Source organism: Xenopus laevis, chromosome 1S (genome assembly GCF_017654675.1).
Source record: "Xenopus laevis strain J_2021 chromosome 1S, Xenopus_laevis_v10.1, whole genome shotgun sequence".
NCBI lineage: Eukaryota > Metazoa > Chordata > Amphibia > Anura > Pipidae > Xenopus > Xenopus laevis.
This window is the reverse complement of record NC_054372.1, coordinates 105,550,962-105,687,507: the sequence shown is the minus strand read 5'-3', so window position 1 is coordinate 105,687,507 and position 136,546 is coordinate 105,550,962. Positions and strand designations below refer to the sequence as shown.

Genomic DNA, 136,546 nt, shown 5'->3' with positions numbered 1-136,546 from the left:
ATTTTTTAATACTTGTTTGATGCAAGAAGAAAGCCATATTACCAGGTCACAAATCAATGCTTGACAGTATTTGGCAATACAAATGTCAGCTGTTGTTCATCTGGTTTCTGCTGCTTAGCAATGTCCAGCTGAATTTTCTAATGAACGTCTTGCATACTGATCATGCAGCTACATGGGGGGAGTGCAGTTAATAACTTACAGTATGTTAGAACTGTCTGTAGGCTGGCTATGAGCATTGATCAATTCAATTCCTAGCTGTAATTACAGATATAATCATATACAATGAATATATAAAATAAACTACGTATACTTAGTATGGGTTAGTTGTGAAATTGATAGAAATTAATTCCTAATTGTGGTATTTTTTTTTACACTTGCTTTTACATGTAGCCTAAATTGCCAGATGGCAACATACTGATAAGCATGCTGGCATTACAGTGACTCTTTATGCTAAAATACACGTAGATGTTAAAAGAGAACTAAAGCGCACCTCTTGGCCAAACATAGTTTTCCCACAAAAGATGCAGGCTAATAGTACCCAATAGTACCCAATTGGGGCTAACAGTAGTTTTTTTTTTTTTAAATTGGCCCTCCAGTGCTTCAACACTTGCACCAGGAGGAAGCCATGTAGTGCAGTGTGCATGTGCAGAATGAGCTTCTGACATCACACGCATGCATAAAATGAGCAAGTTGCAGCATTCACTTATTATGTGCATGCATATACCCCAACATGGACACTGTCAAGAGTCAAGAGCTCTTACTTTAAACAATAATTACACTCCTTATGGGGAAGAAGCAGGCCCGGATTTGTGGAGAGGCCACCAAGGCCCGAGCCTAGGGCGGGAGCATTTTAGGGGGCGGCATGCTGCCCAACCACACCCACTTTGGTTCAGAATCACTGGGGATGTGCAGGAGATATGATTCATTTCCCGTGCTCCCCATTGCTCAGGTCCCCATGATGAAAATGTGAGCGGATAAAAAGGAGGGGATGGGGGCTACGAATGACAGCGGGCCTAGGGGTGCCAACTATGTAGGTCCGGCCCTGGGAAGAAGGGAAGTTGGGGGTCTAACAACGTTGTGCCAATTACGAAAGTGCATTGGTCCGGAAGATGCGTGTTAGAAGTTATATAATTTAAAATAGCAGTAATATAATTTAAAATGGGCTGCTAGTGCTATAGGAAAAGCTATAGGGGTTAGGCCACTACACACATAGGTGCCTGTGAGAGAACACAGTGGTAGGGAAAGGTTCCTTAGCACATTGGTTGAGCCCTTTATATGAATTGTGAGGCGATGTGGCATTGATAGACAGTGATTACTGTTTGGATTGGTTACTATACTTGGTTTTTGAATGATTTTACACCCTGCCTATGTTTCCCTGCACATTCTCATATTGAAAGGGTTATTTGGTCTGATGTAGGATCTAGGTGGAATTATTACAATAATTATTTCTACTCAACATTATCCCAAGGAAATTAATACCAGGTCAATATATCATTATATTTCTTACCTGTTTTTAACCCAATGAACTTTTTCTAAGTTATAAGTAATCAAATGTTAAGTTTTATTTGCCTTAGTACAAGATCTTTGATGAATGAGAACTATCTAGAAGATGTTTAAAATCAGTTAACAAAGGACACTTTATTTACTGATCTTTATATTTAATTAATTATGTATATGTTTTTCATTATAATGAGCTACGTATAGATTGGGCACGAGTTAACTTGTTACCCAAAATAAAGCAATGAATTTCTGGAGAATTTCTTACTTATGAAGTAAAGTCATCAATTTATTTATTTTACACGGATGGTACAACATTGATATCTCTTCTGTTAGTTCCTTTCTTTTGGATAATTTACAATCCTACATAGAGTTTGTTTCTTCTCTCCACAGCTGCTTCCTATTGCACACTCAAAAAGGCGGGCAGGAAAGGGAATCCAGTGGTGCTTGGACAGGAGGACTGAAGGCAATACTAGCCAGTGAAAAATATTAGGGCTCAGGGGAATGAAACAGCTGGGAAGGCAAGTTGTCTGCGTGTCACTTTAAGTTATAAACAGCACATTCTGACATAGGAGCGCACCATGTATAAAAATATAATTTATAGTCTGATCCCAAACTCTAAATGATTATATATATATATATATATATATATATATATATATATATATATATATATATATATATATATATATATATATATATATATATAATACACAAAAGCCATGAATATCCTGTAAATTATATCCTTATAAACGATGAGTTCTGATGTCATCAGTTAAAAACGGTGAGTTCTGATGTCATTTCAGTCACATGACTCACTGAAACTTGTGTATTATAATAAATAAAGAATCCCCAGTTGTAAAATATGAGGATATTAGAAGTTACCTCTGAGTTCCATGACCTGTGCAGAAAGGGCTTCTTTCTCATCACCCTGCCATACAGATGTCCTTCTGCAGCAAGATGTTCTTGCAGGTCTTTGGAGGTGATCTTTGGGTTGTCTGTAACCATTCTCACAATCCTCCACATATGCTGCTCCTGTATTTTTCAGCAACTGTGCCTGTGGCCTTCCATTTCCTGATTACATTCCTTACAGTTGAAACGGACAGTTTAAACCTCTGAACCATGATACTGAACAATCTTTGTTTTCAGATCTTTTGAGAGTTGCTTTGAGGATCCCATTCTGTCACTCTTCAGAGGAGAGTCAAACAGAAGCACAACTTGCAATTGGCTTCCTTAAAAACCATTTCTCATGATTGGACACACCTGCCTGTGAAGTTAAAGGCTTAACAAGCTAAGCCAACCAATTTGGTGTTGCCAGTAATCCGTATTGAGCAGTTACATGTATTTATATTAGCAAATTACAAGGGTAACCAAATTTTTGTACAGCCAGTTTTTGACATTTGATTTAATTTCATACAACTGAATACTGCTTCACTAAAAATCATTGTTCAGAATACACCCCAGTACTCGGATGTTCCTGGGAAATGAATGATACACTGCCGTATGTATGTGTTTGGGGCCTTCTTTAATTTCATGTAAAAAGTAAAGGTCATGTTTTAACAAATTCACGCATTTTTTTCTTAAATGAATGTTGACCTCTGTTTGCCACATACATCAATAACGTTTGCGCCATGTGAATATATTTAATGGAAAGAAGGCAAAAGAGCATCTAGGGATGAGCACATATTACATCTGGAAATACTGTTTATAACAGCCAATATTAAATGACACATCTGCCCTGTGTTTCAACTACAGATGAATATTTAAGTCAGAGACAATTCACAAATAACAATTTATGTGACGGATACTTTTATTTAACCTAAGACTATTTCCTGATCCTACACTCCAAGTACTGAGTTCTAAGCCAACTGCCTTGAAGAAATGTTATATTTCCACCAGGACAAGAGTTCCAGATGTGCAATTTCCCATGCAATTCCCTCTTCATTCTCATGAACCTTGTCAATTCCCTCTTGAACGGTAAACACAGAAACTGTAATTCAAAATGAATAAGAGAACAAGTGTGTTTCACAACCGCCAATGCGTGTTTCATTTTGTTTTTCATGATCCAGATAACGTCATGGCTTGGTTCTGTTTTTTCAATATTTTGCATATAGCACAAATCACACAGTAACTGACACACTAAATAAAAGCCCAGTTATTATTATTGATTTTAACTGTGATTTTTCAGGTGGCAATAAAATATTTTACTTGAAATTAGTTCATCATCCTGTGGAGCCTCTATGGTTTAATTAGGAGGTTTAATTTTAGTATTCACTAAAATGTGCGGCGGCTTGCTAAAAAAAAAGTTCTTGGCATGTCATACTGTTAAATACAGGTGAACGATCAAAACCTTTTATTAGATATATAGATCTTATATTGAATGAAGTGATGTGATGCAACACTGTAATATAAAGACCTGTTCTTGTTTCTGTTTTACTGTAGTTTTGTAAGAAGCCCCACTTCTGCAGAGATCCATTAAATTAAGCTGGCCATAGATGTTGAGATTTTTAAAAGATCAGATCCTGATCGTGAGACCACGATCTTCTCAGAACGATCGTACGAATTTACCATCAACTAAAAAGACCAATTTGCCAGGAAAACAAAGGGGAGCTGCCTGCTTGGCCCTGCAAACATAGATAGATTGCACTGGGACCGACAAAGATTTTTTGACCTGGCCGATCAATTTCCTGAAAAATCGTAAGATGTACGATCGTTCGAATCCCACTAACTGCACGATAATTTCGAAGGATTGGTCGGGCTTCCCTAAAATCGGTCGTTCGGCAAGAAGAATCGTCGCGTCTATGGGGAGCTTAAGTCACATAAATAGATAAGATCAGTCTAATCTGGCATTCGCAGACAACTGTTCCATGTTTGTCGCCACCTCAAGTGGTTTTGGAGCTGTAGCATTGTGAAGTAAACAGCTATACCAGGGCAATGAGGGATTTAATTACAAAATGATGCATGTTTTCTTGTGAATTGCCACATTGCACTGATCTTATCAGTCATGAGTCTGACTAAATGAATCTCTGCAGAAATTTGGCACTGTCCTACTAAAGGTCCCCATAGACACAAAGATTTTTCTTTGGTGAACGACCGATTATAATGAAATCTGACCAATCCATCAAATTATCGTGAAGATAGTGGGAATCGAACGATCGTACATCTTACAATTTTTCGTCCGACATCTGATCGGGCAGGTTAAAAATTTTTTATCGGACCCAGAGATAATCATGGTCTCACGATAACGAAAAGAGGAGGGACAGACAATATTTGATTGACAGATGAGATTTTTTAAATGAGCTTACAGCAGTTATGAATGCTTTAATAAAAAATATAAATTGCATTTAATGTTTAAATTGAAGAGGATTTTTATTATACAGATTTTTGTGTCTGAGTGACAGGTCCACTTTAAGGTGACAGGTACCCTTTAAAGATAAAATGGGTAGAATACAATGGTTTTTGTACTCAATAGGGGAAATAAACAAATGTTTTTGGTGGCTCTCAACTATAATGTACTATATGTACATTTTCATATACAATTGCATATGTGTTTGATAAGAGCTTGTTGGACAATGTATAATATTAAATATGTTATATATTACTTTTTTAATATAGTGTGTAAAAGAAAAGCTCATCTTTTCAGATATATATTAAAAACATAATTGAGATCTTTAAAGTAGCTGGAACCTAATTTTTACCAGTGTCAGAGAGGCACTGAAATTATAGTTCATGACTCTACAAACAAAATGTAATTCTGTTACATCTGGCCATAATCTCTGGTGCTCTACCTTACATGGCTTAATGGCAATGAGGTCATTAAAAAGGGTAACCATGTGTAGGTCACTGGCCCGGAAAGAAAGGAAAAGCATGCCCTTCCTGATCCACCAGAATGAAAAAACACACTATATCATTCAACGAAGGCCTTGCCAAAGGAAAATGTGTTTTCGGACATCCCATTTCCCTTCTTTATACTCTTTATTGCATAGGAAGTGCTGCTGTTGAATAGCTGTTGTTTGCAAAAAAATGTTAACACATACAGTATTCTCTCATTCTTTATTATTGCAAAGGTGATCATCCCGCGGCCAAACTCCCATAGGTATCTGACTGGCTTGCATGATAGCCAGCTTCAAACTGGGGCTTCCATCCCCACTGGGGTTACCACATCATAGCCCCCCACCCCAGCCACAAAGAGGCTCCTCACCCTCCATTCATTATATCCCCCTGTGTTATCATGGAGGAAGGCAGGTGGAGTTGCAAGTAAAACTATTGCTAGCTCAGTGTTGGCAGTCTGTCAGCAAAGGTAATTGTGTACTGTGGGTACAGGTCCTGAAACATATACTTAGTGACCTACTTAATTATTTACATTTTATAGTCTATCCATAATTTTTATGAATTTGCCATAAAAGATAAAATCATGTTTGCAATTGAAGGTTTTTTGGGGGGGTACCTCATAAATTAAAGTTGGGTTCATTGACCTACCACCCAGTAGCTAAGTTACTCTTACCATGCCTCCTAAACCAAATCCACCTAAGATCAAAGGATAGGTGGATTTGGTTTACTCAGGTGAAAACAAGCTAATGCATCCCATAACTATAAGGAAAATAAGGAATAAGGAAAAGAGGAGGGCAGCCATTCTACATACAAAACAATCAGGCAGGATCACTTAATGCTCTGGGCTTGCAAGGCAATGTATGGAAGCCCTTTATCAAACCATATGTTTAGTGGACCAATACAAATAAAAAATAAAGACATGAAATTGTTCACAACAAATCAAATCCATTTTATTAATGCTGTTTGTTTTGGCTATCTTTTGTGTACAACAATCAATGCACATATGGACACAGAAGAACATTTGTCAATGAAGTGCTACAATCCATTAGAAAAATCACATATAAGAGCATACAATGACTTTAGCATCTACTGATGTCCCCTTTTTAACATGTTGATATCCATATAACTGATGCTTGTGACCTATGCTGAACATGCCTTTTACAAAATCACACCACTTTCACTTAGTACTTCCTAGTTCAGTTCAGCCACTGTTTGCAGAGGAATAGGTAGTAGAACACACTGCCAGCCCACAGTAAACCCCCCTGTATAATGGCACTCATTTGTCGCTCACATTAAATTGCCTCCCAAGTGGATAACAAAGCACCCAAAAGGGTTTTTCAATTGCAGCCAAGAGTCAAGGGCAAGCCAGTTCAATTGTGTAATCTCATGATAATTTACAGCTAAGCAATAGAGGAGTTTTTGGTTGTTTTGTCAATTGTCAAGAAGGTGACTTTGAATGGGTGGCAACATGCGCCATTGCTCTAAAGGATAGAACTTAGGGTTTATAAGTTGGGAGAGTGAAAGTGAATTTAGGGAAAACGATAGTGTATATCCCATAACACTTTATAATGGCAAGATTCATTTTTTAAAATTAAAATATTAGGCAGAATATATTTTTCACAGATGTTGAGCAATCTATATTCGAACCCTTTGATTCAAATGTGCCCTTATGGAGACTGGTTCAGAGTTCACTTCTTACATCACAGTACAGCAACAAAACGGGCTTTTGGTTTCTGGGAGTAAGGCTTTGAAATAAATATTACAGACCAGGCAGTCACACAAGGTATGCAAGCTCAGCAGTAACACTGATGAGAAAGAGTTAATGCTCATGATCTGGTGGGTTTGGATGACAAAATGCACTGTAAAGTCTGAATGAGTTAAACAACTGAAAAGACCAAGGTAAAATGTCGATGCTTGATTATATGAGAATAATTCTCAGAATGCCAATAAGAAATACAAAAAAAAAACAATACAAATTAACCCTTTTAATTTCCACACTTTGAACCTTTATGGTGCAGAGTAAACACAATCTGCAATGACAGTCTAGGTTACAATTTACTTTTTGGTCCAATATGTAGCACTTTTGGATGATTTGTTACGAGTATTTGGCACTTGTATTTCTGCATATCATGCGCAATTGCTCTGTAAGTAAATCATGTGGTGTTGGAGTGTGAGCTCTCAGGAGTATGTTCCTTTGACCTCATGTCTTAGTTAATGTTTGTTCACTCTACTGTATATGTCGTACCTGTTGTGTTTTCCACATTTTCTTATGAAGAATATGTTGGCAAATTTAAACTAATTTGAAAAACTAAAAAATACAGAATGCTGTACATCAAATGGTAAAATGTTTTAAAATACAGTTAAAGGGGACCTGTTATCCAGAAATAAAAAGCTGTATAATAAAAGTCCTTTTCAAATTGAACATGAAACCCAAATAATTATTTTTTATTAAACCACCCATACCTGTTATACAGGTATGTTCAGAATAATAGCAGTGTGTTTTAAAAAAAAAAAGTGAATAAAGCTCAAAATCCTTATAATAGCTTTTATTTCCATACACGTGAATGCATTGGGAACGCTGCACATTCTATACCAAAAACTATACCAAGAAAGTGAAGAAAAAAAGAAAATTCGGCTGTTCCAAATAAAAACAGTGTCCGCATTCTTTAATAATCTTAAACATTCACTATATAAACTGGAAAATGTTTCAAGATTTTGCTTTCCTTTGAATCACTGAACTAATATTTAGTTGTATATCACTGTGTCTGAGAACTGCTGCACATCTGTGTTACATGGAGTCCACCAACTTCTGGCACCTGTTACATTCCACAATTTTTCTGCATTTTTTTGTCACCCCACAAGTTTTATATTGGATTAAGATCAAAGAATTGGGCTGGCCACACCATAACATCAATCTTGTTGGTCTGGAACCAAAATGTTGCTCATTACTGGTGTGTTTGGGGTCATTGTCTTGTTGAAACACCCATTTCAAGGGCATATCCTCTTCAGCATAAGGCAACATGACCTCTTCAAGTATTTTGATGTATTGAAACTGATCCATGATCCCTAGTATGTGATAAATAGGCCCAACACCATAGTATGAGAAACATCCCCATATCATGATGCTTGTGCCACCATCCTTCACTGTCTTCACATTGTACTGTGGCTTGAATTGTCTACGGCTCCTAGACCCAAAAAGAACAATGTTGCTTTCATCAGTCCACAAAATGTTGCGCCATTTCTCTTTAGGCCAACAGGGAGATTGTTCCTTCACTCTGCCGATGCTAGAATAAGTTTGCCGGTGCCTCAATCCTTCATAAAGGGTTACCGCAATCCCATATTAGTCCATAAAATAGTAGTTAGAGGAGAGCACTCATAGAAGCAGATACTGCTAAAACATTTTATTATTGACTACAAATCACACAACATGTTTCGGGCATGGCCCTTTCTCTTTAGGCCAGTCAGCACACGTCTTTTATTCAACAATGGGACTTTACAGGGGCTTCTTGCTGATAGCTTGGCTTCAAATAGGCTTCTTCTAATTGTAACAGTACTCATGTAACTTTAGCCCTTCTTTGATCTTCCTGATCATTGGTGGAGTCTTTGCCAGTTTGGCTAATCTGCTTTCCATTCAAATGGTAGTTTTCCATTTTCTTTCACATCTTTCAGGTTTCGGTTGCCATTTTAAAACATTTGACATAATTTTTTGCTTAACAGTCTATCATTTTCTGGACTTTATATGTTTCCCCTCCCCAAGAAACATTTCAAAGTACGCTGTTCTTCTGAACAGTGTCTGGAACAACAAATTGTTTTCAGAGAGAAATGCACTATAACCAGCATGTGCAACATTTGCTGCCTTCCTTCCTTAAATAAGGGCCATAATTGACACCTGTTTTTTCACAGAATGAATGACCTCACTAATTGAACTCCACACTGCTATTATTTGGAACAAGCCTTAATTAATAATTCAGTTACACAGAATCATCGGACTGGCCCACTGGGATACCAGGAAAACTCCCGGTGGGCCCATATATCAGTGGGCCCTTCTGCTTACCCAATTATTTGCCTTGTATGACTATACCCCTACCATTTCCCCATTTCTAAGAGAGAAGAGAGGAAATGGAGGGAAGAATGGATGATAATATGTAAGGAGAAGTGATTAAAATTATAAAGAAAGAAGAAAAAGAAGAAAGAAGAAAAGTGAATGAGGAAAAAAAGGAAAAATTATTTGGAGAGTGGGCTCGCACTCAAAGGTTTTCTGGTGGGCCCCAGGCATCCCAGTCCAACACTGCACAGAATCAGCCTCATGCATGTCATGACTGTTGGTTTTCTATTACTCTACTACAACTACTAGTACATTATTTGCCATGTAGAAATATAATTACTACGAACAACAGTGATTATCAATTTGTGATGTCGGACTGCTATTATTCGGAACACTGTAAATGCATTTAAAAATCTCAGCTGTTAATCATTTATTGCCTGCCACACCTCTATGCCTTAGGCATAGAGGTAAGGCCTTCAATTACTTTGACTTTCTATTCTGCACTTCCTAGATGTCCCTGCCCTCCTCACATTCCCCCTTTCTTACCACCATCTAATTTTGTAGCCAGTGCTTGGGCATGGGTATCAGATGCCCCATTCTAGTGCATAAACAAGATTTTGTCATGATGTAAAGTTTGTGGAGACTGTTGTTAAAGCAACGTGGTGCCTGGCTGTGTGCTGTGAAAGTTTATTTTACTTTATTGCTATTTTCAAGAACTAGCTATACTAAAAGGAATTTTGGCACTCAAATCTGATATTTAGTAGTGTCTATTTGCATCTTGTAAAGTAGAATCAAAACCCCTATTATAAAAAACAGGTGAAATTACACACATGTACCACTGGGGACAATGGTCTTGCAGGCTTCACTCTGTTCCATTCACTGGATTAAAAAAACTGTATAAACTGCACAGTGCAATTCTACTGGGTACGAAGGAGCCTTGTCATTGAAGTGCAACCCTTTACCCACATCTCCTTGCCCAATGATTATTATGGGGATTTAGCTTTTTGTCAGAATATTCATTTGATTTATGCATGAATGGACAATATTCATATTTCTTGGCTCCCAACTAAAAGATTTTTATATACAAAGAAAGAAATTCTCTGCTGCAGCAAGCAATTCCAAAACTCTTGCTCGTTTGTACTATTTACTGGAAGAAATTAACATTTAGAAAATGCTTCCTTATAAGGGTGTAGATTTATTCCTAAAGTAGAACATGGAAAGTGTTTATTTTATGTTTTACAAAAGCCACCAGATTGAAACAATGAATTCAAGAGTGGAAAGTGGATTCTAAGAAATAATGTCAAAGAAACTGGTGTAATATCGCCCTTAGTCGAATGAATTTCAGGTATCTTACACCCTTGCTCCCATCCAGAGCTTAAATCAGGAAAAAAGAATTGTGTAGGGGTAATGATACCAAGAAGCACAGAAAAACTGCTGCTCAAGTGTCCTTTCTTAATTTCTAAGAAAGTCACGTAGGATAATTAATCATACTAGTGTTTTATAGCCCAGGGATTATTATATCATATTCCTGAAGAAAAAAAAATATATTGGTACCTGTTAAGTAAAGGCCAGTTCCACTCGTTTGGCAAGCAGATCTGGGCTTGATTTGACCACCCACATACTGTACCAAGTCGAGTTGAACCGATTATTGATCCTTAAAAAAATAAATCAGATAAACCAGTGTTAACTATGGGGACCCGTCAGAGGAGGACACATCCCGTCAGATGAGTGTCAAACTTTCCCAATTTATATCTGCTTGCTTTTCAGCTAGATATATCAGTAAGGCAGGTCCATCGTTAGCTGCAGATGAATCGGTATGTTAAATCTCCCCGTTTATGGCCAACTTTACACTGCTAAACACTTTAGCATGTAATAGAATTTGTTAAACCCTTATATCTTGGAAACTATTTTAAAAAATATCAAAAGCAATTGTATTTAGGTTATACTATTTAAAAAATATATCACAAGCAATTGTAATAAGGTTTTAATTACAAATGGTTTGGGGTAAATTTACCTTCAAAAAGACTAAGTAGTTTACTAAAGATAATGGATAATAGTCAAATGGAATTTGATATGGAATTGCAAAGTAGTTAATAATTAAAATGCTTAAAAGACAGTGCAGTTTAGATTCTAAGTGCTACCACAAGGATTGAGGTTTCAGAATAAACTGAACCTTCTTATCACAAAAGCCATAGCTAGTAAAATGTATTAAAGATCTAGATACTAAATCATCAACAAAATATAATTGTTCTCCCACAGAATTAATTTTCCTTATTTATATATTTTTTTTCCTTGCCCCTTTTTACCAACTCTTTTTCTACTAAATTGAGAACTCAAATATGCCGAGTAGCATTCAAACCAATGATACATAAATTTTCTTCAACTCCACTTACTGTACCCCCGTGTAACCCTAATTCTAGTGCCATACTAGAAAAAATGCTTCTCAGCACACTGGATAAAATCCAAACTCAATTACTAATTACGCAACATTTTTCACTCAACAACTTTGGACAAATCTCCCCCTTAATGTATTCGGTAACAACCAAGAACACGTTGTGTGCTTTTAGCTGTCACAACTCACATTCCTATTGCATTCTGTTCCCAAGAAACCTCCACTCTCTAATCAATCTTCTTAACTTAGTCACCTGTTGCATTCTGCCTTAACACTTCAGTCCGCCCTCCTTCAACATTCTGTGGCATTAAGCAAAAGCAGTATTGTTACTGCATATTGGGAGTACACGCATTTTTCAACATCATCTTTAAAATCAAAATAAAAGCCACATTAGCGAAACTTATAGGGGATTTCACAATCTGTTATCCAGAAACCCGTTACCTTGAGAGCTCTGAATAATGAGAAGACCCTCTCCCATAGAGTCCATTCTTATCATATAATTAGTTCCTTTTGCTCTGTAATAATAAAACAGAACCTTGTACTTGATCCTAACAAAGATATTATTATTATTGGAACAACCTTATTGGGTTTATTTAATGTTTAAATACATGTATTGTGGTTCAAATTATGGAAACATCCCTCATCTGGAAAATTCCAGGTCCCAAGCATTCAGAATAATAGATCCTATAGCTGAATATGATAACTTGATAATCTTTACTATAGGCGTTCGTAAAAAAAAAAAATTCTATTTATAAAAGTATAACCATATCAGTAAAATGTTGATTTAAGTGAATGCAACTTAATTATTTTCCATGTCATGTGGTAAGGATGCAAAATTAACAATTAATTTAATAAAGCTGTACCATTAATTGTAATTTAAAAAAATGTTTATAGGACTCAGTATCTTAGAATAAATAGAATGACTGACATAACATAAAAAAACTCCAAGAAAAAAATAAATATTGTGACAATCAATTCACTAGTTTATCTGAGAGTTAAAAAAAAGTAATTGTAAACTAAGAACACTGAAAACTTACCATTGCTTATCTTATTGCTTTTGTGAATCTCCCCTTGTTAAATGTACTGATTTTCATATATTATGCTGCACATTCAGTTTGTAAACATAAACGTATACTGGCTCATAGTGACCCTTCAAAAAGTATATACAAAATCCACCATCATTGTTTTAATACATTTCAGATATTGATCGGATTAAGTTCTGAATAAATGTTTTCTTGGCAATATATATTTAACTGCAGCTAAATAAGAAGTCAACATGTTTCTAGAAATTCCCCTTATTTTTAATGGTTACACATATATGGGGATGACATTTTTCGGAATTATTACACTTGTTTCAGAAAAAACAAAAACATGATAAAATACACTAACAAAAAATAGAAAAGGCGACCTATAAATACTTCAGATGTTTATGTACAAACTGTGGATGGAACCTTGATATTAACTGTGCATATTAATAAATATTAATATGTTTATTTTTACACTAAAAAGAATATATTTTGCAAGGATTGTTTTTGGTATATATTTATAATGTAGCAAGAACATTTTTACGGCGGATGATACGGTAACTATAAGACATAGATAGACGGTTGTGATACCTCTAAACACATATGAATACTGAGAATATATGTACTTAACCTAGAATTTAATAAACAAGACATCATTTTATTCAGTGTGTGTCTTTTCTACGTAAACATTTGTGCATTGGTACATGTTCCAGTTTTCAGTTCACATAATACTTCTTCGGTTTAAAAATTAATTTACGCAGTACAAGAGAAAGTCATTAGAGATGGCTGTGTGTTACATTTAATCATGGCAAGAAACCACACTAAAGGCTGAAGTGATGATTCCACTGGACAAGACAAAAGCGTAACAGCTGCAGAAAATTGATTTTGTTGGTTAAGCATAATTTTTTTCTTGTAAAAAAATTGCAAATTATAGAACAAAGAATGTCTTAAATTTCTTGAAAAGGGCAGTATGTATACATGTTCCTCCCCCTGGTAGACGTAGACTAAGGAGCTTATTTACAACATTCAAATTTGTTTTCACAAACCTCAAAAAATTTGTGGTTTTCCTATTTTCTATAAAATTCAACATTTATTAAAAGTAAGGGCAGAGACGCACGGTCAGATTCAGGGAGATTAGTCGCCCTTCGTGAGAAAACTTCAGGCAACTTCGGAAAACGAAGAGCTCCGAGTGCCATCCTGCGGGCGATTTACATTCTAGCTGGCAGGAAGGCAGTTCAGGGAGATTAGTCGTCCCGAAGAAGAGGAGATTTGTCGCAGGGTGACTAAATCTCCCTGAATCTGACCGTGTGTCTCTGCCCTAAAAAGAAAAAGTTGTTGAGGTGCTACAGAAGTCTATAGGGATGTAGCGAACTGCCGATTTGGTGTTCGCGAACGGCGTTCGCGAACACCGGTAAAAAATGCGAACGTTCGCGAACAGTTCGCGAACTTCGAACACCGCTAAAATCGTTCGATTCGAACGATCGAAGGATTTTAATAGTTCGATCGAAGGATTTTCATTCGAATCGAACGATCGAAGCCATTCGATCGAATGCTTTTCATTGGATCGAATGCTTACAATCGTTCGAACGAATGGAAATCCTTCGATTTTTAGCGGTCGAAGGATTTCGAATGGTCGAATGGTCGAACGATCGAACGCGAACTCAAACTGCGAACGCTCCCAAACGTTCGCGAACATTCGGCGTTCGCGAACATTCGGCGGACGCGAACGGTCGAAGTTCGCGCGAACTAGTTCGCGGGCGAACAGTTCGCTACATCCCTAGAAGTCTATGGGCACTGCTTTTAAACAATCAGGGTTTTCAGATTTTTTTCCGCTAGAAATTGTCAGAAAAACGTAGAGTTTTTCAAGGTATTTGTTTTTCTTAGTGCATCGTTTAGAGCTTTTTTTCATTCATACTTTTTATATTTGGATTTTTAAATAAATTCCGTGCCATTCGCAGTTTTAGAGTTTAATCATAGTTTCAAAAACCTCTAAAACTTCTAAAATTCGACTTTTAAAATCGATACCGACACATTCGTATAAAAATCACAGGAACGTGTGAGTATCAAGTAGGTGCTGCACCCGGAATAGTTCCCCTTAAAGCCGCCCCCAGCTCCGCGAACCTGCGTTAACCCAACCCTCCGACACTGTTCAATGATGTTCTGTGCCGTTTCAGTGACGCTGGGGTGGGGGCAGCAAGCTCCTTCCATAAGCAAATTACAAATGAAATAGGACTTCAGCCTATGGAAGGATTGCTCCTCCCACAGCCCAGCATCACTGAAGCAACGCAGAAGATCCGTTAGTAGCATCAAAGGATTGGCTTCACAAAAGTTCAAGGGCTGAGGGTGGCTTTGAGGGGTGCTTTGAGAGGAACTATTCCAGGTGCAGCAAGTACTTGATACTGAGACGTTCCTATGATTTTTATACAAACATGTTGGTATCGCTTTAATAATAGGCCTCCAAGACTTAGGCCTTAAACATATTGTGAGGGACCCGGCAATATTCTCTTTTTTCATAGTACTGCTATTTGCTGTACTTGTTTCCACTGAATTTAATATAAAAATATAATTTAAAATAGGGAATATACACAGTAAGAAGTGAATGCACCTTCGTGGATTTTTTTATAATTACTGAAAGGTGTTGGTTTTTGCTAAATTCCCCATATATCTTATCATATCAACATCACACTGAAACATATTTTAAATGTTAAGAAAAAAATAAATGTCATGAAACCAAATTAATATTTCACCATTTCAGTGCAAAAATCACAATAATTAGAACATCTAACAGAGTTCATCACAATTTAATAAAGTATGCCTTGATTTTTTGTGCTTTATAAAAAAAAAAAAAAAATCTGTAGTATATTTTATTTCTCAAAGAAAAACAAAAAGAAGCCTGTATGAAACCTGTCTGGCTTCCAGCTAAATTTTAAACCTTAAAAATGTTTAGACTGGCTTTGGCCTGAAGATCTTTAGATCACTCTCACAATTCCCACAGCCAATGTTGTATACATTAAATAGGATTACTTGAAAATAATCCTTTCATTAGCTGTTGTCAAAGTGAATGAAAAATCTATAGTAATGAGAATGTCATTGATGAGAGCATTTCGTTTTAACCATTTTCTGTCTCCAGCCAGTTAAGTGGTTATCAACACTAGGCTGCATGCTCTTTATGAACTTGCAATGGGCCTTGTAGAAGACAAGGAAAGCTGAAGAGCATTAGAAGTGTTTCATTAAATATATATCTTGCTGCGGTGGAAAGATAAAGACTGAGTGGAGAAAAGACCCACAGGATTGTAACGATGATCTTCAGGCTTCACCTCAAGGTTAATGCATGAAGACAATCTCAAATGAGTTTTGGTGTTATAGAAGTTAAGGAAAGTCAAAATGTTCTGTGCATCAAAGAGACGTGCTAAAAAACCTGGCAAAATTGCCTCAGACTAGTAATGTCCTAATTTCTAGGAGTCATGTTAGACAATCCCAACACACAAACGGTTACACCAAATTTGACAAATTAACATCCTCTTTGTTTTATTATCTATTGGTTATTAAAGGCCTTTTTGTTTCCTTCAAACTGTACAAATGCCTCTGCTCTAGAAAAAGTTAAAAAAAGAATATATTTATATATATATAATAGAACTTCATATAACGGAGAAAGACTACACACAAAAATTAACACATTTCTTTTGCTTATATTAGAAAAATATCAAATTTCTTATTTTTCTTTTTTTACTTTAAGGCAGTGCAGCTACACAAGTGTTATAAAGTCACTTCAAACCAATGTCCATCACATGCATGATGATGGCACTAAAAATGTATGTTTTGTTAAATGGAATATATCTTAAAAAAAGACCTAAGCCTCTACGGCAGTTAAAATGTGGAAATTTGACACAGGTATCATATGCAGATTTTTTAGAGTCTAGCATATTTCATATTGCTACTGTTTCTATAAGTTCCTTCAGCAATGGTTGGATTATCTGGTTAGTGTTCAAATATATGTGTATTTCTTTAGATATTATCACAGCTTGTGTCCAAATGTTTGCGAGCCGCTTTCCGCTATGAAGCAAGGGGTCTCCTCTCTGCCCAAAAGCTCTTATTTCTGAAATGTATTGTCGCTTGTCAAACAACAGAATGGTCATTGCTATGGACACCAGCCAATATAGTATGGTTGAGAGATGAAGCAGAGCGGTCAGAACCTTCCGTGGGTCCGTTTACATTCTCTGTTCGCTGACAACAAAGGATCTGTTTGAAAGTGGCACTCATTTCCTTATCGCGATAGGAGTAGATAATGGGGTTCATAGCAGAGTTGAATTCAGCCAGGAGTAAAAAGAACTTCTCATAAGCAAGTATATTGCACTGAGGACAGCAGATGTCAAGAAGCAAAAGCACCAGGCCAGGAGTCCAACAAACTATAAAAGCACCTAGAAAAAAGAAAAAAAATGGAATAAAGTGATCAACAAATGCTTGTATTTTCTTTCTTTCCAGTTTAGGGATACATGTGACAATAGTGAGAAGGTAACAAGTGAATGAGCACACGACACACAGGTACACATTTCAACAAAGTTCTACATTTTGGTCATTTTGTTTCCAGTCACAAAGGATTATATTCAATATAACATGCCTTATTCTGTGCTGTAGTGTTTATAAAGTATCCTCTTGTGTGATAAGCAAACATTGCTGCTTTTACTGAACATGATGAAGAAATAAATATCCATATATAAATATATGTTTATCTTTTAAAAAATGTTATCAGACAGCATGGAAAAATGTAAGCAAAATAGCATAAATGGCCTGAAGTTTGCTACTTCTCTATTACCCCACAGCAACCAATCACCAGGTAGAATGTACTTGTCAGCTCTCTTGGTTTCCACTGATTGGTTACCCTGGTTACCAGTCAGTAACCAATCAGAGACTTGATGGTGGGGCCACATGGGCCATCTAGCCAGCATGCTGAGGATCAAAAGCAAACTCACTGTTGTGTCCCTTCAAGTCGCTGACTAACTCAGAGTTAGAAAACTGAAAAGCAGGAAGTAGAGTTCTGGCTATTATGTTAGACATCCAGTCACTCCAGCCTTTATACATTACAGTTTTGGCTAACTAACTATATTAGAAACATTTTTTATTTTGCACTGCTTATCTATGTAACCAGTTTTTATTTTTACACTAAACTGTTCCTTTAATACCAGAGTGTACTTTATGGGTTGTTATTCATCTGCAATTATCACCCAAAATCAAAGACTGCAAAACAGAACTGGAGTCCCAAACCCAAAAATATTACACATTCAACATGAACTCCATCAATTTACCTTCAATTTCGGAGGAAATAAACGAAATATAATTACAAATTGGGTATATTTTATCTAACGTGTTATTTAGAATTCACATTTTGCTGGTAAACGCAGACACAATACATATCTACTACAAAGAGAAATACTTAAATAAAATACAAACTTTTTTTCATCTTCTGTCTAAAGTAAAATACAAACTACAAAATACAGTGGCAGCTGGCATAACCACATTTTATCGGGTCATAATTAAACAGTAAGTATTGTGTAAAATCATGACTCACTATTTTTTTCATGGTATTATATTAGTATTAACCTCCCGTATCCATTTAGTCTTTACTCTTTATTATTGTATATGCCTTTAAAGACACATCTTAGACCAACAATGTGTAAATTCCATGACTAATAGAAAACCGCTAAGTGTCCCATGGTTAGCCATGAATACAGCAATATAACCAAGAAACCAGCTATTGCATACCAAGCATCCCCAGCACTCCGTGTGATAAATAACAATGAGGAATGTAGGAGAGCCAATTTGTTCTGCCTAGTCTGAGATATTAAAGTAATTCTGCACACTGCTCAGTCACTTACACAACCATAATCATGAAACTTGAGGCTCTTAACTTTGTCAGATCTACTGGATAGTACCTTAATTCATCCCAGCCAATTAAATGATAATACATGATTAGAACAAATCAATTAGACAAAAACAAAAGCTTATTTTTGTTGAAAAAGGGATGTGCTGAATACAAGATCTAGTTCAGTATCGAAGACAAACATTTAAACTTTTTGCATTAGGATTCAGCCAATCCCTTTTACTTCGACAAACCCCCTATAGAATTTAAACCATTGGAGGCCCATTTATCAAAGGTTTTTTTTTTTTTTTACATTTGAATAAATTCGAATATACTCGAAATTTAATTGGGAGGTTAATTAAGAGAAAACGTTAACATCTAAAACTCGAACGAATATAATGTACTCGAAAACTTGAATCTAATTCGACTAAACTCGAATTGAACGTCAGAGGCTTTTTACATCTTCAAATGGGTCACTAGATCTCTCCCATTGACTTATACATGAACTCGGCAGGTTTTTGGTATAGTTGAATTTGAATTATTCCCAGGGTAAAGGTTTGATAAACCTCGAATTTCGAATTTGAATTGAGTTTGGATTATTCCAATTCGCATTTGTGAGTTTTGACCAAAAAAAAAATAAAAAAAAAATTAAATTTACTTTTCGACCCTTGCTAAATCTGCCCCTTAAAGTCAATGGGACTAATGGCATAGAAGTCGTTTTCACTGCTGCCGTACACACACCAGTGGAAAAAAACAGAACATGGAATAAACCTGTTTGGGTGTGAATCATGAAAATGCACACAGGAAATCCACTCTTTGTGTGCACTAACAGGTCAACCCTGTGTTTATCTGTGCAGACACATAGAAGGAGCAGAAGGCAGGGGATCATCTTTTCTATACTTTAAACGTGCAACCGGATAAAACAACCTGTGTGCTATATTATACTTTATCAATAAACAGAGCAGGCATGATTAACATAGAATGGTCAATTTGGCCACTTGCCATAAAGGAAGTTGAATAAGTGATATTGTACAGTGTTGCTTTAAAAAAATCCAGCTCTGTGGTGGTAGGTCTACAATCTTCACACTAGCTATTATGTTGTAGTGTGCTGGAAGTTGTCGTCCAACAACAACTAATGTTTCTGCATCTGAACAGTTAGTAGCCTTTTTTTTTTTTATTCAATGCCACCAAGGTTGAAGCTTTTAAGATGAGCTTTTCAAGTATGCCCATTGTTACAGAAAGGTCACTTTATCAGTGAAGGATTTTATGACTGGATACTTGTCTGGGTACATTAAAGGGACAATTAGCAGTAGCCATTAAACAGGGCTTGTAGTGAATTTGTGCCCTGTCTCTTCCCTTTATGTAAAGAAAAAAGGACTTTTAGCAAATGTTTCCTAGTGTATTTATTGCATAGACTCCCTCTGCAAAGAATCTGCAGTTGGATAACAGCTGTGTACTGAGATTCTCCTTGCCTTAAAGGATTCCTGTGTTTATGGTGAATAAAGAGTTCATTGCATACAAAGATGTAGTGTGAGGAAGAGAGTGACTAAATAGCCCTGCTAATCTAACATGGATGTTGAAGGTTCTAGGTAGTAATGTTTTCCATAGATGGTATGATCTGCTCATTTGGTGGCTCTTTGATTATTTGCAGACCAATGATCAAATCATAATTGGAAAATTATACTGTCTTTGCCCATTAGGTTTTCAGACCTCCCAAGGGGTTCATATCCAGTCTGATAAACTGCAGATATGGTCTTTCATTGGTACGTGTATGGCCAGCTTGAAAATAATTCCAAGCAATGTAGTGTGGATTAGCACACCCACCTTCTAGGTCAGCAAAGATATGCCTGGTGCACGTGGGTGGAGGCTCGGCAACCCCCCAAAGCAGTAGTGTAGAAAGAACCTCACGGCACACAGGTCTGCATGAAGTTTTCAGTGATTTATTGAAGCGGAGTGCACAGCAACGTTTCGGGGTCACCCCCTTTGTCAAGCAAAGGGGGTGACCCCGAAACGTTGCTGTGCACTCCGCTTCAATAAATCATTGAAAACTTCATGCAGACCTGTGTGCCGTGAGGTTCTTTCTACACTAAAGCTTGAAAATAAACCATTTCAAAATTTTCCTGTTTAATAAAACTAATAAGTTTCATTAAAAAAAGTTTGTATAAGCAAGGCTCCTGAATATAATAGAATTTCCCCCTTTCAAGTCCCCTTAATGAGCAGGAGCACCTATTTATGTAAGATATTGAAAAGTGGGAGTTTGTTCAGCTGGGAAAGTAGTTATTTTAATAATTGTATGTAGTTATATGATTAAAATCTTACCCTACATAGCAAACCAATATTGGAGTTATGGTGCCCTTAACAAATGAACAATATAGAAATGATTTGTAAACCCATCTAACAATCCCCCAACACAATATTCAGGTGAGGTCCACAGTTCTATTGCAGTAGCTTTATGTGTATAAACAGAAGTGGCAGCTACCATATGGCTTGCTTCACCACAAGAATTTTTATATAGACACCAACAGAGCAGCATTCCTTGTGGTCATCAATAGATGGTGTTGTTTTAGCTGGCTATGCAGAATCCAGTGAGGGATGAGCTCATATATGAATGGTAATAAGCACAAAACAAATGATCTGTACTCCATCCTGTCTACGGGATACATACAGCCTAACTAAAGAGTACACAGCTCCCTTGGTCTTCTAGTCTAACAGCAAACTATGAATACATGAGCTAAAGCACAATGAATGATAACAAATACACTGCCAAATGTTGCTTTAAAGCATGCTAATCACTCTTGTGTAGCAGTAAAATCCATACTGCACATACAATTCAGGAATGCACTGGTGAATGGCAATCTACCTACACTATGCTCCATTTAAAATGCACAGTATCCCGTAAAGAGGCAACAAATGTTCATTCTTTAGGCTTAGTGTGTAATAAGGGTCTTATCTTCTGTTTCTAGAGGCATAGTATTAATTACTATAAACATTAAATGTTGGCTATCCCATAGTCATAATTGGTTTGGTGACACGATAAGTGTCACCAAACCAGCATCAAGCCAACAAAAATTGAAACAACACACACTGGCCAATCTCCAGGATAACTGATTCAGGCTTTAGTCGGACAGGTACAAATAGTGGTGGTAAAGGCCGTCACATGGCTCATGCTAAACATACACATATAGCACTACCTTAAAACCAAAACTGTTAGGCATTAACCCTCACTTAAGGAATTATGGGTAGAAACATACAAACAACTCATTAAAGTCTCTATGGCCAACTATGCATTAATTACAAAGACATGGTCACGTGCAGATAAATAAAAGCAATTACGCTCTAGTACAACATCGCATCTGGCAACTGGATCAGAACTGGTGTCTGATGAGAAGCAGTATCAGCTTGCTTTGATGTGCTAGTATCTCTTTAAGTAAAAATGGCCACAGCCTGTTTCGTACGTTTCACAGGGCATGCAAACAAACCAAAGGCATACATGCATGCTAGGTTACATCAGCCAGTTTTCTATTTTATCTCTAAAATGCTGCTGTCTCTCTCTGAGGCAGCACAAAGACCTTCACAAAATGGTGGTTCAAGGCAAGAGATGTAAAAGGGCAATATGTACATAAATATACCAGTTTGGTAAGTTTTTTAATTTGATATAAAAACTATCTGTTGCTTACGTATTCATTTTGGGGTTATAGTTTCATTTAAGTATTCATTAAAGAGGTTTTCCTGTAAGGCTGTATATATGCTTTTAATCCAGCAGTTCTGGATAAATAGGTGAAGTCTGAGATCACCACAGTCCTCTAGAGTGAAATTTAACCACTTTCCATTCATTTCTATAGGGATATTTAAAACAATATTTATCAATGGTTGAAAGTGAAATTTCGCCCTTTGATAAATACGACTTTAAAAATGCCATATAAATGAATGGAGGCAGTATTTCACTGTAGCGAAGTGTGGCTATCTCAGACTTCACTCTTTGATAAATATACCATAGAGTTGGAAAAAAACTTGGAAGTCTTAATTTATTATTCCTTAAATGAGTCTTTTGTCTATTAGTGCAGTGTTATGTGTGTGGCATGAGGCATGTAAATACCAAATAACCTCTTGCCAAATCTTGTCCGTTATCATAAATAAGTGCTACATAAACAAACTGCTTCTTATTCAAATCAAGCAAAACATAGAAAAAAGGAAAAATGCTTAAAATAGTGAGAATATATGCAGTAATTCCTCAGATCAGTACAAAAGGATAGTTCCAGATAACAACAATGCTTGATCTTATTAACCACCATCTCTCTTTCAGGAAGGAGACGTGAAGGAAGCCTTATAACCTTTGAGGTAAGGGACCTTCTTAATCTGTCTGCCCATTTGTCAAGAGACATTCTGATAGACCCACAGTAAGTATGGATCTCTTGGGAATGTTTATCAGAGAATGGAAGCATACCATACTTAATAGTTCAATAGAAAACCATACGGCCATCAGGTCCAAAGAGAGACCATTTTACACTTTAGGGACATAAATAATTTATAATGCTTTTCACTGATCAGTTTTAAAGAGTAAAATAACAGGCTGTAGAAAAATATATATATATGTCTTAGACCAGTTTTTCCACAAACTTTCTTTTGCGATGAAGGAGGTTCTGTAGGCTTATTTTATAGGCTTATCAGTAGTTATCATTGGGCTAACAAAGCTTCAGAGACAAAGATGATGAGCCCCTCTAGGGCAGCAGTAACTGAAATATTAACCCCTTGACTGGACTGGAGCCAGGAATATTTGTATATTTGAAATGGATAAAAGCTAAAACTAGATTATCTACTGTCTTGCCTAGCAGCACAAAAAATAAGAGAAATCTCGATTAATCTTTAAGACATTGAGATTGTATCTAAAAAGAGCAAAGTACTACATGATTTTTACATATGAGTTTCCCACCCAATTTCAAAAATGTGCAAGCAACAGTGAATGGTGAGTAAGAGGAGACAAATTGAGCAACAGAAGGCACGTGGGCAGTCCATGGGATTCCTAATGTACTAAAGTGCTTTTTATTAGGTGTAGGATGGAGCCATCTTGCAGGTGTTAACGGAGAACAAAAGTCTCTCCCTTACACCAGGCCCCTGAACTGAAAAACATAGCACTGCAAGGAGATTTCATAGAAGAAATGAGGTGGGTGACCTAGTAAAAGCATAGAAATGGTAATAAATGCTTTTTTTGTTGCACAATTACCTTAGTATATGAGGGTAATGCAATAAAGTGAAAAAACTGCAACACCCATCCCTCACATGAAGTAAAATATATTAATGAAAGGCTTGCGCAGCATTTTAAATGTTAGGCCTGGCATTAAGATCATTGTGTTTTTGTGAATATATGATCACTTGCTATACAACAAACATTCAGTAAAAATCTTATGAGCTTAGAGCAGGTGTCCCCAACCTTTTCTACTCATGAGCCACATCCAAATGTTGAGGAGCACACAAGCATGAAAAAGGTCCCTAGGGTGCCAAATAAGTTCTGTGATTGGCTATTTGGTAGTCGCTATGTGGACTGGCAGCCCACAGAAAGCTCTGTTTGGCACTACACCTGCTTTTTATGAAACTAAAACATGTCTCCAAGCCAGGAATTAAAAAATAAGCACCTGTTTTTAGGCCACAGGGAGCAACATCCAAGGAGATGGAGAGCAACATGTTGCTCACGAGCCACTGGTTGGGGATCACTCACTTAGAGGATGCTGGGAGTTGTTCAGCAGACTTAGAATACACCTTGTATAGTATTGTATGGTATTTGTGTATTGTTAGATTGGGATTTAAATATACATTTTATGTAACAGCATGAATTTCAATACAAAATAACTCCCATGACTTGTATTAAAGCTTGAGAACACAGGTTACAAGGTACGGACGTTGGTTTTTCTACTATAACATGACATATTTGATTTAGCGAATAACTTCATGGGGGGAGATGAGATAGATTGCTCACAGACTGACTGCTCCTCAATATATCTGTATTGTGCTACAGTCACCAGTGCTGTTTACATTCATATATGTTATATGATTTGGCTTTAGTATATGGCAGGGCTGTCCAACTGGTGCCCTCCCCTTGTGTGGCCCCCACCTACCTGCTGTGTTTGCTTACCATGTGTAAAATTTAAATTCGTAGATAGGCAAACAAAAGGGAAGGGCCGCACTAGCTCACCGCTCTCCCCTCTGATCAGGTGCACAGTCAGACAGTGACCCCACTGTGTATACGACAAGACATCCGACTGCAGACGGCACTTCTGAAAAAAGAGGGTTTATTGGAAATCCTGCTGGAATACACCTGTGTATTCCAGCAGGATTTCCAATAAACCCTCTTTTTTCAGAAGTGCCGTCTGCCGTCGAATGTCTTGTAAAATTTAAATTGTATCACTACAGAGATTAACTGGTCCCTGCATGGTTTAAACCACAAATTCAGATTAATCCCCTGTATTGTTTACACCTGTGATCCCCCTGCATTGTTCACACATGTAACACCTCTATTGTTCACACCCCTAAAGACCTGTACTGTTCACACCTGAGACCCAGACTGAAACTGCCCACATTGTTCACACTTTATTCAAAATGCTAATGGGGCACCAGCACTGTGTCACTGTATATAGTACATATTAGAGTGGTCCTGATGGGTTTCCCTGTCTCCTGCTCTGTTCTGCCTTCCATATGCTCCGTGTGTGCCCTGCTCTGCCTGTGTGTGACATACTCTGCCTTTGTGTGCCCTGCTCTGCCTGCATGAACTCTGCTCTGCCTGCGTGTACCCTGCTCTGCCTGCGTGTACCTTGCTCTGCCTGCGTGTACCCTGCTCTGCCTGCGTGTACCCTGCTCTGCCTGTATTTGCTGTGCTCTGCCTGTGTGTGCCCTGCTCTGCCTGTGTGTGCCCTGCTCTGCCTGCATGTGCCCTGCTCTCTCTGTGTGTGCCATGCTCTGCCTGTTTGTGCTATGCTGTGCCTGTGTGTGCTATGCTGTGCCTGTGTGTGCCCTACTCTACCTGTAGAACATAAGCCTGGTTTTTGTTCTGGGGGTTTGTTAGTATTTGAAAATAAATTATTGTTAGCGGGCCCCTAAGGAGTTTAATCATGTGCGGGGGGGGGTGCTGTGTTATCCAAAGGGGAAGAGGAGGCATATGGATTTAAGGGTATGTCTTACTATGACAATTTTTTTCACATAATATAGTTTTCCTATTTGCTCATTTCTTTTTTGTGATTAAACCTTTTTTTTTGTCTTCATTAGAAAAAAATAGATCATCAATCAACTAAAGAATCTGTTGTGGTAAGTGATGAAGAATTGAACAACATCAAAAGAAAATTTTCCTATTTGTCAAAACCAGATAATTCCTTGCCTATATATTTATACCTTGATGAATCTGCACCATATACATGGTCAATTCTTACTGGTCCAAAAGAAAAACACTGGGTAAACTGGATTTTTACCAGTTTATTCATAATTGGCAACATTTTCCAATTATTTCTCATATGAATAATAATCAATTCCCATGACTTGATAAACATGGGCGCCTTCATTACTTTTAGGGGGTTATTTATCAAAGTCTGAATTTATCTCAATATTTTCTGCTACAAACTCCAATCAAACCCGCTCAGGTTTTTTCCGCTTATTTATTAGATTTTCCCGAAAATGTGTTTTGCGAGAAAAAAAATCTGATTTTCATAATTTTTTTTTTTTGATTTTCCACCCGAAAATTTCGGGGTAGTGCACGAAAGCCAGCGCACATCAAAAAAATCATTGGGACTTCTCCCATTGACTTATATGCAACCTCGACAGGTCTGAGATGCCAGATTTTCAGATATTTCCATCCTCAGGGTTTAATGAATTCTGAAAAATGTGATTTTTTTAAAAGTTAAATTTTATAAAAATCACTTATTTCTTGTGATTTTTGCATTCGGAGTTTAGTAAATAACCCCATAAGGGACAAATTTATCAAAATGTGAGTTTAGAGTTTAATAAATACAAACTCACCCACATTCTATTGTCCTATGGGAGTTTTAGAATTGTATTCATCAATAGGTAAAAGTTAAACCTCACCATTTGATAAATACAGTTCTAAAAACCCCATAGGAATGAATGGAATGTGGGTGAGTTTTTATTTAATAAACTAACTCCCATTTTGATAAATCTGCCCCTTAATGTCATTTAATAGTGACATTCAGCTACAGAATTATTCATTACAATTTCCATAGATGGCACATTTCATAATGGCATTAACTTTATTGTTAAAACCGTTTTATTTGTTGATGAAAACTCATTCTCTCCTGTCAAAAGAAAAATACCTTGATTTTGCATTATAAGAATAAATCACTATACTGCCCATGCATTTATGTAGTCATTATTATTATACCATAATTACTCATATTAGTTATATCTAATCAAAAGCATATTTTTCCAAAACAAGCCACACTCCTTTAGTGATAACTAAGAATAATTGATAGGCCTTTAATGGCATGAAGTAACACCACAATTTTTCACTCAACCAGGAGAAATACATTGAGGAACACCATGAGATTACCATCTGCCTGGTAAGCAATTAAAGAGTTGCTATCAAACAGACATTATATGTTAACTTCCTTTAAATGTTGTGCTTATTTAATATTATTAGTATCAAAAAAAGTTCCTTTTTAATAATTAGATTCCTGGGTCTGCCCCCTCCCCAGCCAAGTTCCAAAAAGCTCCAAAAGTTTGTAACCACATTTTGACATGAGAGCTGTTAGTTCAGTGCTCCCCATTGGAACATCACACTATTCCTAGAGATGAGCACTGATCTCTTATATCATTGCGAATAACCAGGATAACCTGGTGTTCCTCTGCAAGAACGCAGAAAAGAAGTGGAATAAAGCCATGGGGCTGAACTCGGCATATTTAATGGGGCAAAATGGTTACTATTTATGGAAACAGAAGAATTTACCATTTAATATGCTGTTTAAAGAACAGTTAACTATAACCAATGAACCCCAAATATGTGATTTAAATAAGATTTGCACCCACATTTGGATCTATAATATGGTCGTAATATAAAAAAAATATTTTAAGGGAATATTAAACCCAGATTCACCCTTAGGACTGGTGAGCCTGTCCCACCTCCCGTTCTGAATTGCCTGCAAGTGCAATTTGCTTATGGCCTCAAGCAGAGGAGTTTGGATGTTGCAGTTCTTCTTTAATCAAGTGGGTTCATTATACATTTTCTCTCCTCTAAAAGGAAGCCGCGCAGGAATCTGGTGATAACACCTGCCAGCCCAAACACGCTGAAAATGAGCAAGTGAATGCTCAAATCATCTATGAGAACCTCGAAGCCTCAGAAGAAAACCTCCCTCAGGTAAGTAGAAATGGACAGAAATGAATCCAAACATACTTTATTTTTTATGCATTGTGTTACAATGCAATATACACTTTGAGCTATAAAAATTTTTTGGTTTTTGACTCTTTTTTTTTTTTGCCGTCTTAACCAGGAGGAAAAACATATGGAGCAGGAGCAGAGAGCTGATGGCAGCCACTGCCAGGTAAGCAGAAAATAACCAGTGAAAGATCCAGGGTTCACTGTACATACTCCTTCAATCAGAGAAATTATGTTTTTTTTAAAAAAAGGACACAGCCAAACATAACAATCATTCAACCTGCACCACAACTCCACTTTCTTCCCTTACGTATGGACAAAAACATAGAAGTTTGAGTGTTGCAGTTCTTTAAAATCAAGGGTTCAGTTAATCTAAAAATACATTTTCTTTGTCCTAAATAGGAGATAGCAGAGGAATCAGGCACTAACACCTGCCAGCATGAAATATCCAACATCTATGAGGAGCAAGTAAACGCCCACAACAGCCAGGTAGGCCTTAAAGCCTTTAAAAAGATTTGAGCAGAATCATTTAATTAAAACTTTTTATTAGTTTATATTATAATGGTCTGTCTTTCTGTATAATGAGCTGCTCTCATCTCACAGACTATGTTTTATTTCTTCAGGATGCCATGGTGGAGGTCCCTGGTATAATGGATATTTCGGAGCCACTGGTGAGCATTTGTGTAAAAGCAAATGCATATGAACCACCAGCGATGTCATATAACAGGTATCTGATTTGTGTTATATTCTCTTGTTTTGGCTCAGTTGCTTATTTATAGAAAAATATTAGTATTGACTGATTTACACCTTATGTTAAGGCTATTCTCCTCATTTACCTTTTCATTAGAGGATTTTATTCATAACTGGCCAATACCCTCTGCTAATTGTATGCCACAGAAAAGCCAGGACTATATGAACATGAACAAAATGTAACCTTTTCATTCCATTATTATTTTTTAGCCCTGTTGAGCCCAGATGCCCCATCGCACTTGAACATTTCGACCTGGGACAAGTGTTGGGAGAAGGTGGATTTGGAACGGTAAGAGTCTTTAGATAATTAGATTTAAGTTACTATTAATGTATCCAGAGTAATTCAACTTGCTGTCTTCCTCCAGGTGGTCCTGGCCAAGCACAAGAACACCAAAGAACTATGTGCCATCAAGGCCTTGAAGAAAGATGACATTTTAGAAAAGGGAAATGTGGACAGGTCAGTGGGGATATTTTATTTTTGCCCATTTCTATTTTTTCTTTTTGGCTTAATATGTAGGACAGTTTTCTTATTTTTTATTTTGTATGTTTTAGCTCACATTCTTTTGAATGATTTGCATTTGGTTATTTTCTATTGCATTGCCCTGTGTCTATTCATAAGTATAAGTGTACTGATAGCTTGCAAATTAGAAAACAAGTAAAGCTCACCAAAAATGCTGGTCAGCTTTTCCCACAGGTTATCCTGTGTCTGAGATCCCAATTGAGTAATTCTGTAGAAGTATAGAGTTGTGGGACAAATCAAAAGCAGCAACTTGTCTGCAAAAAACTCTTTATTGGGGAGTAGAGATACACAACATGTTTCGGGCTGTGCCCTTTGTCAGGTGTGTGACTGTGTACTGATGCTTGTATGGGTCTCACATGGTGATAATGTGATGTTTTACCCCACAGTGTCTTCAAAGAGAAGAAAATCCTTCAGAGAATAAGTGAAGCTGAACACCCGTTCCTGGTGTCATTACATGGAACCTTCCAAACGGATTCTCACTTATATTTTGCAATGGAATATCTACCTGGAGGTGACGTGTGATTTTATCACATGTGTAGAATTACAAGAATCTGATATTATGTAAGTAGAATGGATATGGGGGGAGGTTTCAAGGGTTTCAGGGTAGCATTACCACAGCATATATGATTAAAATGTAATGTATCACAACCATAGATATGGCCTGATAAAGGCCTTGCTTCTCAATTTTTTCCCCTAGTTTCTCACACTTAGTTTCTGTATGAAGAAAAAATGACATACTGATTTTTATTTTTTCTCTATTCAGGTTTTACACCGCATGTATAGTGCTTGCCCTGGAGGCATTACACAAGATGGGCATTATCCATAGGTAAGTACTTATATCAATAAATCATCTTTATTCCAGAAGGAGCTAGTAACACTACTAAGAACACCACCACACTTGCAGCTAACTAAGACTAAGGATTGTATACAGTTTGTATTTCTACTAAACTATTTACTTTGTTTTAATTCAGAGATCTAAAACTTGAGAATTTGATGTTGGATCGAGATGGATATCTTAAAATCATCGATTTCGGCCTCAGCAAAGACAGTAAGTGTTGTTCTGGACCATACATAGCATAAGTTCAGGTTTTATTGGTCTAAAATTTGCTTTCAACTGGCCTACTTCCTTGGGGTGCCAAATAAGGGCTGTGATTCTTATGTGGACTGACAGCATATAGAAGGCTACTGGCTGGGCATTACTGCCCAGGTATAGCATTTTTATGTGTCATTACTCTCAACTTGGGAGATTTTCTGGGGATATGTTTCAGCCATATGTTTCAGCCTGGGATATACCGGATATAACTCATTACTATGGGTAAAGGTGTGTGGGAGCCAGTTTATGGGTATGTACACTGACCAGGTTTAAGAGAAAATCTTTTTGTAGGCTTCTCTAATATACTAATATTGTTATCAGGATCAAACAATAGTGCTATTTTTTTTATAATATGTAACTGGCATAAACATATGTGAGTGTGTAGTTTGTAAGCAAGCAGCTTACATTACATTACAAAATGATACAATGCTATTTATAAGCACCTCCTAACAGACCATCACTGCCAGATTATAAAGGAGTTATATATATATATATATCAACTGAAAATGGATGTGCAGACAACTCCATTAGAGAAATGTTACAAAAAGAGAAATATGAGAAGAGTTACAATGCATCGCACCATCCATATACCGCGATAAAGAAATAATTAGAGAAAGTATATTAAGTATATTGTTCATAGTGTTTCAATTGCAATAAATTAGTTGAATTTCATCATGTGTGTCTTATTGATATTAAAGGTGAATATGGGTATTTACCTTTAATATCAATAAAGCACACATGATGAAATTCAACTAATGTATTGCAATTGAAACACTATGAACTGTGTGATATTTACCAATCACAATATACTTTCTCTAATTATTTCTTTATCACGGTATATGGATGGTGCGATGCATTGTAACTCTTCTCGTATTTCTCTTTTTGTAAAATTACATTACATTCTTATTACATCACATTACGTTCGGGTCCCCAGATCTGCAGTTTCCTTACAGTGTTTCTTGTGTTTAAGGATTTGGATACACAGACCGCACAAACGCCATGTGCGGCACAAGAATGTACATGGCCCCGGAAATGTTTATGGATATTGGATATGGCATGGCAGCTGACTGGTGGGCCCTTGGAATCAGTATATACGCTATGCTCATGTATGAGGTAAAGACAATTTCTTTATTTTCAGCCTACATCCTTGCCACTGTCATTTCATAGCGAGACTAAACATAGTGTAATAATTTATCATATATAAGTGTAATATATATTGTAATCTCTATGTTTACAAGCATAACTTCCCATACTATTAGTAATAATATATAGTGTGAATATTATAGCATTTGGCTTCCTTTTGTCAGATATAATAAATACCATGACAGATGTATAGCTCAGATACATAGGCTGCTAAATGGATATTGTGACAGATCTTTCAGAAATGTTGTTTTACTAAAGAAGTCATGATTTTCTTTTTCAGTTGCCATTCAACAATGAAGATCAGAATGAGCTAGTGAACAGCATCCTTTATGATGAAATCGAGCTGCCAGAAGAACTATCAGAGGATGTCTCTAAATTAATATATGAAGTAAGTTGGCCCTAGCACATCAGTGTTATGTGCCTTTATCAACCTGTTATGCTAAGGGAATACACATAATAATATAGTTATCATTTTCACAATATCACTATGTCTTTTAGTGTGCTTGAGTGGTAATTTTAGCTTTTAACTGAATATTGAAATGTGTATTACCCCAGTGATCTCAAAGAGACAGGCTGTGAACATCAGAAGCAGCGATTACCCACAAATATAGGAGGATGTTAATCATAATTGAGTGTCACTTAAATATGTAACTTAATCTCCATGTTTTGTTTTTTGTAGCTCTTGGAAAAAGATCCGGATTATCGACTCGGATCTGGTGAGGCTGGTGCTGAAGTGATCAAAGCGCACCCCTTCTTCAGAGTAGGTTTCTATTCTACTCATTTTAATTTACTGATAGAAATGCATTATTCAATACTGATAACACTTTAATGTTTTATTCAACATAATTTTTTATGTAGGCTCCTTGTGCTTTATAATTTCTGGTTCCAGCAATTTTAGTTTTTGGAACAGATACTCATTGTGAAATATCTCCTGTCTTTTAGGATATCGACTGGGAACAACTATTACATAGAAAAACAAAGCCTCCATATGTGTTCAACAACCAAGGCCATCTGGAGAGCTTCAATAACCCTGAATGCCAAGCTCCAGCATTGACAACACCTGCTGTAAAGATCCCATCAGAGCTGCAAGAGGCATTTCGAGAATTTGATTATACACCTGACTGAACATCAAATAATGGTTGGTATGGACGGGGTAGGTGGAGGGTCAGTCCATGTCCATATGGACAGAAATCCAAGTCATATAAAGCTAATGTCAGATGTCCCAACTCAACGGGTTCTAAAAGAGAAGGCTCATGTTGGAATATTCTACTTCTTGTAGAGGAACATGGGGAATAGATATGTAATGTAAAGACATCAGCAAATACTTTTATGGCAAAATGATAAAAAGCATGCAAATACACGGTTATGATAGATGTAAAAAGGGTTTAATTCCTGGTGTCAACTCTTTAAGGCACAATTAACCCAGCAAGATTTGTAATGTGTTTGTGGTACTAAATACGGGACAGCAAGTTTTACGAATAGATTTGATCAAGTATGAAATATAAAGTATATCATAAAATCACCTGCAAAGTGGAAAAACCCTTCATCCTTCTTATTAATTTATAATCAGCTCATAAGTTGCCTTTTAGATGTAATTCCTTCTGTGATTTTGTTTTTCAGATATGAGACGGAGCAGCGACAGTCAAAGGGAATCTTATTTCGAGATGAATATCACGGAACATATTTCATACATAACGTGCTTGTTATATTCACTTTGTGTACATAATAATACAAATAAATAATAATGTTATTCAAAAATATGATCTGTGTATTTATTAATGATTTGGGTGGATACATTTGCATCAGTTACTGGCCAATGGGAGCTCACAATGGTTTTTAGGAACCCTGTAGTCCTGTCCTTTGGTTTTGTCAAAGAAACCCGTTCTCCTCTGGGGGTAGCTTATCAGAACATTGCAAATAGAATGGACCAGTTCTCCAAGGAGCTCAGGAGTAGACAGCAAGAAAGAGAAAACCTGCACAAAGATGCTTACAAATGTTAGCGACCATGTTTGCATCCTTTTTGAATGATTAAAGCACATAAAGCCTTGCAGAGCTTTCCATTAAGTTCAATTTAGCTTATCGTTATCAGGAAAAAAAATAGCATTAGCCAAGCCATGTTGTGCTATAGTCTAAAGGAAAAGCACAAAGCCAGGAGTAACAGAATATACACAGGCTTGTGAAACAATTAGGGGGTTATTTATTAAAGTCCCAGAAACTCAACCTTTTGACTATAAAATTTGAATTTTTAGTAAAAAAAAAAAAAAAATTGGAATTTATTTGGGATTTATTATACCCTGAGAATGGGAAAAGTTTGAATCCAAAAATCCGGCATCTCAGGCCTGCCAAGGTTGTATATAAGTCAATGGGAGAAGTCCCAAAGATATCCTGATCTGTGCTAGGTTTTGTAAAATAATCCGAAGTTTTCAGGAAAAATCCCCAAAAAAATTAGTACGATTCAAATTTTTGTAAGATTTTTGTGACTTTTTTTGCGAGTTTTTTCCCCCAGTGGAATTTTTCGATTAAATTTATTGATAAATAAGCGGCAATAACCCCTGCAGATTTGGTCAGAGTATATTTCGGAAAATAATGAGATAAATTTGGATTTTGATAAATAACCCTCTTAGACATAGGTTTAGGGCTTTTCCCAGCACTTCTCTAGGTGACATGATTTCAATCATGCTAAACTAAATACAAGATAAATGACTGCTGAAACACAACCCAGACAAGTTCCACCATTTCAGCCCTCCATTTTCTATATTTTGGGCACATACATGTTAAGGACCCTGTGCCTGTGTACTGCAAAATCCAGGATATTTGAGTAAATGACTGCACTACTGAAAAGGTGTATTGCAACTCTACAAAATTAGAGAAGTTAAAGGGGTTGTTCACCTTCCAAACCCTTTTTTTCAATTCAGTTGTTTTTAGATTGTTCCCCAGAAAAATACTTTTTTCAATTACTTTCCATCATCTATTTTTTTACGGTTTAAATTTTTAAATCTTTAAATTTGAATGTTCCTATCTGTGGTGTTTGAGTCTGGCAGCTCAGTAATTCAGGTGCAGATTCTAAACAGTTACAATTTTGCAACATTTAGTCGATACATTTCTCACCCAGCATCTCTGGAGTATTAGTAACTATTGTATCAATTCTAACAGCTGCCTGTAATGAAACCCAGAGATTCTGCTCAGCAGGGACAAAGATAAGAAATGTATCAACTAAATGTATCCATTTAGAACCGTTTACAGGGTCGGCGACCCCCCTCCCAGGGCTGCTTCAGAAGGTGAAAAATTACACTTTACACATTAGAAAAACGGTCACACATAGAAAATAGAAAGTCATTGGAAAAAGTCGTTATTTCTGGTGATCTACTAGTGAACCACCCCAGCCCTGCCAACCTTAGTAACGGTGAACCTAAGTAACGGCGACCCTCCGACACCATTAAATAATCTTGCTGAGTTGTTTCTGTCTAGCTAAGCTGGGGGTGGCGAGATCCCTCGATAGGCTAATTACAAATGAAAACAGGACTCCAGCCTATGGAGGGATCGCGCTGCCCCAGGCCCAGCGTTACTGAAACAAGATGATTTAATGGTGTCGGAGAGTCGCCGTTGCTAAGGTTTGCCGGGCTGGTTCCTATAGAACATGTCAGTATCACTTTAAGCAAGGGGAGTGGATTAAACTGAATCTTAGTTGAGCAGGCACTCAAATTAAACCATCTTCCACCAAGTGAATTAAAGCAAGAGTAGAAATGTATTTCTCCAAAACTGTTTGTAACACAAAACGTGTAAGGTGACATACTTATGGCAGAAATACATTTCTATACTTGTGAAAAACTTCATTCACATGGTGGAAGATGGTTTCATTTGAGTGCCTGCTCAACAAAGTTTTGGTTTCATTTATATATACACATGGCTTGGGTCTAGCTGCACCAAGTAAGCTGCTTGTATGTTTTTGGAGAAAAGTGGGAAATCGGAGGACCCAGAAGAAACGCATATAGACAGTGGAAATAAAATACTAACTCGTTCAGGTACTACCCTGTCCGGTTCATTTTCTTTCACACTGGTAGCAAACACAACACAGCTCATTTCATCTTTATTATACTTCCTATTCCAGCAAAGCAAGGAAATGACTGCATACTAATGGACTTCCAGGTACAGGCAATACTTTCAGAGAAATGGAATGCCAGGCACTGATCACTGTTTTTCTTCTGGAAAACTACATTGACAAAAAAGGGAATTGCTTCCACTGTATGCAAACTGCAGTGGCACATAGGAGAAACGATCATTGGGACAAAGTAGTTTTAGTTGGGTATAGTAAAAGAGCAAAAAAGCCAAGAAGTCAAGGGGATATGGGAAATTTAGTTTAACAACATCTGGAAAGCAGCAAGTTGCTCATCCCTGGTGCAGACAATGAGAGAGATATAACCTTACACAAACTATTCAAAGTGAGATACTGGCCAGTCATAATGTAACCACTGTGAAATCATTGTACAAACCAAACCATTACATATTACAACAAGACCCTTTCACTGTCTCCCTAATTGTATTGCAACAATTCAGTCGCCTAAAACGATCTGGTTCTGACTTGGGGAATATACACTACGACTCATTTTATTTACAGTAGATTATGCATCTCAAGTGAAAATATTAGGGGCTTCGATTTTATTGAGCATGCAGGGGCAATGTCTCCGCTTTAAACAAAATCAGTTAATATAAAACATGTTACAAAATATAAATTTGTTCAATTTAATACAATGCTTAATGTTTCACAACAGTGCAAGAATGGAGGTGGGAGACCTCACATTTCTCGAGTTTGGCCACCATGCACCTCTGGCTGTACAGAAATCAAGGCAGCAATCCCCAAACATTTACCAACAAGTTTTTACTAAAACTAATGAAACAATATCAATTGTAAATTGTATTTATATGTTGCTCATTAGGAAAATATTGCTTACTATCCCCTTGTTAGTTGCCCCAATGGCCTCAAACCAGGTTCTCATCATTATATGCCGGGCTTAAAGATACGACTTTGCTGCAACTTTGCAGAAGCTACTGCAGGCTGGCAGTGCACATGGGGCTAACAATCGACCATTGCCCTTGTTTAAAAACTTGATTGATTGATACATTTAGCTGATACATTTGTTATCTTTGTCCCCGCTGAGCAGAATCCCTGAGCTTTATTAAAGGCTGCTAATATTACACAGAAATGGATCAACTAAATGTAGCAACTAAATGTAGCAAACACTTCAGAAGCTCCTGGATCACCGAGCTGCCAGAATGAAACACCAGAGAGTGGAATATTAAACTTTAAACGTACCTACATTTTAGGAAATTGATAAAAAATAAAAGATGGAAAGCAATTGAAAAAAGTCTTTGTTTATAGTGAATAATCAGAAAACAACTCAATTGATAAAATAGTTTGGAAGGCATGAATAAAACGGTTAAGAAGCTCTGGTATATTCATGAGAAAATACTTATGACCATCTACAAAGTTGTCACTATGAAACAGGTTATCCTGCAGTAAAATGCAAACCAGCTTGCTAGCTTATATTTACTCTGCTGTTTAGTTCTCTCAAAGTTACAATCATGGGCTTGTACTTCAAAAACATATGAAACAAAAAGAGATTTGTGGCAAGGTCAACAGCTGGAAAGTGCTGGGGAGGAAATGCGAAGGAAGAGGAAAGGCCTGGTTTATGGTATAATTTTAATCTAGTTCATGTTTTACACATAACTACTAAAATTGCTTATGGAAAGCATTTTGCAAAACTCTTTTTGTTTTTAGATTAAAAACAAATCTTCCACACTGACCATGTACAGGTAATATACAATTTAAAAGCAACAGTGTGAAAATTCTTTTTTTTTTTTTTTTTAAGAAGAAAATAAAAATTAAGACTTTCAGGGGTATACACATTTATAATCCTAGCAAAGGCACAACATAGAGAAAATGAATACTTGTTGCTTGAGAACAGATAGTCATTGATTAAAGTCACATAAACTGTACAGCACACATTTGGACTTCACAGTCACGCATTTCAGCTACATAAACAGATTTACTGTACCACAGTGATGAGGCAAGGTTGGCATTGGGTTAGGGGGAAACCACTAATTTGGAAAAACTTAGTAAATGTATGAATGTATGCATGCTCTCAGATACTTTAAATAGGTTTAATATTAGGCATCATATATCTGAAAGAATGAAAAAGCAGTACATAACCTGTGCCATGAAAATTAATGTTTAGCTACTGTAATTTATAGTCACACATAGAATCACAAAAATGCAAAGACGCAATCTGTGTATATTTATGCAGGTAAAGTTTGCCAAATTCTACACTTCACTGTGATCTGTGTCAGTATTTTTAGTTTGGAGAAACCACGATTTACAATCCTTTGCTCGGCTGAATACAGAAATTGCGGACTCCGTTGCACTGTATCTACCTTAAAGGAGAAGGAAAGGTTAAAACTAAGTAAGCCTTATCAGAAAGGTCTATATGACTACACTAGTAAACCCTTAAAGTAATGCTGCTCAGAGTCCTCTGTCAAAAGAAACACCACATTTCTTTCCTGCTAATGTGTACACATGGGCTTCTGTATCAGACTTCCTGTTTTCAGCTTAAACCTCCAGAGTTTGGGCTTGAGCATGCTCAGTTGGCTCCTCTCCCCCTGACAAACTTTCTTCCTCCCTGTAATCTGAGATCCGAGCTATGAGCAAGCAGGGAGAGACTCAGGCAGGAAGTGATGTCACCGCAAGCTTATATGGCAGATGCTATCCTAAACAAACAGAGATTGTGGGGCTCATTTATTAACACAGGGCAAATTTGCCCATGGGCAGTTACCTATAGCAACCAATCGATGATTAAAATGTTAAAGCCAGCTCCAAGTAGAACAATGAATGCAGCAATTTGGGTTACTGCCCATGGACAAATTTGCCCAGTGTTGGTGTTGATAAATGACCCCCAATGTCTAGAGCTGTTTACTCAGGTATGGAAAAGCATTGTAAAGAAAAAAAAAAAAAGGTGTTCTAGCTTACACTGTTGTGGCTCATCTATAGGCAATAAACTGCCTTGGTGGCTTTCCTTCTCCTTTACGAACCACGTGTTGCTATAAAATCCGCTGTGTGTGACCAGTATAAGTACTACATGGTACCAACAAAGCATGTGCTAGCTAATGCATTACCTATGAACTACCTTATTCATAATCTGTATTTATAAAAGTTCGTTTTTTTGATTCTAGAAACATACCTAAACATTTTATAAAAACACCAAATCCCTACTGATACTTCATGTCAGTTTTTTCCAATAAAACAATTTTCAGCCCTGTAGTAACAAAAGTCCCACTGGATAATTTAGAACTATCAGACTCTGCTCATACTGGAAGATCTAATTATCAGTTACCTGTTCCATCACATGTACTGAGAAATTACCCATCCAGAATAAAAGGGCTCCACTCTTTGGATTATTAGCAACTGGATTTCCCAGCCCTTAATAAACAGGATTCATTTGATTTAGCAATAGCTAAAATGTGACAACCAACAGCTAAATAAGGCTACTTGTGTGACACTCAATTGGCCCAAAGGAAACGGTCCCTTCCTTGGTTCAAATAAAATCTGTATCCATAAGCATTTTTACAAAGTTGTACTAGAAGACCCGTGAGTGCGGATGTATTTTTCTATTTTTTGTCATATAATCTGTTCTAAAGATTAAATATATTGTATATATCCTTTTAAATATTACTATCCCCTGTAGAGTCATTCTATTTCCACAGAGCAAAGCAATGCTCTGGTGTTATCTCACCCTTGGAAGCGTTGAATAGATGACGCAAGGTGCCTCGTTCCTACTTCTCCAGTCAGCCTACTAGGTCATCTTATTCAGCAGTAAAACAATCCACCATGTGAAAGATGCTCCGCTGGAGCCAAGAAAACAAAGGCTGACATTTAATGGTTACATTTTTTTCCGGAGAGACCAGGGGATTAGAAAGTGGACAGACAGTGCTGGGCATTTACCAGAATTTACAAACACAGGCAGCCCTTTGTTTTGCTCTTCATACAGGACATTACATATTTTACAATAACAGGACTGAAACACAAGTGGATGGCATTTATCTTCTAAAGAGCACCTAATATATTCTGGTTGCCTGGGTAGGGAGGCATAGTTTTCTATTTCCCAGCACTGTATATTAGGAGTTTTAATTCACAGTTTGCCTAGTAAAATTCCTTAGCTAAAAGCACATAAAGTGATGTTCGACTCTCATCCCAACTTCACTTAGTTGTTTCCCATCTGCTTCCCAATAGCTTCTACCACTCATTTTGATTGTAAATGGCCTCTCAAACTGACTGAAAATATCTATTTAATCAGTCTTGTAGGTTCCACATTGCAGTCCTAGTAAGGATAAAGCAAATCACTATCTTAGACTAATAAACTGCTCTAGCTGCTTATACTACAGTTCTGGTTGCAGCATGCATTACTTTTTTGGCTTCCTGCTAATCTACATTTAGAGTGCCTGAGCTTAGGCTGCCTATTATACAGTAATAATACAGTTATAAGCCTAGGTTAGAATTCCACTCTCAAAAGTATTGCCCTCTTGACTAATGATTATTATTATTTAAAAAAAAACAACTGATTTGATTTTGATTTTTTTACTAAAAGGCTATGGTTGATGAGTGCAAAAAGCTTTACTGCCAAGGAAGATGCAAAACATGCTAAGGCAAGATAACAGGCATTAGATCTTCTTTTACCATTGATAAACAGTAACAAGTTTACCCTTGGACATCACTTCAGACTTCAACACACAATGTTTGGATTGAGATTTTCATTATCATTACAAATGGCTCTGTTCACAAAAGTACAGCTACCTACAGCATTGTAGGATACATACTGTTGCAGCTACTGTGGTACAGTTATCCAGGTGTACCTGGCTCCTAGTGTTACCTTCTCGGCATGGATCTCCTTTATACTGATATCATTCAACAGAAAATAAACTAATAGGCAACATACACAGGGAAGCTGAGAAGAATTTCATATATCTACCTTAGATCTTGAACACAGAAATAAAGATGTTACACCAGTTATCAGTCAACAGTTATTTAAATTTGCAAGTAGCATAAATGTTTTATTAAACTTAAGCAATATAAACAAGTTCCTTAAAAACACACAAATCTATTGCACATGAAATTATGTTTAAGGGGAACGCTTCAACAAAATAGAGTAAGTTCCCGTAACAAAGTCCACCCATTCCATTTATTTTATTTAAAGTTCATATTAAAAGAGTTATAAACATACAGACCCCATGGTATTCAGCCTTACGTGGTACTTAGTCATAGGCAGTTACTATGAACTTTAAATAAAATACATTTAAAAGGAACAGAAAAAAATGAAAGTGTGTCAAAGTAATGACTACTATATATAATGTCTTGCTAAACTGCACTGGTAAAACTGGTGTGTTTGCTTTAGAAACAATATTATAGTTTATAATCTAGCTGCTGTGTAGCCATTCAAGCACAGGATACACAGTAGATAACAGATAAGCACTGAAGTATCTCTGCAAACTACAGAGATCTGTTATCTGCTGTGTATCCTGTGCCTTTCTTCTTTTTCCAGATTTGAATGGCTGCCCCCATGGATATGCAGAAGTTTATTTATATAAACTATAATAGAGTTTATGAAGCAAACACACTAATTGCATCAGTGCAGTACAACAGTAGATTATTTTGTCATTCTTTTAAACACTTTCTTTTTTTGGTGTTTCTGTTCCTTTAGTGGAGGGACTTCGTTTTGGGATACTTACTCTATTTTGGTTGTTTAGGTTGCCCTTGGAACTGAGGGCTGTTTCCCATTAACCCTTTGTGACTGGCCACACACATTCCAATTTGTACATTTGATATGATATTAAAAAGAACTCTTACCTAGAACAATGACCACGGTTTTCAGAAGGCTCATCATGGTATCACGATTCCTCCTAGGACCAGAACTGTGCCTAGACATTCTCATAGTCTTCTGTCGCACATATACAAAAATGTGAGCGTAGAGAACTACCATCACTACAAAAGTAACCAGATTGAAAATTGTCCAAAATATCAAATAGGAGTCACTGTAAAGAGGAGCCATGTTCGAGCACTGCTCAAGATCACAGATGCAGTTCCATCCAACGCTTGGTATTGCTCCCATGACAATGGCCACAGTCCAGATAACAACAATCACTACTACCACTCTTCTGTTGCTCATCCTGGTGTGTAATTGCATTCGAAATACTGTTATGTGCCTTTCTATGGCAATGGCTAACAAATTGGCTACTGACGCTGTCAGGCTAGTGTCAATGAGTCCCTGTCTCAACAACCATGTGCTTACAGTCAATCTTCTGGTATTGGGTCCTGTATTAAACATTAGGTAAAAATAAGCTAGTCCTGCAAAAAAGTCTGCAGCGGCCAAGTTGGCCATTAAATAATAAATAGGAAAGTGAAACCGCCGGTTGACATAAATAGCCACCATTACCAGCAAGTTTGCTAACATGATGAATATACACACTGTGATTCCGAGTCCCATCACCAGCTTGCTGACTGCATTCCATTCTGTAGCTAGGTATTTTCCACTCCGGTTGTAAAAGAAGGCAATGGTTTCATTGTAGTAGCACTGGGATTCACTGGCTGCAGAAGTCTAATGAGAGGAAAAAAAGTTGTTTTTTTTATTTTTAGCAAAGCACAGCACATTAGCAAATTGCTATAAATTCTCTCATGGGGCAGGAGGAATAAAGCTACTCCAATCATTCAGTGATTCCTTACACAATATACTAAAAAGAAATCATAAAAACCTTGACATAAATACGTATATAGATACGTTATAGATACAGCTTACAAATTTTTATTAATTATTTTCAGAATGCTCCATACTGACATTAAAGATGATTAGATTTCATTCAACTAATCCAACACTTTGAAGCTTATTTAGCAAAGTGTAAAAAAATCCCGCTCTATATTCACTGGTTGGTGCAGGATTTTTAGGGGCATATTTAGCAAAGGGTGAAGTGAAGATAAGCGTGTCTCTTCCTATCATAAAACAAGTCATACTATTTTGATAGAATAGAAAATCTTTTTACAAATTGTTTGTTGAGTTATATAAATATTTGTTTTCTGCTTACATAGATAGATACAGTTTATATCATTGCCTGTGTGGGGAAAGTCTAACATAAACTACATTCTAGAACTATGCAAGCTATTTCTACACATGAAATGACAAAGTAGAATGAAGATTGTATACTGCAATTGTGGGAGACAAAATGAGTCAGAAGCATAAAAATTACTAACAATATAACAAGCAAAACAACAAAAAAAAAACAAGACAAGTTCAAAAGGCTCTGTCTATGGGAATTTACAATCTAGAAATAGTGAACAGAAGTCATAAATGAGGTATGGGTTCATAGCAGCACTGGCAAAAACATAAATACAGGGTTCTTCTTGCAAACCCTGATGTGCCTTAGCCTTTGGATCTGAATTACACACAAGTTCGGGTTACTTTACACCCACATTCTGTCCCATCATTTGGCAATACATATACATACATATATACATATATATATACATATATATATATATATACACATACATACATACATACATACATACATACATACATACATACATACATATATAATAATATAATATATCTTATTGGTGCTTATAATTTCTAATTGTAAGCAAAGTCATTGTCACTTTTTGATTGCCCTTTCAACTGTATTGTATTGTATGAGGTAAGTTGAAAAACTCAACTCAGGCGGCAGTGCCTTTCCTGCTAAGTTCTAGAGCTCAAATTCTGATTTTTAAATCGGAATTTCCCCAAAACATCCCTGTAACAGTCCTATTTTTGCAAGAAAGGTTTTCAAAGCAATACCACGAATGACTTTGCCCCCTATTTATTTCCACACATTATTTCTAAAACGATTGCATTGTTATGTGCCATGGAAATACAGGCCATATGGCCCTCATGGAAGTGGAATGGCGGTAATTATGGCTATATTGAAAACAACCTGTGTGTGACAAGCCTTAAGGTGGCCACAGACGTTATAATTCTGATAATTCCTGGAAAACATCTTTCCAAGAAAGATCATTCATTTTAAAACACATGAGTAGAGCTGAATTGTCAGATATACTGGTTGAAACAATAGAATTCTTCCTGTATCCGACAATTCAGCACGAACAATGGCCGATGTTCGGGTGCCTTCAAAGGCGCCCAATCAAAATTTTCATCCAGCCCTATTGATGAGCCGACTAGTCTCCCACCATACATGCACCGAATATTGTATGACAATTTGTTTCATATTATATTATTGCTGCGTCTATGACCATCTTTAGGCTCAAGATAGACTTGGCTGTCTGCTCACCTCTTTTCTGTGATGTTTCTGCAAATACAGGCACAGTGTCAGGGGTCAGACATACAGAGCAGATTTTATCACAGAAAAGATAGATAATGCTGTAATTGTGCTGTAATCCACTCCATGCTTTGTTTTTTACCCAGGCTGATGCTGTGCCTGTAGCTGCAGGATCAGTGGATAGGCTGTTTCTCAGCTTGCATATACAACTGCATAGAGCAACAACCATGTCTGGCATTAGGATTAGGGTGTGCTATTAACCTAAACTGTACTGTGTTGTGTACACTGAGACTGAATATGTTGCATTTACTGATCTTAGCCTGCTGTGGGAACAGATTCTGTTTGCTCTGTGTGTCAAGGGAAAGGTAGTAATTAGTGCATTATCACTATAATTAGTGAATGCAGACGGTTTATCTGGGCTTATCAATTCAGAGATCAGGAAGACAAGCCATTAATTCTCTCATCATCTCACCATGGGAAGTGTCTTTGCAGAAAGAAAAGGTCAACAGTATTATGCAGTTTAAGAAAAGCAGTTTTAAAATGTATTGAGAGTAAAGAAAATCTTCAGAATGAAAAAATGTGTTTTTCATGATAAAGGCATGGGATCGGTTATCTGGAATGCTTGAAATCTGGGCTTTTCTGGACATGGGATGTTTCTAACCGTCTGTGGGCTTAGAATAACCGTCCTAGCATTTTTCGTACCATGGCGAATGGTAATTTAGTCAATCAGACAGGTCAGGCAACAATAAAATTTTGTATGTATTGTCTGATGATATGCATGGGTGACTGTTACTACTATTTCTCGAACATAACTTTCCTATGATTGCTGTCTGTCAATTAATGGCCAGAACATTGTCGGATTTGTTATTTTTCTACTTATTTTAATCTGAATGATTAGTTGTAGATTCCGTGATTGCACTATAATGACCAGATAATAAGCACATATACTTCAGTTGCTGAACATCTGAATGGGTCTGGTGTGATCCAGTAATTGGCACAATGATAGAAAGAGGGAATCAACCCAATGTGGCATATCGTTTGGGTGTCCAAACCAGGCAACATTCAACTAATTTGTAGGGATGCACCGAATCCAGGATTCGGTTCGGGATTTGGCCTTTTTCAGCAGGATTCGGATTCGGTCGTATCCTTCTGGCTGGCCGAACCGAATCCTACGTCTAATTTGCATATGCAAATTAGGGACAGGGAGGAAAATCACATGACTTTTTGTCACAAAACAAGGAAGTAAAAAATGTTTTTCCCTTCCCATCCCTAATTTGCATATGTAAATTAGGATTCGGTAGAATCTTTTGTGAAGGATTAGGGGGTTCGGCCGAATCCAAAATAGTGGATTCGGTGCATCCCTACTAGTTTGGCAAAAGCAGTTCTTGCAATGTAATGCATATTAAAGTCTGATGCACATGATCATATCTGTGATTTTGTTCAGTCAGTGAACAACTTATATCTAACTATATTGGATCAGGGCTGAATCTACAAAGATTCTATGAAACACAATGCATCATGTGACTTTGGCTGGAATGTGCCTTAAAAATTAGGACAAAGCACAGATGTTTACAAGGCCATATAATGCATATACTGTATCCTAATAATATCCAAGCATAAAAATTAAAGGGTATAACAAATGGGACTTTATGGCTGTGTAAATACCAACACATTTTAGTTTAAAATCATATTATACCAAGGATCTAAAAGGTAGTGGTAATGTGTTTAAAATATAAAAGTACCAAAGAAAAAAAGCAGATTAACATTCAATGAGAATGTTTGGAGTAAAGCGACACCATCCCCATATCAACAGCTCTTTCATCACACCTTTCTATAAACAACAAGCACGTGTATTGTCACATTTACATGGACACCATGCTTAAAGTAAAAGTATCTGGCTCTTGCCAACAGATCAAGTTACTACACATCTGTGTAAAGCAAAAGAGTATGTGTGCTATCCAGATGCGTTAAGATGACTGCACCTCAGTCATCATCAGTATATTTTCTAAGAAGACACCACTATATTATTTTACCTGTTCTAATTTCCAAAAAAAATCTGTATTAATCTGTTAGATATACAATAGAAATAGTATAGAAAGTATACAACTGTAACGCAAACAATGCCAAAATCTTGTCCAGACAATTACTAGACCTTCTAGTACTTTAAACAGAGGATATGTGTTGACAATTAAAAGCAAAATGAAAGATTAACGGAATAGTAACTTTCCACTAAATTTTTTCCATTTCATACGCTATACAGTTCCTCACCAAATGTCAATAATTAATATGTGATACATGAATAGGAATGTTGTTTAATGAAATAAACATACAGCACTTAACTTGTTTAAATGCAGTTTTAACCAGAGAGAGACAAGAATCAATAGATTGCAATCACTTCTGTAAACTGAGATACAAGGAAAACGATTACCAGAGAAGGTAAAAGTTTTTCTTCTTTAATAGTACAAGTTCTTCATGTACTGCCTTAAGAAAATGAGCAAAGCAACACTTTAATTGGAGGGGCCTTTGATCTGGCATAATCAGTAGCAAACACTACAATAAGGTCTCCTTAATAAAAGGCCATCAAGCAGAAAATACACAAACTATAGATTTGGTAGCTACAAATATTCAGTCAGGAGAAGGTGAAAGCCACAAGAGACCGAAATACTTTGGAAAGCTGCAATTAAAGTCCCTGCAAATTGCTAACATGAACCAAAAAAGGGTGTGACCCGTTTCTGCACATTAATTGTTAGCATATTTAGTAAGCAAGTGGCTGAAAATAGATGGCTGCTTTCTGATATAGAGCAGATATTCGAGGACAGGACTGTACTGGATTGGATTTTGGAATTTATTTCTAGACACGATGAAAGGAAAACTATCAGACCAGAAAAATTGATCAAATAGCTAATGCTTTAAAGGGGCGGTTCACCATCAAGTTAACGTTTAGTATGTTATAGAATTGCCAATTCTAAGCAACTTTTCAGTTGGTTTTCCCTATTTATTTTTATAGTTTTTGAATGAATTGCCTTCTTCTTCTGACACTCTCCAGTTTTGAAATGGGGGTCATCGACCCCATTTAAACAACAAATTTCTGAAAGGCTGCAAATATATTGTTACTACTACTTTTTAATTACTCATCTTTCTATTCAGGCCCTCTCCTATTCATATTCCAGTCTCTCATTTAAATCAATGCATGGTTGCTAGGATTATTTGGATCTTAGCAACCAGATAGCTGAAATTTCAAACCGGAGAGCTGCTGAATAAAAAGCTAAATAACAAAAAAAATAAAGCTGAAGACAAACTGAAAAAGCACATATTAAAAAGGGAGTATTCAAAACAACTTATTGGGAATTATTCACTGTTTAGTATTTATATTTTTAAAATGTGTTGTAAAATATCTAGGGGTACAGATCTGATGCAAAGAAAGCTGCAATCTTGGTCATAAAGACCCTCTACTTTTCATTGTGCGCGGTGCACAGATTCTCAAGTCCCAGAATCCATCTATGCACGTGAGTCTTAAAGGGTTGGGAAATGGTTTCTGCGATTCAGACTATCAAGGTTTCCTTTCAATGTTAGCAATCATTGTTCCTGTGTTAAACAATAAATAAGGGGGTATTTTCCCTTTAAAATGGCAATATGTGCTATAATAATCAAGAAAGGAAATTTTAAATAACATGCCGAGATTTCAGTACAAAACTTCTACCTACACTGGTATTAAACATATATGATAAGGTATCAAGTGGATCAATACATGAAATGGAATTTGACTTAAGCAATGATTTCTTTAAGTGAATGTTATTATAAAGCTGAATTTATAATTGCAGTTTTGTCAACATAAGGAAATAAAACCTCAGGAAGCACAGAGGTTACAGAATCATTTGCACATGGCTCAAGGACTTACTCCGAAATGTACAAATGTTTCAAGTTATGTTTCAAGAATATGAGTAAGGTTACACAGTGAATATACCCCATACTACCTTTGTGAATATAAAATGTGTAATAGGAGAAAACAGCTAAACCTAAAGGGCAATATAATATGCACAGGCAATGGTGAGACACAACTTTACATAAAATGTCAGTTTTTAAATACTGAAATTCACTTTACTTTCTTTGGAAAAACAATCAAATACAAGATTTATAAAAGGAAATGGTGTTTCTGGTTTTTCGTTTTCACCTCTAAAAGTACTTATTAAGGCCTAAATGCAGGCTTTACTTAAATGGAAAGCATTAACAGATGTGAGCATGAACACAATTCCTTTTAAAGGACGACTACACATTACCAAGAAAAACGATTCACTAGTATATTTAAAGTTAAACAGTCCTACAATGAGGCTCCAATGTGTAGCACTTTGGTCCCCTTGTCGGTTGTACAGGAGATTAGATGTCTGTCATGGAATAATATAATAGAACTGGCCTTGACAAGAGTAATTTGATAACAAGCAGTTAATGGGTACAAGGTACAAGGGTACTACAGGTATCGGACCTGTTAACCAGAATGCCTGTGACCTGGGGTCTTCCCGTCATTTGGATCTCCATATCTAAAGTCTACTAACTAATCATTTAAACATTAATGTTCTGCTACCAATAAGGATTAATTAGATCTTTAACGGGATCAAGTACAAGGTACTGTCTGTTATTAAAGAGAAAAAGGAACTCATTTTTTTAATTGAATTATTTTAGAATTGGGTCTATGGGAGATGGCCTTTCCATAATTTGGAGCGTTCTGGATAGCAGGTTTGCAGATAATGAATTCCATACCTGTCTATTACTGTCTCTACTACCTGAGAATTATAACTTGGATTTGAAGCTTCGCCTTCTTCTTTTGGTCTCTTAGCAGTTAATCTTGATTGTTATTGTGGAATTGAATTCGTGAATTTATATTCTATTATTATATACATGTTCTTTTCCCAATTTTACTGACAATTTTGCCACTGGAGCAAAATTACTGGCCCGATAAAGTTACGTAATACTAGTGTTGATCCTGGTTTGTAGGGAAAGCCCAAAATGTGGCACTTATACATATATGGCATATACTGCCCAGCTGAATAAATAGTTGATTTGAGAAACTCAATTTTCTTTACTTTATCAAGTGGAAAATTGCCCAATGACTGCTTACCAAAAGGCCATAGTTACTCTTAACAGAGAGAAATTTTCAGTACTGCTGAGAGTACAAAGCTGAGCAGATGAATCATGCAGGCTTTACTTTTCTTCATGCCGTTGCCTAATTAGCTAAGGACCTTTAATGAGAACTGCATAACTACACAGCTGAAACGAAAGGAGACAAAAGACACTATATCTGCAGCATGAAATCAGACATTGAACTAGTTTAGTAGACCATAAAGCTTTCAGTTTACTTTTTAGTCAGCATGGGAAAATGTGGACCAGATTAACCACAGCCTTGTTATAGGAAGAAAGGCTAATCTATGCTTTTTCTATATAAAAAGGCACTTTATTTGTCTATGGGCAGAGCTAAAGAAAAACTGCTTATGCCACTGCATAAAGTTCCCAATAAAACATTTTCTGCCACATTACCTATCGTGTTGCTATCCTTAATGAAGTCCGATTTTTTTTCTGGTCGGACTTTTAAAGGGGACAAAACAAATTTTTGTCTTTGGAAAAAAAAAAATTCTCGAGATTTAGTAACCCCCGATGGTATTAAAAGTCTGAATAAAAAAAAAAAAAAGTACTCCAACTCAGACCTGATGAGTTCATATAAATGACCTGGCTAGGTTTTATTCAATAATGGGAAAATTTTGTGGTTTTCAGGCAATAGTGTGGGAAAAAGTCACCATTCTTACAGGTGTCAAATCGGAAAAAGTCGCAGTTTTCAGCATTAAATCTGAAAAAAACGTACGATTCAGATTTTTTCATGAAATATCTTTTCATGAAATTTTCTTGAAAATGTATTGATAAATAGGGGGGGAAAGTCAGAGCAGTTTTCATAAAATAGTGAGAACATTTTCGGATTTTGATAAATAACCCTCTAATTGTTTTCCCATAAACATAAAAGTTACGTGATTAGAGGGATAGGAAAGAAAGCAGGGGACAGTAGCTTAGATGAAAACAGAGCAAAAGTATCCATCAGATGCAATTTACAGTTAATTGAACCCTCATACCCTAGTAATTTTTCTGAACCAGAGAGTACCTATGAGCATCTTACCATCTGTAGTAAAATTTAGACCTTAAGTAACATACAATCTTGTAATCAAAAAGGGGGAAAAAACACTTCTGCAAATATATTTAACATACTTTCCGTGCTAATGGGCAGACCGTTGCAGAAAATGCATTAACAAATCAGCAGCGGTAAAAACAACGCATTGCTTCATTCATCCAAAGGAAACTTAGTTGACATTGCAATATTTAGGTTTTACCGCCAGGGATTTCAGTTATTTGCAATGGAGAGCCATTTTCGGGAGATGTTACCCGCAGCTGCGCATAAATCATTTGATATTTCTCCCAGTCGGCCACTGCCCTAAAGGTCAAAAATGCAATTTAGCATTTGCTCATTATAACCCTATTGGGTTTCTGATGTTGTAAAAATGTTGGCTGGTTGATAAAAACAAGTGTGCACTTGCCCTCCATTGAACCCTTCAGTAGTAGCACCAGAAATGATTGCTGGAAAGGCCACCAATTGGTCAGTAGAGGTCCTGCAAATCAGAATATAAAATTTGAACCTGGAATCAATCAGCAGCCTGTAGAGGAAATGTAATTAAACTTACTAGACAGTCTAGTAACTTATAGCAACCAATACGGTTTACTGATTATCTGTTGGGTTACTAGACTTGTGGCTTTATTACATTACCACATGTATGCTAAACTGCATTATATATTAATATTTCCAGTGCAATTTTATTTCAGGGCAATTCATTTCAAGCAAATATACTGATCACAATAGTGTTTTTTCAGATGACCAAATAGAGCTCCTTCAAGAGTAAACTGGAATGTAAAGGCAAAGCAATGAAATCTGTAAATAAACAATTTTTCAGTGATGTCAAAACTATGCATGATGGCTTCCAGGCATAGGCAAGAGAGGTCTGAAAACGTTTATAGCCACAGACCCCCCCCCCCAATCGAGAACTCATGAGAAAGTGCTTTTTTACTTCAAATGAAGTTCTCAATGATTCAAACTTCAAAGGCTACCCTTATGCAATTTGTGCCAGCAATCAGCATTGTCCTTTTAGGGTGGTGGCACACGTGGCTACTCAGGAGATTAGTTGTCCAACTTTGTCTGTTTAAATCAGCTGTTATTTCTGTAGCAAATACCCGTCTATATCACTAACGGTGGTGGCAGACGTGGCTACTTGTGAAGATTAGTTGCCCAGCAACAAATCTCCTCCTCTTCTTCGGGCAACTAATCTCCCCGAAATGGCTTTCTGCCGGCTAGAATGTAAATCACCAGCAGGATGGCACTCTGATCGTTTTGGTTTTCCAAAGTTGCCTGAAGTTTCCTCGAGGCAACTTCGGAAAAACAAAGCGATCAGAGTGCCATCCCGCCGGCGATTAACTTTCTAGCTGGCGGGAAGGCATTTTGGGGAGATTAGTCACCCGAAGAAGAAGAGATTTGTCGCTGGGCAACTAATCTTCACAAGTAGCCACGTCTGCCACCACCCTTAGTAAGGATATAGACTGGTATTTGCTACAGAAATAACAGCTGATTTTAACAGACAAAGTTGAAAGTTTCCTTCCCTTAGGGAAAAATGGAGATAGTGAAGAGCGACAAGCAAAAAATATTAAGGTAGTACATATAAGGTAATAGTGCAAATAATGTGAACAGTGAATAGAGCACTTTTAGCCAATTATGAATAATAACATATTGCGTAAGACAGGACTAGAATATCCAGACACTGATGTACTTATTCACTATCAAAGGGGTTGTGTACCTCTGAGTTAACTTTTAGTATGATGTAGAGAGTGATATTCTGAGACAATTTGCAATTGGTTTTCATTTTTTTATTATTTGTGGCGAGTTATTTATTTTTTTTATTCAGCAGCTCTGCAGTTTGCAATTTTAGCAGTTTGGTTGCTAGGGTTCAAAGTACCCTAGTAACCATGCACTGATTTGAATGATGAATAGGAGAGGGGCTGAATAGAAAGATGAGTAGTGCAAAGTAGCAAGAACTATGCGTTTGTAGCCTTAGTGAACATTTGTTTTTCAGGTGGGGTCAGTGACCCTCATTTGAAAGCTGGAAAATTCAGAAGAAGAAGGCAAATAATTCAAAAACAAAAGAGAATAAATGAAGGCCAGTTGCTTAGAATTAGCCATTCTATAACATACTAAAAGTTAACTAAAAGGTGAACCACCTATTTGAGCTGAAGGCAGACTATATGTTTTGTCTTTCTTAAACAAGCACATCTCCAATGGCTGACAAAGAACCTGCAAACACCTTTCTGTATAGATGATCTGAAATTGTTGCAAGTAAAACATATTAAGGCTCATTTATAAACACTGGGCAAACTTGCACCTGGGCAGTAACCCAGTAACTCAGTAAGCTGCAGGTTGAACAGTGAAATCAAGCGCCTGATTGGGCAGATTTTCGCCTGGATAGTAACTCATGGCAATCAGTGTTTATAAATGACCCCCATTAAATGTAGCAAGCCAGAATTTTCACACAATTGCGCAGGTTCACCTCATGTAAAGTGTTTTACCTGTGGCATATCAATTCCTACCTAGGTATTTTCTCAAACTGTGCCATCCCCCACTATAGGTGACTTCTTGTAGGGTCCCCATATCCCTGTATCCATGGGGTACCATCTTTTGGGTGAAGGCAAAATTTTTTTTACACTTTTTCATTTATTTGCCACCTCCGAAAAAGTTAGAGACTCGGTACATAGACTGGACTAGAACAGGTCTTATGGAAACTTTGCAATATTTTTTAACCAAGATTTTAAGCTGTCATTTACAGTATGTGCATTTTTTTCCTTTATACACAGTTGGAAAATTCATCAACTCAAAAATAATAAAACTTTGTTTTTTAACCTTTTTGAACTAATACATGGGTTGGCTTCCTTTACACATAAGAGTTCTGCCAGATACAGTAATACTTTCTTTCACCTTAACTTTATTTCTGTTCATTGAACTTCAGCTCAGCACAATAATGTTGTTTGTGGCTACTTGCTATTGTGCATACAATACTTCAGTCTGTCTAACGCATGAATGGTTTACATGCTTCTGTTAAAACTTGTGTCAATGGACTGGTAATGACTTGGTAAAAATAAACCTTTAGAAACTTATCCCAGACATACAGCAATCTTCTCTTTATTACCGAGGGACTATGGTGCCCTTTATTCAGTACAGAATCAAAGTATTAATTTGTTCTCATTCTTTTGAAATGTGTTCAGCCAAAGTGCAACTCTAGAACCCAGTTTTAGGACAGAGCAAAGTGAAAAGATAAAAGCTAAAAGCTAAAAATAAAAAGGCTATTATGTATATTCTGAGGTTGTGAACTGATAATGCCACATTAAATTCTCTTTTAAAAAATTAAAGTAAAATCCCTGCTTTTATTTGCATTAAGAATGTAAAGGACGAGTGTACCCTCATTTTTTTTTTTTTGTCTTGCTTAATGTATATGTAATTTTACAGTATGTCCCAATCTTCTGCGACAGTATTTCTGGCTCAACCTGCAGTTTTAAGACTTGTCTGTGCTGCTATTGTTCCATGAGCAGGCTGGCGACAAAATCCTCGTCACTACCCATGGTGCTCCTATTGTGTTTATGACTCAATAAGAAGAAAGCTGGCATGATCAATAATATGTGGGGCTCTTTATATAGCTGGGGAAATGTGTCTAAATTACAGCTCCAATGAACCTAAACCAACAAAAGTATTCCCCCATACTAAGTAAAATTAAGCAAATGTTCTGTTTTCAGTACAACAGTTTAGAGTAACTTTACTAATGCTTCTATCCAGCAAGCATTCTACATATAAAGACAAACACATGTGCAATAAACTATTGCAGAAAAAGTTCATATGGATGATAATATTAAATAGACTGGATCCACTGGACTTAAAAGTGCACTGGAACAGTAGGGTTTTTTGTAACATAATATTTAAAATCTAATTGTGTTCTCCTCTCCCTTTTCCAAATTATTGCAGCTTTAGAGAAGGGATAGTGTAATAAACTTTATTCTACACACACATAATTTTATTGCTAGTATTAAAATATTTTCAGGGCCTTAGTTTTAAATATAGATGTGCTTGATTAGTTGATTGAATTTTTTGCAAATTTTGCTCTTGGTAGGATCATTTTGGGAGATGCCTGAAACAAGTGGATTACAATTGTTCTGTTGGCTTTTTGGACTTTTCACTGAAGTTTATGGCTGCTTTGAACTAATATCACACATTTATAGAAGAGAGTGGAAATTAACCCCTCAACAGTTGTCCTTTATCTAATTAATGTGTGTTGAGGGGTGAGTTTATCTGCATCATGTGTCCATTTCTGTGTAAGAGCCATTCATGAATTTCAAGCAGCATGATAATTGTTTCCAAAAAAATAAGAATTTAGTTATTTTTCACGATCATAGAAAACTATGACAACAAAAAGACATTTTGATTATTGCAGTCTTCTCAGGGAAAACTGTAACCAGGGCTGCATTCCTTTAGATTGTATGGCAATCACCACAATAATGGCAGACAATAATGTGTATCAGAAGAAAGTACTCTCAATCGTTCAGCTCTGTCACAGCAGAGAGACTGTCATTCAGACTAATGGAAAGCAGCTGCTAATGATTCCAGGTGTTCAGAACAATATGGCTCTCTCAGAGAAGATCACAGTAATCAAAATGTCTGGTGTGCCATTAATCTTAGGCAAGTAGCTCTGACATGCACAGTCTTTATTTTCTACAACATCTGGTTCCATATATGTTTACCTTGTCACTCAGGTCCTGCATTTATCTATTATCAGTATACAATTACTACCTGAGGTCATGGCCTTATTACAACAGAACAAACTATACAGGTCTGCTCTGTTTGCACTGGTGAAAACAAATAGTTTGATGCCAAGCAGCACCATGACATAGCCGTCATAACACGTTCATCAAGCCCAACTCTTAGTTCATACAAATCATATAAATCTTCAGGCTAAACCAGAGGATGCTAAAAAATGGCATCAAGATGCCTCAGAACAAGGGATAATTCCTCCCTGGCTGCAACACAATCAAACAAGTTTTTGCATCAACAGTTTTTACATGTATACTAATACCTTTAACACTGTTAAATATGCATCTGTTACTTAATTGGATACACCCTTATTTATATACAATGTTATCAAGTCACCCCCTCTTTTGCAGTATAGGCCATTAATAAATAGCTAATACTAAAGTGGCGCAGTGCCAAACTAATATACATCACCCCAATGTTGATTTTGTCTAAAGGTTTTACAGTTTTCTAAAAGCATTCAGATACTTGTTCTCCTACTGTGCATAAGAAAAGCCTGTTTTGCGTAAAGCCATGCAATGCATCCTGTTCTCAAATGAGGTTAATAAAGCATTACTTGCTGTATGGTTAGGTGAAGGCACATGATCCCCAGCTAAGTCACTGCTGTATGTTGGTTGGCTGCTGCCAACACTCATCTGAATACTGAATGACCGTGATCCTCAATACTGAATGACCGTGATGTTGCTCTCAGTGGCCTCAAAACAGGTGTTTATTTTTTAATTCCAGGCTTGGAGGCAAGTTTTGGTTGCATCAAAAACAGGTGCACTGCCAAACAGTGTCTCCAGTAGGTTGGCAGTCCATAGAGGGGCTACCAAATAGCCAATCGCTATCCTTTTTTGTCGTACAATAAAACACAAACTAGTCACAGTGCATATATCATTTAATTATTACATATTACATATTACACATACACATTAATGCAAATGTCCTGATTACATTTTAGTTTATGCACTTAATTTATATTATTACACTGAAATATAGAATATAATACAACTCACTGTAATAAAGAATCAGTGTTAGACCTGAGCTTGTTTCCCTGCATTTTTGGGGATTAGAGCTTCACACATGGGCTGCTGCGTCATATGTGCGCCATAGATGAGATGCTCCACAATGGGAAGCCTTGAAGAGCTGGCCCCATTCAGCTAAGCCCGCAGCCTGGCACTGGTCCGCGGGCTAGCGGTTGGGAACCCCTGAAATATAATAGAGTAAACACTGCAAAGTCTGTTTTAGAAAAACATTCTCATCAGGCCCCAGGTTAGGGTACACCTTCATAAGAATTATGCCACGCTTGACATTGTGACAGCAATGGTGCTGTCAGTGGCAACTACTGCAGGAGCCTGTAACCACTTTTCGATGAAAAATGTTCTGACTAAGGCAAAACCCAGCACTGAACTTCAGGAATGCTCACTTTCATGTTTGTGAGCAGTGCCCACCTGTCACCATGGAGGGGTAAGCAGGCATTTATGGCCAGTCACCAGCAGTGTTTGCCATAGGGAAAGTGTGTGTGTCATGCGTGCTATTAACATAAAGCTCATTTTTCCCCTCTTATTGGCATTCTGATAATCTTATAAGCGTACAAGAACAATGGGCCTGGCAGTTGAAAGTACCTGATCATGCAAAAGAACAAGAATATAGCAACAACAGGGACAGTCCTATGATTTTAGCTTGAAGAGAATTCTGTAAGATTTTTTGAACTTTTAAACTACTATAGAAAAACCTCTGAAAATAAACAGAAATTCTGTTCAAGGGCTTTTATTCGGGATTAATAGCAACAGTCATCACCAGTGGGTAAGCTCTAAAAACAGCTAGCTACAAGGAGAAAACAAAACAGCCTTATACATCTCAGTACAATTCAACTAGCTCATGCGATCTGGGCATGAACAGAACAATGTTTGTTCAATCATCCATACAGATGTTTAAATGAAAGGGTGATAGGTTTTATGGGTGGATAATATGAAATTCAGACTACCCATACCAACAAGTACATGACAGCCTAGATCAGTGATCCCCAACCAGTAGCTCGTGAGCAACATGTTGCTCTCCAACCCCTCGGATGTTGCTCCCAGTGGCCTCAAAGCAGCTGCTTATTTTTGAATTCCAGGCAAGTTTTGGTTTCATAAAAACCAGGTGCACTGCCAAACAGAGCCTCAATATGGGTTGACAATCCAAATAGGGGCTACCAAATGGCCAATCACAGCACTTATTTGGCACCCAAGAACATTTTTCATGCTAGCGTTGCTCCCCAACTACTTTTACTTCTGAATGTTGCTCATGGGTTCAAAAGGTTGGGGATCCCTGGCCTAGATAGTAGTTCATCAATAAGCTCATCATCATGGCCATATTTTAAAGAGTATATTTACTTTTTAGTTTTTTTTCTCAAAAGACACGTGTAGCTATCCAAAGGTTTTAAAAAATGGATGTCAGTACTCCCACGTCTAGCTGTCACTGACTTACAAATCCAAGACTCTCTCAAATGGCTGGTGTGCTTCACAACAGCTGTTTCTTTTCTCTGGAGCAAGAATGTCAAGCATGTGGCTTTCAAGCTGTTCTGAAATAAAACATGACCCCGAAAAGAGAAAAGCTGAAAGGTTGTAAGTGGTTGACATTAGGGATGGGCAAATTTGACCCGTTTCGTTTTGCCAAAAATTCGCCGCCCGGCGAAATGTCGCCAACGCCCATTAAAGTCTATGGCCGTCCAAAAAAATGTCACGTGGCTTTTTTTCTTTTTTTTTTGACACGCAGCATTTTTTTTTTTTTGACGCACAATGCCATACAAGTATATGTGCGTCATTTCCGCAGCAAAACTATTCCCCATCCCTGACAAAAGCTGAGAGTTTTTGAGTGTTCCATGTAAATATCTTCAAGGAAAAAAATCTTAATGCAAATGGAGACAGCACAAGCACAACTTGGTTGGAATCGGACCTTTTAGTACATTTACCTTGAACATAGATTTTTAATGCATATCACACTATTTTCATTACAGTTTCCCATTTAAATGCGCAGCTAGTTCTCTGACATTTTCTATTACATCTATTTTAAGGCCCAACTTTTTCCTTATTTAAAGTGAATAGGGACTACCTGGGTGGCCTGTTTGTTGAAAATTTAAAAGTAAGGTAAAATGGAAAGGGAGAGATAGTTTACATACTAAATCATAGCACATAAAGTTTTTAAACTCAAATTAGGCACTTTTCTATTAGAAAAAAAAAAACATCTATACCAAACACTCTACATGACCTATATATCCTTGACCATACTGGGCAGGTATGTAAGTAAGCTGAATATTGCTTTCTTTTGCTGCTTTTAAACTAAGGTGGCAGGCAAAAGTAGTGGTACTTGTGGTAACTAAGGAATCCAGTTAGTAGTTACATCTTTCTGAGCACAGCTTACTAACCATGACAGCTAGTATTCTAAAACATGTGCTATGCCTGGCCCAGGTTTTGTTATTCCGGAGCAGAGGCAAAACTATGTCAGCTTTTAATGTTGCCCCCCCCCCCTTAAAAAAGAACCATGCATTTTCTTTATATACTATTTGAAACTTATGTTCCCAATATTCTTTTACTTGTACAATATTTTTTAAATCATTACTTGGCGACAAAAAAAAAAAAAAAGTCTGTGAGAATCAGCATGTTATAACTGTGCCATTCATGTCTAATCAATCAGCATAGGCACTTTTTAACTTCTCTCACTCAAGTGGATTGCAGAATGGTGTGTTCAACAAGATAATGAGCATGCGTTTAGTGCTCACTGCCTTTAGACACAGCACAATCTGGGTTCTTATGCAATGCCTTCAGCAGCCCCTAAAACCTGCCTATGGTCACCATGCATTTTGTCAGTACTAAGTGGAAAGCAAGTTGCTAAGGGTTAAAGGAACATGTACAGTAGCATCCAAGAAAAATATAGAAAAGACCAGAAACTAACACAAATTGCTTTTTGTGATGGTTATGTGGAACTTTCTAAGTTTGTGGTACACATAACTTAACTATGACCCAAAAAGGTTATTGTACCATATGCCATAAGCACCACAGTTCAAATAATGTTTGATGGGAAGTGCCTCGAAAATTTGCCTTGAGAGAACCCATGTGCGAATTGCCTGGTTTGTCCTGTGTTCTTGTTTTCTCCTTTTTTTTAAATTTTTTTCATCCAAATGCTCATGGAATTCTCTTGCCTATTTAGTTTTCTTGAATATTTAGTGCACAGAGGGAAAGCTCTCAGGACAAGCCAAGTGTTCTCAATGCACTGTGAATCTTTCACTTATTTTCTCATGGTTTCCAAGGGCTCTTATTGATTTGTGAGGTGGAAAAAAAACACAGTTCCTACGGAGCTAAAGTTCCATTAAAAGCATTCATTATCACCAGGGAAATAAGAAGAGTGGGGCAGTGGAACAAAAACCAAAAAAAAGGAAGAGAGAGCTCTACATAAATCAGAGCAGAAAGGATTAGCACTAATGAAATAGGAGAAAGGGGAATTAAAATGAGTTTCTGAATAAATCAGATAAAAATGGATTAGTACTGACAGCAAAAGTTGGTCATTTGCATCATTATTGGATTTACTTTTTCTAATCACTTTGTAGATAAATGCAGTTCGTTACAGAGTAAAATATGGTTGCATTAAATAAACTGAAACATGTTCTTAATAAGCCAATGGCACAACAGTTAGCTGAAAAGCACATATAATTGTCAACTGCTGTCTACCACAGATATGAATTGGAAACAACAGACAGTTGTTTTAAGTTTAAAGAAGTGCCTGCTTTGTGTGCTATCAGTCTTACAAAGACTGAACTCCTATTTGCTGTAATATAGAATTGTACTAAGTTACATTTGCATCATCAGCAGTGGGTGCCTTACCTGTGACATCATACTGATAGGTTCACTGACAAACTCTGAAAGAGAAGCCATTTTAGCCCAGTAGGTCTTATCAAAGGTTTCCAATATGTGATAGTTCACTTCAGATGTCAGTCATGCTGGCTGGTGACCCTGAAACAAGATACAGAATAACTAGATAAATAAAGAGGGACAACGGCTACAACAAATATAAAATACACTTTGTCATTTGTAACTCGCAGCTATTTCCCAATGCATGTTTCGCAAATCTGTATTTGCACCAATGTCCAGTGCCCAATAAAACATAGTTGCTTTGCCACAAAAATACACAGGTATTGAAAGCACGTTATATATTTCCTTTCATTTTGTTCTACATTCAACTGAACATATTACATATTAGTGCCTAATAAAACATAGTTGCTTTGCCACAAAAATACACAGGTATAGAAAGCACGTTATATATTTCCTTTCATTTTGTTCTACATTCGACTGAACATATTACATTCCTCGATATGCAGTACGATTTGTTCCCCTAATGTGTAATGCAAGGGACTACTGACAAAAATAAATCAGATTACAATTATTTATTCAACATTCCTTGATGTACAGCTCTTTTTAAAGAGATAAAGTGCTGCAGTTGAACAATAGAGGGCTGTGGGCTACACAACTTCCCATCAAAAGACAACACACCCTTTAGATACAATAGTATGTTTCTGTTTGAAAGAATACGTCATTAAAACGTGATCTGTCACTTCCCAACAAACACTGCTGCATTTGCATCTCTGTCAATGGAAGTTTTCTGCATGACATCTAACACATTGCATTTGTTTTAGGGGAAATCTCTGTGGCCTTTCAAGGCTGTACAATGGGAGGATTACAGCACAGTGACAACTACGCTCATAATACTAAGGAACCCAGAAATGATCAGGTATTTCCACAGACAGAAATAGGTGACCTTTTCAGAGATCTTTGCCAGCTGAGCAGGATATTTTCTGTCACTTTTGTGGTTTTGTTTTTTCTTCACTTCAAAAGCGTCTCCTACCTAAGCCGACTATCACTCCTGCGACACACCTTATAATTGAAGTGTTCTGGGACTGTTAAAAAGTTGTGTATACAGATTACCCGTACAAAGAGAAGAATGCTGACAACAGATAAAACAGGACTGATGCTATCCGCAGCATGGGCTTGTCCAGCTGTTGATGAACTACAATTATCAGAGACCAGGGTAGTATGTAGTTCACAGCGTTAAAGTTGAGTGATTGATGGCTGAGCAAATGGAATATCTGTAACATATATCTTGGACCCCCCCCAATGAAGTAGGAGGTACAAACACCCAGTCAATTACACAGTTGTACTTTCCTTCTGCTCGCACACCCCCATACCTGCACATGGTACAGTCCAGTGTTCAACTAACCCCCAGCCAGAGCCCACTGCATTGGTTTGTTCAGTTCAGTGATTTTAAAGGTATACCAACACATTACAGGAGTGGACCCTTTAACATTATTATGCCAAGTCCCCGTTGGAAAAAAGACCAATGCTTACAAGTAGTCCCTAAACACCGACATTCCCATTGCCCCCTTTAGTTACATACCATAAAACACACGGGACTCCAAGTTCCATGGTGGTTCTAATCTCGTTTAAACTCTAAAAGCCGGCAGCGGAGGTTCAGCGAGCGAAGCAAATATCCAAATTAGCAGATATAAATGCTAGCAATCGAATTGCGAGGTTTGTGAAAAGGGGTGCTGGACAGGGGGGCGGTACAGGTACCATAGAGGCACGGGAGACCATGCACAGACCGGCTTCTCCCAGGCAGCTGAGTGTAATGCCCTAAACCTTCTCATTCACAGAGCACAGAGCTGCAAGGCATCGAAGCGAGCCCCTAAAACAAGAGCCAATCGCCGGGCAGTTTTTTTCTCCTGGGCGGCGCTTGGGAGCCAATAGTAGAGTGACGGAACTAGGAGGGCGTGCGAAGGGGAGGTGCGCATATTTAGTAGCAATGTGGAATGTGTGTTAAAATATAGCGGGAGGGAAAGCTGGAACGTCTCCAAGTTCATTCACTGCGCGGCTGAGGTAGCGTAGGGCTACACACATAAATTGTGCTTGTACGTGCACCTCGGCGAAAGATGGCAGCTTTGCATTTTTTTAAAACTCTTTTTCTTCACTAGAAGAAGCACAGACTGGCCCAAACCAAAGCTGAATGCATGCTTTGTTGTCTTTATGTCTTTTATGGGGCTTTAACAGTGATAATTACTGGGTCCTCAGTGTGTACCCCCTGCCCTACCACAGCTGCCACATTACCAGTCTCCTCAAAAGAGCAAATTAAGTAAGAGTTATTCTCTTATAATTATTTTTTAAAACGGACTTATTAAAAAGTACGCACACGGCTGGGACTTGCTTTTTCTCAGCTGGGTTTTTTTTATACTGCCAGAGAAAACGCATTGATTGACATGAACTTGAGGGTTCAAGCATACGGGCAGATTCGTGGAGATATAGTCGCCTGGCGACTAATCGCCTCTTCTGCAGGGAGACAATCTCCCAGAACTACCTCCCTCCTGCCTGCCGCCTGCTATAATGACAAAACGCCAGCGCAAATGCGTCGCCCGAAGTTTCCACTTCGGGCGACTTCGGAAATCGAAGTGCCGCGAGTTCATTGGCGCTGGCATTTTGTCATAGCAGGCGACAGGCAGGGGGAAGGCAGTTCTGGGAGATTGTCGCCCCGCAGAAGAGGCAATTAGTCGCCAGGCAACTAAATCTCTCAGAATCTGCCCTTGTGCTAGCTCCCTAAGTCAGGGCACGCAGGCAGATTCAGAGAGATGTCATCCGGCGACGAATCTCTTCTTCAACAAATCTCTTGTTCTAGGTGACTAATCTCCCCGAACTGCCTCCCCTGCCTTCCCGCAAGATAAAATATAAATCACCGGAGGGATGGCACTCAGAGCGATTCGTTTTCCGAAGTTGGAAAACGAGGAGACCGGCCGACTTTCAATCTGCGTGCCATCCCACCGGCGATTTACATTTTAGCCGATAGGGAGGCAGTTCAGGGAGATTAGTCGCCGGGCGACTAATCTACCAGAATCTGCCTGTGTGCCCTGACCCTAAAGGACACCTGATGGGTAAAATATTATCCCCACAACCGGCTTGTTTTAGAACTCACACTTTCAAAATTATTGTCCCAACTCAAATCTTCTTTCTTTATGGGACTCGTTTATTTTGAAATAGTGAGCTGTAATACATCTAGTTTATTAGATCTAACTATGAATCAAAATCTGACTCTGACTCCTGCATGAAGAGAGAAGACACGAATCAGAGTTGCTGAATTTGTAAGTGATTATCTTTAGAAGGTTTCTGATATCCATGTGCTAAAGCTGGTATTGAATTCTGTTTCCCCTTTAATCTGCAGTAACACAGGTAAAGACTTTCCTTTATCAAACTGGCAGACCATTAATCAGAATGAAATGTAATTATTCCACCACACACCTGTAATTCACTTCAACTGCAATAGTGGTGCTGGTCCTCCATTGGCCTGGCCGGGTCCCTTAGCAACAGCTATCGTTTGGAAACAGATCTGCACACACACAATATGCCACAATAAAAGGGGTCAACACTCTGACTGCATAATCTCGTGTGTGTGTGGATCTGTTTCCAAACGAAGACCATTAATCAGAACCTTCACTCTTTGTGATTGATATCCCATCATTCATATATGGCTGGGTTCGAAATCAAGGAGCACATCAGCCCATAAATTAAGTTTGCAGTGTACATGTTTTCTTGCATCCAACAGGTGCCCCAATGGCCTAAATCTCAGATCAACATGAGCCGGCTTTCGATATGGGTAGCCAAATCAGACAAAGATTCACATATTTAGTGAATGGCCAGCATTCCAGATCTAAAGATGTGAATTTTGTGCACTACAGCTACTGGTATCCTCACTATGGGTAGGACTACATGGACAATTTCAGCACGATCCGACGCGCTGCACCAAAAACGCAGGCGTCACGTCGGATGCGACAGAAATAAGGTAAGTAATAGGATTGTTGAAAGGTGTTGCAGAGTTGATCCGATGCGACACGACTGTCAGATGCAGACGCAGCAGCGTTGGATAAACGCTATTAAATACCTTATTTCTGTCGCATCCAACGTGACTCCTGCGTTTTTGCGCAGCGCGTCGGATCGTGTGGAAATCGTCCATGTAGTCCTACCCTAATAGTGTAATTGGTATTAGTATTTCAGGGCTTTTTCTTTTTGAAAGCCGCTTTACACAACAGATTTGCCATTTATTTGCTGCTATTCACTTATATTTGTGAAGGCTTTCATGCTGGATAAATGAAAGGAAAAATTCACCTCTACATTATATTTATTTTATTACCTTTAATAGTCTGCCTTTTTCAATATGGCAACTGGAAATTGTCTGGTTGTTAGGATCACTGACCCAAGCAACCAAAAAAACTGCAGCTTCACTTTTATTGTTATTCTTGTTTTATATTGTTTCTCCTTCAGCCCTCTACTGTTCAATTTCTATTTTAACTTACTGCGGGTTCCTAGGGTAATTAACCCCATAGCAACCAGTTACCTCCAGTTAACTCCAAAGCACCCCTCTCCCCTTCAAAATAAGATATTCTTTTTAATCTACAGTGTGGTAAAGAGAATACAAAGAACCTCTTATTAACATCCTTTCTGGATCTCTGTTATCTTTAATTAATCCAGCATGTGCTATGTTGGCAAACCACAGCAGAACCACAGCAGAATGGGTGTTTATTTACTTGTTTTTTTTCTAAAAACTATTTTCATTTGTAAAGCATAAGGAAATGTTTTATAGCAGAGACCTTATAATTTAGTTTGGGTGAGTAAATCCCAGTATTAGGCTATCATTCTTCCAAGCTGGAGTGTTCCTGACATTTGAAGCTTGTAATACAAAGTATTTTAGTAGTTTAAAGGTCAGTTGAGTTGAGTAACCTTTATCTTCAAGCATCCCCTCCAAAAGCTGTGCATTGGCTTTTATGACTTTAGCCTTAAAATCCAGATTGAGACTAAGGGGAAAGTGGTTTATTGCAAAAAATCCTACAGGTGATTCGTATGGCTATATCCAATGTGATTGTCATTGGAAGTAGCATTCCCACTCTAATATGTTGTGAGAGAGTTGCTTTGCACGAATATCTTTGAGTGAAACCAAAATGAAATCCTATGGGTTAGTCTGATAAATGAATCCCTACATATCCACTTCCAAGCAATGCTTTACCATAGTGTAACTTGAGTGTTCTGGAGCAAGGTGCATCTGCATTTCAGATAGCAATATAGCAGCATATCCTGCCTTGCACTTTAATTGTAGCAAATGTATAATTTGCACCTAGTGCAACAACAAGGGGGTTATTTATTAAAGTCCGAATGCCAAGTACTCAAAAAAAAATGTAACTATAAAATCAGAATTTTTAGTGGAATAAAACCTCAAATTTTTCAAAATGTATTGTACGGCGAAGCTGCAAAAATCCGAAAATCCTCCATCTCAGACCTGCCAGGGTTGTATATAAGTCAATGGAAGAGGTCCCTATCCTATTTGGAAGTTTCTGTGGTCTGCGCTGGAATTAGCCAGAAAATCTGACAAAATCTTTTTAAGGCAAAAATCCAAAAAATTCAGGCCTTTCGGGAAAAAGGCCGAAAAATTCGAGCAATCTGGGGAAATTTTTTTCAAAAAAATCATACGATTCCAATTTACACTTGATTTTATAGAGTGTTTCCCTGATTCCAATAAAACCTAGCTTTTTTAATAATAAATATGGTAAAATCGTGAATTCTAGTTCAGACTTTTTTAAATTAAATAATCAGAAAAATTCAGATTTTGATAATTAACCCCCCAAGAGTGACTAGGATTCTGAACAGGCTTATGATAGTAATTTCCGCCTAGTATCGCACAATGACCACATCCCATTCCATATACATTATTACAGTCCACACACTACAAACAAAGCTGGGAAATGTAGAAACACAGCCCTGAAGACTAGTCTAAATTGCATCACTGATAGATTAGTGCAAAGCAACAATAGTTTAAAGGCATTGGTGCAGGAGACATTTTGTTGACCAAGATAAATCGCCTATATTTATGGGTTCCATGATGGAACTTCCATCACCAAATTAAATACATTAGTGAATGTTACTGTAAAACAATTGCTGATTCATAGGCAAAATGAGGAAATGTTACATTGACACTAGTTAAAATAAAAAAAAAACAAATTCATTTGTTTGAATTGTTTCCTTAATGATAATCCCCATTCTGAATCTGTTAAATTCTAGTCTTTCTTTCCCAGCAATAGAACAGCCTATTTGTCTTGAAAATTTTGGTCAAGGACAGCAGTTCTCTGTGGTTAAATTCCATACTAAACCTCTACGTGACCCTCGTCTCCTGTGCAAGTGACAGTAACAGACAGATGGAGAAGCACCACAAAAATATACAAGAAGCCATTTCTGTACTGATGAGCATGCCTTAAAACAGAGTCTGACCTTCAACCAATTTTTGCTTTATACAATAAATCATTGGTTACTTAAATTGAAAGAGTAAGATGTGCTCCTTTTTTAAGATTAAATTCAGTTCTTTAGTTTTAGTCCAAGAGCATATATGTAAGTGTGCTTGCTATCCAGAAACATATCCAGTATCTATACACTGGTTCAGAAATACCTTTTTTCACCAGGATAGCATTAAACTAATTAGAAATTATAGTTAATACATTAACCTCATAATATTTTTCATAGTTGCATTCATCAAACAAAGTTCTCGGCTATTTTCAAATGGAATAACCCTGCCAGGCAATGCTGCCATTATCTCCTTTGTCTTGTAGGGAAGCACAGAGCTGAACCTCTGTGTTAAAACTGGAGGATCAGTTCTAAGGCTTTTGGCCTTACTTTTCTTAAATGGCCAGTTGATGAAAAAAAGCTCACTGTAGCCCCCAGCAATGATGTCAAGATAAAAAGATGAACATGCATGGGAGGTGAGACAAACAGTGTATTGTCAGTGGGAGTACCTTCTAGCTATTGTCAGTCCAGTTAGTATTGCTAACTAAGTCAACTGCTTTGAACTTGCCAGAGGGTTAGTTACCCCCCAAAACCCAAAGATAATGGCACCACAGCCACTGCTTTGCATTTCAAATTGACAGGGGTCTTCATTAGTACACAGTTGTGGTTCCACTCCATAATGAGTAGTTAGTATGAATACTAATATTAGGAAAATATGTTAGGAAAACCAGGTAAAACCAGGTAATGGATCGCTGAAACCCACAGCAGTGTGTAAGACACAAAGAAAAAGACTACTAATCTATTTCTTTTAATAAAAGCATGGTTTATTCTCTTTTAATAGCAAGGAAAATTTAGCTATACCCTGAAAAGAAAAATAATATGATTTCCCTGTGTTCTGTATATAGTGGTTAAAACACTTGGGCCAGGGTTGTCCAAAAGGTAATGTAAAGAAAATACCTATTCTTGGTGGGGACACCCAGCGCCTGTTGTATAATCCGTCCGCTGAGTTCTGCCACTTCTGGGTTGCGCAGCGCTTGGGTATCTTCACCCTTATTAGGAGCACCTAACGTTATAGTGCACTGGTGCGAAGTTCAAATATTTAAGGTGCCCCTTGCCAAATGTTGGTTGCCCAACGTAAAGGTTCTTTCCTAGTTCCTGGGTGCATTCTAAGTCTCTTCCTAGTCTGATATTCGGTGTTTGACCCTTGCCTGTCCCTGACTTCGCATTCTTGCTGCCTGAACTGACCCCTGCCTGTGTTTGACTATTCTACAGATTCTGATTTGGTGTTGCGCTATATCTCTGTGTTTGACATAGGCCTGTGATTTGACTTTGCTTCTGATTTCTGCTTGGTACCACATTGCCTGTTTGGTTTAACCTAGCCTGTTCCTAGAATTTGCTGGCTGCTCCCCCGTCCCTCTTGTACATGTTCCAGAACTCTCTCCCTGGTTCTCCCACAATAAGACCTGGTGGCATTTGAGTAGCAGAGGGATCCACCCGAAACTCTCTGCAATAGTACTGTACTATTTTCTTTACAGGTAGATTGGGATCTCCCAGTAGACCTTTAGCTGGTGATCAGTAGATCTCAAGATGCTGTTAAGAAACAGCTTTTCTGAATTACCCTCCTGTTTCATGTTTTTCATTCATTTATCAAGTTAAGGTTACAAGGTAATAGATGTTTTAATATAACAATATATATTTTATCATAAATTAATATTTATTAATATTTTCCATGGAACAGAATGCTAACAATGTTTTATGGATGTAGATCATAACTGGACAACATCAAAAAAAAGTAGACCCCGTATTAGTAAAGTATGGGCACTCCTCAAGTATGGGCTAACAAGACATTATGCTATAAAATAAGTGCCTTGACCCAACTGGATGCAGTTTAAAGGTACATAACACAGCGCTGATTAGCAGAATGCACAGCAGATTTTTGCAAAAGACATGCCAGTCTGGCCCAAAGGTCCCTGGAGGCAGAAACCTCAAGCCTATGATTTAGGTTGTGTACTTTGAAGTCTACATCCCCCTCTTTGGGTCTTAGGTTTGTCTACACATCTTGACATCTGTTCTCAATTGTATGGGATCATCTATGTTAAACATTGTATCTAATGACAATAACTGAGTTATTTGTCTGTTTAAAAATGGGTCACTTTACCAGGATTTAAGAGTCACACAAGCATAAAAACAGATTGTCAGAATCCTAATGTAATCCTAATGTAATGCCTTAAAATGTGTAAAAGTGATATAATATGTGAGATATAATATGTGAGATACAAGTGAGAAAGTGAGATAAGCATCTGAGCCATTACAGAACAGCAGCTGAGAGAGCAACATGGTATTGTAGCCTTTGAAAAATGAAACATTGGGACTGTTTATATAGTCTCCCTGTTATTGATGCTTAAAGGGGAAATCCACACAAACATAATTTATTGAAAAGTAAACATAATTTCAAGCAACTTTGCAATATACATGAATTAAACAATATGCAGACTTTTCATGATTTTTAATGGTTTGAAACAGTTCCCTAAGGGCAGAGACACACGCTGCTATTTCGGGAGATTAGTCGCCCAGCAACAAATCGCTGCTTCTTCGGCAACTAATCTCCCTGAACTGCCTTTCCACCTGCGATTTACATTCTAGCCAGCAGGAAGGCAGTTCAGGGAGATTAGTCGCCAGAAGAAGAAGAGATTTGTTGTTGGGCGACTAATTTCCTGAAATAGCAGCATGTTTCTCTGCCCTTAGCCTAGCCACCTGCTCTCCTGCTGATCTGTCTGACTACTTTGCTGAGCTGGCTGACTGTTACTTTCTATCAGCAGCCAGCTGTCCTCAGCATTCATCCTCTAAAACCCACAATTCCTTGCACATGTGATCTCAATAAGGAACAGAACATTACAGTGCATTCTGTCTGTAAACTCTGGAGAATTTGTTACAATTTGTAACATCAGTGTTTAATCCCCTGCCAGGTAGGGTTGCCACCTTTTTAAAAATCTTTTACCGGCTGCTGGGGGGCGGGGACACAAAGGGGCGGGCCGTGATGGCAAAAGGGGCGGGCCGTGATGGCAAAAGGGGCAGGCCACGACACGGACACCACGGACGCTAGAAGAAGCAAGAGAAAAGGTAAGTTCCAGGGGATGTTGCAGGGGATTGGGGGCAAGCCGAGGGCTCCTTTTAATCTAATCTTTTACCGAACTGTTACAAAGCTGTATTTCAGCATAGAAAATGGCATTGATTCATACTTTTTGAAGAAACAGGTAACTATGATGGGTATATTAGGGGTTTCTTTGTTATGTGGGCCTCTTTATCAAATTTTGGTTTGAAAGCTGGAGTTCCCCTTTAACAATGTTAAGCTAGGCATACCCTGTTAGCACCTAAACATGGTATGTAAGTAATATTGTTTATATCTAGTGATAAGCAAACAAATTCTGCATCTCATGTTTTGAAGTGAACATTTTATTTTGCACAAAATACTTTTTGAGACACAATGCCCATAGATTTCAATGTATTCTGCATGGAAACAGTTGGCATGAACAAAAAAAAACTCGCTGTGGGGTAAAAACCACAATGACAAACTGAACATACACTTATTTGTATAAAGCTGCATCGAAAAATAGTCACAGTTTCAGGACCGATATGTTCATCACTATTTATGACTAATGTTGCAAGCCGAATGAAAATCAGAGGATATTAAATCACTTGCTGTTTCCCATAGAGAATTATATGATTTAAGGCCCTACACAGAAGTTAGGACTGTTTTCCTTCTTACATCAGTATATTGTCTTTACAGAAACAACTGAAGACCACCACATATTTTTCTGTCCGCCCTGTCAAATGCAGTCTGTGGATACAATGATACTATTGTGCGCAAACTTTCCTGTCTCAAAAGGAATGTGTTGATAAAATCCCTTTAGAAGTCATTCACAGCAAGGTTTAGGAAGTTCATTTGAAAAGAGTTAGCAAGTCAATGTGACAGATTTCCCATAATCCTTATGTTCATTGTAACGGATCAGAGCTAGTTCATGGTCCTGATGTAAACTACAAACACGGTATGAATCATTCTGACACACTGAAGTTGTTAGCAATGAAACACTGAGGCTGACACATTCAACAGTCACCCAGGAGGACACTTAAAAGGATATCTTGCTTCTACTGAATTATATAATAGAATTTTTGTCAGATGAAACTCCCATGTTGGGAGAGACACATCAGTAACAAACAGAATATTGCTTACATTGTTACAAACTTATATATATATATATATATATATATATATATATATATATATATATATATATATATATATATATATATAAATAAAATACAGACGGAGCGCACAACTTAAGTCAGCAACAAGTCCTGGGTGCTAATCCAAACCAAAAGTATAGAAGCAACCAACGGCAGCACTCCAAGGATTTAAACAAAAATCAAAGGTGAAAAAATAATAGGTTTATTTTATCCAACATTTCAGTTCCTATCTGGAACTTTCATCAGGGAATATAAACCACCAGCTTAGAGTGAATGCTTTAAAAGGGTTTTTGGTGCCAGCTGTTGTTGCTAGGCAACCAAAACCTGGAAGTGAGGAGTAACATATAAGTGCAAGACATCTGAAGCGCAAGTGCGCACAAATAAACACCCTTATACTGACCTCTTCAAAACGCATCTGTACCCCAGCCATAGTCGCACCGAGAGAAACATGCTCCTTCAATGCCTGCAATGATGGACGTCTTGGGGGCGTGGCTAACCCCCCCCCCCCCCCGTCCATGGTCCTGTAGAGGTGGGGCACCCCGAAGGGCAGGGAACAGAGTGTTCAAAGGAGGGAGAAATTCTGGATACACACATTGCAGACACTGCATCCTAAAGGAACTTAATAGGCAGTATGACCTACATGCTTTTATGTAAATATAAATCTGGTAGACATAGGGTGGTAATAGGGACTATGTACATGGAAGTACTGTACTATTATTCTATTTAGTTCTGTTAGGTTTAACACAGTAATGCCATAAGATGTAATGCGATATGAAATGCATGGTATAAAACAATTTCTACTGATTGTATTTATTGACTGTATAAAGTGTATCGGGGGTTTAACCTTGTAAGATATTGATTCACCTGTTAAGTGTGTTAATTGGCTACCTTTAAATAGGAAGTGATGTCATGATATTATGTGATGCTCGACAAAGAAGCGGGAGCTTCCAAGGACTTTTTTTTACTTGCACGCAATTTGGAAGTCTGGACTTTTTTGTTTAAATATATGTTTTGTCCATAACTTGTACTAAGTCACAGATTAGGATACCGCTCCACACCAGTTTGTACGTGTGTATATATATATATATATATATACACATACAAAATTGCATTTTTACTTTACATTATTTTTCACTGGCTGCTTTAGTCAAAATTGGAGCCTTAACATCCTGTTTGTTTTGCAGAACATAGCAAAGCTGCAAATAAGCATCTTTAGGATCCATCCACAAAGCACCTGAGCCTCTATTATTTGTGGGCTGCACCTTGCTCCTGTAAGTAGAGGACTCCCCAGCATTTTTCAGCCCCCAAAACTCCTGGTATTTAGGATGGAGAGTTAAGATCCTCTACTGATTACAAACAGTATGTCATATCTCCCAGTTGTTTGAAAGCTGAGTAATGTTGACAGTTTAGGGCAATGAAAACAGAGGCAATCAAGAACTTCCTAAATTGCAGATTCTCACGTGGATATAAGGAAACATACGATTTATCACAAACAGGAACAGCAATCATCCACATTCACATTTCCTGACAAAAATCACTTCCATGTGCCATAAACTGTACATGTTTGACTGAAAGTAATAGAAGGAGAATGGCCACAATTCTAAGTCAATGAGCATGCCCATGCAATACTGTTTTTAGATCAGTCTGGTGTGGGCTGGAATGGAAGTGGGTACTGTGGGTTTTTTTTCTTTAATCAAATCGAATCAAATTTCAAAATATTTGTCGATTATAGTAAACCCTGAATACATAAATTAAGTTGAAGAAAATATATTAAATTTAGGAAAAGGTACAGGCCACTGATTGATGCTGTAGTCTGCACTGGATTCTGTATACTCATTCAGACTTAAACACTGCAGTTTGGAAAACAGAAACAAATTAGGACATGCCTCTTAACAACTATTTAGCCCATTAGCATGACGATTTTACAGTGTATGTCTAGTTTTAAAATAGAGACCACTCTACAATAAAGCTGCCCAAATATGGAAAGCTGATATATGCTGGTAGTAAAGGATCACAAATGTTAGAGGTTTAAACAAGCAGTAAGTAGTGTTAGCCCAAGGAAAGCTATAGGCAATGGTTCCCCACATTTGTAACACACTTGAAACTTAGAGGTTAATTTTATATAAGTTTCTCTGCAAGGGCTTCAGACGGAGAGCGGAATAATTAAAAGGGAGAGCAGAACAATTAAGAGGCAGAGTGGGAGCAGTGGTCAATATAGAATAGCTCAACCACTCAGAACTCACAGATATTCCTACAAGTTACTACACCATATATAACGATCCATCTGAGCAGATAGGGCAGTGGCACAAGAACAGCAAAGCATGAAAAAGCAACACACAACAGCAGTGGAGGAACCAAGTGGGGTCAGAACCAAGCTGGGTCAGCAACTATTGCACATATACACCTAGCACAGTACCAGGGATAAACCAATGAATATTCTCAACAGACCAGGTCATACACCAGTCAGGAATTGGAAACAAGTTCAATTTACAGAAATCACGCTGAACAGAATAGCTAGTTCAGGAACAAAATTGATCTTGCATTCAGCAGACAACTTGTGTCAAGCACTGACAGGCTGCACAGGTAAATATAGTTAACTCAAGCATTGCTGACCAAGATTCCATAAGAGTCCTTACAAAAAAAATCAGTTTGTGTGACCCCCTTGCAAATAATGTGATCATAACAAGGGCTCATTGTTAAATACAGAGTATTGAAAAACTGGCTATACTCCAGTACTGAGTTAAAATATGTTTTATTTGTGCACTCACAACACATATGCAAACTATAAGGAACAGAACAGCATACTAGGTACAGTGTATGCAGTCATTGCCTGATAGGATCTCTCTCATGCAGGTCTTTTATTTGGCACCATGTGTGGGTTAATAGGCTGCCAACTTCATGAACTGTTGCTGCCATGTAGCTTAACTCATATAATGTCTTGTAAGTTTATTCATTCTACATGACCTGTAGTTGCAGAGTGCCCCAAAGACATAAGGCAGGTGGTTCCAGTTCAGTTATGACAAAATTATATTTTGTATTCTTATTGCACATAAACGGTCTACCATTTTCAAATGCTGCTTCATTCAAAGGCTATTTCAGATGAACCCTTCTAGTCCTGGTGAACCCTGGGGAAATTCCCCTTAGCTGCCCACTTTGTTTTGCCCGGAGAAGCGCCAACAAATAAAAAAAAGTAATGGCTTAAACAGAAGAGGTATGATAGTTTGCCTACCTTGCCACTGTTGTTCCTTTAATGAAATACTGATTTATATGTCGTGTCAAAAGCTGTAGGTTGAGATAAGTTTGGTGCTTTCATTGCATATTAAGCAGCTCCGAGGAATTTGCTAGCTACATAAGTAGATATACTTCATTTCTCCTTCATTTGTTAAGAATACCACTTGTTACATGCATAGCTTGATGATTGCCATATGTGTTTTATCTTCTTTTCATATTGCTTTTAAGTTTTACGTTGTCATAAAGATTTGTTTATTGAATGCTTTTATATATATATATATATATATATATATATATATATATATATATATATATATAAAAATATGCATTCATACAAGTGAGAGATGCCTTTGGTTCAGACATAGGATGTGCTATTGTATTTCAGTGTCCACTGGAGCAATCTGACGAAACCTTATACAGTATGTACCAAAACAAAAAGTGCATACACAAAAAATATAAGCAAAGCCATCCTGATTACTCAAAACTAAGAGAAACCAAGGATGGGGAAATAAAAAGTAGCTCTGAATAAGTTATACCGATCCTGTAAAATGTTTTAAACAAACATTCTTTCATTATACTCGTTATTTAATGTGTCTGAGAATGTGCTAAGGAACTTGTGGTTTGTATTGCATAAAAGAAAATTAAAAAAATAAAAGAATGCTCATGGGTAAAGCTTTTTTTTTTCATTTGGAAGATAGTAGAATTGACTCATATTCTGTCAAGCTAGCACATACAATTTCCAAATTTCTATTAAAGGGTGGAACAGCCCATATCCTATACACTGATGTCCAATTCTAATCTGCAAGCCGTGATTTTTCACAGCAATATTAAAATTCTTGCTTAAAAATTATGTTGTCATCCCTTGTCTAAATAAACATTTCTGTTTATTAAACTATGTTAAACTACGACAAATATCTCCTAGTGAAAAATGTATTGTTTCAAGCTCTTGGCAATTACATTATAAAGTATTCTACACAAGCATTATTCTGCAGTGTCAGATTTACATACTTGTGAAAAGATAAATGACAGGGCAGCGCATACCTGTAACAAAAAGTGCTTAAATTGATGACTAGGTACATTGCGACACTATAGACAGTTCCAAGTATTGTCATTACAATCTATAAGTTCAAAGAACAGAAAACTCTGCATGTGGTTCATTCAGCAAATTACTCCAGGCACAATAAAACAATAACAAGTTGTTTAATTTGAAAAAAATTGAAATGAAAGAACATTTACTGGTTGATTACAAAAACAGGGACACTAAAATATTACATCTCCTTGATCACGTATATAGGTAAAGGGGCAGTATTTTACCCGTGGTCAGCCTGAATTCAATAAATGGGGCTTGTACTAAACATACTTTTCTCTTATTGTTTTAATTACAAAAAATCTTGTGAGGTGAGTTAATTATCAGTATACAACCCTCACTTTACCCTTTGCTGTGACAGTTTTGTTAGCTGGAGACCAGTATGCAGGGGTATAATCCGTGCTCTTGTAATGGTAAAGTAGCTTCAATTCCCTTTTGCCCTGTTAAGCTAAAGAAATAACAAAAAAATATAGATTCTTTTAATGAACCCTTGTTTATCAATGGTGTGACATGCCACTGGCTTTCACATGCACATGGGGGAATTAGCGTTTGGTAAGCAGTAGGGAAGATTGTGGCCAAGCAACCCAAGACAAATACATATTGCAAAAAATCAGTCGGTGACTCATTAAATTTATCCATGTTTCCTAAAGCAGTTTTTGGCTGAAAGGAAGAGTAATAATGTGCACAACAAGTTTTGAGTAGCAAAGACATTTGCAACCAAAATATATGGCTAACATGTAGCTGTTGTGTTTATGGGCGTCACTGGTATATAAGTTTTATTGCACTATTATTTATGTAAATCTTGCTTTCTACCATTCCTAGCAGGTGATTTGCTATATGCCACATGCTGTAACTCTACTGCTTTCTATAGATTGCATCAGTGCCAACTGTTTTAGCCTGGATATATTGAATGACCTAATGGTGGTGGAAGTTAGTCATAAAGAGATAAATGGAGCAGACTGTACTAAGAAGCCCAAGGCAGGACTTCACAGACTCTAGGTAGGCACAGATGGCTGAAATTTCCTTTCAACCTTATTTTGTGATTTTCCAATTGTATATACATTATGTTTGCAATCACTGGCAAAATAATTTCAAAGGTAGCTTGAGGACAATTATTATAAGGGCAAATAATAACACATGCATGGTACGGGATAAAAGGTATATAAAAAGATTGTGCACTCATCCGACATCTGGAAATCTTCAGCATCTACAGAAGAACTGTAATATACAGTGTTATTGGGAAAACAGGCAAAGTGAACAAAAGACAGAGTAGAGGTTTAAATATAATGATGTCCCTATTTGCTGCTTAAAAAAGGTAAAACATGACAAAAATATGCAGTGCAAATATAGTATTTAGACACTCCTGCTTTGGTGCAAGCGAAGTCTACAGGCCAAATGCCATTGCAAACCCACTTACTTTTTGCTATTTTTTTATAAAATATATTAAGGCACCAGCTGTTATTACAAACTATTAAAAAGTATTATACCAGAACTGATCTGAAGTAAAAAAAAATATGGTTACATAATGTATTAAAGAAAAGAACTTTAACAGCTGGAACATGATACACTACTTTTATCTTTTTGGCAGCTTATTAGAGAATGTTTTTGCTTTAACCAAACAACCCAGACAAAAGCCAAATATTTAAGTCATACCGAAATCTGCATTATGAGTTAAAGAAACATCATTCTGTATAAATGATTGTAATGCTCAATATACAAATATTCTGTAACGTGAATTATATTTGTGCTCAGAGAGAGGTACGGCCAAGGGAGTGGAGCACACAGATGCATGGAGGGAGTGTTAGGGGTCATTCGTTTTATATGACTGTTTCACACCCAAGAGTATACAGTAACCTTATACCTATGACTATGGTTAAAAGAGCATCAAGGCACTTGTTTTATTATTTTCTATTTCCTGTCTAATGAAAATATTAAGAAAAAACACATTCATGTATTGTCAAGTCTCGAGCTTCTTCAAATGTGCCTAGAGAAGCCATTGCCAAATTTATCACATAATCACAGTCTGTTTAAATGGAAATTAACAGTGGAAAGGCAGAGAAGTTTCCACCCTGCCCTTTTATCAGCTGTAGCTTACTGAAAATGAGGAGGCAAGGCTGTAGCGCAAGATAATGGCCTTAAAGGGATACTGTCAGTGGAAAAATGTTTTTTTTCCAAAAAGAGTTAGTTAATATTGCTGCTCCAGCAGACTTCTGCACTGATATCCGTTTTTCAATAGAGCAAACACATTTTTTTTATATTTAATTTTGAAATCTGACATGGGGCTAGCCATAATGTCAGTTTCCCAGCTGCCCCTAGTCATGTGACTTATGTTCTGATAAACTTCAGTCACACTTTACTGTTGTACTGCAAGTTGGAGTGATATCACCAAACCCCTTTCCCCCCTAGCAGGCTAACAACAGAACAATGGGAAGGTAACCAGATAGCAGCTCCCTAACACAAGATAACAGCTGCCTGGTAGATATAAAAACAGCACTCAATAGTAAAAAGACAAGTCCCACTGAGAAACATTCAGTTACATTGAGTAGGAGAATCAGTAGCCTGCCAGAAAGCAGTTCCATCCTAAAGTGCTGGCTCTTTCTGAAAGCACATGACCAGGCCAAATGACCTGAGATGGCTGCCTACACACCAATATTACAACTAAAAATACACTTGCTGGTTCAGGAATTAAATTTTATATGGTAGAGTGAATTATTTGCAGTGTAAACAGTGTAATTTAGAAATAAAAACTCAGAGCCAGGCCACACTGGACAGGCACCCTAGGCAACCTTGCCGGCTGAGCTCACGCATGTATGAGTTGATGCCAGCACGCATGCGTGTGCTGACACCGGCACGCATCCGCGAGTTGACGCTGCCTCAAATGCGCAGAATCGCCAATCGGTGTGCGGGCATGCGCAGGAAGACGGGGAGTGAGGAGACCAAAATTGGGGTAGGTGACAGAGCAGGTAAGTGCCTGGCGCCCCCCCCCCAAGCTTTGTGTCCTAGGCACGTGCCTACTCATGGCACCCCTGAGCTCTGCTTGCGATACTCTGCAAATTTCGGTCAGTGTTGCCAGATTAGGCAGGTATTATTTTTAAACATTGTGTGCGGAGAAAGCCGGGGGGGGGGGGCAGGCAGTGGAGAAAGGAATGTGACTTTTAGCTGTTGGGAGGTTTAGTTCTCCTTTAAATAAAAGAGTAACATAAAAAGATCTAGTACTGATTTGATATTTTTTGCTCAATAAGTGAACATTCCACAAACTATTGTGTGACTACTGTAGCTTGTCAGACATGGTACTGATTTTTTTTTCCTTTCTAAAATAGATTTTACATTTAATTTCATGAAAGCATTTCATAAGACCTTCATAAACATAATACTTGCTTTTAGTTTCTCTTCTCAAAACTCCCACACTATCAGTTTACTATGTTAATAGTTAAATAGCATTGGCTCGGGCAAATGAGGAAAACCACATTGCTGCATTCTGACCTTGTTTTTAGTACATGATGTCCCAAGGATCATTAGACGAAGCAGTTCTGAACATGACACATTCTAAAATTGCAGTATGCCTGGACACGAAGGGGAAATTATGTATGCATATACTGTGTTCACTGACAAGATATCATAAACTGATGTCATACATGTTTGATTAAAATGATTATTAATAATTAAAAAGAGCAGAAATTCGCCTGGTGATAGGGCGTGAAAATTCACTAGCACTATTCGCTAGCATATTGTCCTCTATGCCTGTTAGTAAATTGGCAATGTCCCTGCGGATGGGATTTCAGGCGAATTTTCGCTAGCCAAGGCCACTTCGCCCTTTAGTAAATCTGCCCCAATGTTGGAGATGCAGCTCCTGCTGGTAGCAATGTTTGGGGTCATCTTCTCTGTAGGTAAAGGCATCCTAATACTCAGTGGTGGATATGACATAGTGCTGATCTAAAGTCTTCAGTGAGGAATGGCAGAGCTTAGTAAAAAATAATAATACAATATTATGCAATAAAATATTAACTGTGTAGGCCAAACACATTTCAATTCCTCATCACATTTTCGGGATTTGACCTCTATGGGGTATATTTATCAAAAAGTAAGGTTAGAGATCGCCACAGTCCTCTAGAGTGAAATTTCGCCACTCTCCATTAATTTCTATGGGATTTTGAAAGGTGTATTTATCAACGGATGAACTTTCACCCATTGATAAATACTCCTATAGAAATGAATGGAGAGTGGCGGCATTTCACTCTAGAGTACTGTGGCGATCTCTAAGTTCACTTATTGAACGGTCGGGCAGGTTCAATCCGACTCCTGCACAAAATTTTTTGGTCGTGTGTGGGTGCAGGTCGAGCTCTTCTCCTGCTCTTCCCCCCGCAATCTGGTACTGCCAGCTTCCGGCGCCAGAATTTATAGACTTCCGCCTGCCTTGCCCCTTTTGTAACATCACTGTGGGGCAGGAGTGGGCCTGGGCCGGGTGCGGTTAGGGAGGGGGCTGGGGTCGGTGCGAGTCAAGAAATTCTCAACCCGCACATCACTAATATATACCCCTTTGTCAGCAGCTTATCTGCCCATGCATGGGTGATTTCCAAAATCCCTGACATATATCTGGTCAAAAATACAGTAAGATAACTTAGATCCTAGTGTGTCCGTGAGATACTACCTTCACTTTCATGTACTTTTCCTTTCATGTAGATATAGAAGTTTGCCCATGGTTGTTCAGCCTATGTCTACCATCCAAATACCTGTATCGTTGGCATCCAAAAACTGGTCTCTATAAGTACAATTAATTTACAATGACCTTTTGAGATACTATATCAAGTTACAGTCTTGGTCTAACATGAACAGTCATTCTGGATTTGTTTTTGACCCTTACAGTAACTGTAAGCTGGAAATGTAGTGAGTTCACCATGGTGCCAGGTACTATATCTTCAGCAGCCTATCCTTACAAAGAAAAATGTCATCAGAAACAGTCACTAGTAGCGATTACAGTGAATTCTTTACATGGGGAACAATATTTATATTATGGGAGCAGGAAGCAGTGTTTGTTATTCTTGGTGGCAGCCTGTGGCACTGGGTGGCTGGAATGATATTCAGGGAGTTCTATACTTGATGAATTCTTCTGGCCCATAGTACCAAACCAAATGAATATTTATTGGTCAAGTGGGATTCCCGGGCTGTGAAAATTTTACTGGTCATCAGTGCATTTCTGGAGTAGCTGTCTAGGGACTTTCTGGTTTAAGATAACCAGACTTAGGTTTCAGTGATAAATTCCCTTTAAACACAGATCATATCAAAAACAAACATCATGGCAAGTTCTCTACTTAAAGCCATATCAATTGTAAACAGCTTAGTTTAACTAAAGTATCATTTTACAGGAGCCAAGTATTTTATAATGGTTCCTAATCATAAAGTGTATTTAAACGCTTACATCTAAAATGAATGAACATTCTGCCACACTTTGCGCTACTTTGCCAGGCGTAAATTAGTTACCACTACACTAACTTAAATGCAAATTTGTGTCTCAGCAGCCGAATTCTGGCAAAGTTTTACTATCGTTAATTTCTTAGCTAGCGTTCAATTCTGCTTAGCGAAACTTTGTTGGTACTCTTACACTTAGGTCAGTTTGAATGGGGATGTTGGTTAAAATGCTTAAAGTGGCCACTTATTATTAAACATGTCCAAGGAAGCAAAATAAAGAAAAAAGAGATCCTCTAATGCCCTAGACATGAGCCCACCCTAAAACAAATGAGGCATGCCCCTCAAATTGGTAACAAAAAATTGTTAACACAAACATCTTTTATGGTTAGGACTTTTGAAGGCAATCCTCTGGCAAAAGAGGTAACATTTTATAATATTCGAATTTGCTGAGTAACGATTGTTTGCCTGAGCAAAAATGCGCCTGCCGATAGGGCGCGAAACTGTACTAACGACGGTCTCTTTCGCTAGCGAATTGTCTTCTATGCCTGTTAGTACATTGGTAAAGTCCCTGAGGATGAGATTTCTGGGAATTTTCACTCCCGAAGGCCACTTTGCCCTTTAGTAAATCTGCCCAATGCTCAAAAAAAGCATTTCTGAGCAGAGGTATTTTGGACACAGTGGTGAAAGGCTTTTTTATTGTCACTGTTTTAAACCTGATGGCAGGGGTTTTAGAATTCATGTGTGACATTAGCTATAGCCTGAAATAAATGAGGGGAAGGGGGTGTCCTAAGGCACACAAGGTGTTCTGACTGCTTCTTGACTCACAGAGAGAACTTCAACAACCAAAATGCCCTTCACTGCCTTCCATCTTGCTTTATAAGTCTTTATAAGGGGGTCTTTTGGCCAAGATCATTTAACTGGTAAATAAAATAATTTCTTTTTCAGATTTGCGGGCATACTATGGATTCTGTCCCCATACTAGACGTTTAGGCTTCCATCTCCAATGTCTCAATACACTGGTAAGTTGGTGGGAGACATGACAACTGAGTCTACAAGGGCATCATTTTATGGAAGGGGTGGGGCATGAAGCCTATTATACCTCCACTGGAAGCAAACAAAAACTGTTTCTAAACCGTAACTATAGACCTGGTCAAATGCATTGGCACATGCAAAACGTTTGGGTGCTTAGACCATTGCACATTAGGCTACTTAGAAATATGGTGTTTAACTCATATTAAATTGCCCTATGGCTTGATTGTCCTTCTTCTGTGCAATTAATTTATGACTCCAGCCCTAATTAGAATGCATCTTACAGCACCTATTTCATTTTAAGTCACATCAAAAGATGCATTGTGCAAATGTGTAAATAAACCCGTGTCAGAATTCAGTGGGCACTGGGCAGTGAACCGAATGGTGTGTGTGATGTCACACACATACAGTACCTATATATTTACCAAGGACATGACCCATTCTGCCAAACAATCTGAATCTGCCCTAACCACACCATTTCCAGGGGAACTTTAAAAAATCTGGATTCTACCATAAACATTGACAAAAGGAAACTGGACACTGGAGTATAATACATACAAATTTTCACTGACCATAGTTCACATAGCATGAGCAAAATACAAATTTATGACAATACTACCATTAACATTATTTTTGTAGTTTTTCTGTTTTATAAACGTAGCACCACTTAGTAAGCATCACTTTGGTAATGTCCACTGGTGCTGCAATGTGGCCATCCGCCTATGGTTACTTCTAAGAAAAATCTGGGTAAAAAGAAAAGAATAAAAAGTGTGGGAGAAATTGAATTGATATGCTTTGTGCATTTAAGAAATAGTTGTCTGTTTTCTTCTGACACTATGCTATTAGTTATAAAGGAATAGAAAAAGGAAGAGATTATCTAGAGAGCTTGCTTTAGGATGACATACACTGGATGAAGAATTCCCACGCTCCTGTTCTTACAGTTAGCAGCAAGCTACCTACCCACAGTAATCACATTTTGATGAAAACACTGCATGTGCTATAGCCCTTAGTCTAATCCATTTATTATGCAGGGCACTCAGACTGTCCCTATGGTAAGAAGAAAAACAGAACTGGTATGACTCCTATCTTTCTGTTGTTTCCATATAGATATATGGAAAGGTCTAAGGCAGATTTTACCTCTGATAATGTTCCTGAATAGTGTCTGAGCTGTCTCTACAACTTCTGTTTCCAGCAAAGCTTTACATAGTCCTTATATCTTGATAAGAAGCAGAGACAGACACACAGGGGCATCAGCTCTGCAAAATATGTTGGCGCTCTAAAAATACATGTTAATAATTGCTGCTGTTTTTCACATGGCATGCAAAATGCCCTCTCTGTCCATGGCAGAAGACATTTAAAAAAAACTGAACATTAACATTCTATACTTGTTCTAAATGCTTGTTTTTTTTCCCTCTTCATTTTGGATACGTCTAATGAAAACTATTATTATTCTTTATATACAGTAGAACCTATATAGAATTTCTACTACTGACATTTGAAGTCTCATTTTTCACCATATGTATTTCTAAAGCAGCTCTGGGAGGGGGTCACCGACACTGTTAGGGGCAGATGTATTAAGGGTCGAATATCGAGAGTTAATTAACCCTCGATATTCGACTGGCGAATTAAAATACTTCGACTTCGAATATCGAAGTTGAAGGTCTTTGCGCAATTCGTTCGATCGAAGGAATAATCCTTCGATCGAACAATTAAATCCTTTGAATCGAACTATTTGAAGGATTTTAATCCATCGATCGAAGGATTATCCTTCAATCAGAAAAAACTTGGAAAGCCTATGGGGACCTTCCCCATAGGCTAACATTGACTTCGGTAGCTTGTAGGTGGCGAACTAGGGGGTCGAAGTTTTTTCTTAAAGAGACAGTACTTCGACTATCGAATAGTCGAACGTTTTTTAGTTTGAATCGTTCGATTCAAGGTCGAAGTCGTAGTCGAAGTAGCCAATTCGATGGTCGAAGTAGCCAAAAAAATACTTCGAAATTCAAAGTATTTTTTATTCTATTCCTTCACTCGAACTTAGTGAATGGGCCCGTTACTGTTCTAAATTGATACATTAAGTTGATACATTTGTTATCTTTTTCCCTGCTGAGCAGAATTCCTGGGTTTCATTAAAGGCGGCTGTTAGAATTGATACAATAGTTGCTAATGTTCCACAGATACTGCTGAGAAATGTATCAACTAATGTAGCAAATTGTAACAGTTCAGAATCTGCTCCTGGATTACTGAGCTGCCAGAGAAAGGAACATTAACATTTAGACTTCTATTTTGGGAAAACAGTAAAACAGGAAAGCAATTGAAAAAAGTCTCGATTTCTGGTGAACAATCTGTAGAAACTGAACTGAAAAAGAGTGTTGGGAACCCGTTTAACCTATGTGACCTTATGCCCTAATTAAATAAATTCTGTGGTTTTCATCAGACTGTGGAATTCTTTCCTGTATAATGGAGATACATGCTTGAATTGAGACAGTATATCCATTCAGCTTCACCAATATGGTATATAAGTGAGTTACATTTTAACACGACATTAAGGGGCAGATTTATCAAGGGTCAAAGTAAATTCAAGGGAATTTTCGAACTAAAAAAATTTGAAATTCAAAGTAATTTTTTGGATACTTCGACCATCGAATAGGATACTACGACTTCGAATTTACTTCGAATTCGATTCAAAGTAAAAATAGTTAGAATATTCGACCATTCGATAATCGAAGTACTGTCTCTTTAAAAAAACTTCAACTTCAAATTAAACGTGCCGAAGTGCTATGTTAGCCTATGGGGACCTTCTACAACCATTTTCTAAGTCTTTACATATCGAAGTAAAATCGTTCAATCGTACGCTAAGATCATTTGAATCGTTTGATTCGAACGATTTAATCGTTCGATCGAACGATTTTACTTCGATCGTTCGATGGCCAAATTCGGTGAAAAATACCTCGACTTCGATATTCGAACTCAAAGTATTTTAATTCGATGGTTGAATTTGAAGTATTGTACACTTCGAAATTCGACTCTTTATAAATCTGCCCCAAACACTTTTTCAAACTGTTAGTTTCAAAGTATACATACGGTAGCTCAAATCCTTACTTTTGTTTATGTGCATCTGTATGTGTGAGATCTCATATTTTCTGCATAACAGAACTTACTGTATATCAGCATAGGAGACACAATTCACTGAAAATCATAAGGCAAAAGTTAGACTGGTGAGGGAATTTCTGCATTTTGCCATCTGAGAATTTTTTCACGAAACTGCTGCAAAAATCCACCGTGAAAAAAAGTCGCAAAGACAAAAAAGTTGCCACAAGAAAAAGGACCATGTATTTGGAGTGAGAAAAAATTGTTTTGATGCCTATTGACTTCAATGCATTTCGTAAAATGTTTGCCATTTCAGATTCACTTATCACTACTGGTGAGAAAATTACTGCTAAAATATCTGCACTAAAGGCAGTTATGATTTTACTTGTTCTTTATTTGTATCATCCTTATTATGCTTCCCATAAAATTATTTTCTAGTCAAAGAATAAGTCAAGATTTATTATTATTATTATTATTATTATTATTATTATATTCTTTGTTGTTCCAGCCAAAAATAAATCAGTCCGCTTCCTTTGGGATAAGTGGTTTAGATGTTATCCTGCTGATGTCTATTTCCTATTTACTTGCAATAGGATGCACTGAACTTAAGATACATTTCCTACAGCCAGTCTTGGGGTTATAAGTCAGAACAATGAGATTCCTTGGCTTCCACTGGTTGTAGTTCATTCGGACATATGTTATCAGCTTTGGTTATGTGTAAAATGGATAGCAATGGAGGAATACTGCATATATAACTGCATAATGAGAGAAGTCATGATACACTATGGGGGCATGTGTTACTATGTTAAAATTTACAGGAAGCATTGGGGATATTATATACTGTATATACAAATCAAATTAAAATTTCAAAGCATGCGAGCATCAGTCATGTGGTTCAGATTCTGGAGATAACAACACAGCTTATTTTATACAAGAAATTTCCTTTTATACTGAATTTATTTCTTTATTATGTGTTACAATTGGTAATGGTAAAATGTAAAGGAACTTTTCCCCGGTTAGTAAATCTGCCCCTTAAGTCAGCCATAGACGCACAGATAATATTGTATGAAACTAATTTTCGTACAGTATTCGGTGTATGAATGGTGGGAAAAGAGCAGACCGATCGTCAGAAGACTTGGATATCGATCGGCTGATCGATGGGGCTGGATGGAAAATTTTGATCAGGAAGGCACCCAAACATCGTCCATTGTTATTGCTGAATCATCAGATACAGGTAGAATTCTATTGTTTCTACCTATATATCTGACGATTCAGCTCTACACATGTGTATTGAAATGAACGAATCACGATCATTCTTGGAAAACTCTTTTCCAAGAAAGATCATAATTGTTACGTCTATGGCAACCATAAGAGATGTGATCTAAATCATGATAATTAACCATTTAGCATTCCTTGGAGAATTCCCACTCTAGTTTCTTTTCTGTGTTGTACTGAGCTGCAGAAAATCCTATAAAATACATTGCAACACAAAGGTTGATACTCAAATTTCAAGTACCATGGCTATACAGTAATAGGATAACATCTCCCAATACTTGTTAAACACATAATGCTTGGACTGACTTTTTCACAGTAATTGCTATATATCAAAACCAGGGATGAATAAACTGTAACCTTATTTGTAAAAATAAAAAATAAATATATATATATATATATATATATATATATATATATATATATATATATATATATATAAAGCTAAAGTCGGACTGCTGTTTGTTCACCTATTAATAGCCAAATAAAATTACATTCAATGGTAATTTAGTAAGTTAATAGAAAACTTTTCTATAGCTTTCATACTAAGCAACTCTAATAAAGTGAGTGAGTGCAGGGTTTGTGATAACATAATTCTAAACAAGACTGATAGGCCACATGGTCACAAGAAAACTGAGAATTCAATTGACAAACATTGTCAAGGGACCAACACAAATTCCTACCTGCAAGGATCATGGATATGGCAAATTGGAGAAGTGATTCAGGACATGAGAGGTGGCTTTGGAACACATGTTGGGATCCTGAGGGCCTCTAGTTATGTTTTTTTGACTACAAAAGAATTTGTTTTGCACTGTATCTGTTGTCATTTTTCTGGCTTGAGCATAGTGAGATCCAGTAAACTTCCTGCATTTTGAGAGTTGATGGTTTGTCACTGTATATTTGGAAAGCTAAATTACTTGTAAGGCTGATGGCTGCACTAGTGATATTGACAGTTGTAATATTTTTTCCTCTTACAAGCAATGTGGACAAATGCATATATCCTACCTCACTCTACCTACAGTACAAACAGATGCCCTAAAGATTTTTGAATGTTTGTTACTTTTGTTTAGTATGCTTTGTGTGTACCATTGCAATGATCCCTTTTCCATAAATTGTCACAATATGCGATCTTTTATGTTTCACTTTAATGGCAATCACTTGACAAGCAAGTAAACCAGTATTTACTGGTGATTTCCATACAAGTAAATGGGGGTGAGTTTTGAACATTTCCACAAAGCTTATAATTGCAGAGGAAGGGAAGAAGGAAGGGAAGAATTCAAAATCACCCTTTTTTATGTTCATCGCAGTAACCTGTTCATGCAGGTGAGTGCAATGCAAGTGGATGGTGGGGCAGAACCTATCAGAACCTTATACCTTGCTACTAAGAGGGAAAAAAGTATAAGCAGAGAACAATGAAGAGTAGAAACAAAAGGGAAAAAGACAAACATATGGGGAGCAAAGGAAAAAATGGAAGGACGAGAGAAGCCAAAAAAAAACAGAGGAGAGGAAAGCCTAAGAAAACCAACAAATATATAAAGTTTAAAAATAAGGAGAATTCAGAAAAGGAGAGAAGAGGAATGAGATACTACAAAATAAAGGCGATCAAAAGAGAGAACGGAAGGGGGAAGAAGTAAAGGGTGGAAGAATAGTAGAGGAAGAGCAGAAATGAAAGAAATGGAAAACAAAAGAGGAAAAAGTGAGGGGAATGGGGTGGGTGAAGTGAACAAACAAGAGACGGGGTTACAGATGTGCTGTACCATGCTCTCATCCAGCTGCTGAATTGTGTGCCTATGATTGTACTTGTATGCCATGTACTTGTACTTGTCTTGAGCATGTATATAAATATGAAATGTATACTGTGTTTATATATTCATCAGGAGAAAAACAGCAAACAACCAGGTTTTTGTTTTTGCTGTTTTTCTCCTGACAAAGATCATTGTGGGGGATCGAAACGTTGAATCCAATAAAGATTTTTTGGTTTTTGTCCCTGTGAGTGCCGCATTCTGCTTTATGGTCTATATTTCCTTTATCTATATGTATAAATATATATATATATATATATATATATATATATATATATATTGCCACATGTAAAAGCAGGCCTGCATTTGTGGGCAGGCACTATAGGCATGGGCCTTGGCCGGCAAAATTGGGGGGGCATGGGAGGGAGAATTTAACAAATGTTTGAAACTTCCTCCCACCCAATTACAGTAACATAGTAAATTAGGTTGAAAAAAAGAAACATGTCCTACAAGTTCAACCATATAAGTCTATATAACCTGCCTAACTGCTAGTTGATCCAGAGCAAGGGTGCCCAAGAGGTAGATTGGGATCTACCAGTAGACTGGTGATCAGTAGATCTCAAGACACTGTCAACTAAAGGTGGCCATACATGGAGAGATCCGCTCGTTTGGCGATGTCGCCAAACGAGCGGATCTCCCTCCGATATGCCCACCTTGAGATGGGCAATATCGGGCTGATCCGATCGTGGGCCCTAGGGCCCAACGATCGGATCCTAACGATGCCTAACGGGCGGTCGGATCGCGGGACCGCATTAACGAATAGATGCGGCCGTGATCCGACGGGATTTTTTGTCCCATCCGATCGAGATCTGGCCGACTTTCGGCCAGATCTCGATCGGTGAAGCCCGTCGGGGGGCCCCATACACGGGCCAATAAGCTGCCGACACGGTCTGTCGGCAGCTTTTATCGGCCCATGTATGGCCACCTTTATACAGATGTCTAAATCACCCTCCTGTTTCATGCTTTTCATTCAGATATTACTTACCTCAAGGTTACATAAGAAATAGTGGTTTGTTTAATGTAGCAACATACATTTTCTCATAAATCAGTATTTAAGTAATATTTTCCATGGAACAGAATGCTAACAATGCTTTTATGGATGTAGATCATAATGTGACAACATTACTACACTAAAAAGTAGATCTTGCATTAGTGAAGTATGGGCACTCCTGATCAAGAGGAAGGCAAAACATCCCATTTGAAGCAACTCTGATTTGCCTCAGAGGGGGAAAAAATTCCTTCCTGACTGCAAAATGGCAATCAGACTAGTCCCTGGATCTACTTGTACTATGAGCTAAATCCCCAGTGAAAGGGACTGTACGAGAGAAGTGGAAGCAGCGTGGGGAGGGAAGGAGCTGCAAGCTGCTGGTTGTTTGGGAGGGGGACAAGAGGCAAAGGGGGTAGCAAGTGGGGGGGGGGCTAAGGGCACAAACCTTTAACTCTGGCCCTGTAAGTAAAATTATTATTACCATGTATTTTTTGAGCGACAACATATTGAAGTATCTGGCTTGTGGGCCCTAGGCATCAGGTCCTCTGGTGGGCCTAAACTATACCATTCCCACAATGAAGGCAATTGTTTGTTGGTAACATCACATGTTGTTCATCATCATCATCATCATTTATTTATATAGCGCTGTCAAGATACGCAGTGCTTTACTGCAGTTATAGCAAACAGGGAATAAATGGTGGATAACAGACAAGGATTACAGAGTACAATAGGGTTTACAAACTAAAAGGTTGTTCATACTGCTAACTACAGCCATAGAACATCATAGACAAAAATAAAGATAACTACATGCACAATTCCCGGCCAACTCAACAACATTTACTGTAATGTCCTTTTTTTAAGGGGACTTCAGTAAGCATGTTATTTCCTAATACAGTCATATTTTATTTCAAAACTCTGGGTGTGTACTGAGTGTTTCCTTTATTTGCTTGTAACATATTTTTGACCTTCTAATATTGTTTGTAAGCTACAGAAGAAAAAACATAAAGTATATCAGATTATTGTTTGGAAGAGGATGTTCATGGGGTATAGTAAAGATAATGTTTTATCACTGAATTTATAGAGCAGTAACAAAAATACATTTCTCCCCATTAAAGGGGTTGTTCACCTTCCAAACACTTTTCCAGTTCAGTTGTTTTCAGATTGTTTACCATGAACAAATTACTTTTATTTATTTTTTACTGTTTTTCCCAAAACTGAAGTTTAAAGTTTAATGTTTGTATCTCTGGTGTTTCAGTACAAGCAGCAACATTCTTTATGACCCAAAGCCTTTTGAGTAAATGAACAAAATCGATACCCCAAAACAGACATTCACACCGAAAAGTTTGGCAATTAAAATGTTTCTAGGTAATACGTCTTGCTGTACTATAGCAGGGGTCTCCAACCAGTTGATCACATGCTAAAAGGTGCCAAAACAGCAACAACGGTGCCATACAGAAAGATGTGGTACAAGCACAACAGGCCTTTGAAACTGCAATACATTTGTATCAGGTCCCTTATTTTATAGGCTAGAAAAGCTCATTAGCATTCCTTTTCCTAAACTCACATGGAGCAAAGATGAATCAGATGAAAGGTATTTACTTTTAACTCGAATAAGGGTATTCCACTACCTTATATAAACATGGTGTTTGGGAAAGGCAATACAACCACTTAAAAAAGAAGTGAAATTAGAACTTATTCTGAAAGGAATTTAGGATTTTAGTCAGTCTGTTTTTTCCTTTTCTAGAAGAGATACCTAGTCTATACAGTAGATAGAGCACACAAGAGATCTGAATAGATCAGTATAATTGGGGCTTAGTGATCTTATATATATCTTAGCGCATATTGATGCCACTTCTGTCACTGAATCTTGTTTACTATAAGAAAGAATATATATATATATATATATATATATATATATATATATATCTATAGTATATATATATATATATATATATCTATAGTATATATATATATATATATATATATATATATATATATATATATATATATATATATATATATATATATAATAAATCGCCTCTTCTTCGGCCAACACAGAGAGTGTGCAGCGGGAACAAATGAAGACCTAGTAGAATTAGCGTGGCGTGCACACACCCCCCACACACACACACACATACACACTAAGCAGAAATGGAGAAAAAGTGATTCCACCTGTTTTATGCCTGCAATTACTAAGGCGTTTCTTGTTGATGAATAGTCTATTCTACAACCCAGTTCAGGACTTTCGTGACAGCATTCTTGTAAAGACTGACATTATCCTGACAGATGTACCTACTCCTTTTATGTACATGATATTATTATATCATCCATCATTTTGTCCATCCCCTTTATGCTCACATTACCATCTTGTTCAGAAATAGTCGCTTTCCCAAGGATGCCCTACATGGATGCAAAGCAGATTCAAAAATATCATATATGTTTAGAGCCAATAGACAAGCAATATCTTGGCAAAAGATACCTGTTGCACAAAGGTGACAAGGAAAAATGTACTGGCAACAAATGGGGTCTTTCCAGTGCAGTGGATTCTCAAAGAACTATTGGGGGCTCAAATGTCCTACTTGTAAATGTCTCCACTCCAGTTGTAAATGTAAGTTTTTGAATTGTAGCAGGGAGTTATTATACTGCTCTGCACAGTGTGGCCAAGGAAGCTGTAATGCTTGTGTACAGCAGCATGTCCACAATAAGAATGAAAGAAAGGAACTTACAGAGAGTCTAGGAAGCGGGAAGTGGGTATTATGATATATGGGTGCACAATGTGAATATGTATCCAAAAACTCTTCACCACCCAAAATGTAACTACTCTAACAACCACTCTTCAAATATCAATTGCTATCGCTCTGAGAGGAAGCCAGTCTGGCGAAACGCGTCAGCGAGGACGCCGTCGCTCTGAATTTGCGGAAGCGTGTCACCGATATGTGCATTGGACTCTAAGGGGTGCAGAGGAACTGAAAACGCGATACGGAATGCACAGGACACTTTTTTTCAATGCGGTTTGACAATGGATGTTTCGGATAAAGACGAAGCCTCAGAACAGGAAGAAATAGATTTTAACCAACGCCTTTCTTGTCTCACGTCTAGTGAGTATAATATACCACTGGGGGCACTAGGACTCTAGAGGTCGGTTGCTATACCACCACCTCCCTAGTTACGCGTTCACACAGTGGGAATCACTGCACACAGCACCTTATGCTCATAGAGCTAATGGGATTGGTGATGATTTCACAGTTCTAAAAGTGTGTTATATTCAATCACGGATTGTTTTGTTAAATAACTTCTTACAGAGAAAGTAAAAAGTGGTGAACAAATGCACTGTTGTTATAAAGTTATAAACAATCACTAAGGGTGAGATCCGAATTTTATTTTATAAATACTACACTATATAAAACTTTCTGTTTTCTCCTTCTCGAAAACGGACGGAGGAGAGCTTATCTGATTGCTGGAATTTGGGAACACCATACTGTAGCTCCAGGATTCAAACTTTTATTTTTACTCTAACAACCAACCAAAAAAACCCACATTAGGTTATATCACTATTGAATGTAGCATAAAGGCCAGGCTAGTTACAGATTTGTCAGTAATCATCTTATGTCATTATGTCATTTTTTTTGTGATGAGTATTATGTAATATTTTCCTGAAGCTGTTCTTTATATATATGTACTTTGCCAGCATGCATGTACCTGTCCAATATAACTTTTGCATACATAGTAACATAGTAACATAGTAAGTTAGGTTGAAAAAAGACACACGTCCATCAAGTTCAACTTTTTAACTGCCAGTTGATCCAGAGGAAGGCAAAAAAAACCCATCTGAAGCCTCACCAATTTGCCTCAGAGGGGGAAAAATTCCTTCCTGACTGCAAAATGGCAATCGGACTAGTCCCTGTATCAACTTGTACTATCAGCTATCTCCCAGAAATCTGGAGAGTCTTTGAAAGTATGTCGTTTTATTATCACACTACATGTTTCGGACCCAACTGGTCTCCCATAACCTGTATTCCCTCACTTGCTAAAAAGCCATCCAACCCCTTCTTAAAGCTACCTAATGTATCAGCCTGTGCAACTGATACAGGGAGAGAATTCCACATCTTCACAGCTCTCACTGTTGAAAACCCCTTCCGAATATTTAGGCGGAACCTCTTTTCTTCTAATCGGAATGGGTGACCTTGTGTGAACTGGTAAATAAAGCATTAGAGAGATTATTATATATTTATACATAGTTATCATATCACCCCTTAAGCACCTCTTCTCCAGCGTAAACATCCCCAATTTGGCCAGTCTTTCCTCATAGCTAAGATTTTCAATACCTTTTACCAGCTTAGTTGCCCTTCTCTGTACCCTCTCTAATACAATAATGTCCTGTTTGAGTGATGGAGACCAAAACTGTACGGTATATTCTAGATGGGGCCTTACCAGTGCTCTATACAGTGGAAGAATGACCCCCTCCTCCCGTGGCTCTATGCCCCTTTTAATATAGCTCAAGACCTTATTTGCCCTTGATGTTGCTGACTGACATTGCTTGCTACAGCCAAGTTTATCATCAACAAGGACTCCAAGGTCCTTTTCCGTAATGGATTTGTCTAGTGCAGTACCATTAAGGGTATAAGTGGCTTAGATATTTTTACATCCCAGGTGCATGACTTTACATTTATCAACATTGAATCTAATTTGCCACTTAGCTGCCCAGATTGCCAGTTTGTCAAGATCCTGCTGCAAGGATTCCACAACCTGGATGGAATTAATTGGGCTGGATAGTTTTGTGTCATCTGCAAACACTGATACATTACTTACAACACCCTCCCCTAAGACATTAATGAACAAGTTAAATAAAAGTGGACCTAATACCGAGCCCTGGGGACCCCACTAAGAACCTTACTCCAAGTAGAGAATGTCCCATTAACAACCAAAATCCAAATAGATCACATCTACTGCCCCCCCCACTGTCCAGCATCTTACTTACCTCATCATAAAAAGCAATCAAATTTGTCTGCATCGTTTTTAAACTTTTGAACTTTCTATTCAAGTTTTCTCCTACTACAAAATAGAAAATGTTATCTGGTTGCTGGTGTCACTGATAGCAACAGAAAAGCTAATTAATACCAAGGTTAGGTAGTTGTGGATTTTAATATTTAATCACTTATTTTTTGTTCAAGTACTCAACTTTTAATTGTCCAGTGTATAGCAATTGGAATACTACAGTAAATGGGAGATTTGCTTGGCAAAACAACAACAAAAAAATGAACACATATAATTTGGAAACCACAGAGAATAAACAAACACCAGTTGGAACTTAGCTTCAAATACCACTGTCTGCATTATACAGTCTAAGGGCAGAGACACGTGGAGATTTGGGGAGACTAAACTCCCCGAACTGCCTTTCCGCCGGCTAGAATCGAAGTGCTCAATTAAAAGTGGCACTCGGAGCACTTTGTTTTGCTAAATCGTCTGAAGTTTCCTCGTGAGGCACACCCTGATCAATGTAAAATAACAAGAGCAGATACAGTATAGTTGCCATTGTAATTCAGTGGAATGCATATATAAGCTTCCTGTAATAGGTGGGTCTTTAGGGAGCTTTTGAAAGTTTGGAAAGAAGGAGAAAGTCTGACAGCTTGAGGCAGAGAGTTCCAGAGAAAAGCAGAAGACCGAGAGAAGTCTTGCAAACGAGAATGGGCTGAAGTGATGAGAGGAGAAGTGAGGTGAAGGTCAGAAGCAGAGCGATGGCTGCGTGAAAGTATTTAGACATCAGAATTGAAATATAGGGAGGGGCTTCATTGTTAAGGGCCTTGAATGTAAGTTTTAAATTTGATTCTAGAGGAGATTGGGAGCCAGTGAGGGGATATACATAGGGAAGCCACTGATGTTGAGTGGTGAGATAGATAAATGAGTCTAGAAGCAGTATATAGAACAGATTGGAGTTGTGAAAGGCGAGGAGTTGTTGGAATACCTGCGAGGAGTAGGCTGCAGTAATCAAGACTGGAGATAAGAAACTGGATAAGTGTTTTTGTTGTGTCTGAACTGAGATACGGTTGTATTCAGGCAATGTTGCTCAGCTGAATATGACAAGATTTTGCAAGTGTTTGGATGTGTGGTAGTGATGTGCAGGTCAGGTTTTACCCGACCCGCACCCGACCCTAACCCGCCCTCTCTGAACCTGCGCCCACCCACGACTTCCGGGTTCCTTTTATAGACCTGCACCAACCCGCCCGCTGAAGACATCACAAAAAGGAGTGGGCAATACAACGCGCGTCTATAAAAAAGGAAGTTGGAAGCCGGCAGACCGGCAGTGCAACTGGAGGTGCAACCGAAGGTGCGAGGTTGGCCCGAACCCGCCTAACCCACAGGTAAACCAACTAACCCACAGGTAAACCAACGGGTCCCGCAGGTATCGGGCCGGCCCGCACATCACTAATGTGTGGTGAAAAAGACTGATGCAAGTCTAAGATAACTAGGCAGCTTGCCTGTGTGGTCAAATGAAAGGTGAGGTTATGAACTTTGAGTGAAATCTAAGGGACAGGGGAAGATCTTGGAGGAAATATAATGAGTTCTGTTTTAGAAAGATTCAGGTGGTGCTAAGACATCCAGGAGGAGAGAGCAGAAAGGCAGTCTGTAAATTTGGAAAGGACAGAAGGAGAGTGGTCAGGAGTAGGCAAGTAGAGTTGGGTGTTATGAGATTAAGGGTGATACTAAAGTCCAGGTGACTCAATAAGTTTTCCAAGAGAAGTAGTATAGAGTGAGAACAACAGAGGGCCTAAGACAGCTAAGAAAGATACATCAGAAAGATAAGATGTAAACCATGAAAGGGCAATGTCACAAATGCCAGCTGAGTATAGAATGTCTAGGGGGAGTGGGTGGTCAGCTGTAGCAAAGGCTGCAGAGAGATCTAGAAGGATAAGTTTGGAATAGTGACATTTAGATTTTGCCAGGAGAAGATCATTCATTTCTTTGGTGAGTGCAGTTTCAGTTGAGTGTGCTGAGCGGAAGCCAGAAGGGAGTTGTGAGTGAGATGCTGGACCAGGTTTTTGTAAACAAGCTTTCCAGTAATTAGGATGCAAATGGAAGAAGGGAAATTGACAATAGTTAGCAGGAGAGCTGGGATGAAGGGAAGGTTTTTTTGAGGATAGGAGTAATTAGTGCTTGTTGGTATTAAGTTGGAAAAGTACCAGTTGAGAGTTAAAGGTTAAATAAGTGGGTAAGTACAGGAGAGTGTATCAGAGATTGGATAAAGGAGGCGATCGGGTATGGGTTCAAGGGAGGGGGCAGGTTGTGGGGTTTGAACAGGCTAGAAGTTTGTTAACTTCATCTAGTGTTGCTGGGGTGAAAGAGTGGAAAGTAAATGAGTGAGTGAACTGCAAGATAATCTGAGATTGTTGTCAGATGGTATACTCGGTCTAATGAGATTTTTTCTTTAACGAAATGAGCAAGATCTTGGGCAGTTACATTATTGGGTGGAGGGGGCATAGTAATGAGTTTAATATGGCGAACAGTCATTGTGGTTTAAAGGAGTACTATTTTTGATTTGTTTAGGGGACTGAACCATTGAACATACCCTAACTGCACGAATGAAGAACTGGAAATAATTACAAAAATATTTTTTGTCAGGCAGTAAATGTAATGTAAACTGCACCAAGTCAAACAGTGTAGCTGAATTCAGATGCCCTAAGGGCATGCTCTGGCTGCACAGAGCTGGAAGGAAGTCTGCTTCTGAGCTGTTAATGTCAAACAGAAATATGATGCCTAGTCCAGGAGAGAGAAAGCTCTCTCTTTCCGTAGGAAACCATAAAAAAATGCATTGAGAAGAGGCTGAACAGGACTTTGAAGCAACTCAGTGTGCATTTTTTTTTCATTGGATACACAACCCTGGTTGAGGCATGGTATGTTAAGCAAAAGTGAAAACTACAGCAGTGGCATCATCCAGCAGACTTTATTTGAGCACAATTTATATTCTGTCAGCTGTAGTACCTGAGAAAGAAAATTAACATAAATACTACAGGCTTTTGTGATTTTTTATGAGAAACTCAAAATAAACCTATTTTGTACACAGTTATTCTTTCCACACAATACTAATCAGTTACATGTACTTTATAAAATGTCACATTTACATAGGAGTTCACTGTATGAATCAGCTACAAAAAAACTGTTATTATAATGTGTCTGATTCCTTAATATCTAATTATTTTGTATGTTTATAACTGCATTTGATAATAGGGTTACTACCTCTTCTGGAAAAAAAACATTGACTCTACTTTACCTTCTTTATTAATTACCTTGGCATCAAGGATCAGTTGTACAGACTTTAAATCAAGGCAACAATGCTTATAAGTATCAAACAATGCTTGAAGAATAGACCTCTGTGGGACCTCTAATGTATCATTCACATCAGCTCCTACCCAGCAGAGCTTACAATCTAAGGTTCCTATCACATTTGCACACACTATGGTCAGTTATATTGGGAGCCAATTAACCTGCCTGTATGTATTTGGAGTGTGGGGAACCGGAATAACCGGAGGACACCCATACTTTGTATACTTTAAGAAACACATACCTATCCTTTCTATTTATTTATTTAATTATTTTTTTTAACCTCCATGTGAGCATGTACTTCTGCATTTTCTAGAAACCAAGGATACACAAAGAAACATACACAAAGAAAGTTGTAGAACGTTGAAATGGCAAGTAGGTGGCACCACCAATAATAAGAAGCTGCTGTTCTCTTACATATTTAACATCTGGACGATAGGGGGGTTAAGTGGGAATTAGGCAACCACTACAAAGCACAGTCAATGAATATTTGGTGGCGCATGAGGGCTGCATCTATTCAGGCTGTGGCCACATGGAACTGATACTGTTTGCAGAGACATCAAAGCACACGCTGCATCAAAGCAAATGTATTTGACAAATCTCAAAGCAGAAGCACTTAAATACACCAGCAGGTTAAAGGGAAGGTGTTACTTTTTTGCCAAGCAGAGATACCTCAGTTAAGTATCGACTTCTACTGATACATAAGTGCACAAGAAACCAAATAAATCAAATGAGTTCTACATATGACAAATACAGTGCACAGATGTGTTTCATTATGAAGTCAGTTCCTATGTAGATCCTTTTGCCAGTGAAAAAAAGGGCTAATTTATTAAGGCTTGGCTGTAAAAGAGTCACTGGGTCTCGTGTGAGTGTCTGAAAGTGCAAAATGCTATAGTATTTAATAGCAGAATGAAAGAATGACTTCTCTTTCTGGTCACCACAATGTATCACAAGACTCCACCATGTCTGAGAATTATAGAAACTACAAATTGCACTTTGTATATTGCACCTGGCTTTGACCTAATGCCTGCAGGGCATTTACTGGACATACCAACTCCATCTAGATATAATAGGGCTAAGTTACTTTTAAGTGGAATCACTCTACAGCATTTGAACCCCCTCCCCTCCTTTTTTTTATTTCTAGGGACTGCATTGTAAGTAAAGTCTGGAGTGCATGCATCCTTCTGTAAACACATCTGTAGCAAAGCGGTGGTTTTAATCAGGAACAAAGAAACTAAACCTATCCTTCCCTTGGCACCTTCCCTGCAGCAGGCATATGCAAGGCATGTGGTAAAAAGAATCTAGCACTAGCATGAGAGCTTTATTACTGATAGTGATATAATACAGGTATGATGAGATTTAAGAGTAACATTAAAGAATGGCACAAAGCAGGGACTAGTTCTAATCACCTATGGTTGCTATGGGTTATTAGACTCGGGGTAACTTTCATTATATCACCTCTATTTCCATCTATAACCGACAGGCCCAAACTTTGCAGATGAATATACGGAATAGTATAGCTTACTGTGTCACAGAGTAACCACTCAGCATCGTCTGCAGTAGAAGAATCAGCGGCTTTGCCTGCACTCCAGACTCCTGTCTGCACTCCAACGCTCCACGTTGCACAAAGTTGAAAATAAATGCCTCCGTAGTCTGTCTGCTGGTCACTTGCTTCTCCCTCCAGAAAGCCCCTTCTATTATTAAGCAAAACTTCTTCTAATTGTAACTTTCCACAGTTTCACAGCAAGAGAACTCCATCAACAAATCCTGGCGGCGCTGCCTAGCGGAAAGCAGCCGCGCAAACCTGTAATCGGTGCAAGGCAGCGTCACTTTGCTGGTTCATTCGCTAGATCTGCGCCACTTTTAATCCCTGGGAGTTGAAGCTCCAGTAATACTGCGAGTAGGTTGTAACACACAGGCAGTCTGTGCTGGAAAGCCTATAGGGTGTGTAGAGCCAGACTCCTGAATAGTTTTCAATCTGTCACCTCCCACTGTTAGTTTTTCCTCTGTGTGTAGTTGCAGGCGCTGCTTGGAGCTCTCTCAGCCTGTGGAAGTGCTGCGCATAGTGCAGTATAAACAGAGGTGCCACAGAGCCTGATGTATGGACAGATTACAGCCCTGCTCTCCTGCATCACATGTTTATACTACCGCTCGGCTACAGATGAGAAGCCATTTGGATCTAGTGTTTAGTTAACCTGTTTTAAACACCACCCTCTTTTTGTGTTGAGTTAGTTTAAGCAATCCACAATAGGGCATTCTATATGTTGCTAAGATGCAGCAGAATACTATATCAATTTACCAGCACATTGGTGCTGTGCTGCTGGAATTGACCTGTCTTTATCATCTAGATCTGTTATCTACAAGGATAAATGTCAGTTTGTCTATATATAATTTAACTCTCTCTGTCCACACCTATCTCTAATTATATATATATATATAATACACAAAAGCCATGAATATCCTGTAAATTATATCCTTATAAACGGTGAGTAGTGATGTCATCAGTTATAAACGGTGAGTTCTGATGTCATTTCTGTCACATGACTCACTAAAATTTGTGTATTATAATAAATAAAGTACCCCCAGTTGTAAAATATGAGGATATTAGAAGTTACCTCGGAGTTCCATGACCTGTATAAAAACACTCGGCCTTCGGCCTCGTGTTTTTATATGGTCATGAAACTCCTCGGTAACTTATAATATCCTTATATTTTACAAGAGGGGGTACTTTATTCACTATATATATATATATATATATATATATATATATATATATATATATATATATATATATATATATATATATATATATATGTCTGTCTGTCCTATCTATCTATCTATGATCGATCTATCTATCATCTCTGTCTGTGTATCTAATTATCTATCTGTCTATCTATTTATATCTGTCTGTGTATCCAATTATCTATCGATCTATCTATCTATCTATCTATCTATCTATCTATCTATCTATCTATCTATCTATCTATCTGTCTGTCTATCTATATCTGTCTGTGGATCCAATTATCTATCGATCGATCTATCTATCTATCTATCTATCTATCTATCTATCTATCTATCTATCTATCTATCTATCTATCTATCTATCGTCTCTGTCTGTGTATCTAATTATCTACCTGTCTATCATCTATCTGTCTATTTATATCTGTCTCTGTTACCAATTATCTATCTATCTATCTATCTATCTATCTATCTATCTATCTATCTATCATCTATCTATCTATCTATCTATCTATCTATCTATCTATCTATCGTCTCTGTCTGTGTATCTAATTATCTACCTGTCTATCATCTATCTGTCTATTTATATCTGTCTCTGTTACCAATTATCTATCTATCTATCTATCTATCTATCTATCTATCTATCTATCTATCTATCTATCTATCTATCTATCTATCTATCTATCTATCATCTACTTATCATCTATTTTCCCTGATTCACTAACCAATGGCAACTAAAACCTGTTAGCCTTTGTTGTTCCAGAGCAGTTGGAAAAATCAAACCATATACCTGAATGTGTTAGTGGTGCAGGGAACACGTTGCCCATGTTGCTACATAACCCTCATATACTCTTCCTGTAGAACATTGATTCCCAACCAGTGGCTCCTGATCAGTATGTTGCTCTCCAACCTCTTGGATGTTGCTCCCAGTGGCCTCAAAGCAGCTGCTTATTTTTCAATTCCAGGCTTGGAGGCAAGGTTCGGTCTTCGGCCAGGATTCAGCCTTTTTCAGCAGGATTCCAATTTGGCCGAATCCTCGTGCCTGGCCAAACCGAATCTGAATCCTTAAAATCATGTGAGTTTCTGTCACAAAACAAGGAATTAAAAATTTTCCACTGTCTATCCTCATTTGCATATACAAATTAGGGCATGCATTCAGTTCAGTATTCGGCCAAATCTTTCACAAAGGATTGGGGGTTCAGCCGAATCCAAAATAGTGGATTTTATTAATGCATTGCCCTAATTACAAATGATACCTGCAAAGTTTTGTTTTTGTTCTGGGCTATGGCACTGCAACATGAGGAGTTTAGGCTAATGGCACTTGAGGAGTTCCGTCAACCACAGGAAATTTGTGACAAATTTCTATAAACTACACTCCTAGTGAGAGTTTTCAGGCACCAACCATGGATCCTAAGCTATATGTAGCACTTCCTATTGTTAAATGAATGTAGGTAACATAGAGGTTAATTGTTGCTTTTATTATACTTGAACAAATGGTCTTTAAAAAATTAAAATATACAAAAAACACAGCAACAAAGCTGCATATTTATAAAACGTAGTCCAACTTAATATGAGTCTGCTTTCCCTTTAAAAAGCTTACTGGTTGGTTATCGGATGTTGGCATGCCTATTATTTACAGCAAGAACCTAGGCAAAGAGTACTGGTATTTACAAACCAGATGAAACACAACACAAAATCTAGGCAGTTTTCTTAAAAATCCTCTGCCTAAGCAATGCTGCAGGACTGCTAATATTCACATGATCACTGGATGTGAAGTGGAATTATTAATCACTAGTATATTTAGCAAGTGATGCCAACATAAGCATTCTTCCATATGCAGATTCAGCATCCTTTAAATACATTTGGCAGATATGTTGGCAGCACAGCTTGATGCATAGAACAGGAAAATGATGTATTTAAAAAATCTTGCTTTTATTGAAATAGCATGAGATTAAAGGCATTTAAAGAAGTAGAACCCCTAGTTGTGTTTTTGATACTTGATGAGAGATTCCCTTATACACTGTAAGGGCTAGTCCACACAAGGAGATTCGGGGAGATTTTGTCGACTGGCGACTAATCGCCACGTCTTTTGCGCGACTATCTCCCCGAGCTGCCTTGGCGTTTTTCCCCATAGGCTACAACGCAAAGTCGCCTGCGCTAATGCACACGCGGAGATGCATTTTCTGTAGTCGCCCGAAGTTGCCTCAGTGAGGCAACTTTGGGCGACTATTGACTATTGAAAAATGTCGCCAGGCGACAAAATCTCCCCGAATCTCCTCGTTTGGCCTTACCCTAAGGGAACCTGTACTGCCATAAGATGATTCACTGCAGATTCAGTGTGGCTGGGAAGGGGATTATCAGAATGCTAGTAAGGTAGAATCTATGTTTCTGCATTCTATTTAAAGCAATGGGAAAATATGGCTGTTTAGCAATGTAATATTCCCAGATTGCCCATGACAGAGAAAGGTTTAACTCTTTGAGTGCCAGCTGATTATTCAAATTAAGTCATAAACATGTTTTCTGCATTCTATGACACTGGCACTTGGATGATAAGGATGGGGGAACCAGCATACACCAAAATGCTTCTGTGATAGTGTTTTATTGTATCATTCCAGTTATAATTCTCAAGGGGTATTAAGCCCCACAGATAAATATTCCCCCAACATGTTGTTTTGATTGGAATGGCTCAATAAAATGCTATCACAGCTGCATTTTGGTTTGTGTGTACCCTTATTATGTATTAACTGGTATATATTGACATGGTCATACTTCCGGTAGTCTATAAGAAGATTTCCAAGTCACAGAAGTCCTGGAGGCGCTCTTGCAAGCTAACGGTTGGCACTCAGGTCCCTGGGTTTTAGAAATGTTGAAACTATGGGGCACAACATTACATAAATGACTAGTGGCAACTAAAGGGTAAAATGATCAATATACAGGACAAGGTGAGGAAATAAGGATCTGAATGAGTTTAAAGCTAGAAATTATGGGTGTTGTCATTTTAAGGTAGTCTATTACAAGGGGTAGAGAGACAAGGATTAAAGAAGGAAGTGAAGGGTGTCCCTCTTTTACCTTGAACAGCTCCTGCCCAGTGCAAGGGGATAATGAATTATGTGTTGGTATTGGGGTAGATTTGCAGTGGGAGGGAAGCCGGTGATAAGGGTATGAAGTCAGGTCCGGACTGAGAATTAAAATAGGCCCTGGCATTTCAAGTACACAGAGGCCCAATCAGCCCACACAAAAGCCCAAACAGCCCCCACCAGCCCACTAAATACTGACTTTCTATGGGACTTTATAGCAGCCCCTCTGGCATTTGCCAGAACCCCCAGATTGCCAGTCCGGGCCTGTATGAAGTGTAGGGTATAACTGGGAGCCAAAGTGATAGAAGGGACCGAATTATGGAGTAAAGATGTGATAATCGTGTGCAGCCTTCAGCAGCTATCAGAGGTTACAAGAAACTATTTTTTGAAATACTGCATGTAGTGCTTATATTGGCCTTACACATTACTGATGTTATTATTCATATAGTCATTGTTTTTTCATGTCAGTTTGTTAATAAAGACGCCACATCTTTTCACCCATTGTTTTTTTATGTAGTCTGGTATGTTATTTGTTTTAATAAAGGGAAGGGAAGCTTGATGTTTGTAGGAGGGGACTGTCAAATTGACACTGCCCCATCAAGCCTTAGAGTGCATTATTTTGGGTTTTTTTTTAATAAATTTCCTTTTTTTTTAAATGCGAATTTAAAGACTCCTGACCCTTCACTGTGTATGTTTTATAGCTCGGCTTTCTTGACACTTTTGTACCCGCAATACAGACATGACATAATTTCCTAAGCCATGGATATATAATTCAACGTTATTAAATACTAACACATCTCTTCAACTTCTCCTGCTCTGCATTCAATTGAAAACTAATAGCTAACAGGGAATTATAGTTACGTTATTCGACACAATATTTAAATTACAAATACAATGTAAACTAAAAATGGATGTCAACCCACATTTTTTTGCGCAATGAAGTTATATTCTAAGCACCTTCTTGATACACATGAATTCATCTTTTTTAATGGCATTAAATGTACTTGCCGTTTTAACCATTTCTCTGCACTGCTGGTAATGACTCATGAAACAGTGTAGCAGTAGCCATCTAACTGACAGAGCCATGAAAAAGGACTCAATAGGGGTCATTTACTAAGACCTCCCCCAGAGCAGAAGTGCAAGAGCACTAATGTGTGCGACGGACACTTGTGTCTGGAGTTTGTGCTTTGCACCTGATGCTAGATAAATATTCCACTGCGAAATCCAGGGCCCAGCATCGGTGGGCATAGGCCAGCCCTTTCCTAGCCACTTTCCTTTTACTTTTCTTTGTTAGTCTTTTATTGCATTGCAAATTTTAATTGCACAATGCTCACTTTTAAGACATTCTTAAAGCAGGCGTAATCTTTTGGCGCAAACATAACTTTTTCAATAAAACATTCTATTACATACACAGTGTATAATTGGAATAATACCATCTTTCTTCCACTGTCAGAGTGGTGGCTAAAGTTTCCGGGGTTTACAAAAGCTATACAGGTAATACATTCTCGCAAAGGAAAATTTGTTTTTGACATTGTGAGTATTTTTACCCTTTTACCGACTTTTATTACATTCCCCTTAACATTACTGTTGCGACATTCTGGACTAATGACATTGATTGTAGTTGGAGGAGGAGGAAAACTTATGCTTCATTTTAATACAAGAAAAATGACGTCTGTGGGCTTTTTGTTAAATCTGGTAAAAGGTTCAGCATGCGCTGACTTCAAAGAAACTGATGTAATATGTTAATAAGGGTTGTCTGGGCAGCGGCATCCTCCCGTCTTTGATCTCACATACTGTCTGGCAAAATGGCACTTGCACTCATAAACTTTTTAAATCCAACTGGAGCTCAAAATATATCCACTTTAGACACCATAACTGTCAAAATCCACCTCAAATCTGTTATTTAACCCAAACTCCCGTTTTTATCACTCTACACTTACTAAACAGATCTGAATGTAGTTTGGTGTAGTTTTTCATCTCTGTATGAGTGTTATATAATGTAATGCTAGTAAAACAACAATCATTAAAGGGAACCATGAGGCTAAAATTACTTTAGTATGCCTTTTTTTTCATTAACTTCTGTATATAACGGGAAGTGACAATTGCAGGTGTTTTGTGACCATTCATTTTCATGAGAAAGCCTCATTCTGCAGCCAGGTTTAACCAGCCAACCACAGGCTTAAGCTGGCCATAGACACAAAGATCCGATTGTACGAATCCTCGATTTGTACGATTTTCGGACCGTGTGTGGAGAGTCCCAACATTTTTCAACCCATGGAAATTGGTCATTTGGTCGATCGGACAGGTAAAAGATTTTTTCTGCATGTATTGCAGAGAAATTGACTATCGGACGATTTTCAGTGGGAGACTGTCACCAGCTTTGTCGGACATAACTATCGTAACTTTCTGCAGGGGCAGAACATCGGCTGATCTGTTCTTTTACTACTTTATTTGATCTCAAAGGTTAGTGGCAGGTCTGGAGATGGGGAAGTCTGATTGTTCAAGAACAAACGAATCTTTGCATCTATGGCCATCTTTAATGAGATTCACTATTAGATTTAATGCATTAGTCCTTAATGCTAGTAATAGTGAGGATCTATAATCTGTATAAATGAATGACTTTTCAGTAACATATAACAGTGGCGGAACTACCGGGAGTGCTTGTATGATTGCACCAGGGTCCGCACCCCCTCAGGCCTGCCGGCGGTTTGCATGAACGCGAATTTGCCGCAAAGATCACTTCCGGAGGGGGGCCCGACTACATGGTCTGCACCCGTGCCTTGTAGATACACGTTACTGACAAATAATATTACTTACGCTGCCCACTGGCACTAAATACTTTTCACTGGTGGAAGGGTCACTCAGTACTTTTGGTTGTTAGCAAAACCTATGGTAAAAACAAATTGAAATACTGTTTAAAAGTTTGCTGAAATATTTAATTTAAGGAAATTCTAGATCTATAAATAAGGTTCTAAAAAAATGTTGAAGAACAAAATGTGAGAGTAAATAAGAATTTTGGTGACTATTGGTGAATGATAGGTGCAATATAAATATAGTCCACATGTTTGTGGACATTTTGAAAAAATCAAAGACTGATTATAAAGAGGGAAACGGAAACTTATTAGCAAGTAGTACCAAAATATTCTGCAGCAGCACTGGATGAGAGATATGGCCCAGTTATTGGCAGTGGATGAGGAGCCTATGATCTATTTTGGAGCTATAAATATGACATACAAAATACTGATAAATATATAATGCACATGTATGAGGTATATGGTGGTTTACTGTTACAAACTAGTTGCTATATATTGAAAAAAAATGCTTTTAGGTATTGTAGAAACAGTAGGAACAAAATATAAAATACTTGTTGGCTTATAATCTATTCCCCTCCCAGTCATAAAAAAAAAACATTTTACAGGTATGGGATCTGTTAAAAGACTCAATCAAATCATAAAAAAATCAGAATTGTAAGATTTTTTGTAATTTGAAGCCCAAAGACTCAGATTTTTGATAGGACATCTGCTATTGACTTCCACATGACCTCGGCAGGTTTGAGATGGAGTAGTTTTTATTCTGACTTTAAACAACCTTGGGGTTTAATACATCACGGAAATTTCGATTTTTTTTTTCAGAAAAAATTCTATTTTTATCTTGAAAACTCCGACCACAAAAAAATGTGCAGCAGAACTCACGGGCGCCATCTTCTTCTCTTAGGTAAACTTTGCAGTTGCAGCAATTTTCCGGTTCACGACAACTGCACATGCACCCAAAGTGGCGGAAATTGCCAAAGCGCCGGAAGAAGATCCGAAGATTACCGAAGAGAAGAAGATGATGCCCGTGAGCTCTGCTGCGCTCACTCTGCATGTGCGGTCAAGAGGGGCAGAATTCTATGCAGAGAGGAGGTGGGGAGGGGGGCCAATGGAGGTGGCAAGTGGGACCTTAACATCGCGGGGGGGTTTAGTTCTCCTTTAAACTTAAATTTTGGGAGAATGGCAAAAAATAAAAGGTGGAAAGCAATTGAAAAAGAGACTTTGTTTATGGTGAACAATCTGAAACAACTGAACTTAAAAAAATGGTGAACAACACCTTTTAGCTGCTGAAATAAATCCATATTTTCCAAATGAACATAAAATAAGAAATTGCATGCTATATGTTGTATTCATATACAGGCAGATATTGACTTGCCCACTGGATTAGCATACTGGCCTGAATGAGCCCACTCCATTCTTTATCTAATGAGTACGTGTTCAGTTATTAATCAAATAGCAAATCCTCATTGGGTCATAGATGCCATCCATGGCTAGCGGGTGTGCATGGCCTCCTAGATGATTCATCGTTGCCTGAGGCTTTAATAATTAGATTTATGGTGAATCAGTAATGGATCTTCTCAACCTTGCCAAACAAGATTTTTCTGTGCATGTGCAGCTTTAGAGTTATCGTTTTCAACACGACCCTACCTTTCTCAGGCTTTTTCCTCAAAGTCAGCATTAGGTGATTACAGAAATAGTTCACCTTTCAGTTAAGTTTTAGCATGGACAGTTCTAAGCACTTTTTATTTTTTTATTTTTCACATTTTTTTAATTATTTGCTTCCTTTGCTGCTACTCTACAAAGATACAGTTTTATTGTTATTGCTACATTTTATTGCTTATCTTGCTATTCAGGCCCTCTACTATTGAAATCCCTGTCTGATAATCAAACCACTGCCTAATTGCTAGGATAATTTGGACCCTAGAAACCAGATATCTGCTAAAATTCCAAAATGGAGAGCTGCTGAACAAAAATCTTAATTAAATCTAAATTAAAAAACACAAATAATACAAAAATGAAGGCTATTTGCAATTTGCATCAGAATATCAATTTCTCTAGGACCCTGAAAAAGGGATAGGCAGACAGAGGAGGTACATGCTTAGCCACCCCCACCTCCAGTAATGCTCCCTATGGATGTGCCTCTTCTGTCTACCCCTAGTTTCCAATCTGATAACACCATCAATGGTTTGAATGAACCATAATTAACATAATCATTTTTAGCCAAGTCTTCAAACATGATCTGAATAAATCGGTGTCACAAGAGAAATTCTAAAAAAAAATTCACAGTATGTGCATTGCCTATTTATGGGTGAGGGAATCAGAATAAAATACAGCTTAGTCAAGGCCTAAGGATTTCTTTGTCCATATAAAGTCACACCTAATAGCTGAAATTATTCAGTGTGTCTGCAATATCCTGTGTTCCTTGTCACATAACTTCCTTTCATGCCAACCCCAACTGACTGATAATTAATTTTATCATTTATGTGGTTTTCCTCTCAGTGTTTAAATTAAAGAACTCAAGCAGAATGCTTCTGGTGTGAAAGTATTGCTTGTGAGTAAACTCCTGGCACTCCTCCATGATGCCTTCACACCCTATCAGGTCTCTAAATAGTCTAACCCCCAGAAGAAGAAATAACCCTGCTAAAATATATTGTTTCCCTGCTTTGCATGCATGTAATATTTAGGGATGCACCGAATCCGGGATTCGTTTAGGTATTCAACAAGGATTCGGCCTTGTGCCTGGCCGAACCAAATCCGAATCCTTAAAATCATGTGACTTTTCTTCCCCCTCACTGATTTGCATGTGTAAATTAGGGTTCAGACTTGGTTCGGTATTCTGCCGAATCTTTCACACAGGATTTCTTTGGTTCGGCCGTATCCAAAATAGTGGATTCGGTGCATCCCTAGTAATATTACTGTAATCATTCCCACAGTGATTTCACAGGATACTTTATTGAGTAGAAGTGTGTCACGGACGGCACCCTAAACCAGAACTAGTGCTAAGCTCCGTGGTCTCGGCTCGGCTCGGCTCACCAGTAGTGTGACCGCCTTTGGCTTTGGGAGGAGCCCTCAGCTTACTCGGATGCCACCTGGACTTTTCGAGAGGAGCAAGGCGAGGAGTTCTGGCAAGCAAAGGGGCACGACAGTTGTTAAAGTCAGTTAGGCCGAAGGTCGTGGTACAAGAACGTAAGACAGATTTGTGGTCAGACTGGCCAGGTCGAGGCAGGTAGATAGCTAGAATCGTCAGGCAGGCAAGGGTCAAACTGGGAAATCAATCAGATGGGATGAGGCAGAATCGGAGTCAAATAACAGACAGAGATCAAACCAGAACGTCAAACAGGAGGGTTAAGCAGAATCAAGTTTGGTTTCAGGCAAGGGTCAGGTTCCAGAGATCAGAGTAGTCAAAACAGCCAGGCAGGGGTCAAAACAGATAATCAGAATCAGGCTCAAACAGAATAGCAACAGCTAACAGCACCAGGAACAAATCCTATCACGGGCAAAGACATAGGAGAAAATGTCCCTTTAAATCCTATTTGAATTTCGCGCCATTGCACGTTGACATCATCACACCAACGCACATGCGCCTATAAATTACAGAAGTGCGCGCGCGGCACGCACTAGGAAGCCGGCAGTGAAGGGGCACGACGGTGCGGTGGGCGTCACTAGACCACGGTGCGGCACCACCACTAGACCACCAGAGTAAGGATTCCTTACAAAGTGTCAGTCAGTCACATTAATATGTAGTCATTTCTGCTAATTATAAAGGTTGTTCACTCTTTGACGATGGACTATATGACCAGCTGCTACAAACAATGGTTCTGCATTGTATTATGGATACAACGTATTTAGGAAAATAGTTCAGAATCACTGTTGTTCCCATTAAGGACAAATATACTCATTTATTCTTCTTAGGTTTTAAACAAGGTACTAACCTGTCTGAAAGCATATTTATATCTGAGTAAGGTAAGGGATATCTCAGTACAAATAACAAAACGTCATTGTCTTGCAGGTAGTGCAGCCAGCCTAACCTATCAGGGCATGTGTTTAGTAAATTAGAAATAATAGTTCACAGAAGTGCTATTTGTGGACTTGTTATTGCATAATTTTCACGCATTAGTACAATTGCAGTGCTTAGAGGAGAACTTAAAGAAGCTTATAGGAGAACTAAACCCTAAAGATGAATATGACTAAAAATGCCATATTTTATATACTGAACTTATTTCACCTGCTGAAAGTTTCTGCTTCTCAATAGCATCAATGATCCAGGACTTCAAACTTGTCACAGGGGGTCACCATCTTGGAAAGTGTCTACAACACTCAGTGGGCTCTGAGCAGCTGTTGAGAAGCTAAGATTAGGAGTCATCAAGCGGTAAATGAGGTTGGCCTGATGCTAAATTTCACTGGTTTCTGTGCCGCCATGTAGTAATTATCTGTATTAATTACTAATCAGCCTGATATTGTGACATTTATATTCTGTGTGTACTGTATATTGTAAGTGGGTCCCTAAGCTCAGTAAGTGACAGCAGCACAGAGCATGTGCAGCGAATCAGTAGAAAAGAAGATGGGGAGTTACTGGGGCATCTTTGGAGACACAGATCTTCCCTGCTAAAGGGCTGTTGTTGCCTTGGGCTGGTACAGAAGTCCAAAACAGAATTAACATAATTTCTAGCATACTTCTTTAGTTAAGCTTTAGTTCTATTTTAAATGTGCTCATAAATTATTTTGCATAGATAAGATATCCAGTGACGTGCGTGTGTGTGTGTGTGTGTGTGTGTGTTTTGTAAAATGTAGATGGTTGCCTTCTCTTAACTTTCTAGATAATCAGTTTCTGGATAACAGATCCCATACCTGTATATGTTTCCATAAGCAGAACAACTTGACAAACATTAAGGTCAAATCCATTTTCATCCGGATATGTGCAAACAATAAAGATGGCTAACTTACAAGGGCACATACTTAGCAAGTTAATCGTTTGCAGAAATGCTATTTTTGAATAAGTAATTGCACCATTTTTCTCCATAGGTAATTGAAAGTTCTCACAGCAAAAGCTAATGATAACCTGCTAGCAGCATGGGCCATATAGTATTCATTGGTTAGGTGGCATAGCTGCATACCTTAATAACTGACAAGATAAGCTAACCATTGCAGCCTACAGGGAGCTCTGCTGAGTAAAATAATGTAAGGAGACTATTTAAATGTTGTAAAAGTACTTACACGGGTAGAAAACCTTCATCCCTTTTAGGAATGTTTTGATCACCATCACTGCTTACTTCTATTCTGGTGTCCTAGCCGATAAAATAAGACAATTGCATGAAACACTCAGCCGTACCCATAGTTATTAGGTATGTAGAACCTGAATTGTTAAACTGCTGTAAGATAGCATACAAGTATTATTGTCCTGCCTACTGCCCAAGGCTCTGACCAACTTTGATTGGTCAAAAAAGAAGTACATTTTTTTCTGCTACCACTACGACCTCTATAATCATAGGTATATAAATAGTGGAGTATAGTTTTAAGTTGAAAGAATGTATAAAGAGAATTAACTGTCGAACTTTTGGTTACATATACTGAATAATAATTGATCAGATTCAATTCAATTTAAGATGATAACCTTTACTCTAAAATTAGTTCCACGCTTTTTAGGCCTAATGACCCTCAGCAACAGGGCAGCCATCAGGGGAACACATGGGGGACAGATTCTGGTAAATTTTTATTTTTTTTATTCCAAAAAGGGGGACCCAGCTGTGCTGCAGCCAACAAAGGGAGACAAAGCCATTGAAGCGGCCATCACCAAATTTGCATGCCAAGTTTTAAAGGCAAGTTCCACTGAACACCAATTTTTGTTTTTTATGAAAACCTTGGCCACCAATATTTTTATTGTAACATTTTGTGGGGCCTCTGACCACCTTTTTTAAAAATCTTCCATGGGGCCCTTACCTCTAATGTTTTTTTTAGAGGGGAACTCCACAAAAACATAACTTAAGCTTTTTGAAAAGTAAACATAATTTCAAGTAACCTTGCAAGAAACATCACAGGAGGAAGAGCTCACAGGGGGGTTCGAGGTCTATAACTGACATAATATCATCAATAGGATGTTATGAAGTGGGACATGGCTTGAAAAAACGTTGTGCTTTTCATTAGTGTTCCTAAACACATCGCTTAGGGGCAAATTCATCAAGGGTCAAATTTTGAGGGGTTAAATCCCTCGAAATTCGACTGGGGAATAGAATCGAATAGAATCGAATAGGCAATTCGGGCGATTTTACGCGCTGGTGAATAGTCGAATTGGCGAATATTCGCCAGGCGAATAGGCGCTCGATCGAATATTCGCTCGAAGGATTTTCATTCGATGCCTTTTTATTCGTTTTATGGAAAACAAGCCTATGGGACTTTCCCATAGGCTTTTAACGCAATTCGGTAGGTTTTAGGTGGCGCAGTAGGCAGTCGAATTATTTTTAAAAGAGACAGTACTTCGACTATCGAATGGGCGAATAGTCGCAGCGTTTTTGCGCTCGATCCAGTACTTCGACTCTCGAATGGTGAATAGTCGCAGCGTTTTTGCGCTCAATCTATTCGAATCATTCTACTCAGGTGAATTTACGCCAATTCGATAATCGGGGAGCACAAAAAACTACTCGAAATTCGAAATTTTTTTACTTCGAATCCTTCACTCGAAGTTAGTGAATCGGCCCCTTAATGTTATATATAACTTCTCAATAGTATATATACTATAAAATAGCCTCAATAGGATTGTGTAAATAAAAGTAAGTGTCAATCCTGTCTCAACAGTTTATCTAGTGCAAAATGAGTTGGAAATGAAACCATTTAACAGAAGAAAAGCAGTTGGAGAGAACATTTAAAATTGCTGACTTTATGTTATTAAAAGGCTGCAGGGCTGGAAAATGCTGAAGTGTTTAGTCTAAACACCATTATCAAATGCTTTCACTATGCAAAATCAAATTGTTTTTTAACAACTGCAAAATTAGGGAACATAATTTCTTTTCTCTCTCTTTTGTTTTTTGTTCATAGAAAAATTATCTGGGGACCGAAGTAACTTGCCATAGGTTGAAGACTATTCCTTGCATTTTGTTGCAGAGACAAAATCTATGTCAAAATAACTTATAAGCAATGGCTGGATTTGTATAGCCATCTATAGTAATATTAACTGCATGAAAATCACTAATCTAGACTGGCTGTTGCTTTGCCAGGAATTTCTCAAAATTCATACGTCTCCAAAATATAAAAGAAAATAACGCAGCCACTTGTACACAATTACATATGTGTATCTATCAGCACATACACTTAAGGGCATCTAGATGCATGAAGGGTCGAATATCGAGGGTTAATTAACCCTCGATATTCGACTGGGAATGAAAATCCTTCGACTTCGAATATGGAAGTCGAAGGATATTGCGCAAAAACTGCGTTCGAACGATAGTAGGAATAATCGTTCGATCGAACGATTAAATCCTTTGAATCGAACAATTCGAAGGATTTTAATCCAACGATCGAAGGATTATCCTTCGACCAAAAAAACTTAGCCAAGCCTATGGGGACCTTCCCCATAGGCTAACATTGGGTTTGGTAGCTTTTAGGTGGCGAACTAGGGGGTCGAAGTTTTTTCTTAAAGAGACGGTACTTCGACTATCGAATGGTCGAATAGTTGAACGATTTATAGTTTGAATCCTTCGATTCAAGGTCGAAGTCGTAGTCGAATGTCGAAGTAGCCCATTCGATGGTCGAAGTAGCCCAAAAAACACTTCGAAATTCGAAGTTTTTTTACATCGAATCCTTCACTCGAAGTTAATGAATTGGCCCCTAATGGCTTTTCCTCTTGTTTCACTTCTGTAATAATGAAATGTGCTGCAGAAAAAGGTTTACCCTTTAGTAAACAGCCCCCCTTATTCAACCATAGACTTACAATAAGAACCTAGTATTTTGTCAGCACTATATAATCAATATAAGTTCCACATCCCTATAAAAGTTCAAAGAGACACTGTCTCTTTTAACTGAGGTGGGCTGGGGAGTTGAAAAACTAGGGATTACAAATCTACTGGCTATTGTTTTTCCTGACTATTTTTACCGCGCTGATCATGCATGGTAAATGCTTCATCATCTTATAAGACAATTGGAAGGATACCGTACAAGGGACCATAAACGTTTTAGCCACCTTCTTATATGACGGTTTATTATGCACTATAATGAGAGTGACTATGCATTTAAGTTTCCTGATGAAGCCGACTGATCAGGAAGCTGACTAATATTTGAAAGCTGGAAAGATTCAAAAGAAAAATAAAACCATAAAAAAAGGAAAAGAATTAAGGTAAATTGAAAAGCTGCTTAGAATTATCTATTCTATACATACTAAGGGGCCGATTCGAGTGAAGGATTCGAAGTAAAAAAACTTCGAATTTCGAAGTGTTTTTTGGGCTACTTCGACCATCAAATGGGCTACTTCGACCTTCGACTACGACTTCAAATCGAAGGATTTGAACTAAAAATAGTTTGACTATTCGACTATTCGATAGTCGAAGTAAAAAAACTTCGACCCCCTAGTTCGCCATCTAAAACCTACCGAACTCAATGTTAGCCTATGGGGAAAGTCCCCCTAGGCTTGCCTAAGTTTTTTTGGTCGAAGGACAATCCTTCGATCGTTGAATTAAAATCCTTCAAATCGTTCGATTCGAAGGATTTAATCGTTTGATTCGAAGGATTTAATCCTTATTATCGATCAAACTATTTGCGCTAAAATCCTTCGACTTCGATATTCGAAGTCAAAGGATTTTAATTCCCAGTGGAATATCGAGGGTTAATTTATTCAACCCTTGGTGAATGGGCCCCTAAAAGTTAACTTAAAGGTGAACCACCCCTTTAATGAACAAGTCAATTGTCGCTAACACGTTCTTGTCAGATGCATTTAGGTTTTGCACATGCAAATAGGGTTCAATTCAACATTAATAAACCTTTTCTTTGTGAATCATTTAGCATTCACCCAAATGCAATAATGAAGGGCTTGGCACAAACCTAATATTCTTATTCAGTTCCGGTTTTACCTAGTAGCAGCCATGCAATTATTCTGAATATTTGTAATGTTGCACTTTAAACCCACAAATTTGGCTGTTCCAATGATCCATTATCCATTGGCTTAGTCCTATAGCCCTAGGAAATGTAGATTTTAATAAACACTTTGCCATGATAACCCATCAACTCATCAGTTGAAGGAAACCTGAAGAAAATACAGAAGTTTGGGGACTCAGAATCAGGGTTCTTTCTTGAATTTAAGGAAAGAATTCATTCTGTGTAGAACACTAAATAACCCAGATGCAGGTACAAAAAATAGGCAAGAAGCCAATAACCGTGCAATGCCTTGCCTGTAAAACTAAACCCCTTAAAATGATGTTAATGTGCCTAATAATGTTATGATTAAAGAAACACAATCCAAAAGATATCAGAGGAAAAAATACATAGTCCACTCAAAGCTGTCTTTAGGGAAGTGTGTGTGATTGGACCCTGTGGATTGTAAATGTACACAGAGCTCATTTTCACAGTGGGTTGTCTGGAAAAGCTGAATAACATAACTTAGGTTTACGTTTGACACACAGCAGCTTTAGTAGCTATAGGTATACTACCCCGTGGGTGGAGGCATCACCTATGGGTAGGTAGACATTGTTTAGATGGTGACTTGAAAACTGGTGTAGGGCAATTGTAAGCAGTGTGCACTGGGACACCAGGGGCCGACCCAAAAACCTTAAACCAGGGGTCCACTCTGGAAGTGTTTAGCAGCAGGAGGGCCCACTGACACCTGGGCCCACCAGGAGTTTTCCTGGTATCCGGTGGACCAGTCCAACACTGATCGCAAGGTATATCCTATTATGTTTCCTAGAAACAGCTGCACCCAAATGTGTGCTGACGTTTGCTGTAGTTTGGGATGAAATAATGGGGGCATTGACCTTGTAATTAACCATATAAAGTTTGGTTTCATATTGTCAGAAATTGCTTCCTCCATGACATGAGTGGAATGAGTTCTCAAAGTGAGATTTGTTGTGATATGTTGTGATATACTGATTTACCTGAATGCACATGTGGGTAGCCTCTTGGCATGTTTATGTTTATTTAATGATTAAAGTAATATATACTGTATTTTTTGTACATCATATTTTGGTATGCATCAAATCTTCACTGATCTGTAGTGATTAATGATTTTAATTGTATATCTAGCTAACTGTGATTACCCAGGGGCACTGTTTACAACATGGCTTTTGTTCCCATAGCTGTATTTAGTATATCACAATTAATTCAGTATGTGGCAGATACAAAATAGAAGAAATCTTACTCTCCAACAAGGACATTTACTTAAACAGTGGAAATTTAGTAACTTGATTAGGTGTAAACTTTCCCTCATAAAGAAAGCCTCTCACTCTTGTAAACACTGCCAGCAAGGCCAGCTTACTTATGCTATATATACTATTTACTACTCAACTTGTTTACATATTGTACATTCAAAGTAATATTGTAGCACAACACGTAAATATATAAACAAGAACAATAAAGCATTTATCAGAAACATTCCATGCTCCAGCAGGCTGGGTCTAAACCCATGGGAGCATTGCCAGGAACATCCACAGAGTCCTCAGTGACCCCTTAAGATTAATCACAAATGAGGTCCTGGTCCACAACATCTGCTACAGTACAGGCACAATTTAATAGTCCATATGAAGTGTCCACTAAGGACGCCAGTTCAGCATCTGCTTTTTCCTCCTCTGTTTTCTGACCTACCGGCAACACAGGCACAAAACTATACACTAGGGGGCAGATTTACTAAGGGTCGAATATCGAGGGTTAATTAACCCTCGATATTCGACCAGGAACTAAAATCGTTCGACTTCGAATATCGAAGTCGAACGATTTAGCGCAAATCCTGCGATCGAACGATCGAAGGATTTTAATCCAACGATCGAAGGAATATCCTTCGATCAAAAAAACGCAGGCAAGCCTATGGGGACCTTCCCCATAGGCTAACATTGAGTTCGGTAGCTTTTAGCTGCCGAACTAGGGGGTCGAAGTTTTTCTTAAAGAGACAGTACTTCGATTATCGAATGGTCGAATAGTCGAACGATTTTTAGTTCGAATCGTTCGATTCGAAGTCGAAGTAGTAGTCGAAGGTCGAAGTAGCCCATTCGATGGTCGAAGTAGCCAAAAAAACACTTCGAAATTCGAAGTTTTTTTAATTCGAATCCTTCACTCGAGCTTTGTAAATGTGCCCCTAGGTATCTTAAGCTGACCTCTGACCAACTGGAATGGCTACTAGCTCTGGAACCAGCTGGTCAATGGCGAAAGGCTGGTGGGGAAAAGTCAGTCAGAATACTTGCTGCTGCTCTCATTCACAGTCAACTTGTATTTTTGTAGCTGTCGTATCTTTTTGGTGCAAGGGACTTCTCTGGATGGCTCCCTCAATTCTGGTTCCCTTCTTGGTGATGACTTCCCGCAAAGCAGCACAGAAGTATTTGTATACACTTTATCCCTCAGAGTAGCCCTCACTCAAGCTCCAAGAAGGCCAGCTACAAACTGATCATACAGAAGAATATCGGGATCTATCAGTTTGTTCCATAGATCTATCAGGTACTATACTAAATTAATGCACATTCCTTTTCTCTAGCTGGACTTGTGTGGAAAACTGGGTTCTCAAGTTTGTGGCTGCAGTGACCACTCCATGGAACCCTTTTAAATCCCTCAATGTGGTTACAGAAACCTTATTATAGGTTGGTAACACACACACACCACACAAAACCGGCCTCACAATTGGTCTGTATTCCTTTGTCCTTTTTCTGTTGTGTTGAGCTGAAGACAAATACAATTTGCAGATCACAAGCTATCCAAGTTGCATACTTTAGAACATATCTGAGTCTACTTAATCTGTTTCTCCACATGGCTCTAGCCTCTTGTCCTTAACTCTGACTAACAACTTGCTTGTCCTTTTATTGTGTTATTCTTCCCTTTAATATTAAACATGTCTACTTCACTCAATTTTCATCACCTTAGGCAATATTGTTGAAACTCTTATGCTATCAAAACCCTTTCAGTATTCAGCAGTGTATAGCTCTTTCTAGTGTCAAATATGCATGACAGAAATAGATGTAATATTTATTATTTAGAAAGTATTATTAAATGTTTTTTTGCTGTTGTAAAAACAACAAAAACTTTAAAGGGGTTGTTCACCTTTAAATTAACTTTTAGTATAATGTAGTGAGTGATATTCTGAGACAATTTGCAATTGGTTTTCATTTTTTATTATTTGTGGTTTTTGAGTTATTTAGCTTTTTATTCAGCAGCTCTCCAGTTTGCAATCTGGTTGCTAGGGTACAAATTATTATAGCGACCATTGAATGATCGAATAGGTGCATATGAATAGGCCTGAACAGAAAGACGAGTAATTAATAGTAGGGATGCACCGAATCCAGGATTCGGTTCGGGATTCGGCCAGGATTCGGCCTTTTTCAGCAGGATTCGGCCGAATCCTTCTGCCCGGCCGAACCGAATCCGAATCCTAATTTGCATATGCAAATTAGGGGCAGGGAGGGAAATTGCGTGACATTTTGTCAGAAAACAAGGAAGTAAAAAATGTTTTCCCCTTCCCACCCCTAATTTGCATATGCAAATTCGGATTCAGTTCGGTATTCGGCCGAATCCTTCGTGAAGGATTCGGGGGTTCGGCCGAATCCAAAAAAGTGGATTCGGTGCATCCCTAATTAATAGTAGCAATAACAATACATTTGTAGCCTTACAGAGCATTCGTGTTTTAGACGGGGTCAGTGACTCCCATTGGAAAGCGGAAAAGAGTCAGAAGAAGGCAAATAATTCAAAAACTATAAGAAATAAAAAATGAAGTCCATTTGAAAAGTTACTTAGAATCAGACATTCCATAACATACTAAAATTTAATCTGATGGTAAACTACCCCTTTAATACAAAGCTTCATCATCAAAAAATATCCTGTGAATGGCACTCTTTTGTTTTAAGTGTTATAAACACAACTTAATAGAAAAAAAAATTTCTTTGTTGCAAAAGTGGAAAGTTGAATTATTATTATTAGGTCAGGAAAACAGGCTGTTTTTCTTACCTAATACATTAAACTTTCCACTTTTGCAGCAAAGAATTGCTGCAGCGACATTTTTTCTATCATTCTACTTAACCCTTGGCAAGGTTCTCTGGACTGCTCTGCATTCGCGTTGAATGCAGAGCAGTCCGAAGACACTTGCCAAGGGTTATAAGGTGGTTGAAGCACACACAACCTTTAATAATATAAACACAAACAGTTAACTCTTGTTTTCAAAGGCACTGCTGAAATACTGAAAGAAGTCTGAAAAGTTGTGTCTGTATTCCTTAAAGCATGGTATCCTTGGTGAACACCATTTATTCTTTTTTCCTTGCAGTAACTGATTTTCATAGTACCATGGAAATACAGTATTTTACAACCTACACGAGGGATGTTTGAAAGACAAAAGAAAAAAAAGGACTTATGACTCATAAAGCTGTCGAGAGAGCAGCTACTATGATAGTTAGCGAACACATAAGAAAAAAGAATGCTTAGAAAAGCTCTATGTGTATGAGCAGGAATACATAATAGCTCTCTAATGAGAGCCATATGAGGGGAAGTAAAAGAAAAGGGAGGCACTGTGAAGGAGACTTAATAAGAAAAAGATTTTAGTGGGCTTAGACTTTACTCAGCCCAGTTCCCTTTCATCTACACAGTTCATTAAAATATGTTTCAAGTGTATTCCAACAAAAGTACATTTATTTCAAACACCATGAAATATTTATTTTTCCTGAGCCATTTGGTGTACTATAAACGTATTGTGTTTGTATATTTCCAGACATACCAACGTAGTTGTGCCGAATAAATCTGTTACCTGGCATTTACAACTCAATTTTTTAAATACAAACATGACATTTATTGAAAGTATTAAGTGAAAGAAATAAGGAACTGTATAGGGTGCCTATTCAAGCACGCTGTGTCTTAAAAGCTACTTTTTATAAAGCCGACTTTAGGGACAGAGTTAAAATTGATATCATACTAAATCACTTTTGTGTTTAAATCATTTGTGTCGTAAATTAAGGGTTCCTACATAGATATGGCAGCATTGTACAAAAAACAGTGATGTCACTAAATAACTCAGAGGACATATAAGGTCCCTATAACGTTTTTGTCCCCTCTAGCTTTCCAAAGGTGGAACCCCAAGCATATCTGCATGAGCATTCCCAATAAGAATCATCCTTACCAGCCAGCCATTTAATTGTTATCTAACATATTGGCATTTCAATGTAAATGGCTTCTTCTAAGTCCTAAGCGACTTAAAGATATACTGACACCAGAAAACAACCTTATTATCTATTATATATAATTATATAATAAAAAACATTTTATATATATATATATATATATATATATATATATTATATAAACTATTAAAAACATTATCTTTTGAATGCTATTTATAATTTGGCCAAAAAAGTATTTGCCTGATGCTTTTACATTACCTTTCTTACTACCCTGTTCCTCTAGGAGGGGGCTGCCATATTTGTACAACAGTAGTCCAGTAGCATTAGAAATTCTAACTGACAGGTTAAGAAGGGACAGTCAGGTTGGCAAAACAGGCACGTAGTGATGAGCGAATTTGCAATATTTCGCCTCGCCGAAATTCGCAAAACGGCGAAAAATTCGCAAAACAGCAACGGCGTCTTGTTTTTGATGCCGGCGTTCATTTCATCCTTTAAGAAATCTGTCCTTTATGCCCAGAAATACTGTTTGTCCATCTGAGGGGTACAGTTCTGTAACACCTCTTCCTTTCTGCACATTAATGCCAGGGCCCAGCTGAGAGACAGGGTCTAATACAGTGGTTCTCAACCAGTGGCTCACGAGCAACACGTTGTTTACCATCCAACCCATTAGATGTTGCTCCCAGTGGCCTCAAAGCAAAGTGCTTATTTTTAATTACAGGCTTGGCAGCAAGTTTTGATTGCATAAAAATCAGGTGTTCTTCCAAACAGAGCCTCCTGTGGGTTATCAGTTCACATAGGGGCTACCAAATAGCCAACCATAGCCCATATGTGGCACCCACTGGACTTTCTTTTTCATGTTTGTGTTGCTCCCCAACTTTTTTGTACATTTGAATGTGGCTCACAGGAAAAAAAAACGTTGGGAACCCCATGTCTAATGAAACCAGGTGCTCTACACCTTTTACAGTGCTCTACACTAAAGCTTAACTAAAGAAGTAGGCTAGAAATGTTGTACAATATGTTTTGGGCTTCTGTACCAGCCCAAGGCAACCACAACCCTTTAGCAGTAAAGATCTGTGTCTCAAAAGATGCCCCAGTAGCTCCCCGTCTACTTTTCTGCTTATTCACTGCACATGCTCTGTGCTGCTGTCACTTACTGAGCTTAGGGACCGACTCAAAATATACAGTACACTTGGGGGCCCATTTACTTAGCTCGAGTGAAGGAATAGAATAAAAAAATCTTTGAATTTCAAATGTTTTTTTTGGCTACTTCGACCATCGAATTGGCTACCTCGACCTTTGACTACGACTTCGAATCGAACGATTCGAACTAAAAATCGTTCGAATATTCGACCATTCGATAGTCGAAGTACTGTCTCTTTAAAAAACACTTCGACCCCCTACTTTGCCACCTAAAACCTACCGAGGTGCCATGTTAGTCTATAGGTAAAGCATGATGGCAGGTATGGTCCAGACTTGATCTTTATTAACCTGATTGTTGCTAGAAGAATTAATCATATACCTTATAGGGTATCTAAAGTTCACAAATTAAACATATTAAATCTGCTTAGACTGTTCTTCTGAGAATTATTTGCAGCTGTTTTAAGGATATTTGCTGATGTATGATGCTAATAACTGCTTTTCAGCTCAATTGAAAACCATTGACGTATCAGAGTAATTAAATACACAGGTATGGTCTCCATTGAGGTACTGCTCTGCATATTCCTTTATGTTCCCCTGGGGACTTACCCACATGCTACCACATGTGCCTATATTTGCCCTTTTGATGTTTGATTACAGTGCAATATTGGCAAAATAGGGTAATCTCACCATATTAGATACAGTAAAAGCAAAATAATTAGAATAGTGCTGGTAGGGATTTGTCTGGATCCGCTGGGGTTTGATCCTGAGACCTCCTGGTTGCAGGCTGCTCAGCCTAACTACCAGGCCAGGAGAACAGCCAGCAAATGCTTATTTATACTTTGGCTGGGTCTCAGGATTATTGGTGGGTTGAGGTCAGCCAATCAGGACTGACCCTGCCCTATATAAGGCCAGACCTCCTCAAAACCAGTGCCTGAACACTGTGGCATTGTCCCTGGATCAGGTTCTCTAGCTCTGGTTCCCTGCCCTGCCCTGCCTTGTCCTTATCTTGTCTTGTACTGACCTTGCTTTGTTCTGATCTTGCCTCACCTTGTCCTGACCTTGCTCTTGTTCTAGTCCTGCTTGGTCCTGTTCCTATTCCTGTCTAGCTCTTTTTGCCTGCACTGTTTCTACTCCTGTCTCTTTGCCCACACTGTCCTGTCCTGTTTAATTCTTCGCCCGCTCTGCCCTGCCCTTGATCTTTGTCTGCTCCATCATTAATCATTCAGACTCTGACTCTTCAGTCTCATCACCCTGTCGCTGTCCTTTACTCTCTATATCCTGTGCACACATACAGCTCTTGCCTGAAAGGCTCACCCTTCCCACCTCTACTTCCACAGTGACCCCCTACCTATCCTCGACAGGATTATTGGATTGGATGATCATCTTGGATGTTTAAGTTTGACATGTCTACTCAAGCTGGGGTAAATAGGACAGTTTTAGGAAAATATTACATCCCTTTTCAACACAGTTTTAGGAAAGTATTACAAAGGATTCTGGCATGAATTTATTACAGTTAGATATATCCTGTTTTTAACTCCTTTGCAGTTGTAGATTAAACTAGGAGAAATGGTTTTTCTCATCAAAGTAAATCTGAATCAAAGCCATATTCTTGTATGAACTGGGAAACTGGTTTTGTATTGAGCTCCTGAGTTCATGATGATGTGTAAGTATTCCACAATACTTGTATAATGTTCTAGAATATATGGAGTTGGGACTTGAATAAAATAGCTATACATTCCTGGGATTCAAAGATTCAGTCAGGTGTGAGAGCTCAAAAAGCCATCAAGCTCTCTGAACTCACAAAATGCACCCTGTCTTCCTTCCTTTCTAAACTGCCCCAAGTCTCTGCCGAATACTTGGTGTTCCGACAACATATGATGCAATGTCTTTGGATTTTGCTCAGATTTCAATTTGGAAATTATGGTTCAGGTCTGGTTTGGTATTTATGGAGGATTTAGTACAGGTATGGGACCTGTTATCCAGAATGCTAGGGACCTGGAGCTATCTGCATAATAGATATTTTCACAATTTGGATCTTCATACCATAAGTCTAAAGAAAATCATGTAAACATTAAATAAACCCAATAGGCTGGTTTTTCTTCCAATAAGGATTAATTATATCTTAGTTTGGTACTATTTTATTATGACAGAGAAAAAGGAAATCATTTTAAACATTTGAATTATTTGATTATAATGGAGTCTTTGGGAGACGGCCTTTCGCATCTTTGGATCTTTCTGGATAACGGGATTCCATATAATGGATCCCATACATGTATTTGGTTCAGTTTTAAAATGATTGATTCAGTGATTCATTCAGTGATTCATTCCTGATCATTTGACTGTGATGTGTGGGAACAGTGGCATAGGCATAGGGCCATCCCTTAATGCTATTTAACTATCTCCATGGTGTATGTACTCTAATTGCATAAAATAATGCAACAAAGTTGACTGGATGTAAGCTTGTTATTGATTTTAAAAAAAAAAAATACAAAGGGGCACCCTGTAGCGACTTGTCATGGTCTTATTGTGTCATAAATAGTGCATACATTATGGGGCTCATTTATCAACACTGGGCAAATTTACCCATGGGCAGTTACCAATAGCAACTAATCAATGATTAGCTTTTTATAGCCAGCTGCTAGCAGAAAAATGAATGCAGAAATGTGATTGGTTGCCATGGGTTACTGCCCATGGGCAAATTTGCCCAGTGTTGATAAATTACCCCCAGTGACTCCAATCTGCTGTGTGATTACACCAGCTGTGTATCCACTGATGTGTACAGGAAACGTAATTAAACAAACATTGTATGACGCACAAGAAAGAGCATCATTTCATTAATACCAAAACATACAGTACGGTTTACAACTGTTTGGTTTCCATGGTCCATTTGCTTGTTTTTCCTGTGTGTTTTTGTGTATAGCTATACTGCTATTGCCTTATCAGAATATTAACCCATACCTGTCTGACCTTGTCTTCTAACCATTGCCATGAATACCAACTAAACAAGAAGTCTCCCTAACCTCAATTATTTGTGACCTTGCTGATCTCTAAGCTTTTAACATTAGCTGTGTCTATGTACATGCTTCCGTCTGATCCTTACTCGATACAACCTGGGCTTCGAAGGGATAGAAGCCTAACTTCATACAATAATGCCAAACTGTCTATTGTAAAGATCATTATCCATTCATGTGGCCAGTGCAAAATGTATCTGATTTTATGTTCCAAGTTTTTGGATTTTCATAGGACTTCTTACAAAAGCCAGCATAATCAAAGTGGTTAATTTGCTGTTAACTAGTGTCCAGCCCATTGCTCCATTCATCCCTATTGTCAATACTTCTAATAAAATAACCCCTGCAAATGCAAACTACTGCTGCCCCTGCTCCTATGTTTGTTGATATCAATTGAACGTTTCATACAATTTAGCTCGTTTATCAAATTTGAGTTTGAAGCTTTTTCTTCTGTAATTAGTCTTTTTTTGTTTTTAAATTGAAAGTTTGCTAACATTAAAAAAAACTAAATATAAAACATTTGGGGAAAATGTGGTTAGCTCAAATTTTTACTTTTATAATTTTCAGTGGGTCAAAAACTTTGAAAAAGTCACATTGAGAAACCGCCTTAAAATTGCCTTCGACGGATCTTATTGACTTCTACGTGTATTTGGCAGCTTTTGAATGGTAATTTTTTTGAGGTTAATAAATATAGTACATATGAGTTTTTCAGAGCATAAATCAAATTTGGGAGTTATAATGCAAAGAAAATTAATCTGTTGAAATACATTTGAATCACACATCATCAGGTGATCGATAAATCACCTTCTATGATATTGATTACTTCTTTGTCAGAGCTTTGCAGAGCTTAAATTATTGTGACTCCATGCATCTTGTTTAATGCAGAAAATATAAGTGAGGAACATCCTGATAGAAAAAAACAATAGTATAACAATTTCCATTGTGGGGTGGGGGAATGTAGCTATTGCCAATTATATCATTTCCTTGCATAATGTTTTTAAAACCCCAGGTTATGTGTTTTCTGTATCTTCCCAACTACTCTGTTAGCATATTGCATCCTTGCCTGTGGGAAATTTCTCCCATGAGTTTTAAGCTATTTTATCTTAGACTACTGTATAAGACCCAGTCATAGCCTATGCTATTTGCTAATTAGTTGCTTTGGGTTGCTAGGTATGATTGAAAATTTGTGACTTTTATAACATTAACCATCCTGTAATCAGGACACTCGACCTTCTGTTTAATCTAGTAATCATTATTTTTATTCCTTTTTTTACCCCTGTTATAATATGAATGTTACCTGCTGGTGCAAAATAAATAAACAATGATGCCAATGCACCCTTATATCCTATTCCCCAATGCCAAGATCTTTGTGCTTTTCTTGTGGAAGTACAGACTAAGTAGATTTTATTTATACACTTAGTACATACAAAGAACACAGTATACCAATCATTTAAATGAGAAAAGGCTTTGTGTGCCCTGCATTTCATTTATGGGTAAGGGCACACTTGGTGATTCGGGGAGATTTAGTCGCCCGGCAACTAATCGCCTCTACTTTGGGGCGACTAATCTCTCCGAATGCCTTACCCCCTGTCTTGCGCTGGCTATAATGAAAAATCGGCTGCGGCATGGCACACGCGGCCCTTCGTATTCCGAAATCGCCCGACGTTTCCTCGTGAGGCAACTATGGGTGACTTTTGAAAATGAAGCGCCGTGTGTGCCTTGCCATGGCCGATTTTTCATTATAGCCAGCGCAAGACAGGGGGAAGCCGTTCGGGGAGATTAGTCGCCCCAAAGAAGAGGCGATTAGTCGCCAGGCAACTAAATCTCCCCGAATCACCAGGTGTGCCCTTACCCTAAGACTGCTTGATCTGTAGATAACTTTAGGATATGTACTGGAGAAGTGGTCTTGCATAATAGCCCTAAAATGAGATACCATGTCTGTTAGGCCATGCATCACCATTCATTTCATATAAAAGTATTATCAGACCAGAGATAAGGGGATTTCCAAGAGAAAAGTACAGGACAATGGACTTCCAGTAGAAACTAGTGTTTACCTTATTTGACTCATAGCAATTATGCTGCTTCTCTATATGCTATATGTTATACTTGCACTTTTAATATCAACGAGTATGAACAAAGCATAATTTGTGAGCAGTATTAGTAACACCTTATAAGCTACAGAATTCTTTGCAAAACGGCTACACCTTCTTTTATAACTAAAGGCATATGTATCTGCAGTTCATATTTATAGAACGTTGTGTGTAAATTATAAGTGTATAAAGGTAAACTTCCATATCTACCTCTAGCTGATAGGCCTGTAGTACCAAAAATAGATGCAGATGTTCCCCAGTTCAGAAACTGATCATACAACTTGGACATTTGTGTAAACTTCCTGTTTTTAATTAAGACAAAACCATCCATTTGCTCCTCCCATATAGGTCCATAGGCATTGTACAAAGGATTACAGTATATGAAACAACACTAGCATAAGTACCCTAATATGACAACACAGAGCACTGTGACTGTGCTACATACCTATAATTGATGGTGATACAAATGGTGCTAAAAGTTTAATCAGTCTCTAAAATCACTTCAACAAGTATTCTAAAGATCGGCCTATAAATTGAGTAGTGCAGTAGTTAAAGGAAAACTATACCCCCAAAATGAATACTTAAGCAACAGATAGTTTATATCAAATTGAATGACATATTAAAGAATTTTACCAAACTGGAATATATATTTACATAAATATTGTCCTTTTACATGTCTTGCCTTGAACCACCATTTTGTGACTCTATCTGTGCTGCCTCAGAGATCACCTGACCAGAAATACTACAACACTAACAGGAAGAAGTGAGGAAGCAAAAGGCAGAACTCTGTCTGTTAATTGGTTAATGTGACCTTACATGTGGTTTGTATGTGTGCACAGTGAATCGTACGATCTCAGGGGGCGGCCCTTATTTTTTAAAATGGCAATTTTCTATTTATGATTACCCAATGGCACATACTACTAAAAAAGTATATTATTATGATAATGGTTCATTTACATGAAGCAGGGTTTTACACATGAGCTGTTTTACTCAATATCTTTTAATAGAGACCTACATTGTTTGGGGGGTATAGTTTTCCTTTAAAAGGGTTGTTCGCCTTCAAACAACTAGTTGTTTTCAGATTGATCAGCAGAAATAACGACCTTTTACAATTACTTTCTATTTTCTAAATATCACTGTTTTTCTAATATTGAAGTGTAAAGCAGCTCCGGGAGGGGGGTAACCGACCCTGTGAACTGTTCTAAATGGATACATTTAGTTGATACATTTCTTATCTTTGTCCCTGCAGAGCAGAATCCCTGAGTTTCATTACAGGCTTCTGTTAGAATTGATACAATAGTTACTAATACTCCAGAGATGCTCCTGAGAAATGTATTAACTAAATGTTGCAAAATTGTAACAGTTTAGAGTCTGTATCTGAATTACTGAACTGCCAGACTGAAACATCATCAGAAATTACAGTATATAGTATAGTTTATTCCATTTAGCCCAAAAGTTCTTCTAGTAGGGTGTATGAGCAGGGATCTAGAAAGAAAACCTATACCACACTGTGCTCAAACAAGTCTCATGAGGATGCTTAGAAGACTATAAAACAAGGGTAGTGCTACATTCAGAAAACATTACCCTGGACTGGTTTATTTTTTTGAAAAAGATGAGCACCAGCCCAGGGTTAAAGCTAAGTAACTACAATCGCTAGGGTGGTGCTTAAAGGGGAAGGAAACCTAGTCGGTTTGGAAATCAAAAACACCAGCCCCAATGTAACTCCGAAGTTTGTTATTATAGCAGGCGGAAGGCAGGGGGAAGGCAGTTCGGGGAGATTGTCGCCCCGCAGAAGAGACGATTAGTTGCCAGTCGACTAAATCTCCTTGAATCTGCCCGTGTGCCCCTGCCCTAACAGTAATTTTACCTTTTCTTGTCCTTTGAATACAAGCTTTGTGCACATGGCTGCATCCAAAATGCTCTGTATTTGGGGGTATCAAATCTCACTTAAATAGAAGCACACAGAGTGCAAACCTTGACAGAAAGGCAATTGCAAACCTTGCAAAATATACCATGATGACATCCAATAAAATATCACACCTCATAGATTTTAGTCTGTTCTTGTAATTGCCTTTATGGATAAATACTTACTTAGCCGTCATCTGTGTCATAACTGGAAAAAATGACTATAGTAGTCTGCCAATGAACACTGTTTTTTTTTTTACTGCTGGTGAGATCGCCATAACACTCTGCAACCCCCACAACTATTAACTAGTCCAGTCTGCATCAAAGGAAGTAGAGGCACCATTTAATGTCTGATATACAAGCACTGCATGGACTAAATAAACAGTCATTGCCATTACCAATTAAGGCTGTTAATATTAGATTACTCAATCCTTATGGATAAATTGCCTTAATGCACGCAGTATGGATATATATTCCTCGAAGTTATAAAGGCTAATATTGCTGGGAGATGAAATCAGATAAGCTTTCAGAGAGGATCAGAAGAAAAAGCAGCACGGCGGATGAAAAGAGAATTGTGAACCTAGTTCTTCAGGATCACACATATTGCATTTACTGTACACTAAAACAATGATGATCTTAGTGTTAAAGGGAAAAGAACACATAAATAAAAATTACTTTGTTTATCAGTGATCAGTGAAACAGAAGGCATATTTTTGGACTCACTAATGAAATAGTTTCTGTGTTGCAAAAGTGGTTCTCCATTCATATGTGCAAGAAGACTTTTTTTAAAATTTTCTTGTGTCCTGACAAAATAAAATTCCAAGAAACCTGTCTGCTGCCCTAACATGCACTCATCACTTGATGTTTCTATGAGGTTTCAACTGGCAACTTTTCCTACTGTTATGAAAAAGGGAAAAGCTATTCATAGTGTGCATATTGTAGGAATGCTTAACATACGCCAGACTGAAAGCATTATGTAGCATGTTATGCAATATGTACATGGCCACTGTTCGTCATGCTTATTATTTTTAAACACTAATGGGGTAATGTAATTAAAGTCACTAAGTTTGCCCAGGGGCAGTAACCTATAGCAACCAATCAGCAGGTAGAATTTCCTGGTCACATGTTTAAAAGCAAACATCTTATTGGTTGCTACTGGTTACTGCTCCTGGGCAAACTTAGTGCATTTTATTACATGTGGGGGTAAGAACACTAAGGGCAGGGCAATTCTGCGAGCGAATTATATGTGAATGAGAAATCCAGGAGACCCTTCCTCCAATACTTCTTCCAGGACCCAACTTAGGTGAGGAGGCACATATAGTAGTGGTGGACCTCAGAGCAGTTGGATGAGGTACTCCTAAACAGCTACATTATGGTTATCCAACTGCAGGCCAGTTGTAGGGGAATTTTCACCCCCCAGCCTACAAAACAACTTCATTGACTTCTTTGTGTGACAGGCTTGGATTTGTGGAAAGGCCTGCAAGGCCCAGGCCTAGGGTGACAGGATCTTTGGGGGAGGCATGCTGCCCAACCCCACCAACATTGGTTCAGAAACACTGGGGATATTTCTCCCATCCCAATGATGAAAATTTGTGGGGGGAGGACAGGGGCTATGAACAGGAACAGGCCTAGGGGTGGCCACTATGCAAATCCGGCCCTGTGTATAACATCATTGGTATGTATATATGGTGTGTAATTATATATTATAGATCCAATGAGCAAATCAGGCGGCTCTCCGGATAAAATTAGATGAAGTTTATTTCAATATTAGGGTAACAGCATCACCTTATGCGTTTTGGGAAGCACTCTCTTAATCATAGGCATACAAAGGGATATTTATCACTTCCTTAAATAGTAGGTCTATTTAAGGAAGCGATTAAGAATCTTTCTGTATGCCTATGTGCATCTTGTATAATACAAAAGGAAGGGAATGCCAGGGGCAATCCACCTTCAAACATGCCTTATGCTGGCATGCAATGTATAAAGAAACCAATGCAACACTTGCACTCCAATTTTTCAGCACAAAGAATAGGCACAAAGATGCAAAGTACAGAAACTTGCCCTCATTTTTACACTTTGCACTTTGACCTGCCATCACAAATGCGCCATTAGAAATGTGATTTTGGTGCACAGACATGACCATTTACACTTGGTCCCTGTGGCTACATTTATATAAGCCTTTTCCGACTGGTTAATATAAAAACAAAGATTGTATCAGACCTACATTTGTAGCTATTACACTATTTTGTAGCTATGTCTTCCTCTTCAGCACAAAGTAAAGTCTTTGCTGCATAAATAAAATAAATGTTTGGAAAATGAATGAAAGATGAAATCAAAGGTGTAGAAATGAACTGCTATTTTGATGGTTAACCTTAGAGAATAATTTCATCATAAGTGAAATATAAAGTATTTGAAATTCTATTTCTCATTTAATGTAAGATAATAAACCTAAAAACCAATAAAATATTGTAACTGCTTTTCAGATGTTCAAAGGTGTTGGTAGATACCTTTAAAATTGAATGGGAAAGAAAGGGGCGGGATGCAAACTGAGAGGTTTGAGAAAGCAAAAGGAAAATCCAGCTGAGAATGGAGACAAAATACAGCTGTAACAGCTACATATGTTTCTCTTTAACTGATCAGACAGGCCGAATTCCGTGACTCCAGTGGGCCTAGACAAAAATTGTGGGGAAACCGGAGAAAACCATCACACAGCAGCAGATGAGTAAAGAGGCAATGGTTATTTTCCACGTTATAAAAAGGGGGGAAATACAATAATTATATATATAACGGATACCAGACAGTCAATAAAGTTTGCTTTATATAATAAAGACAGAAGAGATGATTTACTAAAGTCAGACTCAAAATCCAGCCAATTAGCTTGAAATACATTTTGTGCTTGCATCTGGAGCTGTGTCTCCTGCTACTTTATATATCATAAAAAAGAAGCATGTGAGGAGATGTCGTCCGCCTTTGACCCGTTTGCAGTCCCACCTTTATAGAGCTCTGCTCTCTTCTCTTCATTCGAGAAGTATAAAACTCATGGGACTATGACTTTGCCTCATGAATGTAGTGCTAATAAAGAATGATTTTACCAATGTCCATCCATACCTTTTCTGTCAGTCTTAGGGGCAAATTCACTAAACGCCGAAGCGCCGAACGCTAGCGTCAATTCGCTAGCGTTGGGCATTTTCGTTACTTCGCAAATTCACTAACGAACGCTGGCGTAAATTCACTAGTGTTACTTCACACCCTTACGCCATTCGAATTTTCGATACGGATGTAACTACGCAAATTCACCAACGCGCGTAGTGTACTGAACGCTACCTTTTACGCTAGACTTCCTTCACCACCTCAGACCAGGTGAAGCGCAATAGAGTAGATAGGGATTGCTTCAAAAAAAGTTCAAATTTTTTCTGGCGTTTTTTCTATATCATGGGTGATAGGCTGAAAAAGATCGAAACATTTTTTGGGGCTCCCCTCCTTCCCCCCTACATTTCCTAACTCATGGCAACTTAACTATACAGTGGGCACATGTGTAGGGCAAAAAAATGGAATTTGGCGCCGTATGCAAATTAACCATCGCTAGCGTAACTTCGCTTCGCTTAGCGAATCAACGCTAGCGCAACTTTGCAACCTTACGCTACCCCTGTGCGCAACTTCGGATTTTAGTGAATTTGCGGAGCGCTGGCGAAACTACGCCTGACAAAGTGTGGCGAAGTTGCGCCTGGCGCAACTACGAATCTTAGTGAATTTGCCCCTTAGTGTTTTCCTGTTGGCAAGAAATCATTTCAGGCCAAAGCCGGCCATGGTCCTTTCTCCTACCTACACTTGAAACTGAAGCTTGAGAATAGAGTAGATTCAATTAAAATCAATCCGTTTCCTAATTGTCACTCACTGTCTTTCTAGAGAACCTTAAAAATGTTTTGCAAAATTTGAAGAATTTTTGACCAAAAATAGAACCAGAAGTACAATACATATAAAGTTTGACTTTCTATGAGTTTTCCTTTTTGCACCAATGGTATTTAGAGAATCTGCACCTCCTAGAGGTTTCTCAGTTAATTATATTTAGTATTCCCATTCTCATCCTTTCACAGGAATGGCCATTTCTATATTATGAGGTAAACTGTATAGTTTTTCTATTTTTTTGTAACATTCTTTATTCTTTATTCATGCATTTGTAAATCAGGTTAAAAAAAAAGAGTGGTTAAAGTTACCATATGATTTAGCATATGTCATCACTAAAGCACACATCTGGAATACTCCAGTGCATATCCCACAATTTGTTGTGACGTCACTCAGCACATTTTAACATCTGTTACAAAGTCTGACATTCGTTTCCAGTGCTGAGAGTAGATGTGAAGAGTAAAATTCATTGTACTGTGTTTGGGGCTGTGTAAAATAATGGGTGTTTTTGTTAGTTTCTTTATTTCAGAGTCATTAATATCAAAAATAGATGAATGTAGGTCTTCTAAACCATCTGATGACAGCTTAGTGGCTTCTTGCATAGATTATTGTTTTATAACTGTGACATTCTGAAGAACGGCAAACACAAGGTTCAATAAAACATTCCATTCAGAGTAAGAATTTAAGTTCAGGATTTACTTATCATCAAAGGAGTCCTTTTTATATATATTTTTATATACATTATATTTGCTAACACAAGCAGCTTAAAAGGGGTGCAATTAGCTCTTTATGCAAAGAATTAATTCCACTCACCTGTACCTTGTTTTTATATAGAGCCAACATATTTTTGCAGTGCTTTACAGAGATCATTCAAATCAGTTCCTGCCCCAGTGAAGCTTACAATCTAAGGTCCCTATCACATTCACACTCACACTAAGGTTAATTTTATCAGGAACCCATTTACCTGCCTGTATGCTTTTGGAATGTGGGAGGGAACCGTAGTACCTAAAGAAAACCCATGCAAGCATAGGGAGAACATACAAACTCCTTGCAATATGTCTCATGGCTGAAATAGAGCAGATAAGCAGCAGTAGTAACCACGATCTCACCTGCCGCCTTTTGAAGCTCTTTGAAAATAATTGCATGCGACTTTACTTTAACTTTAGTTTAATATTAAACGCCATTAAGTCTGTTAGGGTTGAACACTTATAGAATGAGCCAAAAAGATCAGCAATAATAACCTACAACAGAATCTTCTTTAAAAAAATTACATGGTTTTTGGCCTTAGATACCTGTTTATTATAATATAGCCTGTATCCTATATCATATCCCTCCTAAGGTGCTTATTTTTAATGAGAATTACACAATTTACACAATTTAATAAAGCTCTTCCGTCAACATTAGCTTATCTATTCTATTGAAGTAAATTTGTTTACCCCCAAATGTTTCCTGTATCTTTCATGTTTTTAACGGAGATTACCTCAAAATCACCATATACTCTAATTAAAGCTGAAGTAGTGATTCAGGTACAGGTATGGGACCTGTTATCCAGAATGCTCGGGACCTGGGGATTTTTTGAGGCAAAATTATTTGCATCCCTTGAATTAAAATTTATTCCATTATGACATTCTATTAGCTTTTGCACTTGCATTTTAACACTGAATGCTGGCAGCAAGCGTCTACCAAGTTTTATACCTAAATCTGATACAGAACCAACTATAGGCAGTGTACCAGGCCTCAGTTTCTTTTATACTTTTGAACCTTTTGTGTTTGGATTTCACCCAGACAACTTCCTGTCCAGATTTCTTAATTAGGAAATCCGGACAGGACATTGAAAAAATAATGACATAACTTCATAAGTCCCGCAATTCTCCAGTCTCTTGCCACCTCCTTGAATCCTTAAGAAATTAAGAGTCTTAACAATCTCAAAGCCGGCTAAGTACTCTGGGATGAATACCATTCGATCCCAGACCTTTGTTTATCTTAACATGTTCTAGTCTCTTTTGAATTTCCTCATGTGTAAACCATGCTTCATTAGTTGTATTACTAGTATTGGCTAGTAAAAGGGCACCTGTTGGGCTAAAATGTTATCCCCAGCCAAAGGTGCAGGGCTTATAGTAGGTAACAGTACTTTTTTTTGTTAATTGTCCCCCCCGCCAGCCTAGGACATTCGCACCTGGAGGAAGCTCCTGCGGCCATGTCAGTGAAAGCACATGCGGAAATGGGCTTCTGACATCCCGTGCATGCTCATAATGTGCCGATCCTGACACTCGCTTATTATGCACAAGCATGTGCCCCAACATGGACACTCATAACGGGAGCTCCCACCCGGGGCGAGCGTCCTAGGTCAATTTAAAAAAAATAAACTACTGTTATCCCCAACCGGAGGATAACATTTTTGTCCTTAAAGGTGCCTTTAAGAAGGAAACCTTCATTAACTGGTTCCGCATTTGTGTAGACAGACAAAAGCTTAGCTTTTTTTTCTGTTCTCATCAACTAGCTGACTCCCCTCTGATATTGAGGGTCCCACCCCTTCCTGCTTCATATCTTAACTATTTACATATCTCTAAAAAATAATTTTGGATTTGTTTTACTGCTTGCTACAATACCATTTTCCATATCGATTTTAGCAGTTAATAGTGCTGCTTCAGCAAAATACTGCACGGAAATCCATTTCTTCAAAGAGCAAACTGATTTTTTATATTTAATTTTGAAATCTGACATGGGACTAGACATATTGTTTCCCAGCTGCCCCCAGTCATGTGACTTGTGCTCTGATAATCTTCAGTCACTCTTTAGTGCTGTACTGCAAGTTGGAGTGATATCACCCCCTCCCTTCCCCTCAGGAGCCTGCAGAATAATGGGAAGGTAACCAGATAGCAGCTTTCAAGATAATAGCAACCTGGTAGATCTAAGAACAGCACCAAATAGTAAAATCCAGGTCCCCCTGTGACACATTCAGTTACACTGAGTAGGAGAAACAACAGCCTGTCAGAAAGCAGTTCCATCCTAAATTGCTGCTGTCACTCACATGCGCATAATGAATAGCTGCCCGAATTGCTCATCATGCGCATTCATGTGACGTCACATGCACTTTATGCGCATGGGAGTGACCGGAAATGGCTGGTGGGGGGGCAATTTTTTTTAAAAAAATTACTGTTATCCCCAACCGGAATGCAGGCTCTATTAGCCCACACCTTTGGTTGGGGATAACATTTTTACAAACAAGGCAAAACAGCTACATTATTGATGCCTTATTTACTTACATTATTTATTTTATTGCCTTTTTTCAATTACATAGTTTGCAGACTAATAGCTGCTTGTGATTCAGCCTGCTCTCAATATCTTTTTGGATAAAATTTTTACCCAACAGGTGCCCTGCACTGAGGGGTAGTTTTCTTTGACTCCAGACACAAATGCTGAAGCTCTAATGGTTACAAGGTTTACACAGAGAGTTTTCAACAGAAGTGATATCAGCGGAAGTGATATCACACACATGTGCATAACCTCTCCTCAAGCCACAGAGACAGAATGTCTGGGATGTGCACATAGCTATGCCGACAACACATTATCTTATCATGGAAAATCATCAGAAAGCATAGCAAAGCATAGGAAACCATAAAAGTGACTGTAGACAGGGTAGACTGCAAAATCTGCTCTGATGCGACCTGAATGATGCTTTAATTAGGGGACAGGTAGGGGCAGTAAGGGTGGATGTCCTCCTTACTCCTCCCCTCATGAATAAAGCTATGCTAAACGATTGCAGTGCTGTATTCATGAAGCATATACAGGTCTCTGCACTCCTGCAGCAATGCAAGAAAGTGCAGGGCATGGTAAAAATTGTGAAAGGCATTGCAGTACCAACTGACTTTATAACCTGTACAGTACTTACTGTTACTAACGTCTCAGCCATAGCCTGTTTGAGAGATATCTATTCATTAAGCCAAAAATCTAGCTCAATTAGAAGCCAAATAGTTGCTAGTGTAGCATACACAATTCCAAGACTTGCAAATATCCATTTAACACAATTCATTTCTAACAGAGGTTTTTGTTTGTGTTATTTTTATACAACGTAGAAATGAAAAAACAAGGCAAAGTTATGGTATAATGCTCAGGTTACCAAATATTCTCAAAGTGCTTGTCCCAGTCAAGGTCTCACCTAGAATGCAGGCATCTGGCTTTCATCAAAAAGACATTAACCACCTCCCCCCCCAAGAACATTACTTTCCCCCAAAAGCTTTAGAGAATAGTTGCCTCATTGCTCTTTTTGCTTGCAGATACTGCTTTGGCTCAGCAGAATAATGCTGCATTGTACCCCTCTCTGGAAAATCAGAATTCTTGTTTAGGCACTGACGTCATTTGGCTCAAGTTTATTTTTTTGTAATCCCATCAACTCACAACGTCGTTTTCTTCTCTTGAATGGATTGTTTTGTCAGTGGAAACCATTATAGATTGTAGAATGACACTATGGCTTTTGCTAAAGGCTGTTTCATTTCCTAGGTGTTGTCCAGTGTGTAGTTTTTCTTTAGTTCATTTTAAAAAGAAGTATCCCAAACATATAATGTATATTATGTATTTACTGTTTTTAATAATGTGAATGAAACAACAATAGCTCCTGTTAGTGCCAGGCTAGCTTTTATAAATGAATGCAGTGCACGTTCTGAAGTCTGTGGGAGCTCTTATCTCACATGTTGACCTTACTTTCATGTATTTTGAAAAAATGTAAAATATGCACAGGGGAGCATGCATTAAAGAACAGTGGAATAAACTGGAAATAAAAACAGAGAAAAGGGCAAACTTCAATATAATGAACTTATTGCAACATGTAAATATACTTTAACAAAGCAATTACATCTAATAACTAAAAAAAAAGAATAGTTTTTATGTTTTAGCCTTGCTTACATTATGCTTGGTCTAACAATTTTCCAAGGAACTGAGTTATGGGCCGAAATCACTGCTCTGTTTTTAATCAGAACCCCAGCAGATACACATGTGCAACATGTGGCTTCTCTCCTCTCT

General features: G+C 37.9%; 1 protein-coding gene across 3 annotated transcripts; it reads right to left on the bottom strand.

Moving 5' to 3' along the window:
- Positions 1 to 16,292: 16,292 nt before the first annotated feature.
- lpar1.S (lysophosphatidic acid receptor 1 S homeolog) lies at positions 16,293 to 98,577 on the bottom strand. 3 transcript variants are annotated; one of them, XM_018243736.2, is made up of 4 exons: positions 98,105 to 98,577; positions 59,640 to 59,768; positions 41,413 to 42,160; positions 16,293 to 17,208 (listed from the first exon to the last, which is right to left on the bottom strand). In XM_018243736.2, the coding sequence occupies exons 2-4, from the start codon at positions 59,688 to 59,690 to the stop codon at positions 16,907 to 16,909; spliced, it is 1,101 nt and encodes a 366-aa protein (XP_018099225.1). In that variant the 5' UTR covers positions 59,691 to 59,768; positions 98,105 to 98,577; the 3' UTR covers positions 16,293 to 16,906. The 3 variants fall into 3 exon arrangements, with proteins under 3 accessions (XP_018099225.1, XP_018099224.1, XP_041436005.1); XM_018243735.2 differs by lacking the exon at positions 98,105 to 98,577 and adding an exon at positions 61,207 to 61,516; XM_041580071.1 differs by lacking the exons at positions 59,640 to 59,768; positions 98,105 to 98,577 and adding an exon at positions 48,982 to 49,132.
- Between the last annotated feature and the right edge of the window lie 37,969 nt (positions 98,578 to 136,546).

Coding starts and splice junctions, on each gene's coding strand:
- lpar1.S (XM_018243736.2), bottom strand. CDS start 59,690: ATGGCTTCTCTTTCAGAGTTTGTCAGTGAACCTATCAGTATGATGTCA. Junction 42,161..59,639: donor CTATCAGTATGATGTCACAG/GTAAGGCACCCA, acceptor TCCTCTCATTAG/ACTTCTGCAGCCAGTGAATC. Junction 17,209..41,412: donor AACCGTGGTCATTGTTCTAG/GTAAGAGTTCTT, acceptor TCTTTTTTCTAG/GTGCTTTTATAGTTTGTTGG.